This window comes from Phascolarctos cinereus, unplaced genomic scaffold (genome assembly GCF_003287225.1).
Source record: "Phascolarctos cinereus isolate Bilbo 61053 unplaced genomic scaffold, phaCin_HiC Scaffold_2;HRSCAF=192, whole genome shotgun sequence".
In the NCBI taxonomy this organism is placed as follows: Eukaryota; Metazoa; Chordata; class Mammalia; order Diprotodontia; family Phascolarctidae; genus Phascolarctos; species Phascolarctos cinereus.
The window spans coordinates 315,951,884-316,096,062 of record NW_027555625.1 but is presented as its reverse complement, the minus strand read 5'-3'; the positions used below and the strand labels follow the sequence as shown (position 1 = coordinate 316,096,062).

The window sequence follows — 144,179 nt, the reverse complement described above, 5'->3', positions numbered from 1 at the left end:
CCTCCTGACTCCGGGGCCGGTGCTTTATCCTCTGTGCCACCTGGCTGTCCCCATCCTTCATTTTCAAAGAGCACCAATGACACCATGGGGTGATGTCTTGACTTTTGCCTGAATTGGATTTCAGTGAGGCAGGGTTGCACAAAGTCATCAGCCTTGCTCTCTCTTCTAGAGTCATCGCAGTCTAGTGGCAGGACAAAAGTCAGGATGAGTGACAATGGCCCAGGATGCAGTGGATGACCTTGGAGTCCTCAGTGTCTGACCAAGTTCTAAGTGATCCACAGTGCCTGCTTCAGTTGCCTTCATGGCCCTTGGAATAAATTGTTCTCATCCACTCTGCCAGAGGAAGTCTTCACATGCTCAGGGTAAACAACCCTTTAAGTCACCTGTCTGCTGAGAAGGTTTTACTGGAGTGTGTCTGCTGTCCATGCTACAGCTTCTTGGAGACATGTTGAGGGATTGAATTGATGGGTTTGAGGATATAGTTCATGTCGGGATGTTCCTGTTCCTGTCCATTATCTAAGAGCCGTCTAGGTCAGAACGTAGGCTCTCCCACCTCTTCCAGGTGCTGTCTGTCCCTTGAGAGGATGAAGGATTTTCAATAAACCTTGAAAGATAATCGGGAAGCGAGGAGATGACTCCAGGGGGTATACTCCCCCCAGTTACTGCTACCATGAGAAAAATTAATTGTTGATAATTGTTTTTTTCCACTCTGGATTCTGTTCCCACGAATGGGGTATAAAAACCCTAACTCTTAGATCAATAAACGGAGCTTGTTTATAACTTGCTACCCCCTGGTCAGCGTTATTTTCTCTCTCTTTCTCTCTCTCTCTCTCTCTCTCTCTCTCTCTCTCTCTCTCTCTCTCTCTTTCTGTCTCTCTCTCTCTCTCTCTGTCTCTCTCTGTCTCTCTCTTTCTTTCTTTCTTTCTTTCTTTCTTTCTTTCTTTCTTTCTTTCTTTCTTTCTTTCTTTCTTTCTTTCTTTCTTTCTTTCTTTCTTTCTTCTTTCTTCTCTTTTTCTCTCTTTTCAGTCTCACCGGAGATTAAACATCGTAGTGGATGCAGAAGTCTGCTACAGAGCCACAAGTAAGAGTTGGATGCAGGTGGACACCAAAGGTGAATGAGCAGCCCTGAAAAGGGCTTATCAAGCCCTCATACCAGAGGTACTGGTCCTCCCTGAGCACCCCATACACTGTCTAGCTCCCTTTAAGCTCCAGCTAAAATCCTATCTTCTACAGGGAGCCTAAGGGCACACTGGACAGAGTGTTGGGTCTATAGTCAGGAAGACTCTTCTTCCTGGATTCAAATCTAGCCTCAGATGCTTTTCTAGCTGTGTGACCCTGGGCAAGTCACTTAACCCTGTTTGCCTCAGTTCTTCCTCTGTAAAATGAGCTGGAGAAGGAAGTAGTGAAGACACTGCAGTATCTTTGCCAAGAAAACTCCAAATGGGGTCATGAAGAGTTGGACACAATTGAACAACAAACAACTTTTTTACTCCAGACCCCATGCTCTATACCCTGTGCCACACCTGCCTGTAGTAGCAGGCTCTGAAGCCAGATCTACTGAATCCAAATCCAGTCCTTGCTCCACAGTGCCCAAGAAAATAAATATTAATATTGAATTCTACATTATGTGGACAAGTCCTCCAGGAACAATCTTATTAATTTATTATGCCCTAAATCCAAGCATTGTTCTGCTAGAGAGGGAAATATCCAAACTGAGAGTCCCCTCACTCCCTTGCTTATCTTCTTCCTACCAGACAATTTTGAAGTCACATTTATAAGCATCTCAAACAGGGAAAATTTCACAATGTGATAACACATAGCTTATGCAACTCAAGATAAGGTTTTTACCTTATATTTTGCTGCATTAACCCAGAACAAAGAATTACTTAATCCTGGAGAATCATTTTCCTAAAACCAGTCAATCCCTTAGGACCATTCCCCTCCCCTGGCCAGTAGTCAGGAGATCACCCTAGGTTTAGTGCCCCAATCCTTTCAGAAAAAGGTGGGGATGGAGGTGGGAATACAGTTTAAAGGTGGGTTGTGATTTTAATCCCTTCAGGGGAAAGCTTTGATCTTAATTTGGGAGAGACTTTTCAGTGAATAAACATTTATTAAGAACCTACTCCTGCCAGGCACTGTGCTAAGAACTTTTCTCATTTTAAATCTATGTACCATCTTTAATCTACCTTCTGGATACTTCACTTTCATTCTTGACCTTTTCCATGTTTTCCTAAAAGAAAGGAGTTGGGGGTGGGGGGGGATTTTCTTTCCTGAGAAATTTGATTAAGTACAGATAAAGTTTCTTTCCTTTGGATAACTCTGGAAAGGATTTTAGAATGGAGAACAATTTATTTCTTAATCTTTTCAGTTAAACTAAAAAGGAAGTTTTAATAAGCCTCCACAACTCCATCACACTGCCCAGACTAGTGTGGCAAGTTCATAGGAAGGGCTACATCTTTGGGCTTCTGTGCTCTGCAGTATTGGGAGGAAGAATTTCAATTCAAAGCTGAGTGAGTGAGGAGACCCAACCTAGGAGTGGGTTGAGGTCTGCTGAAGCAGCAGGTAAAGCACAAATATTCTTGGTTTTTTTTTTCCAAACCAAACAGCCTAATCCACAATACTTGGCTGGAGATTTTCAACTCTAAATTGGAGAATACCAAGACTGCCCCAAGGCCTGTTTATTTATTTATTTAGTCAGCTAAATATGACTCCCAGAGGGAATCATAGATTCACTACATGGATCTTTGGAGTTACAGTAACAGGGACTGCTATATGGCACCCAGAATAGCTATTATACAGAAGGACCTTGCTATAAGCCAATTCTATAGATAAAAATCCAAATTTGAAAGCAAAGAAGTATAGAGTTGGAAGGTCGTCTAGTAGAACCCTGAATCAAGATATGAATTCCTCCTACAGCATCCCTGACAAATGATTGTCCAGCCTCTGCTTGTTAAGGACTTACCTATTAAGTGATGAGGAGCTTACTATCTCCTGAGAAAATCTTTTCTCTTTTTGACTAGCTCTATTCTGTAGGAGGTTATTCCATATACTAAGCCAAATCTACAATATACATGAGTAGTTAGTCAATTATTCACTTTGAAAAATGATTCTTCACATAGAAAGACTAATATGACCTGACTCAAAGAGAAGTTAGCAGAACCAGAAAAACAATATTTGTTCAGTCATGTCTGACTCTTCATGATCCCATTTGGAATATTCTTGGCAAAAATATTGGAGTTGTTTGCCATGTCTTTCTCCAGCTCATTTTACAGATGAGGAAACTGAGTCAAACAGGTTTAAGTGATTTGCTGAAGGTCACACAGCTGGTAAGGATCTGAGGCTGAATTTAAACTCAGATCTTCCTGACCTCAGACCCAGCCCTCTACCCACCGCACCCCCTAGCTGCTCCAGAAAAACAACATACCCAACAACTAAAACAATGTAAATGAGAAGAAATGCCTCAAAGTAAATGCCTCAAAACTGAATGCTGTCCAATTTTAATGACCAAGTTTAACTCTGAAGAAAAGAAAGAAGACACTTCTCCTCACTCCTTTGCAGAAGTGGGAACTGTGACTGCATGATACCTCACAGAGTATCAAACTTTATTTTGTTTATTTATTGCTAATTGGTTAATTTTATCGTATTTTTTTCTCTCTTCCTTTTAAAAAAAAGTTCTTTGTTATAAGGGATAGTTCTCTGGGAGAAGGGAGTTCCAACAGAAAATGTAGAAGAAGAAAAACAAGATATTAATAAAAATATATTTAAATAAGAAAAAGAATTCTTCATTATACAAATGAATTCATCATAGGATTCTTTTAAATAAATTTCCTAAAGTCCACAAAAAATATAGTTTAGGCAATCATAGTTGAATTTTTGGAATCAGATGACTTAGGTTCCAATCCCCATTCTGCTATTGGCGACTTACATGACGAGTCACTCAGCCACCGGAATCTTGGTTTCCTCCTCTATGAAACTGAGGGTGGGGAGTGGACAAAATGACCTCTCAGGAACCTTGTGTCTCTAAACTCTGTGGTCCTTATTCATTTAATGATTCAGGAGCAGTGGGGCATAACAGAGACAAGAATGAGCTAAAAGTCAGGACACCCAGCTTCCACCATTGTCTAGATGCATGGCCTAGACAAATGACATGACTCTTCCAAGCTTCCTTTTTAAGTTCATAGCCATCTCTAAAGGAGGCATGAGTCTCAGATTGTACGGTAATGAACCATGGGTCATGTGACTGGTTGATGAAAAGTTGATGTTTCAGAGCTAGAAGGACCCGTGGAAATCATCTGGTCCAACTTGCTCATTTTACAGATGGGAGAAACAAAACCAAGTAAGGAGAAATGACTTGTTCAGTCACAGGTCTGCTTAGTGGCAGAGCCAGGATTTAAAACCAGGCATCGTGATTCCCAGAGGCAGTTCTTTCCACTGAACCCAGCACAGAACTTAAAAACGGAAAGGGGAAGAGACAAATGTTATCTCCTCAGAATGTGCCACAGATCCACTGCGAGTGGGATCTTTGATGAGGAGACTTCTTTCTGTTATATCTGTGAGACTATCCCAACCATGGACTCCACATGTATTGCTGCTTCTATCACATTCCTGATTTAAATGTCCTATAATCTACTAAAAAAGAAAATTATAGGAGACAAAGTTTGTACAAGCTGTAATTGTCTCCTAATTCCAGCATGATTTCAGTCCCAAGAGATATTATTAGAGGGAAAATACCTTTTCCTAGGTGACATTAAACAAGACACTTCCCTTTTGGAAGTCTCAGTCTCTTCCTCTGGAAAATTAGAGTTGAAATCAACAATGTCACTGGTCTCTTTCAGCCCTAAATCCTGGGCTACTTGAAAGCAGAAAAAAAAATGGATATTCTCCAGTATGAAGAAGAGAATAATAGCTCACATTCATGTACCAATTTGTGGGCAAAAATAATCTTATAACAGTGCTCTCATTTGAATTTGATGCTCACAATGACCTCATGAGGTAGTTAGTACAATGATTACTTTTCCTATTATATGGAAAGTAAAACTGATGACCCCCAAAGGAACATGACTTGTTTAAGACCCTGTATACAAAGTGGGAGACACTGGACTGGGAACTAGGTCTTTTGGCTGAAAGTTCAGAGCATTCTGCTCATCATAAGGAAGATGAATGGACTTTGAAAGTGAAAATTAGGCCTCCGTTTCCTTGGTGTAGATATGTGCTGCCTTCCTCTTTTCATGTTCTAATCACTGATCCTTCTGGATACAGAAAAAGGCCATGGAAGAAAAGCCTTTCATCTCAGCCAGGTTCATATTTGTTGGATCCCTTCATTAGAATGGGAGCTTCTTGAGGAGAAAGACTGTCTTGTACTTTTGCCCCCAGCATCCAGCACAGTGCTTGGCAAGCAGCTTACCAGATGCCTGTTGACTGACAAAATCTTGAGAAATATACCCCATTCAATTTGAATGAGTTTAGTATCACTACTGGGTGAAATTCATCAGAAAAGAGAGGAGATGACATAGGTAAAGGGGCAAGATAGCCTAATGGAAAGAGCACAGGACTTGGAGTCAAGTTTCCAAGGTTTGTAACTCAGTTCTAAAAACACTTACTGGCTGAGTGACTGAGGAAAAGTCATTTTTAACCTCTTTGGGACTCAGTTTCCTCATCTGTAAAATGGGGAGAATGTTTATTCCCTGACTTCCAAGGATAATGAGCTTTAGAACCAGAAGGGATTTAGTCCAATTCATTCATTTTTTCAGAGGAGGAAACTGAGGCCCAGAGAAGATGAGTGACTAACCCAAGGTCATACTGACAAGAATTAGGGGAGTGTGACTTGAACTTAAGGTCTCTGACTCCATATCTAACAATCTTTCCACTTCAAGATGTTGCCTCTGAGGGGAAGGCACTTGACCAGGCTAGGACACAGAGTGCAAACCGCCAGGTTCTTGTTAGGAAAGTGCTTAATAAGCCTCACAATGCTGTCTGAAATATGAATAGTGGCCTCCAGTACTCCTCTTCTTTCCCTAGACTGGAACACTGTGCTTGACAAGAGAATGAAGCCAAAGGTGGCTTTTGGAACCCGGAAGAGAGAAGGCCTGCATAGACTACCTCAGGGCTGGAGAGGGAGAACTAGCCTGGCCAGGGACACCAGGGACAAGGGACAAGGGGAGTCTGAAGGAAATCTCTTTTCTCAGGCTTCAGAACAGGAAGGAAAAAATGGCACTAAAACCTCCTTGACTTAGCAAAGTCAACATTTTGGCCAAAGCATGTCAGTCTATGGAAAGAAATTATGAAATAACAGTCAAAACTAAGAAGGTGGAAAGATAGAACAAGGAAATGGGAAAAGGTTTAAGGATCAGGAGAGCTGAAGCTCAAAAATTCTTGCTTTTCTTTTTTTTAAAATCCAAAGTACATAATCCTTAATTCTTGACTGGAAATTTGCAACACTAGACTTGAGAAGACACAAGAGTGGCCCCCAGGCCTTCCTTTCATGCTGTGTTTTTGCACAAAAACCTGTCTTTTTCTTTTCTTTTCTTCTCTTCTCTTTTCTTTTCTTTTCTTTTCCTTTCTTTTCTTTTCTTCCCTTTCTCTCTTTCCTCCTTCCTTCTTTCCTTCCCTCCTTCTCTTCCCTTCCTTCCTCCTTCCCTCCTCCCTCCCTTCCTTCCTCTTTGAAAGAAGCTTTGTAGCTGCACCACTTTTTAGCACCCCTCTGCAAAGTACTGAAGTAGCTTAACCTTTGAGGTTAAGGATCATTTGAAGTTAAGGATTCAGCCTCTCTACTACAGATTGGAAACACACAGCTAAAGCCTTGTCCATGTTAGAATGAGGGTTCAAACACGCAACAACATTTTCAACTTGGCCAAAACCAGATAAAAATGTAATTGCGAAATATTTAACAAAAGAAATAAAAATATAATAGAATTAAATAATGCTAATATGTAGTTTTCTAATAAGGCCTTCAGGGATCCTTATGTATGCTTTAGTGACCCCTTTTTCTACTGAATTCGACATTACTGCTCTAGGCCAGTGGGAATGCCAATAGGCATAGGCAAACTTTGTTACTTGCCTGTCCTTTTGATGAAATTGGACTTAGAATAAAAAACTTTTAAAAATAGCTACACTGATCTGACTTAAGAAAATAGGAAAGTCTTCTAAGAAAGTTTAGTAGGAAAAGCCTTAGATTTGGCTTGTGGAAGGAAAGAAGCCCCCAGACCTTCCATTTTCCCTCTCGGAAACACCAAGACAGAGATCAGAGGTTACCAAAGTTATCTGTGCTTTGGGGGAAAGGGGGTGGTGGGTGGGAGAGGGGTGTGGAATTTCACAATTACAGCTCCACTTCGAGATGTACTTTTCCACCATACAGTTCCTCTCCTCTCTGAATGGCTAGAGAGATCAATGAAGTCACCTCTCTTTTGTGGTATAAATACTGTGCAAAAGAGGTTATGTTCAGCGTTTTCTTGTGTGATTTGGAGACATACTTTCCTTCCCTCTGCTTACCTGACCCTGCCAGCATTTGCTCCTTGCATTTGGCCCTTGTACTTGTCAGATCTTAAATCAATTTCAGCCTCAAGCCACGTTCAGTCCACTGTTCTTGGTGTCTTGGAAGTGGGTTCTAATTGCCCCACTTCTCTCCAAACTTTTAGAAAGCAAGAGACCTTTTGAGACTTCTGTGGGGTGCTTTGGAGTTGAGTTTCCTGTTGGGCTAGCTCCTTATTTAGCTAGAAAGGTTGAAATAGGTAAAGAAGCAGGAGAGAACCTTAGACCTAGAGTCAAGATCCCTGGGGTTGCAACCTGGGTCTACCTGGGTGATGGTAGAAAGTAATTTTTGCCCCTCTGAAACTTAGTTTCCTTATCTGGAAAATGGGAAGATTGTGTATTTCCTTACTTCTAAGGATAGTAATCAGGCTTTAGAGCTAGAAAGGATCATCTAGTCCAATCCATTTGTTTTTCAGGAAACTGAGGCCCAGAGAGACTAAGTTATTTCTCTAAGGTCACATGGGTAGTAAGCAGAGCTGAGATTCAGACCTAGGTTCTCTGACTCCAGATACAAAAACCTTTTCACTAGGTCTGAAGGCAACAGGGTTAAGTCACTTGCCCAGGGTCACACTGCTAGTAAGTGTTATGTGTCTGAGTTCAGATTTGAATTCAGGTCCTCCTGACTCTAAGGCCAGTGCTCTATCCACTGCACCACCTACCTGCCTTCTTAAAGATTTGATCTTTTTGGAGGTTCCTACGTCATGTGTTTTTTTTTTTTTCCCTCATCTGTCTTTAGCTACTTTCAATGTCACACTTGCACTTTCCCAAATCAAAATAATGCCACAGTAGATCATGTTTCTGGTCTGGAGACAGGAAAATCTGAGTTCAAATCCTGTCTCGGACACTTACCGTCTGTGTGATCCTTAGGAAAGTCATTTGACTTCTGTCTGCCTCAGTTTTCTCATTTGCAAACTGTAGACAATAGTAGCACCTATCTCCTGGAGTTGTTATGAGAATAGAATGAGATATTTGTGAAGTATTGTATAAATGCTAGCCATCATTATTATCAAAATTTTCTCTTAGTGATAAGTCCTGGGATTATATTTCCATTTCTTTAGTTCCTTTCTTAAGTTAGTTTGAATGCTGCCCGTTATCTTAAGTAGTTTAGTCGTGGGGGATATGGTAGGCTCTGTGTAAGTCCTTGAAACCCCCTTTTCTAGAGAAACAAAGAGTATGGCAGTGGAAATGGGTAGAACCAAACTGAGTAAGCCAATAGAATCCCATGCATGATCTGTGAATGGACTCTCTTTCTGGGCCCTTGTCTTAGTTCAGATGAATCCCCAGTCTGGGACTAGTGGCCCTACAAAGCGCCACAATTCTAAATCAGTGAGAGGCCTAAATGTACCATCATTCTAGTTTTGTTTTCAGGTGGTATTCAGAGTGTTACAGAGCCATATGATTTTCTAATAGTTGTAAATTGGCCCAAGCATTGAGGAAAACTATTTGAAATTAGGATAAGAAAGTGATGAAAATAACCCATCTCTTTTATTCAAAGATTTCATCATTACTAGGTATATAGCTACCCCTCCCCCCAAGTAGGTCAATGACAAAGAGAGAAGAGGTAAGGGTGGGGGGAGGGAATAAGCATTTATAAAGCACCAACTATATGTCAGGCACCATGTTAAACACTTTTGCAAATATTAACTTATATGATCCTCACAATGGTTCTGTGAGGTAGATGCTATCATTATCCCCATTTTACAGTTGAGGAAACTGAGAGACAGGTTAAATGATTTGCCCAGGGTCACACACCTAGGAAGTGTCTGAGGCTAAATTTGAACTCAGATCTTTCTGACTCCAGGCACACCACCTAGTTGTTTCTGATATGCCAAAATATTTTTAGGAACACTAGAAAAGCGAAGAACTGGAAATAAAGCAGAAACCTACTAACTGGGAGATGGCCAGACAAGTTGCGATACACAGCTGTAATAGAATATTACAATTCCATAAGAATTATAAATATGATGAATATAGGGAAATATGGGAAGGCTTTCAGAGTGGGGGAACCTGTGGCCTTAAGTCCATGTGTAGACTTCTAGGTCCTTAAGTGTGGCCTTAAGGCTTCAGGTTCCACACCCCTGGCTCAGATGAACTGATGCAAAGCAAAGAAAGCAGAACCAAGAAAACAACATACACAGTGGCTACATCAATGTAAATGAAAATAACAGTTCTTGCTGTTCTTTTCAAACAAACCTAATGAAACTAAATGCTACGAAATTAGAATGGCCAAGGTTGTCATGAAAGAAGAGATATAAAAGCAGTTCTGATTTATGTTTTAAGTCCAATTAGCCTGGCCATTGGTTGAAGGATTGCCCTCAATCAGACAGGTGGCCACCTAAGACCCCCCCTTCTGGGAACCCAAAGATTCTCCTCATGGGCAATTCAGAGGAAGAGAAACAAACCCGGATTTCTGGGTTTATGTCAATCACTAGAATAGTTATGGCTTTGGTGAATTACCTAGTATCCTTACCCCCTCTCTAATAAATTGAAGTAAAAAAACAAAACCTCAGAAAAAAGCAAAAATATAATTTGCTAGTATGTTATCTGTTTTGGGCTGTCTGAATATGTGAATATTGACAAAATGTGTTTGTCCATCTTTGGTTTTGTATATAATCTATTCTTTGAAATATACATATACATACATACATACATACATACATATATACATACATATATATGTATATATATATATATATACAGAGAGAGAGAGAGAGAGAGAGAGAGAGAGAGAGAGAGAGAGAGAGAGAGAGAGAGAGAGAGAGAGAGAAAGAGAGAATTGGGCCTCAATTTTGGGCTTTATTACCCAAATTATTTGATTGTAATTGGTCCCAAATTTGGACAAAAGTGAACTCAATTTGCTATGTCAACATGAAAATAAGCCTGTAAATGCAAATGGCCCTTTATAACTAAAACTGTCTCTAAGGTGGAAAATAAAAGTTTTCTCATTAATGTTGAAAATATTAGTAAAACATATAATGGTAAAATGGTACTGTATTTTTATTTTCACTTGTTTTTAACAGCCTAAGTTAAATATTAGAGATAAGTACAATTTACATTCAATGCTGTTCTTTTGAAACATCATATGAGAACATTATAAAATATGTAAGGTCATGATTGATAGAGTAAAATGATCTAGGGAAAGGATCTAGATCTGTGATTTTCTCGATATGGGGAACTCTTGGAGGAATAAATTTCCTCTACCAATGCTTGTAGGTACAATAACTTCTCTTCTAGTCTTAGAGAGTTGCCTAGAGACTGAGAGGGAAGTGCCTTGCTGAGGGTCACCCAGACAGTATGTATCAAAGGCAGGATAACCTCAAGTCTTGGCTTAGAGGCCAGCTGAATATTCACTATGCCACAGTGCGTCTCAGAACAAAGCATACACATTAATAATACTTAGAGTGCATTCTCTTATTGGCAAAGAGTGTTGCCCCTAGATCCCTGATCAATTGAGAAATATCTAAAATGTCACAGACTGTAGCAGAAAGGAAGTGGCTAAATTTCAAGTGAATGTGGGAAGACCCAAGATCTTCATTTGGTTTCTTTTTTGGACCTTTTAGTTCTATTTTTGGTTTTGAAATTCCCTTGCTATATGTGAAAAGAATATTGTTTGGTAGGCACTTTGGATTTTTAGTAACATTAACAAGTTTACAATGCTACTTGCCTCACATCATGAAACAAATATCAAAAGGTTTCTGTAAAGGAGAAGTACATAATATCTATACTATAATGGCTAAAGACAAAGAAAATAAGATGGATAAGAAAAATCCAGTATATCAACTTTTGAAACAACTACAGCCATATAGTATGAAATATCCATTCATAGATTCCAGCTAATTGTCTAGTCACCCAATAGTTCTTTTTAAGGATCTTAGGTGTCCTTATATTGCACAAGAAGTAAAAAGAGGGAGGGGAGGGGAATTGGTTATCGATTATTAGCTCTTGATGCATTATTGTATTATATGCATTGTTACTCATTCAGATGTGTCTAACTCCATGTGACCCCATGGACTTTTGTCCATGGGATTTTCTAGGCAAAGATACTGGAGTAGATTGCAATTTCTTTCTCCAGTGTGCCCCATTTTATGGATGAGGAAATAAGGTAAATATGAGTTCAATGACTTGCCCAAGATCACACAGCTAGTAAATGTCTGAGATCAGATTTGAACTCAGATCTTCTCATTTCCAAACCTGGTGCTCTATCTATTGAACCATCAATTTTTGTTAGATAATATCATTAGACATGATTATTGGGTTGCAAATTTAAAATTTGGGATAGTGAACTGGTATATATGCTCCGAAATTTCCATCAATAACCTAACAACGTTATCATTCTTACCCTGTCTTCCAACCATCTGATGTTCAAAGGTGGTCCAAAGAGTGAGAATAGCTTGCCATCCCTCCATGGGGTCCTTTTGTTGATTGTAGGACATGCTAATGTTCATGCAGTGTTAGAATGTCATTCCTAAAATTAGCATTAGTTACATAACATTACCTTAAGTAGAAATGATCGTTTTGATTCTCCATCCTTGCTGTGCCTTTGTTTGTCTCTTGTTAATATCCATGTGACTGTAAGACGTGGGTTAATAGCATAGGCTGATACTGGCTTGGCATGACCCAATGCTTTGCCCTTTGCCCTCTTGAGTACGAGATTTTTAGTACCACATCTTTATATTTTTGGGTAGGATGAGTGTCTGTATGTTGTATGAGTGTCAAGGCATTGAAATTGTGTTTCTAAACCTTCTGTCCCAAAGACCTGGAATCCCTACTTCAGACCCATCAAGAAGAAAAATCACTTTAAACCCAAAAGGGGACCCACCAAGTACTACCAACCAATAGCAGGGCAGTTTTATGTCAAGACCTTGAATCCTGAATCTACGGAATCTACATTAAAGATTCATGCCTCTTAAGATAAGGATAATACAAAAGGCAAGCTGATCAGGCTGCTGCTCACCTCTCACTTGCCTGAGAAGCAAATAAAAACACAACCATGAATCTGCAACCTCGTGTTATTATTATTATTTTTGCTTTTTGGTTGGCCTTTATACATGTCTTTCTGATCTAGGATGAGCCCCTGTTGATTCTCTGTAAGTTCACATAGGACAGCTAGGCAATGCTGTAGATAGAGGGCCAGGCTTAAAGTCAGAAAGACTCCTCTCTCTGAGTTCAAATCTCACCTCAGACATTTCTTAGTTGTGTGATCCTGGACAAATCACTTAACCCTTTTTATCTCAGTTTCCTCATCTGTAAAATGAGCTGGAGAAGGAAGTGGCAAACCGCTCCAGTATCTCTGCCAAGAAAACCTCAAATGGGGTCACGAAGAGTCAGACATGACTGAAACAACTAAACAACAAAAAATTCTCATAAGACTGTATCATCTCTGTGATTGTTGAATCATACCAAGAATGTTCTCTTGAACATATATTATAAAATTAATGTGGTTTCCAACACATGGATGCCAGTTAAAAGAAAATGAAAAAAAATTAGAAGCTAGAAAGTGCTATGTGTAAAAGGATCTCATATCAATTTGGCATGTATCCTATACCTGCAGTGACTCCCAGACACTGCTACTACTGATACTCCCTTCAGGATACCTGCACTCCATTGAATGTTTACCGATGGAATTTACTGTCTATGTTATAATCCCTTGGAATGGTATATTTCAGTCATTTGTGATCTCACTCTGATCCAGACAAAAATGTTAATGCTGATGAAACAGTAGTCTTGTCTTGTTAGAAAAAATCATTAGCAAGCCCTAGCTGGAGTGTTGGACAGCACACCTTGGTTTAAGCCAGTTCTAAGTGGGTGGGCTAGATTGCTGGGGAAATTTGAGGAGATGGCCCTGAGAAAGCTGGTTTTGTTTTGTAACTTTGAATGGGAAATCTTCTCACATGTGATGACCTTAGACAGGCCTTGCTATTATATTTTTGGGATATGCAGTCACAATTCATCAACTGACTACCTCAAATTATCTTCTTTAACCTTTATGCAGGATCAAACAGAGCTAATAATGTTGTACCAAACATATCCACAACAGATTGGTCTGTGGCTTAACTTAACAGTTTTATGAACAATGTCCCTTCTAATAAGATGAGTGACCTCTTGGCCTTCTCATTGCCCTACTGCTATGCCCTGGAAACCCTTGGACATTGCTATCTACCTACCATTGCTCCCTAACGACTCCTGGGCTTTGCCATCTACCCTGCTGCACCACTGGGCTCTTATCTATTCTTTTGCTAAATACTTTCATATGTATTGTGTTCCGTAATTAGAATGTAGGGCAGCTAGCTGATGGATAGAGCCCTGGACCTGGAGTTGGGAAGACCCATCTTCCTGAGTTCACATCCAGCCTCAGACATTTCCTAGCTGTGTGACCCTAGGCAAGTCACTTCACCCTGTTTGCCTCAGTTTTCTCATCTGTAAAATGATCTGGAGAAGGAAATGGCAAGCCATTTCAGTCTCTTTGCCAAGAAAACTCCAGATGGGGTCATGAAGAGTTAGACTTTATGAACTTTACTGAATGTGAATGTGAGCTCCTTGAGAACAGGGACTGTCTTGAGTTTCTGTTTGCATCTCCCAATTATAGTATAGCGCTTAGCATTTAGTAAGAGTTTAATAAATAATTTTGATTCCCTCTCTTATAGTAAAGTCCTCTGATCTTAAGTGAGATAACCAATTTCTTATAACAATTACATGCATTTCCCAATCCGGAATGATAAAGTTATAGAGATAAAAATCTTTCTTTTAAGAATCAGTCCATGTCCTAACTATTTTTATTAAATAGTCTCCTGGGCTCATGGAGGTTTATGTATAGGCCAAGGGTGGGGAACCTGTGGCCTCGAGGCCACACATGACCGTTTAGGTCCTTGGGTGCGGCCTTTTGACTGAGACCAAGTTTTACAGAACAAATCCTTTTATTAAGGAGATTTATTCTGTGAAGTTTGGATTCGGTCAAAGGACTGCACCTGAGGACCTAGAAGGCCACATGTGGCCTCAAGGCCACAGGTTCCCCATCCCTGGTGTAGGCTGTGGGCCCACAAGAGGATAACATCAGGTGAGCCTTGGTTCACAAATGAACTTGGAAGACAAAAAGACCCTGTCTACTGCTGCTCCATCCTCCCTTGATAATCCAGATAAGGCCTCAGTTACTATTGTTTTGGTTCACACAAAACATGTTCTACTTAGGATGAGGAATGCATTAAGGTCCATTCCCATCCTGAACAAATTGCTTATTTCCCCATCTCACAAGTCCTAGGCACCCTCAATTTATGAAGTTTTTAGCAAAAGTATTTGAATACATATTATTCTTTTTTCATCATAGCCATCCCATCATTAGGGCACAAACACTGGTGTCATTCTTACTTGTTATTAAAATAGTTTTTTCTCCTTGCCTCTCAATTATGATTACACTTATCTTTGCTTAAATAGATATTACCCAAAACCTTTTTGTTGAATTTCCCATTATTCAATTCCCTCCTACCCAAAGGTACATCATTGCCATTACATCAAGAAATATAGCTAAATAGGGATGATTATGTTTTCTCAGGGTAGTACTCATGGTACTAAAGAGAAGAATAAAGAGGCAATTCCTATGCTCTTCCCAGAAGCACAAGGCCCCAGATTAGAGATTATAAAAACTATCTATCTGTGCTTTGGGTGAAAAAATTCACTGTTTTTGAACCTTGAGTTCAAGATATGCTTTCCCACTGTACAGATACTCTTCTCTGTGAGCAACTTAAGTGTGCTGAAAAAATTCGTACTGTTCATAATTTTTCATCTTGTAAGCATTATTGATTGTGCCTTTGCCTCTAACTAATCATTTGCCAGTAAAATCTATTTTCCTGTATCTGGTTAAAGGACTCTTCCTTTATTTACCCTTTGAAATTGATTGTACTTAATGAATAAAATGACTTTGTCAGATCCCAAGTAAATCTCAGCTGGAAGCTTAGGTTTTTTTACCCCCCCCCCCCGGGATACAAAAGACCTGGTCAACAAGTCCAGTGAACAATCATTTCTTAAGCACTTACTTTGTGCCAGGCATTGTGGTATTTTCTGGGAATGTAAATACAGGAGAGACAGAGAGACAGAGAGATAAACAGAAACAGAGATACACAGAGAGAGACAGAGAGACAGAGACAGAGACTCCCTGCTTTCAAGGAGCTTACATTCTAATAAGGAGAGACTACACATAAAAACCTGCTGAAAAGTAGGGGGAGCAGAGGAGAGAAAGAAAAGAAAAGGAAGTTGGTGGGAGTGGAGGAGAGGGTGGAAAACTAGGTGTGAATCTTAGCTCTGCTACAAATTACTTACGTCAACATGAGAAAATTCTTTCCTATCTTTGAACCTCAGTTTTTGTTTTTGTTTTCTGTAAAATGTGGGAGTTTGGCTAGATAATCTTAGGACCTAGCCATCTCAAAATCCTCTATCCTATGAATCCCAGACATGTATCATAGCTTCACCCTTGTGATCCTACTCGTCAGTCAATGAGTCAAAAAAAATTTATTAAGTGCCTACTATGTGTATCTTGGGCAACTAGGTGCACAGTAGATGGAGTGCTAGGCCTGGAGTCAGAAAGACTCATCTTTCTGAGTTCAAATCCAGACTCAGACACTAGCTGTGTGACTCTGGGTGAGTCATTTAACCCTGTCTGCCTCAGTTTCCTCATCTATAAAAAAAAGAGCTGGAGAAGGAAATGGCAAACCACTATAGTATCTTTGTCAAGAAAACCCGAGTTGGGGTCACGGAGAATCAGACAGGACTTAAGATGGCTGGACAACAACAAATGTATAAGCTAAGTATCTCAAAGGATTGTTATGAGAATCAAGTGAGCTAATGGATATTGTGCTTTGTAAATTTGCAAGCAGTGTGTTATTATAAGCCACATAAAGGACACTCTCCTGAGGTCCCCTGATATCTGATCATGGTGTCTTGGTTACCCTGGATTATGACAGCCTGGAGAAGTCCTATCAATCTGGTAAGGGTCATTAGATCTGAGAGATTGTCTAGAGCAGATATGCTTAACCTTTTTTGGTGTCATGGACTCCTTTGGTCATCTGTTGAAACCTGTGGATCTCTTATCAAAATAATTTTAAAAAAATTCATAATTAAAAGAAATGATCAATTTTAGTTCAAGGTTATTGAAAATAAAGGTATATTTTTTCCCACCCAAGTTCACAGACCCCCTGAAATTTATCCGTGGATGCCTTGGGGGTCTCACATTAAGAACCTCTAATCTAGACCAACTTCCTCACTTAATAGAAGAAACTGAAACATAGACAAGTGAAGCCATTTGTCCAGGGTGGTCCCATATTAAGTGGACACACTGAGATCCGAACCCAGGCTCTCTGTCACCAAGATCAGTGGTGTTTCCACAGAGCCTCTTTTTGTTTTCACTACAACTCTCTGAGATAGCCTGAGTAAATGATACCATCCCCATTTTACAGATAAGTGAGACTCACAGAGGCTTGGAGCCCAGTAATGGACAGTATAGTATGTCCTTTCTCACTGCAGTAGTCAATGAACATTTACTAAGCACATACTGTGTGCCAAGTATTATGCAAAGTACAGGAATAGAAAGGCATAAGACAGTCCCTGCCCTTGAGGAGTCTATGGCGGAAGCACATAAAAAGAAGCTGAAAGTGGGGAAGGAGGAGCAGGGGTTATTGAGGAGGTGTGAGTTTCAGAACTGAGGCCACCTTGAAGGATGATAAGTTTCTGGAGATTATGAAGTCCTGGAAAGTAGCCAGGTGGGGAAGCATGACACTTACTCATCCCCAGATGGCAACCACGAGGTGATGGTTAAAAAAAAAATACATATATCTAGAAAACTGTTTTCTAAGGAATGTAGAAGTAGTGCTCTACATTGGTGACGGAGGTATATATGTGCTTACACCAGTGAAATTATGGATTCTAAAAGTATTCAAGCAAATATCTGCTATTATTGTCATTATTAATAAACCTCTTTCCAGTTACAAAACATTTTCACAAACTTCGTCTTATTTCATCCTCATAACATCAGATAATGCCACTGTCATTACTGTTTTATACATGTGGTTCATAAAGGTAAAGAGAACTTGACCCAAGTTGCATGTCTAGTAAGCAATGCTACTGAAACATGTGCCTTGGTCTTCTGACTCTGATGCCATATTTCTGTCTATCTCTTTATCTCTGTCTCTCCCCTTCCCTGTCTCCGTCTCTCTTTCTGTCTTTGTCTCCATGTGTCTGTCTGCCTCTGACTCTCTCTGTGTCTCTCTCTGTCTCTGTCTATCTCTTTCTGTCTGTCTCTGTCATAGAGAAACCTGGTGTTGAAAGTACTCTTAGCCAACCTTTAGCTGAACTATGACTCCATTCTACAATACCTCTTATAGATGGTCACTCGGCCTTGATTCCCAATAAACAGGCGCTCACAGCTTAATGAGACAATGTCTTGGGAGAGCTCTGTTAAGATGTTCTTCCTCATATGGAACTAAAATCTCAATTTAGTAAAAAACAAACAAGCAAATAAACAACGACAACCTACAATGAATTCATTGTCCCTTTCATGAGGGCACACAGGTTACTTAATATAAAACCAGCATCTTATAGTGAGGGGAAGCATGGTGGAGTGGAAAGAGTGCTATCTATAGAGTCAGAAGACACAGATTCAAATCCTGTTTCTGATGTACCTGTGTGACTTAGTAAGTTGCTCAACCTCCCTGGGACTAAGTTCCCTCATTTTATAAAAATGAGGTAGTGTTGGACTAATATCCTCTGGGGTCCCTTTCCACTTCTAAATTGAGTATCTACAATCCTGGTCATACCCTCTCATCTCACAGATGAGGCAACTGAAGCCCAGATTTGGGAAAGTGATTTGTTCCAGGTATCACACTAAGTCTGTAACAGTACCAGTAACATTAACAGTCCTCGTATTCTTTTGACACAACTATGGTTGTTCCTCCTTTAGGAAGAGATTCTAGGCCCCAACTCAGTTTCAGTGAATTCTTTTCCCGGGCCTGCAGGAGATAAGAGGGAACCAGAAGGCATACCTCCTTAAAGGCCTGAGCTTCCTCCTAAGCCTTCCCTGAGTCAGTGAAAAAAAAAAGTGGGAGATAGGCCCAAGATCTCTCAAATCCAGGAGAGACCCTGAAGGATCCCCCCCACCACCACCCACAAACCCAGGCACCAAAAGGAGTTGTTTTTTTTTTTTCTCATAGCACCTGCATTTAAAACCTAGGACAGCATCTTGTATATATTAGGTGCTTAATAAATATGAGTTTAATTTAATTAAATTCAATTCTCCAGTTGGAAGAGAAGGTAATACCCTCTCTGCCCTTGATGAATAAAGTCCCAGTGCAGTAAGAAGAGCACCAGATGTGGAGTTAATGTGCCTGGCGTCCAATTCTGGCCCTGCTAACACCTGCCTGTGTGCCCTGTGCCAACTCCCTCTCCCCCTCCATTCTGGTCCTCAGTTTCCTCATCTGTAAAAAAAATATATATATATATGTATATATGTATATATATATATATATATATATATATATATATATATATATATATATATATATATATCTTCTAGAATTTGATTCTATGATGAGAATGGTGACTGGGACTGAGTAGAAAACAAGGCCTCCATTTCTGAGCTGAGATCTCTCCACCAAGTCAATCAGCAAGCATTTATTAAGCACCGAATATGTACTAGACACTGTACTCAGTGATACTAGAATACAAAGACAAAAACCAAATATTTCCCAGCCTCAGGAAGATTGTAATCTATCAGAGGAGACAATATGTGCATATGTAAGCAAATGCTGAATAAATACAAAGTAAATACCAAGGTGTTTAAGGGAGGGAGGACAAGTCTTACTGCCTTCTTCTCTTGATGTCTTAAGCCTGATCCTCTAGCTCAGGATGGAGTAGGGATTGCTTGTCTGACCCCTTGTCATTAAAGCTTCAAGTCTTGAGTAACATTTCCGGCTCAAATTTGCTTCTGTTTAATTTGTCTCTGATTTGGCTTCTGTGCCACACCCCGTTCCTTCATTTCCACCCCCACCCCCAAGTGTAATCAGCAATTATTGACTTTGGAGGACAGTGAGAAATATCACAATTGTGATATTTCATACTGCTTTCTCAAAATCTGTCATCATATTCTTCATTTCCTGATTCTTTTGTCAAATTTTGCTATATAAGATCCCTCTTCTCAGCAGAGGTGGAAGGAGGAGTCAGAATAGCTGAGCATTCGTCCCTGCTGAGACACCCCTGAGAGATCCAGGTAAGACCAACCGTTCCAGCTCCATCTTTCCTTGGAGGTAGGACAAGAAGCTTCTTTGCTCTTCCCATGCTTGAAAAAGCCTTTAAAGACCTTCTTCCCTCAAATCCCTGCAATCCTCTGCTCCTAGGTTAGAGAATTAGGTGAATAAAGCAGCTTTCCTAAAGGACCTTGTTTGACTAATTATCCAAGGTATGGCTGAGTGAGTCTATTTTAAAATCAAATGGGACTAATGAATCTCTGTGCAAATGTACATTTGTTTGATTGGCTCAATAAACCAATAATAGGATAGGAAGTGGATCTGCAAATTCACTGATATAGGAAACTGACAGATGAAGAAATTCCCTCTACTGATGCAGGTCAGCAACCAATAGTCTTAGAGAATTGTTTAGATGCATAGGGAGACAATAAATGTTCAGTATGTGACAGACACACTGTCTTGAAGCCAGGTCACTCTATCCACCATATACACACAAATATGTATATGTATGTGTGTGTGGATATTCACACACATACAGATATATATATATATATATATATATATATATATATATACACACACACACATACATACATATATACGTGTTTATATATATACATACATACATATATATACACACATACATATAGATGATAGATGGATAGAGAGAGAGAGAGAGATAGACAGACAGTCTAGCCACTGCCACTAGACCAATGATATTGCTTTCTAAATGATAAGATTAACTGTCTGGGCAGCTTTGGTCAAATCCTTTACTTATGCTGGACCTCATTTTCTTCCTCTATAAAATGAAGAGGTTGAACTAGATGATCCCTAAGGTTTCTTCCAGCCCTGACATTTTGTTCTCATTTCCCTTTCAGTTCACGCATTCCATAACTCTAGATCAGAGGTTCTTAACTGTTTTTCATGTGTATCATGGACCTCTTTGGCAATCTGCTGAAGCTTATGGACCCCTCCTCAGAGTAATGTTTTCAAATGCATAAAATAAAATGCACAGAATTCCAAAGGAAACCAATTATAGAAAAATACAGTTACTGAAATATTGAAAAAAAATTCACAAACTTCATATTAAGAACCCTCACTTTAGAAAAAGGAAATCTGGAAGTGACAGTGATGGTAGGATCGTAGAGGTAAATTGTGAAACCACTAACTTGACTATACCTTTAATATGATGATTTCAATACAAATTGATGTTTATCTCTGCTCAGGACTACCCAATTGACTGTTTTGACTGAAGCCTAACTACGTGTTGAGTGTCTTCAGAAAAGTGCTAGAAACAGCCAAATTCTTGATTCTATGATGGGGTTTTCCAATATTTGTCCAAGCCTAAGAAGTAATAGCACTTAGAATCATTGAGTATTAGATTGAGAATGAACTTTCTACAAAGAACATTGAATGTCAGGGCTGTAATGGCTCTTAGGATTATAGAATAGACATCTTGAATGGCAGACCTGGGGCTAGAACCCAGGGTTCCTGACTCCCATGGGCTCCATATTCTTTCCACTACACCATTCTAAGTGCCCCTCTGGTCATGCCACTCCATAGTAGACTAAGAGAAGCTGAGAAGGCCCAAAAGGAGCCTGGCACTCCCAAATGCTTGAGGGAAACCTATGCAAGATTGCAGGAAGTAGTTTTAGCACAAAGCAAATGAAATTGGTACCAAAGAAGAAATGTGCAAATCTGAGCCTTGAGGCTTTGCACAGGCCAAAAATAGGAATTCAAGAAAAGCTGAGATGTATTCAAGGGACTCCTTCACAAATGATGTAGCAAAATAGAAATTATGTGTGGGGCAGAGACCTCATGACCCCAGGAGGCTGCTGGTGCCTGTCTCTCCTCTGACTCGTGTTGGTTCTTTGTTTTTCCTACGAATCAGGAACAAAGATGCTTCAGATTTGGGGCCTCATTCTCTTCTATGGCCTGCTCACACAGAGTTCGGCCCTACTTGAAGCCATCCCTGTGAATCCTGCTAGTGCCTGAGCCCTGTTTTATCCCTTACCTCACCAGATCTCCTCTCAGATTTATCAAGTGGTAAGTTACCCTCTCACTAGGCAATTGCTATGGAGAGAAAAGACTAATTCTAGAATGCCCTGTAGTATGAATCCCTTCTCTAGTATACAAGGGAAAGGAAATTCCTGACATCCTGTAAAGTCTACTCTGCCTTAAGGCATTCTGATTGATTAAAAAGGCATTCCTTATAGGGATTGAAATGGGCATAAGTGTTTTGGGGAAGTGACAGAGATGACAAGGTGAAATAGAAAGGGAGGTGGCATTTGGAAGATAGGAAAGCCCAAAGACGTGAGTGTACCAAAGGATCAAAGCAGATCCTTCAAGCCCTTCCTTATTGGACATGCTAATCTTTGAGCTTTATGGAGGGCCTTGCACTTCGTGTAAAATAGTAACCCAAAGTCAATCCGAAGTGTAACTGGACACTTAACACTACATAAAGTCTAGTGGAAAGGGCCTTGGATTTGTAGTCAGAGAATTGGGTTTGAGTTCTGGCTCTGCCAATTGCTACCAACATGTCCTTGGGCAAATCACATCTCAAATTTCTTCCTCTGTAAAATGAAGGATTAAGTCTAAATGAAGTCTCAGGTACCTTCCAGCTCTAAATTCTATCATTCCATTCCAGGTCTCACAAACGGACTTCGCAACTCAAACTTGCTTGGTATTCTCCACAATCTCCCCATCTTGGATATCCTGAAAACTGGGGGAGGTTCATCAGGAGGTCTCATTGGAGGCTTACTACCTAAACTAACCTCGATGATTCCAGGGCTGAAGAATATAATTTCGTGAGTCTAATTGATGTGTTATTAGCTTTAAATTTGAATAAGGAAATGAGAAGGTCCTTGACAGGGACAGCATTCCCAATATCCATGAAGTAAGGGAGCTAAAAAGAGCATGAGGGGAGGTTGGGAAGATCTTTTCATTTTTTACTGGCACAGATGGCAGAGAAGGCTGAGAAGTTTTTCATCTTCTGCTAGTTAGAGAGGAGAACCAATAGGTCTAACTTGACAGACAGTAGTATAACTATAAAGAATACTTGATTTTGGAGAGGGAAGACCTGAGATTTTTCTCTGATTCTTTGCTACTGACTTGCTGAGTGACTCTGGACAAACCACTTTTAACCTCTCTGGGTCTCAGTTTCTCCATTTGTAAAATGAGAGAGTTGAGCTAAATGATCTTTAAGGTAACTTTCAATTCTAAAATTCTTTGAACCTACAAGAAAGGCCTTAGATTAGGTGTTGGGTGTGGGTATAAGTATGTCTCTTGGTTACAAGATCGCTCCCCACCCCTGCATTTCCAATTAGACATTAGGCAATGATATTAATTAGTCAGGATATCAATAAATGAGCATTTATTAAGTTCTTACTATGCGCCAGGCACTGTGCTAGGCACTGAAGATACAAAGACAAAAGTGATACCTTTCTTACTCTTGATGAACTTATAATCCATGGGGTGAGAAAACATGTATATGAATAAATATATGCAAAGTAAATTGTTTGCATATACTTATTTATATTAGTAAATTTGTAAAATTTGGACTTTTGCTATACTCCAAAATATGTAATGTTTTTTGGCAGGGGTGGGAGTAGGCTGGGGAAGACATTAGTAGTTAGGAGGGAAAAGGTTTCATAGAGAAAATCAGTCAATAAACATTTATGAAGAGCCTACTATGTACCAGATACTAAGCTAAGTGGTAAGAATACAAAAATAGGTAAAAAACAGTTCCTGCCTTCAAGGAGATCGCAATCTAATAGGGGAGATAACAAGCAAACAAATATGTAAAACCAAGTTATTTGCAGGATAAGAAGGAGATAGTTAAAAGAAAGAAGTCACTAGAATTAGGAAAGGTCACTTGAATAGACTTTTGAAGGAAATAAGGGATTATGGGAGGTAGAGGTGAGATGGGAGAGCATGCCAGGCATGGTGGATAGCCAGTATAAGTGTAGAGATGAGAGATGGACTGTTATGTGTGAGGAATAGCAAGAAGGTACATTTAGCTGGACCAAAGAGTTGGAAAGCTAGGTTGGGGTTAGGTTGTGAAGGGCCTATAAAGATAAACAGAAGAACTTGTATTTTGATTCTAGAAGCAATAGGGAGCTAATGGAGTTTGCTGAGTAGGGTTCCAGCTGGAAGCCAATGCCAAGGTTCAGAATTTATGGAACCTTTGGTTGAAAATACCATCCCAATATCTCTAGCCCCTTTCTCTCAACTGAGAAATGATTGGTGTTCAGGAATGGTTTGATTTGTGGTTCAAGGTGTGGTTCGTACTCTAAAGGATATAAATTTGGAGGAGTTCCTTTTCAATGTGGCTCTCTGTGCAGGATCAATGTCTCCAATCCTGTCCTCTTGGAACTTGGCCTAGAACAGTCTCTTGATGGACACCGACTTTTTGTAACAATCCCTCTTGGAATGGTCTTGGAACTGAAAACGTGAGTGACATTTGAGAGCCTGGAAGTTCCTGTTCAGGAAACGAGGGAGGGTATTAGCACAGGGCACTTGGATCCTAAGGGATCTTAGGCTTATCCAATGTATGAAAGGTGGCAGGTGAGGTGATAAATTGGGAAGCATAATCACTCTATTCAATGTACACTCCTTGGGTCCAGTGTCTCTCAGGGTGTGCTTCCATTTTCAACTGACCGTGGAGGTTAACATTGAGAATCCTTCAATTTCAGAGAAGTTCATGACTTCCTTCATCACTCCCTTAAGAAACTATTACTTCATCTCCTATGTCTCCTCTAAGCCATTCCTTGGGCAATTAAAGCCTGGGATCCTATGCCATGACTGATCATGTCTGGCTCCCCATGACCTGGCCCAGTTAGACCTGTTTTAATAGCCCTGAAGCAGAAAAGTTGAAATCAGGAGCCAGTTAGAACAGAACTTTGGGTCAGGAGACTTGAATTTAAGACCCTGTTCTGCCCCTTACTAGTTGTGGGACCTTGGGCAAGTGATGACTCCTTTCTATGCCTCAGTTCTCTCCTTCATGAAATGAGGAATTGACCTTGATGATCCCTTAGCTCCCTTCTAGCTCTGACAGTCCCGTGGGTCAATAGGGTTTGCTGAATCCAAGAACTGCTGCCTTCCTTGGCACCATCCAGTTTCAGGGCAAAAGAATCTGGAGTTCTTGCCATTTCTGTTTTGCCCCAGTGGTGAGAGGCTGCACAGAGACCACATTGTGCTAACCACATTGTGCTCTGGCCCTCAGTTTCTACATCTGCACAATGGGGATGATAATCCCTGTCCTTTTGACATCATAGGGCATTTGAGGTGTTTGGCTGTGAAAATGGATGTGAGAATTCTTTGGAATGCACTAAATACTTTATAAAGGCAAAGTCTGTACATGAATAGAGTGGGAGCTCTTCATGACCACCACCCCATTCCTGTGGCCAGTAGAGGATCTTCTCCCTCCTCTTTCTCTCAATCTCTCTCTCTCTCTTCTCTCTCTCTCTCTCTCTCTCTCTCTCTCTCTCTCTTCTCTCTCTCTCTCTCTGTGTCTCTCTCTGTCTCTGTCTCTATCTGTCTGTCTGTCTGTCTATCTCTCTCCCTTTCCCCCAATCTGCATTTTTTCTTGTTTAGATTCCTGACTGGTGAACTTCTAAAGTTGGATGTTAACCTGAATATCATAGTGGAGCTCATCGCAGTGAGGGATAATGATGGAAAAATCCACTTGGTGATTGGAGATTGTAAGCATGACCCTGGTAGCTTAAAGATCACTCTCCTGGAAGGGTGAGTCAGCATTGATCCAAAAGGATCAATCCTTTTGGGTCCTGGCCTTATTAGCCAATGCCCATGCTTGGTGGTGGGAAATGAGCTTTTATTTTCCGTCTTTTGACCTGTTTCAACCCAGGCTTCAGCAGAAGAAAAAGGCTGATTGGCCAGAGACTAAGGAATTTCCCACCAATGAGAACATACTCAATCTTGCATCCTCCTCCTACCCCCCAACCTGCTAATTCTCTATCCATGTGTTCCTTCCTTTTTCCAGGGTTGCACCAATCCTAGTGCAAGAACTTGTAAACACAGTGACAAAAACTCTGATTGAAAGTCTTCCAAAACTGTTACAGAAAGAGGCAAGTGTGGAAATGAAGATTTCCTCTGAATCCTTAGGTCAGAGTATTACTACTGGGCAGGCCAAAGTGCCCTGAGACTGAGGAGACAAGGGATCATAGGATCATAGATTCAGAGCTGGGAAGGAATTTGAAGGTCAAGTCTGACCCTCTTTTACAAATTGAAAAGCTAAGGCCAGTAGAGGTTAAGTGACTTGTCCAGGGTTACACAGATTTTTAAAAATGTCTGAAGGGGGATTTGAACCCAGGTTTTACTGATTGCACAGCACTTTCCTACTACACTATGCTGTCTCAATGGGATGGGATGGGATCCTATCTCTGCCATGGACTTGCTCTGTGACTTTTTCTGGGCTTTAGGTTCCCCAACTGCAAAATAAAAGGATTGAATGAGGTCGTTTCAAACGTCTCTTTGAGCCCTAACATTGAATAATCTATGTTCTAAGGACCTTTCCAGCTCTGATATTCATGTTTTTCTGACCATTGACAATCTTTCCAGATCAGGATACCTCAATGATGAGAGTCCCATGGGATCTCCATTCTGGTTCTTTTTATTGATTCATTCATCTCACATTTCCTTCTGTGCTTGTGTTTAGGTCTGCCCTCTTGCTAACGAGATCCTCAGCAGTCTGGATGTTACCTTGGTACATGATGTGGCTGGTAAGTTTCTGACCAAACATTCTTCCTCTCTGTCTATAAGTGATTGGATTGCTCAGATGGTTTTGCCCCATCTGCATGGTGTCACACTTGACACTTAAGAACTTACCACCCAAAATGGATACAAACCTGGGATCTCATCAGTTAAGCTCTGCTTTCACTTTTTGTCTAGCTCCAGACCCTGTGGAGGGTCTCAATTTCCTCATATATAAATTAAGGAGATTGGACTATGTAACAGCTAAGGTCCTCTCTACTTCTAATCTATGATCCTATAAGAAGATTTCATGTTGGGCTGCAGGGAAATTCAATTGAACACAACTTATTAGTGCCTTCTCTGTTGAAAATGGGCTGTCCCCCAGAGAAAAGGTTGCTGATCGATCCAGTGGTATGTTCTGGCCTCTTCAGAATCCTTTATCCCAGGCTCCTTTAAGAACTTTTCTCTCAAAGTTCCCAAAGTTGGAACTGGAGACTGATCCTCAGTACCCTCAGCTTCTCTTTGGCTTCCTGAATCTGAGACATGTGTTCTTCCTTTCAGAAATATTAATCCATGGACATTCACTGCATCTTAAATTATAAGCTTTCTCAAAAGAGATCAACCCTTCCTTCAAATGGGTAAGGGCTATATACCTTTAATTTTCTGGGTTTTCCAGTGCATTTTCTATGAATGTTGTATTTTGGAATCTTAGAATCTAAATCTATGAATCCTGGAAATGTAGGACTGTGGAATTTGAGAATGCTAGAGTTGTGAAATCACAGATTTATCCTGGCCCAAATTTGCTCCTGACAGAAGCATTTCCTGTCTTCAAATTTTCTCCTGTTTGAAGGATCCACAACAGAGAAGACCTGGGTTTCTGTGTTGGAGTTGACATTAGATAAGATGAAACATATTCGACTTACTGAGGTCCACGAGGTTCCTCTTCCCCGCATTTGGATCCACTCTCCACATCTGAAGCTTCTTTCTGTGCATCCTATTCTTTCTCCTGGATTTTTCTTATAATAAACTTCTCCCTATCTCTGCATTAATGGAGTGGTCATTGCTCATTCTTCCTGACACCGATTAAATGCATGGGTAGTGGTAAAAGTTGAGGCTGGGCATGTTCTTGTGTCTTGAGGATGCTCTCCAGGTCAGGCGCAAAGCCAAGACTGGGCACTCAGAAGGTACTTAATTGTTCTGTACTTGTCAGCATCAGGAGAAATGGGTTTTGGTTAAGTTCCCCCACTATCCCTCAGCTAAGTAACTGTCACTTTGATCAAATCAGTGAATACTTCTGGAGCCTAGTCTCCTAATGAGGAAAATGGGATGATATCCGTCTAAGAGAAAATGAGTTCATAGATGGAAAGTTCTTTGGAGAAATGGAGTCTGGATGAAAAATTGATATTGCTGTTATATATGCAGATAAAGCCACAATTTCCCTGGAACTTTGGGAAATATAAGGGATGCAAATCTGTGAATCCATAACCCTTGCTCTTTCTCCTGGGTCTTCCCATATCCTCTCTTTATTTTTCAAAGCCCCTTCCACTACTCTGGATAAACTTGAATCTCCATCATCTATCTGTAGCCACTGAAATCCCATGGGATTGGTCCCAGGGTCCAGGAGAGATGATGAAATCCTTCCTGTCCCTAGAGTTGGGTCTGGTTTCTTTTAGTTCACAAAACTAACAACCTAGATTGGCAGCCAGGATACTGGGATTATGATTGTAGCTCTACTATTACCTTAGTTCAGAATTTTGGCAAGTTCTTTGAGCATGTGATGAGTGTCAGAGTTGGAGAAGCCTCAGAGTAGACCTAGACTCATCTAATCATTTGACAGAGGAGGAAACTGAGGGTCAGAGAGGGAAAGTTATTCATCCAAGGTCACATACTCAGCAGCAGAAGGAAATTCTTCTTAGTGGAGTTGCTGGGCTAGTAGGCAGTGAGGTAGCATGGTTGATAGAGAGTAGAGCTTTGAGTCAGGAAGACCTGAGTTCAAATCTAGCCTTAGGTACTTATTATCTGCATATCACTTTTCCTCTGTTTTACCATCTGCATGTTACTTGACCTCTGCTTGTTGTAGTTTCCTTAGCTATAAAATGGTTGTCTACCCCCCACCACACATGCATGCACACACTGCTAGCTACCAACTGCCCCAATTCCATTTAATCCCTTATCACTAATATACTTTTAAAAGGGATATTTTCTATGAAGATTTAGTAAGAACAATAGTACAAGCATTTTCACCTAATACCATAGGGACATACTCTACCCTATTGCACCTTGGTCTCTAGGGAGGGTGGGACAGTTTCTCCATAGCATCGGTCTTACCAACTTCATGTCCAAATTCCTCATCCCTAGGGATTTGTCCTCATCTCAGCTACCAGTAGGCTGGAACCCGAAGGTCACCCCTTTCTTCTAGGGACAATGATGCTGGTCTAGCTGCAAAAAAGGCTAGAAAGATAAGACACCTGGATGTTCACTCTTCTGACCTTTTAAGACTCATAAGGTTTCATTCTTCAATGTCTTCACCTAGCGTGGAAAAGAAAAAATGCAGAGGTGAAGGACATAGGTCACAGATCAGCTACAGTGGGCATGTCCCAGGGCCTATTTTTATGGGCATTGTCTTTCCCTGCATGCCATCAGCAAAAAATAAAATAAAATCAAGAACAGAACAGCTGAACAGAATGTCTTAAGAGTGAAATCGATGGGGATGAGACCTTTATGAAGGAGCCTATAGTTACAGTTCCACAATTGTAGCTAATCAAAGAGGCTACTCTCATGGCCAGCAGACCTGAACCGTTATAGAATGTTTATCCATATTCCCACATCTCTCCATACCCTCTGGTACTCAGCATCACAACTCTCCTAGAAGCTCCTAGACTCTTTCATATGGGAAGACACCACCAGAGTCCCTGTTACAAATAAATTAAGCGTATTTAGTCCAGATTGATTGCCCTTAATTAGGAAGATTTGATTATGTCTATCCTCTTAAGCCCTCTGCTCACCTTGACTCCCAACCCCACCTCTATCTTGCTTCTATATTTCCTCCCTAGGGATCTCTTCTAGGCCTTTGTAGCTTCACACCAATATAAAGCAAGTGGAATGTGCCAGATAAAATGCAATCCTTAACACCTAGGTCTTTGTACCTTTTGGCGCAGCTAGGTGGTACAGTGGATAGAACACTGGGCTTCGGGTCAGGAGAGCTCTTCATGAGTTAAATTTGGCCTCAGATACTCACCAGTTATGTGACCCTGGGCAAGTCACTTAATCCTGTTTGCCTCAGTTCCTTATCTATAAAATGAGCTACAAAAAGAAATGGCAAACCACTCTAGTATCTTTGCCAAGATAAACCCCAAATGGGGTCACAAAGAGTCAGATACCACTGAACAACAGCTTTGTGCCTTACAAAGACATTAAAGGAGTATGTTCCCTCTGGTTTCCTAATTTTTTATCTCTGTTTTGGGCTTTTCACCATTTTAATTAGCAAGGAAAGAAGTTGCTATGATTACTTTTCATTTCAATAGGCATTTATTAAATGCCTGTTAAGAGCTAGCCACTGTGCTAAGCGCTAAGGATACAAAAAAAAAATTTTTTGCAACTGAAACTGTCCCTGCTCTCAGCAGCTTACAACTCTGTTGGAGAAAACAACATGTATATAGAAAAATAAATGCAAAATATGTACAAAATATAGAGGCAGCACAGTCTACCAAAAAGAACATTGGCCCTTGAGTAAAACAAATGGGTTCAAATTCTACCCTATGTGACCACGGGCCAGTCAATTACCCTCCCTGGACCTCAGTTTTGTCATCTGTGAAATGAGGAGATTGAACAAGATCGCCTCTGAGATTCCTTACAGTTCTAGTTCTATGATCCTATTATAAGATCCCTTTCTAGGATACTCCCCCAGAGTTGTGCTTGAACTCTAAAGTTGGGTCCTTAGATGGTGGCCGCTACCTCAAGTTCTAAGGTGCTGTTTCTAATACTGCAACTCACAAGCCCCCACAAGTGTACCTCCCATGAACTATCAGCCAGTATTCACAATTTCTTTGCAAAAGCATTTACTCAAATGGCATGACAAGCATAACAGTTATGACACTCCCCTCATAAGCTTGAAACACACTCTCCCACAAATACATACCATGTTTATGAAGAAAATGGGCTTACACTTAGAGTACAGTGGTGGTGAGACACCTAGGTAGGATGCATCTGTAGTAAAGGCAACTCACTGCCTTTTTGTGTTGCAGGGTTGGGAAGTCCATTCTCTCTTCATAGAGTCCTCACACAGTTCTCCTTTGCATCTGTTGGATAGGTTGTCTAGCTGAGACCAAAGGGTCTCTGCTCTTCTCTGTAGTCTGACTCTATTCTCTACACTCAGTAGCAGTATCTCTTATTGTTCAAAGATTTCCCTTTAAAAGATGATTAAGGGGTAGAAGAGTAGAAAAAAATTCTTTAATCCCCCCACCATCTCCCTTCCACAGGGGTCTTCTCCACAAAAAGCACCCAGCTTATATTATTTCCCATTCTCCAACTGCTAGATAGGCCATCTCCAGTTCTTTTTTTAGATAACATGACAAAAGGATAGAAGAGGAGAAGGGAGACATTTTCAGCTTCCATTTTCAGCTCCTCATTCCCTCTTCCTATCTTTTTCTCTTCCCTTTTTTCTCTCCCTTACCATGCCATCAAGAACTTTGTGATCTAATAAGGATAAATAATCCAGATCATGGATCTTGGAGCTTGGAAGTGACCTTAGAGATTATTTGATTCAACTCCTTTGATTTATAAGAGGAAAAATTGAGGAAGAAAATCAGATCATCTAGCCATCCACAGAATACAGAAAAATAGAGCTGAACAGAAGCCGAGACAAAAGATTGTCAGAATTGGAAAGGCTACACATAAAAGGTCAGAACTAGAAGGGACCTTGGAGATTATGGAATCAAACTCTATTTACAGAGGCTAAAACAGAGACCCACTAAAGAGAAAGGGCTTGTGCAAGACGACAGAGGAGTTAAAATAGAACCTAAACTTCTCCTTAACTTTAGAGTTCTTCCGACAGAGTCCCACTGCCTTACTTTGTATCTTTTTCTGATCTATGCCTGAATGCTTCACAGATGAACAGTATCCCCAAGCTCTTTTGGTGTATTTCATTCCCCTTTAGCAATAAAAGTTTCATTTGTATTATAAACTCTCCATCGAAGGACTGAAAGTCCTCATTTTAACCTCAAGTACTGGCTCACATACACCCCACGACACACACATACACTACATGAAAGTAAGTTTTCTTCTTGCCCTTTCACTTGCAAGTATATAATTTCTTTTTTTAAATTTAATTTAAAAAAATATTTTCAGTTCTAAATTCTCTCCCTCTCTCCATTTCTCCCCTACCCACTGTGAAGGCAAGAAATATGACAGACATTTTATGTATGAGATCATGCAAAAACATTTCCACATCAGTCATGTTGCAAAAAAAGAAAAAGAAAGTGAAAATAAAAACTGCAATCCACACTCAGAATTTATCAGTTCTCTCTCTAAAGGTGGATAGAATTTTTCATCGTGAGTCCTTTGGAATTGTCAGAGATCATTGTGTTGAATAGAGTAGCTAAGTCTTTTACAGTTGATTGCCATTATAATATTGCTGTTACTGTGTGCAATATTCTCCTACCTCTGCTCACTTCACTTTGCATCAGCTCAAATAAGTCTTCCCAGGTTTTTCTGAAACCATTCCCTTCATCATTTTTTATAGCACAACAGTATTTAATTTTAATCATATGCTATAACTTGTTTAGCCATTCCCTAATTAATGGCATCCCCTCAATTTCCAAATCTTTGCCACCACAAAAAAAGTTGCTATAAATATTTTGTGCCTATAGGTCCTTTTCTCTTTTTTTTTTTTGATCTCTTTTAAGACAGTTTAACCAGATTCCAAATTCCCCTCATAAGCCTAAAATGTACTCTCCCACAAATATATACCATGTCCATAAGAAGAATGGGCTTACATTTAGAGCGTAATGGTAGGGAGACACCTACGCAGGATGCATCTGTAGCAAAGGCAACTCACTCCCTTTTTGTATTGCAGGGTTAGGAAGTCCATTCTCTCTTCATGGAGTCCTCACACAGTTCTCCTTCGCATCTGTTGGATAGCTTGTTTAGCTGAGATCAAAGAGTCTCTCTCTTCTCCTAGACTGACTCTATTCTTTGTATGCAGTAGCAGTGTCTCCTACTGTTCAAATCTTTTCCTTTAAAAGATGATTAGGGAGTGGGGAAGTAGAAATAAAATTCTCTATTCCTTCCCTAAGATGTGCAGACAAGTCTCTAATGATCTCAAAGTTATAAAATTGCAGCATCCAGTTCAAAAAAGAAGCTAACCTCCTAAAGATATAAATGTGTCATACTCTTGGCATCTTCCCAAAGTTCAGCAAGACTTTTATTCAATGATATCCCAAGATCACAATGCAAGAAATTCATAAACATATATAATAACATAAAACATCATGCATTTAAAACATGAAACACAAAACAAAACTTGTTAGCCAAATGACATCAATCCAGTTGAATGAATCTCCAAATCAGTTACATAAATTATTCCATTCATCTACCAATTTTGGCATTCTGTACTAGTTCCATTCCAAGACTAGTAGAGAGCAGTTATACATTTTGCTTTTATAGTTACAAAGGTGGTACCAGAAATTACCATTCAGAGCACAGAGCAACCATGTTGTGAATAATATTTTTCTGTAATTAATTTATCAAACCCAATATAAATCCAGATTTTATTTTATTATTAATATTATTATTATTATTATTATTATTATTATTATTATTATTATTTTGCCTCTTTCTTTCTATATTTTGAGAACTGTTCCTGTTTAAAGTCTTGATAGCCTCTCCCTGGATATCCAGCTCAGCAGGATTTTGGGTTTTTGTTTGTTTGTTCTTATTAATTTATTTTGATTTATCAACAATCACTTCCATAAGCTTTTGAGTTTTAAATTCCCCCCCCCACGTCCCTCCCCAAGATGGCACACAATTTGATATAGGCTCTACATATACATTCCTATTAAACGTATTTTCACATTGGTGTAAATCCAGATTTTAAATTGCTCAATTTGTGCTGTATGATTCCGGCTACTTTTCCACATTTATAAAAATATCAAAACTTATAAAATTGAGCTTAAAAATTATGAGAAATTTCAAAACTTACTTTAACTCTCTGAGGAAGAAACAAGCATTTTCCCAAGTGGAGTTCACCGTTTTACAGGCACAGAAATCTTCCTACTCTCTTCTTCGCTCAGTGAGGTCTAAAATTTCTCAAAGTTTCTGTAACATTTTGCTAAATCCTGGGTTTTTCTTTTGGCTCTTGTTGGACATTTGATAGGTGACAAAGTTGATGACTTTATGTTGTCCTAGCTTGAGTGCAAAATCACTAACTGTCTATGTCTGCAGTTAGGGAAGAAAAATTGAATTGTGTTTTCCAAATCTTTGGACTTCTAAGAGCATTTTTATGTGCTCATTACCCTCTAATTGAGATTTATTATATTGTCAGTGCAAACAGTCTCCAGCTTTCTCCAGTTTCTTTCCCTTTATTTCTAAGGATTCTGAGCCAAACCCTAACCACCACAGGACTTTACTATCTATACACACTGACCCAATGCTTCACTTTCTTTCACTACTACATTCTCATTCCATACCTCTTTCCTTCCAAATTAGATCTCAGGCCAACATTAGAACTAGTTTTCATATCAAGCCGTTCAATGTCTCCATTGCAAAGTATGCTGTACACTTTTCTAATGCATCTCAAATTCCCTACTATAGCGAACTGAAATTTCCACATGTATGGACAGTTTCTCATTTTGTCAAGTAAACTGCTTCTAATTTGGTTTCTAACAAATACATGCATGGCCTATTTTCATTCCTTTTAGATGACTTTAAAAAATCATATGGGCAATGAAATTTGCCAAAGCAGTCACAGAAGATCACAGTGGACTACACTTAAGATGATATTTTGAGCTTTTCCATTTTATTTGCTATTTTTATTTTCATAGACATCTTTCTTTTAAAGCTGGAGAAAAGAATAAATGCTTGTGATGGGAGATTCTTAAGCCCAATAAAAGGCTTCAGACTTCAAAATACATTTTGTTTTTCCTTTTGGAATCATTAGAGACAAAGCTTTTAAAACGGTTTCAGTTCTGTTTAGGACTGAGCATTTTTTAGTCAGTAAAATAACTTTCTTCCCTTACAGTAAGACAATTTTTTTTCACTCTCCAGTGAAGGGAGCAGTGATAGAGGAGCAAATTTCATAAAGTTTACTTTTTTTAAATTTTTATTTCTTGAAAATTTTCCCCCATTTAATAGTACTTCATTTTTTCCAATTACCTGTAAAGATAGTTGTCAACAGTCACTTTTTTGAGTTCCAATTCTGAGTTCCAAATTTTTTTCTCCCTCCCTCCCCATCCCCTTCCCCAAGACAGCAAGCAATCTGATATAGGCTATACATGTACAATCATATTAAACATATTTCTACATTAGTCATGTTGTGAAAGAAGAATCAGAATAAAAGAGGAAAAACCATGAGAAAGAAAAGAAAGAAAGAAAATAGTATACTTCGGTCTGCATTCAGACTCCATTGTTGGATGTGGATAGCATTTTCTATCATGAGTCTTTTGGAATTAGATCTTAGACAATTGTATTGTTGAGAAGAGCTAAGTCAACCAAAGTTGATCATCGCACAATGTTGCTGTTGCTGTGTACAATGTACTCCTGGTTCTGCTCACTTCACTCAGCATCAGTTTGTGTAAGTCTTTCCAGGTTTTTTCCAAAATCTGACTTATCATTTCTTGTATCACAATAGTATGCCATCCCTTTCATATACCACAGCTTGGTCATCTATTCCCCAATTGATGGGCATCCCCTCAATTTCTAATTCTTTGTCACCACAAAAAGAGGTGCTATAAATATTTTTTGTACATATGGGTCCTTTTCCATTTTTTATAATCTCTTTGGGATGCAGACCTAGTAATGATATTGCTGGATCAAAAGGTATGCACAGTTCATAAAGTTTACTCTTTTTTTCAAGGCAATTGGGGTTAAGTGACTTGCCTACACACAGCTAGTAAGTGTCAAGTGCTTAGTCTAAGGCTGGATTTGAACTCAGGTACTCCTGACTTCAGGGCCGGTGCTCTATCCACTGCACCACCTAGCTGCCCCTATGAAGTTTACTTTTAACAGTCCCAGGGAGCCACATCCCTCCAAAAACCACTAGCATATATAAAACATTCAAAATATACTCCTATCATAATTAGGAAGTATGCATTAAATAGACTATACTTCAGTCACAAATGTAGTCTGTAATTAGTTTATAATGCCAGAAATTTCAGCAAATGGGGAAAAGATCTTCTTCCTAGTTATCTAGTCTCAGTCTTCTCCCCCCCTTTCTCTGTCTCTCTCCCTATCTATCTACCTCTCTGTCTGTCTGTCTATCTATCTATCTGTCTCTCTCCATCCCCACTCCTCCACCACCAGTCTTTGGCTAATTAGACCACAGAAAAAGGACAGTTGGATTTACCAAGACACAGAATATAGACAATCCTGACAACACGTGATCTACATTACATGAAACAAACACATACACACACAGAAAAATAATGCTTGTTCTTCTCTTAAGAGAGATTGTAAGGTCTGTAGAGCTTGGGATTCCAGAGAAGGGACAGTGAGGTTTCTTGGGCTATAGGCAGAGGCAGGGAGAGAGAGGAGGTTTTTAGGATCCTTTAATGTTTTCACTATTCCTGCCTGGTCTTAAGTATTTTTTACTCCAGAGAATATTTTAAGCTAGCAATAATCTTTTGCTTCCTTCACCCCTCCACCCCAATTTCTGCTTCCCCAAAATACCAATAGTCCTGCCTAGGATGAGGAACTTTCATAAACCCTCAAAATAGATTCGTTTGGCAGAATTGAAATTCCCATCATCTGACTGTTGCCAACTATAATTTTCATTAGAATATCCAACCCAGATGTGACATAGGGCCACTACATACTTTATACTTTAAGGAAACTTTCCAGGTTGAAAATAAAATTTGACCAGGTTAGAGAAAACTCAAAGTTTAGTCTACTTGGTTGGCCATCCATGATTCAGTCTATCCTCAGACTGAATTGGGACCATGGTCCTCAGAAGTTACTTCCAAAGATTTTTGTTTCAGTCATTGTCTAGCACAGAATAGTCTATTTATTCTTAGGCTCTTCCTTGCCTCCCAGAACTAGATAACACAAAAATTCCAGGTAGATGAGAAAAAACAGAATAGATATTTCTCTTACTGCCAAATACCAGGTGGGAGGGCATGGGGTTCAGATTTCTCTTAATCCTAGTCCAGGTAGCTACTTAGAAACAAGAGAAGGCCCTCCCTTGTTGAAGCAAGAGGTTCTCTGATGGAACCTTTGCATTGTACTGCCAAGTCACTGCAAGATGCTCCAGTCAAATAGTCCCAGCTCTGGGCAACAGTTCATAACTAGAAAGATATCAGGCACAAAAGCTCTGTTAAAGTCATTGAAGGACTTAGTCAATCCCCAGGCTGGGTCAGGAACCACTGATATGCCATATGATGAATATACCTAAGGACCTGTCCTAGTCTATCCTCAGTTTAATCACTGATATGCTACATACAGACATAGAGTCCCCATTCCAGACGTATATGGCTGCCATATAACAAATAGGCCAAAGGGTCAAATCTTTCCTCAGGCTGGACTAGGAACCACTGACTGTCTTAAATACCAACTTAATTCCTAATAGGTATCCTTCAAGTCATTTTCTCAACAGCATCATAGGATAGAAATTAAAGAAAATAACTCTTACTGCTCTGTGGAACTTTGGAGACTGTTGAATCCTAGAAGGCATGAATGGGCAAGAAATCTTACCTATTAGTTGGTTCAGTGATCCTGGAGTCCAAGAACCCCCTGTCTCTACCCAGGGGATTCCAGTCATCCTACTGACTATGCCAGATCTCATTTGGTTCTCACAATAGTTCTGAGAAGACACCAGAGTAGAAATTATTATTCTCATTTTAGACATTAGGAAACAAAGGCAGGGACCCTGAGCTTTCACACGGATTTTTAGTTAGAACCACCTTTCTACCCCCATGGCCCAATATTCCATCTTGGGGATTCTCCAGGATTGGCCTGATCCACTTCAGCAGGTCTCGCTGGCTATCAGCTGCCTTGCTCACCACCTTTGCTCACCACCCTCCCTCTGCCCACCTTGGTATTCTATAGTCAGTCATATTGTCCCATGGAAATGAAGTCTGGAAGCTGGGAAAGGCAAGCCCGGGTGCATGCAGCAATGAAAGGTAGGGATAATAGTCACAAGCCCATTCAACTTCTAAATGTTAAGGGAAATAGGGATTCTGGGTCCCGGCATCTGACTAATAACCAAGTAAGTGATGATCTTAGTCTAATTTGAGTTATAGAAATGAATGGTGATCCAAGCCAGAGATCTTGAGAGATGAAAGGCTTAGAACTTAGAATGTCAAAGCTAGAAGGATCATAGGATTAGAGCTAGAAAGTTCCTGAAGGATGATCTAAGCCTGCTTCCTCCTTTCATGGATGAGAAAACGGGGGTCCCCAAAGTGACATGTCTAAGGGTCACCTAATGAGCTGGTGGCAGAAGCAAGATGAGAGCCCAGGCCTCTTCACCACTCATGCCAAGGCTCTTTCCTCTGCACCCTCTTAGACCTTAGAGGGTTGGTATTGTTTGGTAAGCAAAAAGCATTTTATTTTCCCCCTCTCCAGCACTGACTCATTTTCTCATTACTTACTAGGCACTACAAGAGTGTGCAAAAAAAAGAGAAGCTCCATTCTCCTGTTTGTGGAGAAAATCAATAATAAATAATTATAGCACAGGCCCTTCTGTGTTCTATTGTTTGTCTCAACTTACTTCATCAGATTTGTCCAGTGGGCAGGGAACATGGTGGAGCTGGAGTTGTGTTTTAAGCTTGAGCTGCTCAGGCTCAACAGAAATTTCAGCAAGTGATGACAGACAGGTCAAGGCTATTAGTAATCATCAGAATGACAATAGGTAAATGTCCATCTTGAACTGGGATTTGCCAAGTTTCCATAATATACAGCTACCCATTATTAAAAAAGAACTCTTTGTTACCATAGAAACAATCTTTCCTCCATTGTTAATTGATGAGAACACTCTCACATATTTCCCGCATTGTAATTTCGCCACCTTTTTTTTTGTCCCTCCAATGAGGGAGAAGGAGAGATAAGAAGGTGAGAAAATAGATTTTTTTTGTTAGTGGAGATAATCTAAATTAAAATTTTTAAAAGGACATAATATTTTTAAAAGGATGTAATAATTATTTTCACCAGAGAATCAATAGAAGTCATAGGAATAGGATCATTATTTTAAAAATTCAAGATTGTTTCTCTACCTTTATATGAAGCTCTGAACAGTTGCCAGGAGTCTTATGATCATGATTTGCAACCACCAACAACTTAGTTGCTCCCCTCCTTCCCCACATAGTTTAAGGACTTTCAGTAGAGGTGAACAAAGATCTAAGGACTTCCTTTCCTGAACCAGAGCATAACAAATATTCCTGCTTCCCCCTCTAGCTAGCCTGCTTTAAGTTGCTCTGTCCTTTTGCCCTGTCCTGAATACCATCTGACTTCACCCATGTGATTCAGAATCTCTGGCTTGGTCCTGTTGGTACGTATTGGTGCTATCTGGAATGGTCCGATTCCCTCACCTGAGTTTAAAATCAGGAGCCAATAAGAGGAATTCATGAAGGAAGGGACGGTGAATCTAATATCCCTCCTAATCCATCCAATATTGGAAATAGCATCTTTAGATCATGCTAAACAGCTCCTAAGCAAATCCAGTGAAACATTCTTCTCTGGTCCATCCGCTGTTGAAATCCTGTCTCCTAGAGGACTCCCTCTACTAGACTTCAGTGCTTACAGAATGGAAAGTTCTTTAAAACAGTCTGGAAACCACCTATTAAAAAGTTATTGGTATGAACACCAAAATAGTTTCAAGGGATCCATGAGTTCTGGATTTTAATCTTTCTTACAGAGGAACGGGTCCTGTCTGGTTAGCACCAAGTGCTGTGGGTTCAGGGCCACTACTGTTGAATTTTTAACCATCTGTTGCTAATCCACCACCTTCCCTGATGCCAGCTGTTCTCTGATGTGAATGGTTTTGATACAGGTAGGACAGCCCCCACAATTCCCCTTTTTCTAATAGAGAGCTTTGGAGTGACTAATGAATATCCATGAATACACCTCCTGACACTATAGAAATTTTGCCTCTTCTGGTCCAGGAGAGATTAAAGCTCTCTTAACAAGCTCTGACTCCTTTTGTGTGTAACTCATTGTAAAAGAGCACAGCCCCTGGAATCTGAGCCCCAGCCCCTGGTCGAGCAATTTCTGGCTAGATGTCTCAGCTTATGGGAGCATTATTTTGGCAGCTTCCTTTGTATAGGACAGATGAAAACATGCATCCAACAACTGGCAATGAAGTGGAGGTACCCTTGTCTGTCTGTCTCCTCAGTGTTCTCTGTGAGTGATTCCTAATTCAGTAAACCCCATAGTTTCATCGGCTTCAGGTGGCTGTGGCTATGTCTCTGTTCCTTGTTATTTCCCAGCCTGACTGCCACAAGTAGGGACAAGATGTAGCTTTGGGTACAAATATAGTTGTGCTCATTTAGGATCACTTGGGGAAAGGGGAAGAACACACTGGGCGTGATGTAGTCCAGGGGAATTTAGAACCTAGAGGACCTAGATTTAAGTCCCAGCTCCATTGTTTACTACGTGTGTACTTATAGGCAAGTCATTTCATCTTGGAGTGCTTGCCTTTCTCATCTGTGAAATGAGAAGGTTATATTAGATTTCCTTTAAGGCATTTCCAGCTCAAAATCTCTTATCCTGTGAGTAGCTGAGAATCCCATGTTGGGCTTTTTTTTTGTTATCATTATCAGAGGTGAATGAAGAGATCAAAGTAACCTTTGTATATATTTTGAATTTTGGGGGAAGAGGAGGGGCACCTAGGTGGCACAGTGGGTAGGGTGCTGGGCCTGGAGTCAGGAAGACCTGAGTTCAAATCTGGTCCCAGATACTTACTAGCTGTGTAAGTCACCTAACCCTTTTTGCCTCAGTTTCCCCATCTGTAAAATGAGCCAGAGAAGAAAATGACAAACAACTCTAGTATCTTTGCCAAGAAAACCTTCAAATGGGGTCCTGAAGAATCAGACATGATTGAAAATGACCGAATGAAAACAGCAACATGTAACAACACGTAACAGTGACTCTCTGGCCCTTACTGCCTAGAGGCTGATTCTATCATATTTCTCCCCTTCCCCAGAGTACTCCAGTACCCTTAATGTGGTTGAGTGGGTTTAGCCCCTCCCTTTAGCTCAAGCCCCCCTTTAGCTTAACTCTAGTTCCATTTTAATTTTAAGGGGAATCTAGAATCCTAGTTCCATTTAATCAGATAACAATGCTTTAATACTTATTTCAAAGTATAGTAAAAACATACAAATATACAAACATTCCTCCCAGCACAGGGTTGGGGTAGAGAATAATCCCACCTATATTCTCTCTGGAGAAGGGAAGGGGATTAGGTTCACAGTTTAGTTCAGTTACTATTTAGCACCAGTCTCACCACATTCCAAGTCCAAAGCTTGTTCCATTGTGTTCCAGAACCTTGGCTTCTCAGGGCTTCCCTGCTGGGCTGGCAAGTAACATGTAGCTTGGAATCTTGGCCACAACATCCCTGTCGCCTGAGTTTCCAGGTCTATAGATGCTACCCCCTGTGCTCAGAACAGAAAAGGACAAACAGACTAAAACCTCACATCTGTTTCTCTGGGCCCATGACCTTTTCCCCTACCCAGATTAGTGCATGGTGCCCATGCTGTAGGCCAGCAAGACTTTGACTACTGGATGACCCCAGAAAGAGAGTGAGACTATCCTCATCTGACAATTTGAAACAAACACAACAAATGGAAATAGTTTGTTTCCACTAACAAAGCAGGGGAATGCTCAATGTCTTCTCCCAGAGCCAGGTTCCTGATGTCTATGGATGCTTCCATTTTAAGTGATCTGAGAATGTGACAAAACTGGGTTATACCTACACTCACATACATTCTTTTCTCCAGTAGAGTACGAGCTCCTTGAAAACAGGGACTACTTCCTTTTTCTTTGTATGCTCATTGCCTAGCACATAATTGGCCCTTAGTAAATATTTGTTAATTGATTACAGTAAGGTGATAAGAGATCTGGGCTCTTAGTCAGAAGATCTGGGCTTGACTGTCTTTTGCTGCTTAGTGAGAGTGTAACACTTTACTACCTTGAGCTGTAATTACCTTCCTGATAAGGCTGCTACTGTTGATCCCATTTGGAGTTTTCTTGGAAGAGATACTGGAATGGTTTGCCATTTCCTTCTCCAGATCACTTTACAGATAAGGAAATTGAGACAAAGAGGGTTAGGTTACTTGCCCAGGGTCACATAGCTAGAATGTGTCTGAGGCCATTGTGAGGGTCATTATGAGCTGAGACTGATAATGGAAAGAATTTTATGCCTTGCTTCCTTATATTACTTATTTTATATTGTTTCTATTACTATAAATAATCATATTAATTATTACTATAATTATAATTATATTATATATCAATGGAAGAACTCCTTCAGAGGCAGAGAGACCTATTAGTAAGGCTATTGCAATAATCCAGATGAGAAGTGATGAGGGCTGGAATAGAAATATGCTGTGTGAAGGGAAAGGAAAGGATGAGTGTGGGGGATGTAGAAAGAAAATTTGGCAACTGGCTGGATAGGTGGGATAAGGGGCAGTAAAGAGTGGCAGATGACCTGGAAGTTATGAACCTGGCTGCCTGGAAGGATGGTGGTGCCTGAAGAGAAACAGGAAAGTTCACTAGAGGGATGGGTTTGAGGGGGGAACATTCAGTTTGGGCCATGTTGAGCTTGAGACTGCTATTTCTATATGTGACCTCGTTTGATTTTCACAACTGTAAGGTTAATACTATAGGTAGCATTCTCACTTTACAGAAGAAGACATTGAGGCTCTGAAAAGCAAAGTGACTCACTAATTATCACAGAGTAAATAAGTAACAGGATAGATTCAAAACCAATTTTGCCTTTAATTCCAAACCCTAGGACTCATTCTACTATATCACACTGCCTGTCTTCTGATTAGTGATTTGGTGGCCTTGGTTGATACAATGGTAAAGATGATTAAATTCCAGAGAGTAGGAAGAAAAGCTAAGTTTGAACCATGGAGAATATCCAAAGCAAGTGGGGCCATAAAGGTCCCAAGAACATGAATCTTTAATCATAGGATCTTTGAATTTAGAGCTCATCTAGTACAAATCCCTCATTTTACAGATGAGGAATCTTATGCCCAGAGAGGTTAAAGAACTCACCCAACGTCACACAGGCAGTAAGAAGAGGCACTACTGGGGCAGCTAGGTGGCACAGTGGATAGAGCACTGGCCCTAGAGTCAGGAGGACCTGAATTCAAATCTGGCCTCAGACACTTGACACTAGCTGTGTGACCCTAGGCAAGTCACTTAACTCCAGTTGACTCACCAAAAATAAAAATTTAAAAAAAAAAAGAAGAGGCACTATTTGAATCTAGTTCTTCAGCCTCTGCTGAAACCTTATAGTAATTCTAATCATATTCCTTTAGACACTCTGTTACTGAAACTCTTACTCTTCCTTGACTCCATTTTTATTAGGGGCTATTCTCCTTTTTAGGGTAGCTAGGTGGCAAAGTGGATGGAGTGCCGGCTATAGAATCAGGAGGATCTGAGTTCAAATCCGACCTCAGATATTTACTAGCTGTGTGACCCTGGGCAAGTCACTTAACCCTATTTACCTCAGTTTCTAATCTGTAGAATGAGTTGGAGAAGGAAATGGCAAACCACTCCAGTATGTCTGCCAAGAAGATCTGAACTGGGGTCATAGAGAGTTGGACACGACCAAACAACAACATTCCCCTCTCATTCATTTCATTGAAGGGGCCACTACGTGCCCAAAACAAATAAAAGCTGATTTAATATTAATTTAAGCATACATAAAAATGGCAGGGGGGAAGGAGAGAACACCTTTCATATACATCCTAACACTCATACACACAGAAATGGAAACATTTTTACAGTACTTGTTTGTCTGCTTTCCTGGGACCCATGCCAGGTCTTGCAACTTTCCAAGACCTTTATACACATTGACAGAAGTGATTAAGAAAAAGGAATATAATTTAATGCTATTTTTGGGGGGTAATGTGATGGGGTTAAGTGACTTGCCCAGGGTCACATAGCTAGTAAGTGTTACATGTCAGAGGCTGGATTTGAACTCAGGTTCTCCTGACTCCAGGGCCAGTGGTCTATCCACTGCATTGTCTAGCTGCCCTATTTAATGCTATTTTCGGGGAGGGCTGAGCTAGGGGCCTCTGACATCTTCAAGAGTCTTTTTAGGCAAACAGATTTTGCTAAGTCTAGGATCTTTACCTCAACCTTCTCAGCTCTAGAATTGGCTGCTCTTAGGTGAATGTATTCCCTCCAAAAATGTAGATCACAGGCCATCTATATTCGTGCTTCTTATGTGACTCAAATCTCTCCCCATTCAGCAGTCAAAGTGATCTTCCTAAAGCTCCCTACTACATAAACTCCAGTGGTTCCTATCACTTCCAAGGTCAAAGAGAAAATCCTCTGTTCTTCAAAACCCTTCATAACCTGTCCCTCCTTACCTTTCCAGTCTTCTCACACCTTACTCCCCAGTACCTACCCTGAGATCTAGTGACACCAAAATCTTTGTTATTCCTCAAACAACACATTTCATCTTGAGACATTACTTACTTTCATTGAGTGTCCCCTCATATCTAGAATGTTTTCCCTCTTCATCTCTGCCTCCTGTCTTCTCTAGTTTCCTCCAATTCCCTGCTAAAATCCCACCTTCTACAGAAAATCTTTCCCAATCCCTCTTAATTCTAAGCACCTTTCCTCTGTTGATTATTTCCAACTTATGCCACATGCATCTTGTTTGTACGTAGTCATTTGCTTGTTGTCTGTCCATTGAACTGTGATCTCCTTGAGGACAAGGACTATCCTTTATTTCTTTTTGTATCCCCAGTGCTTAGCACAGTGCCTGGCATACAGTAGGTGCTGAATAAATGCTTATTAACTGATTGACTGATCATGTCAACACCTGTCACTATGACTTGTGGGAAGATAAAAGGCTAGTGTTAATATTTCTAATTATTTCTTCAGATAAGCTGAGCTATGCTAAGAATGTACCAGTCCATCTTAAAAGTGGTGCCCCAGGTCCGTTTTAATTGTGTTCCCCACATCATAACCCAGCTTTGGTCATCTCTGCCAATACTCTTCACAGTGGATTCAAATTGGTTCCTCCTAACATCTCTCTTTTTTTAAAAACAGATACATGGTTTTAGTTGTCTAGACTCACACATGCATACAAGTGCACTTATGTATATACACATGTGCACATATATATATGCACATATGCCTATATACATACATGCATATAGATGACAAGGGGGAAAATTCAGTCAAAGATATACAAGGCCAGGGATGACTTGTATAGCTGTCTCGCTCATCAGGAAATACTCATAAATAATAATAGTGTTACCCAAATGCTAAACTCCATCTTTTTTCTGCAGTATTAGCAGCCATATTTCTTTGATCTCCAGTAGTGCTTTTTTCTGGGAGTATCCACCACCTCATATGGTAGGGATGTGCAATACCCATCATAGATATTGTATACCAATTCCTGTGATGGCACAGGGCTCACTGCTTTCCTTTGGAAAATGCCCAAGTGCAGTTGACTATAACCTGTTCTCCCCATCTGGACTATCTTAAAGAGGGCCTCACACCTAATTTAGCACCCACGGTGATCATCAGACAATAAGCAGCCCTTACTGAACTTCCTTCAAATCTGGAGGGGGGGCAGTGGGGTTGGGAAAAGGTAGGGCTTTGTAAGGTCAAATTTCTTTGTCATATAAGCAAAATTCAGAAAGCAGATTTTGAAAATCTTCTCTAGGTATTTAAACCTACATGTCAAATGTGTCTAGGTTGTTCTAGACCTAAACCCATGCCTTATAATAATAATAATAACACAAAGGTTATTTAGTACAGTTTCAAAGATGGAGTGTAGAAGCAGGTACATGAAAGAAAAAACACAAGGAAAACAACAATAGTAATGTGTGAATCAATCAGCCAACATTCATTAAGCACCTTTTGCCAGGCACTGTTCTAGGTGTTAGAGATGTAAAGACAAAAATGAAACATTTTCTTGGAGCAGACAAACATGGAAAAAATAGAAGGTAAATTTTGGTTGGAATACACTAGTTGCTGTTATGATCAGGAAGGGCTCATTTAGAAGGGGGCACTTAAGTCAGTCTTGAACGAAACCAGGGAAGGTGAAATGGGGTACAACACATGGTGGCACTGTGGATTCTAGTCCCCAGCAGGGTGTGAGTGAGAGCAGTAGCTCTCCCTCTCAGACTGAGATCGCATGCTTGGGCAGAAGTATCCTTTGCTGCCAAAGTCCTTGACAATCGTGGATTCAGGAGGTACATGTGAATCTCCTAAGAATCAAGGTTTCCCTGGACCTAAACCCAAAACTTGTAGAAAGGTAACAATTACAAAAATGATTCTTCACACAGAAAGAGGAGAAAAGAGAAAGAAAATTATGAAAGAAACAGTAGTAGCTGATTGTAAAACAACCTTGAAAAGCATACCTGTGAGTCAGTCAGTCCTTTAAAAACCATTCAAAATGCTGTTAATTATTTCAACTTCTACAACAGCCCTGTGAGGTTGGCATTTATTGAAGAAAACAACAACAACAACAACTGTACTTTGCATTTTTAGACACAAGCCTGCCGGGAGCAATTTATTAAGACATTCTAATTGTAAGCATTTCTGTTTGGAGCAGAGATTCTTAGCTTTTATCGTGGACTCCTTGGCAATCAGGAGAAGTCCATGGATCCCCTGTCATAATAATGTTTTTAAATAATTGATACATTTCAGTTAGAGGTTAGTAAAAATAATGATCTATTTTTTTCCTCCCTGAAGTTCGTGGGCCTCATGAAATCAACCCAGGGACCTTAGGTTAAGAACTTCTGATGTAAAGAGAGAAAGAAATTCATCTTGCCTTTGAAAATCTCTCTCAGACACAAGACATTTTTGAATGAAAATTTTTAGACAAAATTCCATCATTAGATAAAACATAGTTACAGAGCTCAAGTGAAAGTAGTTATCACTTCAGTGAGTCTGTCAATAAGCAATTATTAAGTGCCTGTTATGGATTCCACTTCAGCAAATAGAAAAATGGTTATTTACAATGTCAGAACACACTACATAGTCATTTACTGAAACCAGCAAGTTTTCCAGTTCTTTGATCTCAGGATCAATATACACTTTTTTCTGTTTTAAATTTTTATTTATTTTTAGTTTATTATTTACTTTGAACATTCTTTTTTTTCTTTTTGAGTTCCAACTTCTCTTCTTCCCTCCCATTCCCTCCCCTATCCACTGAGAAGGTAAGCAATATAGTATCAATTATATATGTGAAATCATGCAAAACAAATGTCCGTATTAGCCATATTTTTTAAAAAGCAAGAAAAATAAAGAGAGAAGATTATGCTTCAGTTTGCACTCAGAGTTCATCAGTTCTCTCTCTAGAGGTTGATAGCATTTTTTTCATCATGTGATCTTTAGAATTGTCTTGAAGATCCTTATACACTCTTTTTTAAAAAAATCTATTTTGTTTTCCCCAGTTACATGTAAAAACAATTTTTAGCATTCATTTTTAAAACTTTGAGTTCCAAATTCTCTCCTTTCCTCCCTACCCATCCCTCATTGAGAAGGCAAGCAATTCGATACAGGTCATACATGTGTAGTCATGCAAAACATTTTCCATATTAATCATGTGGTGAAAGAAAACATAGACCAAAAAAAACCAACAACAACAAACAAACAAACCCAAAAACACCTCAAGAAAAATAAAGTTTTAAAAGTATGCTTCGATTGGCATTCAGACACCATCAGTTCTTTCTCTGGGGATGGATAGTATTTTTCATCATAAGTCCTTCAAGTTGTCTTGAATCCTTGTATTGGCTGAGAGTAGATAAGTCATTTACAGCTGATCATCTTACAATATTACTGTTACTTTGTACACAGTATATTTCACTTTGTATCAACTCATGCAAGTCTTTCCAGGCTGAGAGCATTCTGCTTATCATTTCTTATAGTACAATAGTGTTCCATTATAATCATGTATCACAACTTTTTTCCTTTTTTATTTGTTCTTGGTTTTCAACATTCGTTTCCACAAGATCTTGAGTTCCAAATTTTCTCCCCACCTCTTCCCTTCCCCTCCCCAAAGATGGCATGCATTCTGAATACCCATTCCCCTGATCTGTCCTCCCTTCTATCACCCCCCACCCCTTCTCTTATCCCCTGTCCTTTTTATTTTCCTATAGGGCAGGATAGTTTCTATACCCCATTGCTTGTATATCTTATTTCCCAGTTGCATGTAAAAACATTTTTTAGCATTTGTTTTTAAAACTTTGAGTTCTAAATTCTCTCCCTTCCTCCTGCCCACCCACCATCATTGAGAAGAGAAGCAACCAGCTACACGTTACACATGTGTAGTCATGCAAAACACTTCCATAATAATCATGTTGTGAAAAACTAACTATATTTCCCTTCATCCTATCCCACCCCACATTTATTCTATTCTCTCCTTTAACCTGTCCCTCCTCGAAAGTGTTCGATTCTGATTACACCCTTCCCCAAACTGCCTTCCCTTCTATCATCCCTGCCTCTCTTATCCTCTTTCCCCTTATTTTCCTGTAGGGTAAGATAGATTTCCATACCCAGTTGAGAGTATATGTTATTCCCTCCTTAAGCCAAATCCAATGAGAGTAAGATTGACTCATTCCCTCTCACTTTCCCTCTCTTCCCCTCCACAGTAAAGGCTTTTTCTTCCCTCTTTTATGAGAAATAATTTACCCCATTCTACCTCTCCCTTTCTCCTTCTCCTTGTACAGTCCTCTCTCACCCCTTAATTTCATTTTTTAGGTATCATCCTTTCATATACAACTCACCCTGTACCCTCTGTCTATATATATTCCCTCCTAGTACCCTAATGCTGAGAAAGGTCTCATGAGATGCAAATATCATTTTTTCCATGTGGAAAATGTAAACAGTTCAACTTGAATAAGTCCCTTATGATTTCTCTTTCCTGTTTACCTTTTTGTGCTTCTCTTGAGTCTTGTATTTGAAAGTCAAATTTTCTATTCAGCTCTGGTCTTTTCATCAAGAATACTTGAAAGTCCTTTATTTCTCTGAATATTCTTTTTTTTTCTCCTGAAGGATCATACTCAGTTTTGCTGGGTAGGTGATTCATGGTTGTAATCATAGTTCCTTTGACTTCTGGAATATCATGTTCTAAGCCCTATGATCCCTTAATGTAGAAGCTGATAAACCTTGTGTTATCCTGATTGTGTTTCCACAACACTTAAATTGTTTCTTTCTGGCTGCTTGTAATATTTCCTCCTTGACGTGGGAACTCTGGAATTTGGCTATAATATTCCTAGGAGTTTTCCTTTGGGGATGTCTTTTTAGAAGGTAATTGGTGGATTCTTTCAATTTCTGTTTTGCCCTCGGGTTCTAGGATATCAAGTCAGTTTTCCTTCATAATTTCTTGAAAAATTATGCCTAAGCTCTTTTTTTGATCATGGCTTTCAGGTAGTCCAATAATTTTTAAGTTATCTCTCCTGGATGTATTTTCTAGGTCAGTTGTTTTTCCAATGAGATATTTCACATTGTCTTCTATTTTCTCATTCTTTTGGTTTTGTTTTATGATATATTGATTTCTCATAAAGTTATTTGACTTCCATTTGCTCCATTAATTTTTAAGGAAGTATTTTCTTCAGTGAGCTTTTGGACTTCCTTTCACATTTGGCCAATTCTGCTTTTGAAGGCAACTTCTCCTCATTGGCCTTTTGGACCTCTTTAGCGATTTGGGTTAGTTTATTTTTAAGGTACTATTTTCTTCAGTATTTTGTGGGTGTCCTTTAGCAAGCTGTTGACTTGTTTTTCATGATTTTCTTGTATCACTCTCATTTCTCTTCCCAGTTTTTCCTCTACTTCCCTTACTTGCTTCTCAAAATCCTTTCTGAGCTCTTCCATGGGCTTGAACCAATTCATATTTTTCTTGGAAGCTTTGGATGTAGGAGCTTTGACTTTGTTGTTTTCTTCTGGTATGCTTTGACTTTTTTGTGTCACCAAAGTAAGATTCTATGGTCTAACTTTTTTTTATACTGTTTGTTCATGTTCACAGCCAATTACTTAGCTATAAACTCTTTGTTAAGGTGGGAGTTTGCTTTTAATGTGGAGAATATACTGTTCCAAGTGTCAAGGGTTTTGTGCAGTTGTTTTCAGAGATAATTCTAGGGACCTGTAAATTTTCAGTTCTTCCAAGGTGCTATTATTAAAGGTGAGGTGTTTACTCCTTTACTGGCCTGTGCTCTGGTCTATGAGTGACCACAAGCACTCTTTTCTGTCTTGGAACTGTGAAGAGGCTTCTCTCTGCACCACTGCCACAAGCTCCACCATGCCAGTGCTCCTCCTCACCCCAGTACCACCACCCAGGACTGTGACCCAGATCCAAGCATAGGCAAAGCAAAAGAATCCTTCCTCAACACCAGCAAAGAGATCCCTGTAATCTCCTTCTGATAAGCCACTTAATCCCCCCTCCATCTGTGGGCCAAGAGCTCTGGAAGCACTCATCACCTCAGGGCTGCACTGAGACTGAAGCCAAAACAAGCTCCTTTCTCACCAAGGTCCAACAGACCTTTCCTACTGACCTTCTAAGTTGTCTTTGGTATTTGTGGGTTGAGAAGTCTGGAAACTGCCACAGCTGCCCTTGATTCAGTCCCCTGGGGCCTGCTCACGTTCGCTGGGGCCCTGTTTTTGCCTGTGCAGCCCATGCTGAACTGTGCTCTTCTCCAAGGCCGGTGCAACAGACCTTTCCAATCCACCATCCAGGTTTTCTTGGGCTGGAAATTTGTTTCTCTCTGTCTTTTTGTGGATTCTGCTGCTCTAGAATTTGTTTAGAGCCATTTTTATAGGTATTTAGACGGGGAGAGCTCAAGTGAGTCACTGCTTTTACTCTGCCGTCTTGGCTCAGACCCCCACATATCACAGCTTGTTTAGCCATTCCTCAATTGATGGGCATCCCCTCAATTTCCAATTCCTTACTATCAGAAAAAAGCTGCTATAAATATTTTTGTCCATATGGGTCCTTTTCCTTTTTTTTTTTCAATTTCTTTTGGGATATAGACCTAGTAGTGGTATTGCTAGGTCAAAGGGTATGCATGGTTTTATAGCCCTTTAGGCATAGTTCCAAATTGCTGTACACAATGGTTGAATCAATTTATAACTCCACCAACATGGCATTAATGTCTCATTTTTACTGGGTCCCCTCCAACATTTGCCATTTTCCTTTTCTGTCCTATTAGCCAATCTAATAGGTATGATGTAGTATCTCAGAACTGTTTTAATTTTCATTTGAGCATTTTTTCATATGACTATAGATAGCTTTGATTACTGAAAATTGTTCATGTCTTTTGATCATTTACAATTGGGAAATGGTTCTTATTTTTATAAATTTAAATAAGGTCTGCTTTTGTTTGAGAAATGAGGCCTTTATCAGAGAAACTTGCTTGAAAAATGTATTCCTATTAACTGCCCTAATAATGAGAAAGTTCTTATGAGTTACAAGTATCCTCACATGTAGGAATATAAACTGTTTAATCTTATTAAATTCCTTATGGTTTCCCTTTCCTGTTTACCTTTTTATGTTTCTCCTGAGTCTTGTATTTGAAAGTCAGATTTTCTATTCAGCTCTGGTCTTTTCATCAAGAATGCTTGAAAGTCCTCTATTTCATTGAATATCCATTTTTCACCTGCAGGATTATACTCAGTTTTGCTGGGTAGGTGGTTCTTTGTTGTAGTCCTGGCTCCTTTGCTCTCCAGAATATCATATTCCAAGCCCTCTTATACTTTATATATAGAAGTTGCTAAATCTTACGTTATCCTGACTGTGTCTCCATGATGCTTGAGTTGTTTCTTTTTGGCTGCTTGCAATATTTTCTCCTTGACCTGGGAGCTCTGGAATTTGGCTATCATATTCCTGGGAGTTTTCGTTTTGGGATCTTTTTAGGAGGCATTTGGTGGATTCTTTATATTTCTATTTTACCCTTTGATTCTAGAATATCAGGATAGTTTCCCTTGATAATATTTTGAAAGGTGATGTCTAGGCTATTTTTTTTATCATGGCTTTCAGGTAGTCCAATAAATTTTAAATGATCTCTCCTGGATCTATTTTCCAGGTCAGTTGTTTTTCCAGTAAGGTATTTCATATTGTCTTCCTATTTTTCATTCTTTTGGTTTTGTTTTACTGTTTCTTGATTTTTCATAAAGTCATTAGCTTCCACTTGTCAATTCTAATTTTTAAGAAATTATTTTCTTTAGTGAGCTTTTGTACCTCCTTTTCTATTTTGCAAGTTCTGCTTTCCTGGCATTCTTTTCCTCGTTAGCTTATTGTACTTCTTTTACCATTAGGCCTAGTCTGTTTTTTAAGGTGATATTTTCTTCAGTATTTTTTTTTGTCTCTTCTTTACCAAGCTGTTGATTAATTTTTCATGATTTTCTTGCATCACTCTCATTTTGCTTCCCAATTTTTCTCCTACCTCTCTTCCTTGCTTTTCAAAATCCTTTTAAACTCTTCCATGGCCTGAGACCAATTCACATTTTTTCTTAGAGGCTTTGGATGTAGTAGCTTTGATTTTGTTATCTTCTTCTGAGTGTATGTTTTGATCTTCATTGTCACAATAGCAACTTTCTACGGTCAGAAAATTTTTTTTGTTGTTTGCTCATTTTCTCACCTATTTCTTTACTTTTAACTCTGTTAGAATGAGGCTGTGCTTCCAGGGGGGTAGGTGCAATTCAGGAGTTTTGTTTTCAGAGATATTTCTAGGATTCTGTAAGTTTCAGTTCTTCCAAGGTGTTATGATCTAGGCAGAGGTGTGTTTACTACTTTCCTGGCCTGTGCTCTGGTCTGTGAGTTGACTACAAGCACTCTTTTCTGCCCTGAAACTGTGAGGAGGGTTCCTGCTCCACTTCGCTCTACTGTACTTTCAAGTTCTGGTATGGCTAGTGCCCTTCTCACCCTGGAACTGCCAACCAGGACTGTGACCTAGGTCCAAGTAGGAGCAAAGCAGCAGAGTCCTGCCTCAGTGCTAACAAACAGACCCCCTGTAATTCCTTTCTGATTCAACCACTTTACCATCTGTGGGCTGAGAACTCCAGAAGCAACTGCTCTCTCTACTACTTCAGTGGGTCTCAAAGCCTGCTCCTGCTTTGCTGGGATTGGGTTTATACTGCGACTTTGCTGGCGGGGCCTGTGTAGGACTGTGCTCACCCATGTGAGCAGACCTTCCCACTGACCTTCCAAGTTGTCTTGACTGGAAAATTATTTCACTCTGTCTTTTTGTGGGTTCTGCTGCTCCAGGAATTGTTCTATAGCATTATTTAAAGATGTTAGGAGGGGTTTGGGGAAAAGTTCAGGCAAGTTGCTGCCCTTTTTTGCAGCCATATACACTCTTAACAATTATTGAAGATCCTCCCCTCCCCTCCCCTCCCCAAGATCTTTTGGTTATAAGTATTATAATGTATCAATGTTTATCATATTAGAAATTAAAACATCTCTGTTATGGAAATACTTCTGACCTCATGGACTCCTTGAAAAGTTCTCAGGAACCACACTTTGAAGCTTGCTACCCCAAAACATTCAATCTAATCAAAGATGGAGACAGTCAATGATCTAGATTAAGATTTTTGGTTCTAAATTCTTACCAACCTTAATCCATGTTCTGGTACCTTAGAGTTCATTCTTTTTTTTTTTAATTTTGATCATTTTTTTTAATAGAATTTTTTATTTTTAGTTTTCAACATTCACTTCCATAAGTTTTTGAGTTCCAAATTTTCACTCCATCTCACCCCTCCCCCACCCCAAAATGGCATGCATTCTGAATATCCCTTTCCATAGTCTGTCCTCTCTTCTATCTCTCCCCCCTTCTCTTATGCCTTTACCCTTCTATTTTCCTGTAGGGCAGGATAGACTTCTGTACCCCATTTCCTGTATTTCTTATTTCCTAGTAGCATGTGAAAACATTTTTTTAAACATATGTTTTTAAAACTTTAGGTTTCAAATTTTCTCTCTTCCTCCCCCCTCATCCACCCTCATTGAAAAGGCAAGCAACTCAATAGGTTGTACACGTGCAGTTATGCAAAACACTTCCACGGTAGGCATGTTGTGAAAAACTAACTCTATTTCCCTTAATCCTATCCTGCCCTCCCATTTATTCTATTCTTTCTTTTGACCCTGTCCCTCCTCAGAAGTATTTGCTTCTGATTACCCCCTTTCCCAATCTGCCCTCCTCTCTATCACCCCCTGCTCTCTTGTCCCCTTCTCCCCTATTTTCCTGTAGGGTAAGACAGATTTCCATCACCAATTGAATGTGTATGTTATTCCTCCTTAAGCCAAATCCTATGAGAATAAGATTCACTCATTCCCTCTCACCTTCCCCGTTTCCCCTCCACTGTAAGAGCTTTTCTTTTTTGTTTTTTTTGTGAGATAATTTACCCCATTCTACCTCTCCCTTTCTTCTTCTCTGAGTATAATCCTCTCTCATCCCTTAATTTTATTCTCCAGATATGACCCCTTAATCTTCAACTCACCCTGTGCCTCTATCTATCTATCTATCTATCTATCTATCTATCTATCTATCTATCTATCTATCTATCTATCATACATATAATTTATTTCCTCCAACTACCCTAATACTGACAAAGGTCTCATGAGTTATAAATATCATCTTTCCATGCAGGAATGTAAACAGTTCAATCTTAATAAGTCTCTTATGATTTCTCTTTCCTGTTTACCTCTTCATGTTCCACTTGAGTCCTGTATTTGAAAGTCAAATTTTCTATTCAGCTCTGGTCTTTTCATCAGAATGCTTGAAAGTCCTCTATTTCACTGAATGACCATTTTTTCCCCTGAAGGATTATACTCAGTTTTGCTGGGTAGGTGATTCTTGGTTGTAATCCTATCTCCTTTGCCCTCCAGAATATTATATTCCATGCCCTGCGGTCCTTTAATGTAGAAGCTGCTAAATCTTGTGTTATCCTGATTGTGTTTCCACAGTACTGTTTCCTTCTGGCAGCTTGTAATATTTTCTCCTTGACCTGGGAACTCTGGAATTTGGCTACAATATTCCTAGGAGTTTTCCTTTGGGGATCTCTTTCAAGAGGAGATCTGTGGATTCTTTCAATTTCTATTTTGCCCTCTGGTTCTAAAATAATCAGGGCAGTTTTCCTTGATAATTTCTTGAGAGATGATGTCTAGGCTCTTTTTTGGATCATGGCCTTCAGATAGTCCAATAATTTTTAAATTCTCTCTCCTGGATCTATTTTCCAGGTCAGTTGTTTTTCCAATGAGATATTTCACATTTTTTCTAATTTTTCATTCTTTTGGATTTGTTTTACAGTGTCTTGATTTCTCATAAAGTCACTGTCTTCCAATTGCTCTATTCTAATTTTTAAGGAAGTATTTTCTTCAGTAAGCTTTTGGACTTCCTTTTCCATTTGGCCAATTTTTTTTTTAGGCATTCTTCTCCTCATTGGCTTTTTGGACCTCTTTTGCCATTTGGGTTAGGCTATTTTTTAAGGTGTTATTTTCTTCAGTTTTTTTGGGTCTCCTTTAGCAAGCTGTTGACTTGTTTTTCATGATTTTCTTGCATCACTCTCATTTCTCTTCCCAGTTTTTCCTCTACTTCCCTTACTTGCTTCTCAAAATCCCTTTTGAGCTCTTCCAAGGCCTGGGACTGATTCATATTTTTCTTGGAGGCTTTGGATGTAGGAGCTTTGACTTTGTTGTCTTCTTCTGGTTGTATATTTTGATCTTCTTTTTCACCAAAGTAAGATAATATAGTCTGACTCTTTTTGTGCTGCTTGCTCATGATCCCAGGCAATTACTTGACTTTTAAATGCTTTGTTAAGGTAAGAGTCTACTTCCAATGTGGAGAATGTACTGTCCCAAGCTTCAGGGGTTTGTATAGCTGTTTTCAGAGATACTTGTAGGGACCTGTAAATTTTCAGTTCTTCCAAGTTCGTATGATAAGGAGTGAGGTGTTTACTCTTTTCCTAGCCTGTGAGCACAAGTATTTCTTTCTGTCCCATAACTGTGAGGAGGGTTTTCTCTCCATAGGCACTACAAGCTCCTCCACACCAGCGTTCCTCCTCACCCTAGCACTGCCGCCCAGAACCGTGACCTAGATCCAAAAACAAGCAAAACAAGAGACTATTGCCTCAGCACTGGCAAAGAGATCCCTGCAATCCCTCTCTGATCAGCCACTGGATTCCCCCTCAATCTTGGCTGGAAGCTCGGGAAGCAGCTGCCCCCCCCGCCACGCTTTTGGGGAATGGAGCTGAAACCCCGCCTTCCTGTCTCAGCACCACAGAAACAGACTTTTCCCACTGATCTTCTAAGTTGTCTTTGGCATTTGTGGATTGAGGAGTCTGGAAACCTCCACAGCTGCCCGCAATTCAGTCCTCTGAGGCCTGCTCCAGGTTCACTATGGCCTGCACCCCCACACTGCGCCGCGCTCCCAGCCTGGCACGATACACCTTTCTGATCAAACATCCAGGTTGTCTTGGGCTGGAAATTTGTTTCACTTTGTCTTTTTGTGGGTTCTGCTGCTTCAGAATTTGTTTAGAGCCATTTTTTGTGAGTATTTGGAGGGGTTTGGGGGAGAGCTCAAGCAAGTCACTGCTTTCACTCCGCCATCTTGGCTCCACCCCTCCATAGAGTTCATTCTTAAACTTTTAATAGATAGAGGTTAGGCCTAGTGTGCGTGTGTGTATGTGTATGTGTGTGTGTTTGGAGGGGTGGGAGTGGGGAGGTGGAAAGGACCTTTAGTGCAAAGGATCATTTTCTTGGAAGTTTGATTCAGGACTGATAAGGTTTTCTTCAGGTAAAGGACTTCAGACTAGAGAAATAGCTATTTCTTAATATATATAAAAGAAAGATCAGGAGGGCCTTAGTGTGCTTCCACACACTAGTTGGTCAATAAATATTCATAAACATTATAGTCAGTATCAGGTTAAAGTCACAGATAAGGAAACTGAAAGTCATGGAAGGAAAATGTTTCAGTCATAGCCACTCTTCCAATGCAAGCCTCAGACACAAAGAATTAAATCCAGGCTTTTTATTATAGAATCTAGTGCCTTACAACCTCAACATGGTCTGTGTGTGAAAACTGTTTCTTCGTGCAGGGGAGCAAAAGATATGTTTCAGGGTTCTCAATGTTTTTCTTTCATTTGGATTTTGCTTCTAATAATTTGAACTGACAAATAGTAGAAGCAAGACTTGACCCCTGGCCTAGAGGCTCCCAACCTAGCCCTGTCTCTCCTGATTCATATCCCCTCCATAAGCCAATCCCTGCATATTATAAATTAGCAAACTAATGTATTTTACAGAGTCCCTTGACTTATTCAGTTATCCTAGACTTATAGCAGGACACATTATCACAAACCCTTCATTTTTCTTAGATGAACTTTTCATCATGATACATGTCACCACAAGTCTTAAACTTGGTTGTTCTTCTGAAAGCTTTTCCATGTCTTTACTCCAGCTCCAAAGAAGAGTTGACCTCAACCCCTCTTGATTAGTGCAGTCTCTTGACAGATGTATAGTCCTGATCCCATTAATCATTCTCTGGTTTATTGTTACTTGCTAGTTTCTTCCCCTGCAGCTCACAAACAGCCACCTACTTCTCCCCCATCCCCACCAAGAGAAGTGGGAAGATCTATCAATAGCTGTAATCTAAATCCATATCCTGACTATGTCCTGCCTGAATTTCCTTAAGGAGTTTTTGTCTAGGAAAATGACATTTAAGTTGCAAATTCTTTTCCTCCTCCTCCCCTTTCTCCATCTTTTGAGAAGGCAAAAAAAATTACAAATGTTTAGTCACACAAAACAAATTCCTACATTATCAAGGAAGAAAAAGAAAGGAAGGAAGGAAGGGGAAGAGGGAGAGAAGAAAAAGAAAACATGCTTCAATTTGTACCTTGAATTTATCACTGCTCTCTCATGAGTCCTTTGGAATTGTGGTTGGTCTTTGTGTTGATCAGAGTTCCTAAGATTTTCGGAGTTGATCATTTTTACAATATTCTTGTTATCATATAAATTGTTCTTCTGGTTCTATTTGATTTGTACCAAGCCTTCCCACGTTGTTGTTGTTGTTTTTTTAAATCATCCCCTTCACCATTTCTTACAGCACAATAATGTCCCATCATATTCGTATGTCATAACTTGTTCAGCCATTCCCCAATTGATTGACATTCTCTCAGTTTCCAATTCTTTGTTACCACAAAAAAAGAGTTGCTATAAATACTTTTCTACATATGGATTCTTTCTCTCTGTCTTTTGAGTATAGACCTAGAAGAAGTATTTCTGGGTCCAAGAACATGTGCAGTTTAATGGTGTTTGGTATGTCATTCCAAATTGCTTTCCAGAATGATTGAACCAGTTCACAGCTCAACAATAGTACATTAAGGTACCTGTTTTCCCATAGCTCCTCCAGTATCTATCATTTCCTTTTTTTTTTTTTTTTGGTCAGCTTTCCAATTTGATGGGTGTGAGATGGAACTTCAAAATTGTTTTAATTTCCATGTCTATACTTATCAGTGATTTATAACTTTCTTTTAATATGTCTATGGTCGATCTGAATTTCTTCCTCTGAAAACTGCCTATTCTTATCCTTTGACCATTTATCAATGAGGATTGACTTTTATTCTTTTAAATTTGACTCAATTTCCTATATATCTTATAAATCAGGCCAGTATTAGAAAAATTTGCTGTGAAGATTTTATTTCCAAATTTCTTTCTTCTTTTCTAATTCTAGCTTCATTGATTTTGATTGTTCTGCTTAGAACATACTCATATCACTCGTGTGCTAACTTTCTAGTGTTCATGTTAGGTCCCCAAACTTTCTTTTGGTGTCCACTCCCTACCCCTCCAATCCCTAGGAGTTCAGGAAAGAATTTCTCCTCCTCCCTGAGCCTGGGGAAAAGTACTTCCTTACCTTGTCCTTGTTATTCTGCCTACTTCTCAGTCCAGGGACAGCTCTGCTGAGGACATTTGTAACTTTTTAAGGTTGCCAAGTTTTCTGAGGTTTCCTAATGTCATCTCAGCCTTCTCAGCTCTAGATTGAGTGGCTGTTAGTCAAGTCAACAAGTCAATAAGTATTTATTTAGGTGCTTACTATGTGCCAGGAATTGTGCTGAGCTCTGAAGACAAAAAAAGAAAGGTGAAAACACAGTCTCCATCCTTAAGCAGCTTACGTTCTAGTGGAGAAGACAATAAGGAAATTTAAAATTGTACTATATCATTTAATAATTGATTCTATTCTGTAACTGATCCTATTCCCTACTTTGTCAAGCCCTTTGTTGTTCAGGCATTTCATTCATGTCTAATGCTTCATGACCCTATTTGGAGTGGTTTGCTATTTCCTTCTTCAGGTCATTTTAAAAATGAGGAAACTGAGCCAAATAAGGTTACCTAAGATAACACAGCTAGTAAATGTCTGAGGCCAAATTTGAACTCAGGAAGATGAGTTTTCTTGACTTGAGGCTGGCACTCTATCCAGCTGTGCCACATAGCTACCTCAAGCTGCTATCGAGCCTTATTTCTCAGTTAAGCTTAAGAATGGTGGTTCTCCTAGATGGAATGAGCTTAAAGGCATGGTTGAAAGGTAATGATGTTATCATACTTTCAGCTGGCCCCTTGGATATCTGCTTGCTAACCTATATAAAGTGGGACTTTTGTTTGTTGTCTGTAAACACTGACCAGCTTAAGCTGGAACTTTTCACTTTACTAATAGTTATATGTGTCACTGTTAATAAACTGATTCTGTTTGAAGAACTATCTCTGATTACCTTTATTGCATTTTACTTGCCACTATTTTGAGAGTCCCTTCAAGATTGAAGAAGAAAGAGTCTGGTTCCTCTCTCTCTCTCTCTCTCTCTCTCTCTCTCTCTCTCTCTCTCTCTCTCTCTCTCTCTCTCTCTCTCTCTCTCTCTCTCTCTCTTTTTTAATAGCATTTCATTTTTTTCTAATTATATGCAAAGAAAATTCTCAACATTACTTTTATAAGATTTTGAGTTCCAAGCTCTTTTCTCCCTCCCTCTCCTCCCCCCCAGGACAGCATACAATCTGATGTAGGTTATATATGTACAATCATATTAAACATATTTCCACATTAGTCATGTTGTAAAAGAAGGATCAGAACAAAAGGGAAAAACCAAGAGAAAGAACAAAAAACAAAACAAAAGGTGAAAGTAATATGCTTTGATTGCATTCAAACTCCATAGTTCTTTCTCTGGATCTGGATAGTATTTTCCATCATGAGTCTTTTGGAATTGTCTTAGATAATTGCATTGCTAAGAAGAGCCAAGTCTATCAAAGTTGATCATCACACGATGTTGATGTTACCATGTACATGGTTCTCCTGGTTCTGTTCACTTCATTCAGTGTCAGTTCATGTAAGTCTTTGCAGGTTTTTCTGACATCTGCCTGCTCATCATTTCTTATAGCACAATAGTATTCCATTACATTCATGTATCACAACTTGTTCAGCCATTCCCCAATTGATGGGCATCCCCTCAATTTCCAATTCTTTGCCACCACAGAAAGAGCTGCTATAAATATTTTTGTACCTGTGGGTCTTTTTCCCTTTTTTTATGATCTCCTTGGGATACTGATCTAGTAGTGGTATTGCTGTATCAAAAGGTATGAACAAATTTTGGTTTTGATCTAGCTTTTTCTTGAACCAAAATCTTCTCTGAGCTATAAGGTAAGAAAATTTTTAATTTTGTCTCTCTATATCTGTCTTGGGTTGCTGCTCTGTGTTCAGTGTGATAATTTGGAAAAAACTAGTCATGTAAAGCTTGGAAAATCACCCTTAAGAACTTTTTTAAAGAGTTTTAAAAGAGTTTTTCAAGGTTGGTTAAAACCCTTGCAATCAGGCTGACTCTCAGATACCTAAAGAGGGATTGATAGCCTTTGTTGGGAAATCCTAAACCTTAGATAATTTACTTTCTCTTTGGTGGGCTCCTGGGTTTCCCAGAAGGGAGTTGTTGAACCTTAGAGGATTTTATTTCCTCTGGAGGAGGCTCTTGGTCTTAGACTAAGTGAGTGCTTCTCAATCTTAAAAATCAAGAAGGGTACTTCCCATTAAAGGGTAGGGAAGCCCTTCTTCCCAGTTGTGCAAAAAGGAAGCAACCAAAATATTCCAGGTGTGTTTGTTTTTCTGTGTCTATAGTGTGGTCTCTGGAGACATCTTGTGACGAAATTGGGATTAGCAATATCCTCTCTCCTCTCTCCTCTCCATCCCTTTAATAAGAAGAGAGATGGTCTCCAGGTCTTGCCCTAATACTGTCCTCTGTTAACTCATAAACTGGGTACTGTGACAAAGGACTGAACCTACTGGCAGCCACACCTATACTGGGGGAGTATGGTACTGCAAACCCAGTCATTAAAAGCAAAGATGAATAGGGGAATTCTTCATATTCCCAGGAGCTTTCACTTGTACCAAAAGTTCCAGTATTTCTGAATAATCCATGAGTTTTCCTTAGCCATTAATTGACCACCAGTTCTGATGCTTAAAACTGTCCCTTCTCCCCTCCCCCCTTCTCTCCCCCTCCTTATACCAAGTTTTAAACACTGTGAATATTCAGAAGGGACTCCTACTGGAGATTCCTGAACTTTGATTAGATCCATAAACCAGGTACCCAGCCTGTGGCAAGACTGGTCAGCTAAACCACATGGCCTCTCTGGAAGGATTGCTGAAAAAAAAATTATTAAAATCTTAGAAGGCCACTCTCAGAGACCACATCTCTCTCAGCCACCCAAGTATCTAAACTGAAAATTGGACCAGTAAAAAATCTTTTTAACTTCTCAAAACAGAAGAGATACTTTACCTGACAAGGAGAAGTAAAATTCAGAGGCTGCTACTGAAGCCTCAGACTAGCACCAGCGAGGAAACCTCATATTCATTGTCTTAACTAAGACTTGTAGGGATGCCTCCCAAAGGTTTTCCAGCTCTGTGCTTGTTTCTGTGTATGGTATATGTGTGTGCATGTTGTATGTATGTATATGTATGTATATAGATGTATAGGAATGTATATCTGTGTATGTATGTGAGTGAATGTCTCTGTGTGTGTGTGTGTGTGTGTGTGTGTGTGTGTGTGTGTGTGTGTGGCTAAAATGAGCAAAATTAAGGTACTAAAAGGAACTCCCTTAGGAAAACTTGAAGTGTGGGATAAGAGGGAACTCCCAACTGAGCCAGGGATGATTAAAAAAAAAAGCAAGCAATTAGATTTTGTGATGTCTGATTTTAAATGGGGAAAAATTCAACTGGTGAATCATTTTGACCTCAGTTCAGTACCTTTGACTATCATGAGCTGAAAGATTGAAGGTAAGTCTTAGCAGATAAAAACTCAAAGCAGCTGGAATACTGACACTTGTGGAACAAATTAGCTGATCTTTTAACTAAATTTAAGTCATCTGATGGCATCGTCCCTCTTCAAGAAACTGTTAGTCATGATTGTAGAGCAATATGGTTATTATTAGACAACATATTAAAATTCCTAGATTTAGGACCCCAGAGCAGTTATAGGCTACTTTCAAGCAATATTTAGAGGTTATAATCTTACTTGGGAAGATATGACTGATTTAATGGTAATTCTACACTCCACAGAAGAAAGACAAGTCATCATAGAAGTAACAGACAGGTTGGCTCGGGTGGAACAGGAATAGCTTGACCCCAAAGGTCTCCCTAATTGTCTTTTACAAGGTTTGCATTGGGACTCCAATGATCAGGATTGATTATATTAGATTACAAGGGACCAGGCAATCTTTGCTTATGAGTATGAATGATTATGCAGCCCCTATAGAGAACTGAAATAAGTTCCAGGAGACAGTGCAAGAGGAAGGTGAGACCCCTGTAATCATTTTTATGATAAGCTGTGCAAAAATGCTAAGCTATATTCAAGACTAGATCCCATCAATCCGTGAAATGCATATATTATGAACACACCCTTTGTTAATCATTCATTGCCTGAAATAAGAAAGCATTTTAATAAAAGATGCCCTAGATGGCGTGAGATGCCCAGAAGTCAGCTTAAAGAAATCACTCCATTTGTTTATGAAGGTAGGGAGAAAGAAAAACAAGAAAAAGAAAAGCAGGAAAAGGAATAATCTTCCATTACCCCAGTGCAGGCAGCTTCAGTTCAAACCATTCTTGCTCCCTTACAGGCTGTTTCAGAGGCCCTCACACAGGCAAGGTCAGAGACAATCTCAAAACCTCGAGACTGACATGAGTTTTTCATGGTAGGATGAAGGGGCCATATTGCCAAACATTGCAAAAAGAGACAACAAGATTCCAGAAACAAACAAACAAAAGAAATAGCCATGGATATTCCCAGGGACACTTTGCTACATGAAGGTGCAAGTAAGGGGTAGGAGATATGAATCTCAAAAAGGACTTTTTTCCATTTTCCTAGAACCTGACATCCTAGCCCCAGTTATCCCAGTCAATTTATATCCCTCCAAAATGAACTAGCTCCATGTTACCCCTAAGGTTGGAGATACATTCTATGATTGCTGGATCCTGGAGCCTCTAAATCAGGCCTAATAAGTAAGCCTCATTCCAATTGTGCCTCTATTCAGTCTATAAATGTTTGGGTTTTGGAAAAGCCTTCACACATTCCTAAATTGTCCCCTCACATGGTTTCCATTGTGAAAAATGATTTTTCTTAGTAATCATTATCTTGGAAACTCAGAGCTTCCCCATTCCCCTGTCTTTCAAAGTTCAGTCCTTCAGGAGGACATTAAGATATAATCTAAATGGTCTATTCTTGCTCATTATGTTGCCAAGACAGGTCTGGGAGAATATTGATTCCTCCCTATTGTCAAGACAAGTGATAAGGAAATTGATGTCTCTTTGACCAAGATTGAGTGACCTGGGTCAGTTACTGAAAGACCCTCATTTTAATATAGCCCACCTCCCAGAGTTTATTGGCATCCCTTGGGAATGCCTATTCTTCAAAGGGCATATAAGGTTATACCCCAAAAATCCCAATTTCAGCCAGTTCTGACCTGGCCCCCTTAGGGAGGCCCAGTTTTGTACTGAACTCCCATGCAATGCATGTCAAGCCTGCTTGAGAGAAGTTAAACCATGGACATATGCATCCTGATTTCATTTGTCTCTTTCTTAGAGCAGACTCTGTTTCAAAATTGGAGTTCATGGGGGTAATTGCAGTTCACATCACTGATCCCTTTTCTGTAGAAAATTCCATTCTCCTTACACCTAAATCTCTTTGTAAACCTATTGTGATGAGATCTCCTATTGCAAACTGAGGGTTACTATTGTCTGCTTCTTGATGATACACTGTCCCTTCAGACATCAAGGCAATGTGCTTTTATAAAAACTACAAAAAACAAGTTTTTTCCTTAAAGTACACTTTGATCAAGATTTCTCTATATTGGTCTTGAATGCAATCAATTTAGAATGTCAGCAATTAATGTTTAAACATATATGCTACTATTGTAAAACCATTTTGTGAGAAATATTGTTGAGAATAGAAAAATGCAATTCTCTTGATTTGGAAACTGAAGATATTATTTGGGTTGAAGAAAAGAGGGGGATATTAACTCTATCCAAATTCTGAAAAGTGAAGAGTAAGTAAGCAGAAAAAAGAATAGGTACAATTTGATTTAGAAAAAATATTTTAAGTAGACTTTTGTGAATGACATAGCAGACTTTAATTCTTATTTGAATAAACCTTTAAGGTGTGGTTTTGAAGGCCATTGGAAGAGTATTGTAAAGAAAAGAAGGAAGGCATACAGTTTGGGAAGTAAGGTCTGAAGGAGCCTTTTGGCTTCATTGAAATAAGGATATGGATATCTTTGGTTTTTTGGTTTTTTTTTTTAGGCAATTGGGGTTAAGTGACTTGGCCAGGGTCACACAGCTAATAAGTGCCAAGTGTTTGGTCTGAGGCCAGATTTGAACTCAGTTACTCCTGACATCAGGGCTAGTGCTCTATCCATTGCACCACCTAGCTGTCCCCAGGATATGGATATCTTCATGATATAGAGCTTACTAATATGATTTGGCAGCTTAAAATTCCAGGGCTCCAAAACTGGGGGATTGGAATTTAAAGGTGCTTCTTGTGGCCTCTGCCCTATCTCTCACCCTTAGGGCAAGTAAGAGGGTGGGACAGGGACTAGATCTGGCTTGTAGAGTGATTGGAAAGTATATAAAGAAAAGGTTATAGGAAGCTGGGAGGGCCACCATGTGTTTTTAGAAATAAGCTAATTAATAACAGTGGGTTCTCAATCTGGAAGTGCTGCCAGAAATTTCTGAGATTTTAAATGTTGCCATTAGTAGTTTGTAAAATCTAGATTTGATTTGGTCAAAATATGTCCTGAAACCAAATCAGAATGTGGTCAGGTGTACTCCCCTATAGGGTAATTGTGGTAGATTAGAACTTAATTACTACTTGGTAGCAAGGAATTTATCTGTTTACTGATCTCTAAAGTGGATAAAGATAGTACCTAACAGTAACTCAGGTAATTCATTGTGTTAGAAATATTGTTAGAAAAGTAAATTCTCTTTTAATCTAGATTCTCTTGGGTTATAGATTCAATTGTTAAGACTGATATAAATATATTTGAAAACCATTTATTTAGAAGTGTAATAGATAATGGTAATAATTTTTTGTGAATTTGACATAGTGATTTTGATATTTGAAATATCCCTCAAGATGTCCTCATCTGTAAAAAACGGAGTTTTAAGATCTTACCAGCCCTGCTAACAGTTTAAAGTGATTAATCTTGAGAAATTGTGCAAAAGTCTTGCAACATATTAATAACTGGGCAAAACTTCAACATTTTAAGACTTCAAGATCTAGCCTCACACCCAGATTAGGGTGCGGGAATTTAATTTTAGTTGAGAACTACAAATTACAAAGAAGAAGATTCAATTCATATCTCTATCCATAATGCCACACTGTCATAAGAGTCATGAAGCCTTAACTTGTTAGTCCATCACAAATGAAGTTAAACAAATATGTAGTAGTCTAGTCCACCCACCTCTCAGGGTCATTTGTCAGAACAGTTGTTTGTGGAGTGCTTAGAACAGTACCTTACGTATACCACATGTTAAACACTATCTAAATGTTGGCTATTGTAATCACTTCATTCTCAGTGCTTCATTCTAGACATTATATATTAGGGTTTAAATGTGACTACCATATAATTCTTGAGTATTTCTTTATATTATGGAAATTGAGTATCATCACATTAGATCTGTCAGCCTCCAGTGTTTGGTCTAAAAAGAAGGCAGAGTTAGGTCATTTATATGCTGTTTATTTTCTCTATCAGATAGCAGAATCATGTATGTATGTGGGCTCTGCTGGAATGAGTTCAAAAAAGCTAAAAAAAAGTTGAAGGAGATTATATACCTATAGAGTAAGGAAGTGTTCTTTCTTCCCTTTCCCCTTGATTCAGGATTCCTGTGTCTTCTGTCAACCAAAATTATAGTTTCCATAGAACAAGAGAGTACCACCAGGATGTCTAGTTTCTGTCAGCCACAAACAAGGGAATTTCATAAAACAAGAGAGTATCATAAGATAATAGAAATGTCATTAATCAAGATAGTGTCTGGTTAAAAGCACCTGGTCTTTATCAGTCATAAAAGGGAGAATGCTCCTGGTCAGTTTCATCCAGTCTTGTGATTGCTGACATAGCAAAAGAACTTTGGGTTCACTCAGAGTGGCACAAAAGATTGTTGATAAGGGCTCAAATCACCCTATACAATTGGCTAGTTTATGTTTTTGGCCTTCTTCAGGTGATAAGGGGTTCAAGCAAGTCCCACAGATCTCTTTGTGTTTCCTGGGATAACCATAACCTCTGAGAAGATTCTCAAGAACTTCAGTTTGAGGAGGGAGGGCCATGCCCTATCAAAGTGAGACCAGATTCCTTAGAGTCTTTTGCCTGTGCCAAAAATCATGACACCCTACCAATCTTCCACCTGGATACTAGAGTAAGAAATTTTAATAATAATGGTTTATGTTTAGTCAAGCATACTTTGAGCTGACCTAACAATGACAATTATGGATTTAAACAGTAGAATCTTATAGTATTTCCCAGTACTGTTAATTTAAGATTAATTTGTCATATGTGGTTTCATTTACAGCAAAATATGTCTTCCTATTAGGATACTTAGTCAGAACTTTACCACTTCTTTTCACTGCTGTTTCTCAGTCTAAAGGGCTAGTTGTGTCTTTAATGAAATGTGTTTTGTACTAGTGCCTCTCCAAAGAATTGCAAGTTTAAAAGCCACTTGTGGTAGAATGAATGATTTTCTACGTAAGATAATTAGGAAAATGCATTTGGCTAAAGTGCCACCTGACTGGTAACAAGTTGGTTTATGTTTCAAGTGCATGCTTATATTATGAGATTTGATAACGTTCACATTGATAGAAAAATAGCCTCTTTTGTAACTTGCATACTGTTAGGTTATAAATTCAGCTGTTAAGAAGTTGTTTAAAAGCTACTAAATAGTTCATTAGGTATATTCTGTTTCACTAGAATTATAATAGTAATTTCAAAGACCTTTTAGGTTTTTTTTATCTGATAAGTTGTTTGAGACTTGCTTTTGGGGGCATGATTATAAGGTCTTATCAGATGTGTTGGTGATATGGAATAGTACTAGGGCTGGAATCTTGTTTCATACCCATTGAGAATGGGCAAGTTTACTTACATTGAAAAGTAATTTTCACTTAAGTTTATTTAGCTGTCACGTCTTAACTTGGTAGCAAAATCTCTAAGCTTGCAGCACCCAACAATCTCCTGGAGGTTTGAGGTATGGTCATCATGTGAAATTAAAAGTGCCTCATGGGGAGGGCATTTGGCTTTACTAATTATGTTAAGCCTTTCACTTAAAGAACAAAAGGGGGGCAGCTAGGTGGCACAGTGGATAGAGCACCAGCCTTGGAGTCAGGAGGACCTGAGTTCAAATCTGGCCTCAGATACATAACACTCACTAGCTGTGTGACTCTGGGCAAGTCACTTAACCCCAATTGCCTCATACAAAAATAAAAAAAAGAAAAAAAAGAAAGAAAGAACAAAAGCGAACAGTGGCCTCAGGTATTTTGACCTAGGCTTTTGGTCCTTTCACCAATCCTAAGGCTTTCTACTCTGCTTGGAGTGCCTCTGCTACTGCAGAGTCTATATCTTGTGAAACTCCATAATGTGGTTACTCTTAATCTTTAAATAATTGATTACCACTCTAGGATGGATTTAAACTAGTAAGACCTATATGTATTTGTTTTTTATTGCAACTTGTTGTGTGTTGTACTGAGGAAGTGAGATGTCTTCTTGTATTACTAATACTCCTTGACAAAGTTTATGGTATTGTAGCAATTTATGTGATGATTTATGATTATGAAAATTACGAAGTTATACCTGGAATGTTATATGTTGAAATCGTGTCTTGAAGCAACCTAATCTTAACAGAGTCCGGTCTTAGGAATTTAATTTTGCTTAAGGGATCAATATATAATAATACTTATTCTCAACAACAACAGAGTAATAACTGAATGAAGCCCTAAGATACGATTAGTGAAATTTTGCTGTATAAGGTTAAGTCTTGTGGGATCGTAATTGATTTCAGATATGATTGTTGGAAATGTCATTGAGCCAGTGATCCATAATACCAGCAGCCCAAAGGGAATGACTTCTGTGGACCAGCATCTGTCTTTGGGGAAGAGTTGGGAGAGTAACCTCGGAAGGCTAAGGTAGGATCTTCTTATCTCAGTTTCCCATGCAAGTAACTTTCCCATGTGGTTAATTCTGAGCCTGGCTGTGACAGTCTGCCAATGCAATTAGCTACCTATATAACTCTTGCCTGGAATTAACACAGATCTAAGAGAGCACCTTCCCCTTGCTATAACTATGTCCTTCTTTTTCCTTTTATAGCAAATTTCTATGATCATGGCAGGTGGTTATGTAAGCATAATACTTACTCTATTATTTAATCCATTAACACCAAAACACATCTAAGTTATTCAGTCTGAAATTATAGTCATTTCCATGTCCTAAACAACTAAGTAGATGAGTACTTGGGCTTGTCATCTGCCTGCTAGTAGTTATATATGTGTGTGTCAGATTAGGTCCCTGAAATCAACCGGCCTACAAAGCATGCTCTGAAATGCAAGCAAACTACACAAAAGTTACCTTAAAAATGTCCTCACTGGTTACAGGATATTTAAGAACAGTGTTTTAAGAATAGTGGTTATAATATCTATTTCCATTGGAACACGGTTTTTGATCGTGTTTTACTTTAGACAACTGACTTGATATACACTATTCTCTATATGCAGTTTGGAATTAATTACTTAATATTTATGTATCTCATTTCAGGTTTTTGTTGTTGTCATTGTTGTTGCTATATTTGGAGTAAAATAAACATCTCTTAGGTAAATTCATTCGTATATCATTTCACCTGGGCATAGAAGTCACCTACTTACAAAAGAGTTATTCATCCTGTTAAAAGGGGAACTAATTGGAGTAGAAAATTGGAAAATTTTGAGAAAACAACAAGTTCAGATGATTATATACATCAAATGTAAATGATTCTAATGGGATATACAGGCCTTGAGCATGTTCCAATAACCAGTTCTCAAAATTGAGTTCACAATTTTAGATACACTATTGTGCTGTTCACCTTCTACACAAACCCAGCAGTTTAAAAAGGTTAGTTAGGTTCTAGTTTCTCAGTTATTATTTAAATTTCCTAAATATATCAACAAAACAATTTGCTAACATATATCACAGGGAAGTTACAGGTAGCAAAATTGAAGTTTTTCTCTGTAGGGTTTGAATCCTAGGTGAAGAATAAAATAAATTAATTCTGGTCTTAAAAAATTAAATGATATTACGGTTGATGTCTATTTAGAAAAGCACTCTTAACCTCAGCTTAAAGATCTACTTTGGTAAATCTTAAATTGTTAACCAGACGGACTCATTTTACAAGTCACATTCTCATAGATTTTTTAAAAAGATTCTTCCTTTAGCCTTTGTTGACACAGTCTAAATCAGACACAGAGTTTATGTAAAGACAGAAAAAGCAAGAGCAATATAAAAACTTAAATTCTCCAAAGTTTTGAGTGGACTGTGGATTAATGGTATTACAGCCATAAAGTTTAAGCTAGTTTCCACCACGTGACAAAGCTCTGGGCAAAACAAAATTTAAGTGGCTCTACTAAATTATATTGAGATCTGTTTTGCAAAAGATTTCAACAGAAACATCTAAGAACCTCTGCAAGTGACCTGAACCAGAGATACAGATCTGCTAGGAAAAGCTGCTCTGAGAATAAGTCCATTCCAGAATGACCAAGAAGAGAGGTTTTTAAAAACCAGTTTACTACATCAAGACGAGATGTTTTCAGAAACCAGACAACTGCATGAGACATCTGAGCCCTAAGATATGATGAGCTAATGAAATGGACACTGAGAATAGGTTTCTAAGAAAGAGACAGAATGCTTACTCTTCCTTCTTATTCCTTCTTCTTATGCCGCTGTCTCTGTAAGGCCTACTTGCCAAAGGGGACTGCTACCAATGGTTCCTGTCAATGTGTCAATCTCCCCTCTCCACCTCATATTGTTCCTGTCATTGTAAAACACCTAGGCGTCATTATTAACAATCATTAATGAAGTGTTTAGTGTCTTCAGGTATTTCTGTATCCTGGAAGTCAATCCTGAAAGGCAGAAAGATTTGATGCCATTTGATAATTGGTTTATCATTGAGAGCGTTTACACCTCCAAAATTGACAAATACTACAAATCAGGGTTTTATTTGTTGTTTATTGTCTATAGTTAATGAAGTGATGAGTAAAATATTGATAATGAAAATTAAACTTAAAATTGTGCCATGCATACATTTTTTTCCCTTGCAGAGCTGATTGTTAAACTTTTTCCAGCATGCTCCTGGCTGGACCCAATATTCTAGGGGCTTTGCTATTTCACACTGAGCTAGAGTAAGGGAACAAGAGCCTTTTACAAGTGTACCACTCTTTAGTAGGTCACATGAGGTGAGACACTGGTGTTGGCAGAATTCCTTTAAAGTCAAGGGTACACTCCTTGATTTTTGTCAGTCACTTTAACCATCTCTAACCATCCTCCGCTTTAAAAAGAGGGATCTTTTAAATGGTCAAAGGTTATGAACAGGTAGTTCTCTGATGAAGAAATTAAAGCCATCTGTTCTAAATCACTATTGAGAAATGCAGATCAAAACAACTCTGAGGTACCACATCACACCTATCAGATTGGCCAACATGACAAAACAGGAAAATGATAAATGTTGGAGAAGATGTGGGAAAATTGGAACATGAATGCATTGTTGGTGGAGTTATGAAATGATGCAACTATTTTGGAGAGCAATTTGGAACTCTGCCCAAAGGGCTATAAAAATGTGCGTACCCTTTGACCCAGCAATAGCACTTCTAGGGCTGTATCTCAAAGAGATCATACAAATGGGAAAATGACCCACATGTACAAAAATATTTATAACAGCTCTTTTGTGGTGGCAAAGAATTGGAAACTGAGGGAATGCTCATCAGTTGGGGAATGGCTGAGCAAGTTGTGGTATATGAATGTAATGGAATACTGTTGTGCTATAAGAAGTGATGAGCAGGCAGACTTCAGAAAAACCTGAAAAGACATATAATCTGATGCTGAATGAATTGAGCAGAACCAGGAGAACATTATACACAGTAACAGCCACATTGCGCAATGATTAATGTTGATAGACTTAGCATTTCTCAGCAAAGCAAGGATTTAAGACATCTCCAAAGGTCTCATGATGGAAAATGCTGTCCACATCCAAAGAAAGAACTATGGAGTGTGAATGCAGATCAAAGCATACTATTTGGTATTTTGTTCCATCTGTTTTGTTTTGTTTCCTCTTTCTGATGGTTCCTCCTATTGGTTCAAATTCTCCCTTACAACATCACTAATGTGAAAATATGTTTAATAGGAATGTATATGTATAGCCTATATCAGATTGCAAACTGTCTTGGGGAGGAGTGGGAAGGAGAGGGAGAAAAATTTAAAACTCAAAAGCTTATGGAAGTGATTGTTGATATATCAAAATAAATTAAATTTTTAGAAAAGAAGGATGTTTTTCTAATCAGCCTTTGTTTATACAGTATAGCTGCCCTCAGGAAAAGTGAAAGACCAGCAAAAGATGGTCATAAACTTTGAAGACCAATAGATGGAGGGAAGATTCAGTGTTCTTATTGGTGTGAACCTCATTTCGCAGGTGTGTGCATGGAAGTCAGATAACATTCCTCTACCTAGGGAGAGCAAGGGAGGATGAGAAGCCTGAGAAATAGAACTTACCATTACCTTTCTAGTTGAGGAAGGCTAGTAGAGACAATCAGGTGACCTCTAGCTACCTAATGGAGTTATCTTTCAAGGCTGTTTTTAAGGAAAAGGAAGGATGGTCAGTCAGGTAATTTGGGTTTACTAAATGCTTAAACTCTGATGAGTGCTGAGGATACAAAGAAAAACAAAAACAACTCCTTTCCACAAGGATCATACATTTTAATGAAGGAGAAAAAAAAATAAGTGATTAAGTACATACAAGCTATGTAAAGAATAGGTGAAAAGTAACCTGAGAGGAAGACACTGGGGTAGGGACAAGGCACTGGAAAAGGTCTGCTGAAGGTGAGATTTGAGTGGACTTTTGAAGAAAGACAAGAGAATGATGAGGCAGAAGTGAAGGGACAGAGTATTGCAGGTACGGGGGACAACCAAAGCCAAGGAAGAAAGATGGGAGATGGCGTGTCCTGTTAGATGAATTATCAGTAGGTCAGCATAGCTGGATCACAGAGTGTGTGGAGGAGTGTAAAGTGTAAGAAGGCTGGAAATCTAGGAAAAGGTCAGTCTATACAGAACTTCAAATGTCAAACAATGGACTTCAACATTAGATCTTAGAGGTAATAGAGAGCCACTGGAGCTCATTGTGAAGGGAATGAAATAGACAAAGAGGATAAATGACTTACTCAAGGTGGCACAACTTGGAGGGATGATACAAAGGTGAAATTAGAGCAAGACAGTCAGGAAGTGCATTGCCTTCCCCCTATGTCCCCTCCTCCTGGGCAAAGCTTTTAATCACCAGTGCTTAGGTTGCATCCTCCAATATTCTGTGGACTATCAAACCCTTCTTCTGGGAAGATTTGCCAAGCCATTGACACACTAACTGTTCTGGGGACTTGTAACCCAGGATACACAAAAGAGGAAGAATTTGGGAGTTGGGTGAAGTATAAGTTAGCCAGTGAGGCAGGAGAAGTCATTTGCCATCCCCATGCCCTTTATCCTAAAATGAAATGTAGTCCTCCCCAGTACTTACCCTTTTCACCCTTTCCTTTATACTGTGCCCTCTGAATCCTCTACTACAATAAACAAATTCTCCTTAATTCTATATTTCTTCTCATTCATTTCATCTTCTTTCATCACTAGATTTCTTTTAAATATACTATATTTTTGGCACTTTGTCCAAGAGTGAGCTGCTTCTCTCATATTCCTGGAGAAACAGGAGCTGGAAGAAGAGTTGGTATATCCTTTTTTATTTTTTTATCAGTGTTTCTATCAGATTTTCTTTTCTGTAGGTGTCACTCAGTGACCACTTCTCCTTAAAATTCACTCAATTTTGTCCATATCTTGGTTGTTGTCCTCTTTAAAATTTCCAGTGGTCATTCTTAATCTTCCCCAATAAATTCAGTACTTGACTCAGTCTTCTCCACTCCTGCTTCTATATCCTTTGGACACTCTATCCTCTCAGTTCCTCACCTTCCTCAAATCCCCCGGCCTCCTGGCCTTCTTACCCTCATAAGAAAGGATCACTCTACCAATGCTCCCTTATTCCCTGCCCCTCCTCCAGCTAGATTTGCCTCCAGTGCCAGAATTCCTAGATGTGGAACTGCATTGACTGTAGCCATTAAGTTGCAAACCAAACCTAGCAAGGAGAGGAAAACTAAGGATGTTCTGTGTGCTCTGCGCTGGACTCAGTGTCTGCCCTTGGGAGCTTTCCCAAGACATGTGTATGCCTAACGTCAACTATTACCAACTTAAGAAGGTTTGACCAGTAAGCAATGACCATTCCAGTAATGCTTAGACAATGGAAATTTATTGTAAGAGAAATCAGTGGGAAGGAACACATTTCCCAGAGAGAATATTCATGCAAGGAAAATGGCTCCTAATCCAAGGGAAAAGAACTTGATGGACCCTGGCAGATGCAAAACATTTCATCTCTTCTGACACCAAATGCAGCAATTTTTCTCTGGCTTTGAAGTCCTTCAAAGAGGAAGAAAATTATAGGACAAGCTTATCTCAGGAGAAAATCCAGTATAGGTGACTACCATCTTTTCCCCCTGCCCATAAATTGAGGGTTTTGGAAGTTCTGATCTTCTGTCACAGGACCCTCTTCCACGCCTCCCTGACCCTGTCCAACTCCACCCAGACACCACCTACTTCTCAAGCTGAGAACAGGACCTGCTGAGATTGAGAAAAGTGTAGAAACAAGAATCAGGGCATGTACACACATTTCAGAGTCCTAGAATAATAGAGCTAGATAGATGTCAAAAAACAGAATATCACAACTGGAAAGGACCTTAGAACATAGAACATAAGAGCCAGATGGGCCCTTGGAGAGCATCTAATCCAACCCCTTCAATTTACAGAGGAGGAAACTGAGGCCCAGAGAGAAGTTTTTGGGTACTTTCTCAAAGTCACACAGAAAACAGGGGCAGAGCTCAAATTATAACCTAAGCCTCCTGATCCTCAATTCAGAACTCTTTTCATCCTGAATCCTTGACTGGCTCATGATGGGTCCTTTTCCCAGATGAACAATATCACACTGTGTGAAGAGATTGTATCTAGAGGACATAGGGGAGGAGAAGGGGAGTCTTTATTTTTGACCATTTGTGACTTTTAGTATCTTCTTTGTTACTCCATTTCTGTCATTCTCACCTACTCAATATCCTAAACTTCAAACTTTCATACATTATTGGAGTTACTGTAGATAGAGGATGACATTCCTGCTTCAAGCGAGCATTTGAGCTAGGTCCCCTCTTGCTAGATCATAGATTTAGAGCTGAGAAGGATCTCATTGAGTAGTGATTTACCCAGGGTCATATATTTAGTAAGTGTCTGAGGCAAGAATTGAACCAAGGTCTTCATGACTGCAATCAGTGCTCTAATTCTGAGGGGCTATAATTCAGTATTCTAGATTCTAGGATGTCCCTTTCCCAGAAGAATTCTTTGAAAACGCAATTAATCAAAGCAGTCTATTTTTGAAAAAGGCAGCTCTTACCTGTTTGGAAAAAAGTTGGTTTGCTTTCTGGAAGGTTCATTAATTAACACTAAGATCATATCCACATATTAATGCATCTGAAAGAAAGAACCACATCTGAGACCAGGTGGAATCAAGGAGGCTTAGAAGGCCTTGGTAGGGAGGGGTGAAGGAAGTGAGGGGATGAGAATAGCAAGTGGTTAATTATGAGAATTGAGTGAACCGCATTCACTCTGTCTTGGGACTCAATTCTGCAGCTAATTCAGTTTCCTTTCTATTTAATTATGGGTCTAGTCCAATTTCTGTCTTGTTATAAAACTTTATTCAGTTGTGAGAATGGAAAAGAAAACCTTATTTCATTGTTTGAACCTAGCCCTGTGCAGCTGGGAAGCTGGACCACCTTTACCTGCTGCTTAGAGACCTTTACCTAAAGACCTATATTATGCTGATCCAGAAACTCAGTCAAATCCAAAGATCGATGCAAAGAGTTTTCTCGTAATTATACATCTGAAACAACCCATATGTTTTATCTGAAAACTGGCCCCATACTGAACAATTAGTTACTGTTTCCATGTTCCTTTGATTGTACACAGTCACTTGGGGGGAGTGAGTTACTTCTTTTTATGATTTCAGGTATTTGTACCTGTTATTCTCTCCCTCCCTACTTGGAAAGTTCTTAATCTTTCTTCCAATTAGAAATCAGATTACCTAATTTTGTTTCCTGGTTAATTGTTTTCTTTTAATTAAATGATCTTATTTGATTAATTGCATCTAGCCCTAAGCTAAGGAAAGGGTCGGGTCCTGATTTTTTAGGCAATTGACATGCATCACCTAATAAACTGAAATACTTGGAAGTTTGAACCTTTGTTTCCTCAGTCACTTCATCTTTCACTCACCACGGGGAGGAGTGGGGCTCCACCTGGTTCTCTAATTGGGAGTGGTTAGAGAGGCATCTGCCCGTGCAGGGACTCTGAAGAGGACAGAATCTGACACAGGTTGGCCATTTTTCAGACCTATTTTTTTCACTAGAGACAGCCTGGCTTCATGTTGCTGGTCAGGTTTCAGGACAGAGCATTATTTATGTACTCCAAACCAATATTTTACTCACTACATTCATTCATCAATTAATCAGTGAGTCATTAATTTTTCTTTGGGAAAAGTGTGAGATTAGGGACCATGGAATGACCCAGTACTAGAAATCAGGGAACCCTGTAACAGAGTGGACTGTATTCAGCTCAATAGGTCTAAGAAAAGTGGGACACCTGTGCCAGGACTTTCCAAGGAATTTTCAGAAGGATAAGGGAAGACGCACAGAGCTTCTGCTCTTTTTATTTTTGTGTTTTTACATGCAAGCCCCACTTAGTTCTTAGCCTCTTCATAGCAGATATGGGGAGAGGGAGACAGATTAGAACTAGGAACAGAATTTAACAGATAGTAGCCAATTTGTTCTAGGTGCAAAGTCCTTAAAGCTTCAGCGCAGCAATAGCACAAGAGCCAGTAAGTGGCCTAGGTAACTCAGATCCTTAGAAATGGAAAGGAGAGACTGTGCCAGCAGGGGTGGGGAACCTTCGGCCTCGAATCCTAAGTCCTCAAGGGCAGCCCTTTGACTGAATCCAATCTTCACAGAACAAATCCCTTTAATAAAAGGATTTGTTCTGTAAGACTTGGAGGAGGTCAAAAGGCGGCACCCAAGGACCTAGAGGGCCACATGTGACATCGAGGCGCAGGTTCCCCACCCCTGCCATGGAAAGGAGACACTTACTTACCCACAAGAGCTGTTTTCAGTTTAACACCTAACTTCGGTAAGCATGTGCTGACAGCTGAGCAGAGCTGAAATACAAACACAGAAGGGGTGTGTTGTGATCCTATTTCCTGAGGGTAAGTGTCACCACCAAGTTTATCTGACCTAAGAGGTGATTATTCTGACATCACGTGCAAGAGAGACTACAGAATGAATGTCAGAACTCAGAGGAACCTTAGGGACCGTCTTGTCCCTCTCCCTCATTTTATTTTTTCAGAGATGAGAAGGGGCTTGTCCAAATACACACAGAAAGACAGAGCCAGACAGCTTAGGCTAGGACCCTGGGCTTTGAGTCCTTTGTTTAGATCTCTTTGTACTGCCCAGAACTCATACTAAAGAAAGGCTAGGAGGAATCTGCATGTGTACACTTACTGCTTCCTCTACCAGCTCGGGGACCACAGCATTCAGAACGCTTGTAAATCCATCTAGGAGAGAATTGAGTACCCTGAAAGAAAAAAGACCATGAGGATAGAGTACAATCAACCACTTTCTTGAGGAGTGTGAGGAAGAAGATTCCCTCTGTCCAGAGACTAGAGGCCTCCCATCCCAGTGGGAAATTCAGCTAAGCAGGCCCAAAAGAACTGCCATATGGCCAAGGGTGTCACCAGGCTCAAATGAGATAATTGATGTAAAGCACTTCGCAAATTGTAAAGCACTATGAAAATGTCAGTTATTATTATTGTCATTAGCCTACAGTTACCAGGCCTCTAGTCTGATGATGATTTCTTTCCCTGAGCTTTGTACTGAGTTCAAACAGTATTTGTTGAGCAATACAGGGGAGTGCTGGCAAGTGTTTAACAACCGGACTGGCGGTAGAGGTAGGGGTATTCAGAGGGCAGGCATGTATGCTCACATGCTTTTAGATTTAATCTGTGTTATTCACACTTGGTTAAGTCTAGAAAAATCAAGAAAATGATAAATCAAGCCCTGATTTCTATCAATTGTCAATTTCTGAGATGCAAACGCTCACACTGAAAATTTAACAACCAGCTCTCACAAGTCAGTTAGAATTGACTCTAGCATACCCCTGCCTATGATTGTATGAAGGCTGAGTAACTCAGCAAGACAAATATGATCTAGGACAGAATTTATATGCTCATGAGGAGAGTCTATCTCACAAAGTAGAACAAGGGGGCAGCTAGGTGGTATAGTGGATAGAGCACCAGCCCTGAAGTCAGGAGGACCCGAGTTCAAATCCAGCCTCAGACCAAACACTTGATACTTACTATCTGTGTAACCCTGGGCAAGTCACTTAACCTTAATTGCCTAAAACCAAAACAAACAAACAAAGCAGAACAAGACATCTTGATATATTTCTTTCATTGGATCTACTGCTGGAAAGGACCTTAGTCCTTTGGCCTATCTAGTTCACCCCTTCATTTTTCAGATGAGGAAACTGAGTCTCAGTGGCTCATTCAAGGCCATATAGCTCGTAAGTAACAGGAGTGGGATCTGGAAACTGGTCCTCTTGCTCTGATACAGTGATTTTTTTTTCTTACTCTATCATGCTGCTTCCAAAAGGAAGCATTGTGGGGGTGAGAGTGGTTCATATCTATCAGGAGGGCAATGGGTTAGGCATCATACTTCCACCCTGGACAGTCAGAAGAGAAAGATTGTCCTATGACTTTCTAACCCCAGCCCCAGGTTCCTGTATAGGCTTCATCCCTTTATTTGTGTATGGTGCTGAGCACTGAGGGAGAGGCAAAAGCTCCTGCTCTCACGGAGTTCACAATCAAGTAGGATATGAATCCTACTACATGTCCTATAAGAAGGCAAAGAAGAGAAACTGATGCTTGGATAATAATCTCTCAAGTTCTTACAGTGTTGTACATTTATGAAGTCTTTTAAAAATCCTTACAACAGCTCTTTGAAGTGATTATTGCTATCCTCCAAAGTCACCAATGATCCTTTAATGGTTGTTAGATCTGACAATCAATTTAGATTATTAATTAGATTTGATTAATAATTAGATCTTCTATTTAATTAATTAGTTAGATCTTGTCTTTAACACTGTCTTCTCTGTCTTTAATACTGTCTTGATATACTCTCTTTCCTGGTTCTCCTGCTACCTGTCTGACCTCACTTCAGTCTCCTTTGCTGGATCTTCATCCAGAATCCTGACCACTAACTGTGGTGTCTCTCAGGGATCAATTCTAAGCCCTCTTCTCTTCTCTCTCTACACTATTTCCTTTAGTGGCATCAGCTCCCATAGATTTAATTTGTTACATTTGAAAATTAAGGTAAACTGAAGCACAAAGTTCCAAGCACATTCAATTTATTGGTCAGGCTAGCAATTACCAATAGAAAGGGTCTCTCAACTCCTCAGTCAACCAAAAGACCATTTTGTGGAGCTTACTAGTCTCCATATAGTTTTGAGAACAAAGAAAAGGAAGCATCACAGATGTAGAACGTTATGGTTGTTTGCAGTCTCAAGTGTCATAGATGATGAAAACGATACGATTGCCTGGACATTTTAACCTAACAATAACCCCTCCTTCCATTCTGCTGACAGGAAAGGTTGATCAGAGTCCATCTGCTCATTAGTTGAATGGAAATAACAGAGTTTTTGGCACCCACCTAAAATCTATAAGGCTCGTTAGTAGAAGAGCAGATCTCCCTTAATTTTCCATGGGTATGCAAGAATGTATAGAGATAACAGTTTTCTTTCAATTAAGGTGGTTTATAGGGAAGCTTACTTTTTAAACTTATCTCAGAGAGGAAAAATAGAGGTCTGAACTTCTGAACTTCTGAACTTGACTCAGAGACAAACCAACATGCTCAGGCAGTTACAGAATAGAATCACAGAACGGAATCATATATAAAATACTAAGTCAATATTTGATTTTCTCAAATTATCATCTCTACAAGGATGATTCTCAGATCTATTTGTCCTGCCCTAACCTCACTCCTGACCTCCAATTTCATAGCTCCAAATACCTATTGGGAATCTCAAACTGATTGTTTCATTGCCATCTTAAAACTCTATATGTCCAAAATTGAACTCGTTGTCCCTCTCCCTTCTTCCTAGATGGCACCATCATCCTCTCAGACACCCCTCAAAGTTTGCAACCAAGGAGCTGCATCCTCAACTCCCCAGTCTCTCTCACTTCCCATATCCAAGTCAATTGTCAAGTTCTGTCATTTCTTTGTATATACTCTCTTCTTTCCTCTGACATTTCTACAATGCTGAAGCAGGTCCTCATTACCTCATACTTAGCCTGTTGTAATAGCTTGCTGATTGGTCTCCCTGACCCAAGTGTCTCTCTCCAGTCCATTCTCCACTCAACTATCAAACTGATCTTCCTAAAGTACAATTCAACCATGTCAGCTCCCTCTCCATTCAATAAACTCCAGTGGTTCCCTATTACCTCCAGGTAGTAAGATATAAAAACATAAAATATGAAATTTTCTATTTAGCCTCTAAACCTTTTCATAACCCAGTCCCTCTTCTCTTTCTAGTCTTCTTACACCTTATGTGCCTACACACGAGAGCGCTCTCTCGCACACACACACAACACTCCATCTCTAGACTCCAGGCATTTTTACTGGTTGTCCCCCATGCCTAAAATGCTCTACTTCCTGATCTTTATCTCCTGGCTTTCTTCAAGTCTCAGCTAAAGTCCCACCTTTTTCAAATAGTATTTCACAGTGCTCTTTAAACCTAGTGCCTTTCCTCTGAGACTACTCCACATTTATCTGGTATACATCTTATTTATAAATAGTTGTTCCATGTTGTCTCCCCCATTATTAGAACTCCTTAAGAGCAGGCACTATGTCTTGACTTTCTCTGTATCCTCAGTGCTAGACATAGTGCCTGGCACATATTAAGTGCTTAATAAATGCTTATTGAATAGGAAACTGAAATTCTGAAATAGAAAGTCTTTTGCTGATGCTCCAATTGAGAGGGATAGTTCTATAACCAGAACTCAGGTTTTCTGACTTCTATAATACCTAGTTTTCTTCAAGATCAGTTCAAGGCCACCTGTTATCTAAGAGCTTTCCTGGTACCTTCCCTTCCCTTTCCCCATTGCCCCCCAACTATTAATGCCTTCCTCCACCAAATTACCTTATATTTATTTTGTATATACTTATATGTACTCATGTACTTCCCTATGCAAGGAGGGCATGAAACTGTTTCATGTCTGATTTTGTATCTCTGGTGCCTATAAAGAATTGTTGTTGTTGTCCTCTGCTTCCATATCTGGTGCCTGTCATGAGCTGTTTGTTGTTGCTTTGGCCAGGGAGACACCAAAGGCAGATGAGTAGCCATGGAAAAAGGCTCCGAAAGCCCTCACACCAGAGGTGCTAGTCTTCCTTGGACACCCCACATATCCCACCCTATCTCAAGTAGGCTGTTAATAAATGCCTGGTGCTTGACTGATTTCTCCACCTTTTTAACACACACACACACACACACACACATATATAATATAAATATAATATAATTTATATCCTTTACATAATGTAATTTAGGATATAAATATCATATAACTCATATGAAATGCTTACAATTACCCCTCACTCAAGACCTTACAACTTTCAGTCTTCTCTGGATGTAAACATTTCACATGGATATCTGTCCCAGCACTGAAACCCCCTTATCTCTGGCTCTTGTCCCTTTTTGTTATTGTTATTGTTATTGGGGGAGGTAATTGGGGTTAAGTGACTTACCTAGGATCATACAGCCAGTAAGTGTCTGAGGCCAGATTTGAACTAGGTCCTCCTGATTTCAGGTCTTGCGCTCTATCTACTATGCTACCTTTTTTTTTTTTTAAAAAAAAACACTTCCTTCTTCATAAGAAAATACATCTTTTTCTGCTCCCTAACTTGTGAATAACTAACTTTTAAACAGCTTTTCTATATCTTACTTACAGAACCACCTTTCCCAAATCCATCGTTTCATAGTGCATCTCTTACTGGAAGTCTTTCTTGACTAAGGTACGAGAAACTCATATCTCCAATTAGATTTTGAACTCTGTGTGGATTAAATGGTGCAATTAGGATATGATACCAGCCCCCTTGTCACTCAGGATCAGGCTCCATTTGACACCAGGCTGAATTGGACTAAAAGAATGGAAACAAATTACCATCCCTACCAAATATGGGAATTGGTTGCTCACAATGAGCACCACCAAGCTCTTTGACGACTCACCTACTATGGGTTTTGACTTGTGAACTGACAAAGTCAGTATTACAATTCTGAATGACCAGGTAACCATCTTCATTTTCATCCATCTCTATTCCAATTTGAAATTTGTTGTTCACTTCTATTATGAAGCCAATATTTCCAAGAAACTTTCTAAAGAAAAAAAAATGTAGTTTAGAGAGCTGGAACTCATGGGGGTAAAATCAAAGAGCTGGGTTAACTCAATAGTCCTGGCCACCAAATCCAACTGAGAAATGCAACAACGAACACAGGCAGCTCCTCTCTTTACACTCCTTTTGAGATTTGTCTTTGCCAATGCTTCATGATTTCCAAAGCACTTTGAAATCTACATGACCTATTTTCTTCAGCCAGTTGCCCCCTCTGTCATCTCCTCACTCTCTCCTCCTACTCCTCTCTTTCTGTTTCACTTTTTCTCTCCTTATGTTTGTCTCTTTCTCTCTATTCCCTTTCTTTCTCTGTGATTGTCTCTGTCTCTCTGAGACTCTGTCTTTTCTGTCCATCCATCTCTTTTCTTCTCTCTTTCCTCCTCTCTTTCTTTCCCCCACCTTTCTTTCTCTCTGTCTTCCTCCTTTTCCTCTTTTTCTCTTCTCTCTCACTTTCCTTCTCCCTCCCTTCTTCTCCCCCTTTCTGTCTCTCTGTCTTTCTATTTTTTCACTCCCCTTCCTCTCTTTCTCTCTCTGTCTTTTCTGTCTGTCATCTGTAATTTCTTCTTATATTCTGGTTCTCTTATTGCTATCTACAAATATGACTTAAAAAAAATCATGAGACCCATTTCTACCAACAAGCTATCTTCCTCTATGTCTCCTCCTTTTATCAAGAAGTCAAAATCCTTGAAAAAGTTATTTGAACTTATCAACTCCATCTCCTCTCCTGTCATTCTCTTCTTCACATTTCATAATCTGACTTCATTCATACAGCTACCATTGTAATGCAGTCCAATAGAACTTCTCACCTGAACTGTTGCAGGAGTCTCCTATTGTCCTTCCCTCCTCTCCAATCCATTATTCACACAGCTGCCAAAATGCTTAAAAGTACAATTCTGACAGCCTCAGGCCATCATTTAACAAATTCCAGTGGATCCTTATTAACCATAGGGGCTACTCTGCTACTTAAGACACTTTCAACTTGACTCGAACCCACCTTTTCAGCCTTGGAACACATTGCTCCCTTCCACATAGCCAATTTGTGCTTCTTCTTGGTCCTTATCCACAATACTACATCTTCTAACTTCAAGCCTTTGCACTTGATGATCCAAATATATGACAAGCATTCCCTTCTCATTTCCTTTTCTCAGATTTCCTAGTTTTCTTCAGCATCACCTTCCACATCGAGATTTTCCTAATCCCCCAGCTACTAATGCCTTCCCCTCAAATCTTGTGTAATTCATACATATTTCTCTATGCGCAGGTTGTCTCCATTGGCTAGACTCAAAACTCCTCGAGTTCAATGACTGTTTTTACTTTTGTCATGGTGTCCCCTGCATCTAGCCTAGTGCCTGACACATAGTAGGTGCTTTATAAATACTTGTTAGTTTGGTGATTGAACTCCATAAAAAAGATGAGAATGAAATTATATGATAATAAAAGAATAATAGCAATGATTCACATTTGCCTACTGTTCTACAATTTACAAAGTATTTTCTTCATATCTGTCAAGAAACATCAGAATATGGGTAGCTGGCTTACTTTTGCTGATACATTATTCATTTCACTGAATAGAGGTTTTAAAACTTAAAAAGATCACTCACATATTTGCTTCCATATCCAAGGTTGTAGGGAATGTTGCTAATAGCTGATGTCTGTCTTCACTTTGTGTGATGTTAATATCAAAGATCTGGGCCTCTATAACTTTAATCCTAAACAGAGAAGTCACATTAAAGGACAGAGGTCAATAATTCACATTCTTCACAAATATAACCAGATCCAAAATAAACCACTCCCATATTTAGTTCTCTGTCAGACAAAGGCAAGGGAGAATGAGAGAAGGGAAGGTATTTTCAACCAAAGACCCAAAGATTCTGAGCCTTGACATCAGTTCTGAACTTTGGCACAGATCCTGAACCTTAACATTGTACTTCAAGTAATTCTCTCTTCCAGCTTGATAGTAGGATTCTGGCCAGGTTGATCTGACCTAATTAAAAGCTCCAATTGACAACATCCTTCCCAATTCATTGCAGTCATGCACCCTAAACTGTGAAGGTGAGACTGAACAACTATAAAAAATTGGCCCAGCAATATACTGTATGCAGGGGCAGGGATGGCATGTGATTTCTATGCTTATTTGGTCAAGTCAAGTGACTTGCTCCAGTGTACCCAATGTGTTAGTAATTGAGCCAAGATTAGAACTCAAGATTTTTCACTTCTATTTCTAGATTTGTTCATCTATGAAGAGTTGCTTTTTGTTTTAAGAATTTATTGGAGAGGGGGTGAATCATTAAAAAGACATCTTTATTTTCCCACCTTCAAGGACTATCACCTTTTTATTGCCACTGAGTCAGTCAAATATTTATGAAGTATTTATGGTGGTCCTAGCTGTTTGCAAGGCACTATCAGTGATACAAGGCCAGGAGAAGCCAACATCCTGGATTTTATGACACTCCCAGTGTAGGTGAGGAAAGGAAATAATGTCTAGGAAATAATGGTAATTACAGAGTAGGACCTTTAGTGTTCTAGTGTCCAGTCCAGTTTCCACATGAAGTTCTGTATGGGGCAGTAGAAGTTCAGGTGCGATGGAGTCATCTTCGAGGTTAGAGTATTGATTCAATAAGAATATCAGTAAATGATGACAGGTCTATGGTTCTTGGACAGGGGGATGGATTATCAGAATAGGATCTGAGAGGTGGGGGGAAGTGGGAAGGCTCCAACAGAACCTTAAAGGAGGTAAGAAAATCAAATCAACTCTGTGTCAGGTTTTCAATTGATCCTATTTCACAACTGATTCTATTGTGTATAACTACCTAAGCTGTTCTCTGTCTCTTGAGTGGGGAAGCTTATGAATTCCAAAGTTCAGTCTTCTTCTCTCAATTAAATGCAGAAGTTCAGTTTTCCTATCAATCTCTTTTAATTAAAGGAAAACTGAGTAAATACAAAAGTCAATCACTTTTAATTGAAGAAAAACTCTGAGCTAAGTTTAAAAGCTCAGTGGTCTCACAAAAGACTTTAATTCAAAGGGAATTGTTATCTCAGCACCATCTGCAAATCACTTCACATCAAGGAAACTTATTATCTTCTATATCATTAACTATCCTGGGTTCAATTTCAGGACATCTGTGGTTATCTCTATCAGCTAACATGGTGACATTCCAGGAAATGTGTTATCTCTAGCTATTTTTGCATAGCTTTTTTTTTGGAGGAAATTTGATATCTATCATTAGTTATTTCTACAAGATCCAGGTGGACAATATCAGTCAACATTGTCAAGATGAAAGGAAGAGTTGTTATCAGTGCACAATCCAGACTTTCAGCCAATCACATTATCCTTGCCCCCATGATGCTGTCAGTCCTTTAACCAGTCATATGTTTCCCCCACCTACCAACTTCTGTTCTTTGTTCTATGCTTATCAAAAGGGGCTACCTCTCCTCCTCAACATCTTTTGGCTTGCTGAAGAAGCCATTGACCTTCTTTATTAGTAGATTCACAGTTTACTAATAACTGACAGAGCTAGGAGCTTTATACCTATGGCAACCTTACTTTCAACCATGACAGAGGCCATGGACCTGCAGCCATGGATGATTAAAACAATAACCATATAGCACTGCTACAGAAACAATCTATCTTACTTCACCTAGCATATAGTAAGAGTATAATAACAAATGCTTGTTTCCTTCTTTCTTTGCTTCTTTTGCTGATGGTTGAGAATACTCTCATGTGTCTCCAGGTTATAATGTTACTCTGGGCCTTTCCAAGGGAATAATGTTATATTGTGGATATAGTATGTTGAATATTTTTTTTTCTTTTTCTTTCTTTTTTTTTTTTTTGAGGCAATTGCGGTTAAGTGACTTGCCCAGGATCACACAGCTAGTAAATGTCAAGTGTCTGAGGCCTGATTTGAAGCCAGGTCCTCCTGACTCTAGGGCCAATACTCTATCCATGAGTATTTTTCTCTTTTGATTGTTTTTAACCAAAATTTCTTCTCTGCCATCACATGATACTCTAAAACATATACCTAGGGCCATCTCCAGGTCAACTTAGTTCTTCAGAACTATAAACACTTTCTTTGGAGGAGATCAAAGATTTTACCTTTGCCCCACCTACACACTTCCCTACCTGACCCTTTATTTGTCCTTCCCCTTCTCTCAAAGTCAGACACTGCTTTAAACTGCTCTATCCTCTCACCCAGCTCTCCCCTGACTTAACCTATACAATTTGTCACTGCCTGGGACTATTGGGTTCCCACATTTGGGTCTGAGACTAGACAATTAATAAAGTGAACTTACGAAGAAAACTCACGAACAAAAAGCTTGGCATCCACTCCTGCATGCAAATTTCCAAGCAATCCATCTTGAAAAGCATGCACAGCCTTCATGAAGGAGAGTTTCTTAAGATTTCTTGGAGTATTTGTGCTCAACAGTTGGCTGTGTAAACCTGTAAATAGTTTCAAGAATCAGCAAGTCTTACGTTTAACTCTTGCTTATACAAGAATAATCTAGCATAGAGACAAAAGAACGAGGTCTAGAGTTAGGACCTGAGTTTGAACCCAGCTCTGCTTCTTACTACCTATATGGTCTCAGGCAAATTTGGTGCCCTCTTTGGGCTTCACATTTCTCATCTTGAAGGGTTGGACTAAATAATCTCCCTCATAGCTCTTAAGCCTACATGAATAGTTCATTAATGGAAGAGTGATGGCCCACAGGCTGAGGTGAGCAATGATGGAAATACATCTCTGTCTTCCCCAAATCTTCCAAAACTCAACAATCACAGCATCCTTAAATCCCCTCCTGCCCTAAATCCTACATTCATTTTGTTTCAACCAATAGAAATCTATCTATCTTTTCCCTTTGAAATGGCAGAAACCAGGCATAGATCAAAATCTCACAGAGATCTCTCCCTGAGAGGTACAGGTTGTCTCATTTTTTTATTTTTGTAACACCAGCACTAAGCACATGGCTTGATACATAACAGGTATTTAATGGATGTTTGTTGTAGCACTTTTTGTGGTAGGAAAAAAAAACTAAAACAAAGCTGATACCTATTTTGAAGGAGGCAACTAGGTGGTACAGCGGATAGAATGCCAGGCCTGAAGTCAAGAAGACTCATCTTCCTTAGTTCAAATCACACTAGCTGTGTGACCCTGGGCAACTCACTTCACCTTGTTTGCCTCAGTTTCCTCATCTATAAAATGAGCTGGAGAAGGAAATGGCAAACCACTCCAGCATCCTTGCCAAGAAAACCCCAAATAGGATCAGGAAGAGTTGGACACGACTTAACGAAAATTTGAGGGGAAATGGATAAACAAATTTTAGTGCATAGTGTAATATAGTTTCATAGAAATCAGGATGACTAATGCAAGAGTCCTCTTCTTCCAGATTTCTCTGCTACTTTTGACACTGCCAACTGCTCTCTTTTCCTCATTATTCTTTTCTCTCTGGGTTTTCATGACATTGCTCTCTCTTGCTTCTCCTCCTACCTGCCTGACTGCTCCTTCTCTGTTTCCTTTGCTGATTTGCATCCAGATCATGCCCACTAACCATTGGTGCCCCTGAAGACTCTGTCCTTGGCTTTCTTCTCAGCTCCCTCTATACTATCTCGTTTAATGATTTCATCAATTTGTATCAATCATCATCTCTGGACTCCAGGCTCATATTACCAACTATCTTTTGGCTACCTCCTCCAAAACAGGCATCAGTTTTGTTTCAATTTTTTACTACCATAAAAAGTGCTGCAACAAATCTATGTCACTCTCTTACTCAATAAACTCCAGAGGCTCCCTTTTATCTTCAAGATCAAATAAAAGATCTTCCCTTTGCCATTTAAAACCCTTCTCAACCTAGCCCCTTCCTATTTTTCCGGTCTTCTTATGCTTCACTTCCTTCCATGTGCTCTACCATTCAACAACATTGACCTTCTTACTCTTCCTGGAATATGATTCTCTATTTCCTTACTCCCTGGCTTTTCAATGGCTGTCTTTTCTACATCTGGTATTATCTCCCTGTTTACCACCACCTGTTGACTTCCTTGACTTCTTTCAAAGCTCAGCTCAAACTCTGCCTTCTGTAAGTGCATATCATCTCCTCCATTAGAATATGAGATTCACAAGGGCACGATCCCTGTTTTTTCTTTTGCATCCCCAAGGCTTAGTGTAATGTCACACATAGTAAGCTCTTAATAAAAGATTAAAAAACTAAAGTAACAACGTTATTCACTAACAACGAAACAATCTAAACCAAACACCACCAAATTGTAATGACTAAGGGTATCCTTAAAGAGAAGAAATGAGAATATAACTACCTCCCTTTCTTTCAGAAGTGGAAGGGATCCTAAGAGTTGGAGATATTGTATATAATGTTGGACTTGCTTATGTATCAGTTAGTTTTGCAAACTGTTTTTTCCCTCTCTATTTAAATTTTTGTCGTTGGGTTCTCTGGGAGACAGAGTGAGTTATATTGGGAAATACAGGTGATATTAAAAAACAAAAGATTTATGTTGAATTGCTAACTAAGGACCACAGTCAAAATCTATTGTTTATTTTTGAGTGACTATTTTCTGAATTATTATGCATGGAAATGAAGATATTCATGTCCCTCCACTGCTCCTATAGCCCCAGGGCAATGAGACAATGAGAGGACAATGGTTCAGACTTACAATTGAAGCAGGAGATTGAAATTGAAGATGCTCCTTGATATGAAGAAAGATAAGAATTCATAGTACAGAAATCTATTCTTCAAATAGCTCCCAAATGTGTGAAGGGTTTGGGGAATGCCCAGAATCCCTATAATCTACAAGTTTGATGAGGAAAGACCTGGGTCATTGGAAAGGCTGAAACAGAAACCAGCTTAAAGACAAGGAGCAGACTATGTTGTCTGGCAGTTACACTTTACTGAATAAAGATTTCATTTTGTCAGGTGGTGGTGATGAAATGGTTGCTCCTCTAGGCAGCTAGGTGGCACAGTGGATATATTGAGGTTCGGAAGTTTAGGGGTACTGGAACACCAAAATAGTGATATGCGGGTCCTGCCTCAATGAATTTGACCCAAGCCTTCTTTCAGCCAAAGACAAGGTTTAATAAAGATCTACCATATTGGCCAGACTCTTAAGGAATCTAAATATGTGTGATACTCTTATTGACAAGTGGGCTAGAGTAAATCTCATCCCCTTAATGGTGTCCAAGATGGATCTTATATGTAGAAAGACTGTGGGAGGAATCTAGGAGTGGCCAAGTAGTCTGGGGTGACTGGAGAAGGGGTCTGGGAGAAAGGATATCTTGATGGGAGTGGCTAGCAGGCTGGGGTGATTGGAGATCAATAGATAGGATCTAGGGTAGGAAGGGGGGGCATCCAGACAATAGAGGGCTGGGCTAAATTAAGGGTAACTGAGAATTAGGAGATTGGGTATAGGGGATAATGAGCCTCAGGGGAAAGCTAGAAACTTCCTTGATCAAGCAGGAGTTCAAGGAGAGTCCAAGGTGGAGTTTCTCTAGGGCCCATAGACAAATGGGAATCAGATTCCTTTGGGATAAGGCGCAAAGGGCTTGGCTTGGGTCAATAACCCATCAGATAGAGTACAAGGCCTGAAGTCAAGGAGACTTATCTTCTTTAGTTCAAATCTGGCCTCAGATACTTACTAGCTGCGTGATCCTGGGCAAGTCACTTAACCCTGTTTGCCTCAGTTTCCTCATCTATAAAATGAGCTGGAGAAGGAAATGACAAACCACTCCAGTATCTTTGTCAAGAAAACCACAAATGGGGTCACAAGGAGTCAGATATGACTGAATACAATAACCTCTGAGCCAGGGGTGGGAACCTGTGGCTTTGAGGCCACATGTGAGTCCTTGGGTGTGGCCTTTTGACTGAATCAAGTTTTACAGAACAAATACTTTTATTAAGGGGATTTGTTCTGTAAAGTTTGGCTTCAGTCTAAGCTGTTATAGCAGCAGTATAGATAGAGATATGGAAAAGATTTAAAAAGGTTTATGGTCATAGGAAAATGTGTTCGGAGCCAATGGGGACCTTAGTGGTCATCTAACCAATACTTCCTTTTGTAGATGAGGCAGGTAGGTGGCACAGTGGATAAAGTACCAGGCCTGGAGTTAGGAAGACTTCAGTTCAGATCTGGGCTTCAATCACTAATTAGTTGTGTGACCCTGGGCAAGCCACTTAACTTGTTTGACTCAGTTTCCTCATCTGTAAAATGGGGATAGTAATAGCACTTACTTCCCAGGATTATTGTGAGGACTAATTGAGATAATCATTTTAAAGTGCTTAGTATAGTGCCTGGAACATGGTTAGTGCTATATAAATCTTCAGCTATTGTTACATGAGAAAACTGACTGACTAATTGCTTACGGTCAAACAAATAGTAAATGGTAGTACTGGGATTGGAATACAGGTCTTTGATTCCACATCCAGGGCTCTTTCCCCTGTATCACATTATCTCTATAAGTCAATCTCATTTTAGGGGGCAGAGTGAGGGGAAGCGACTTAATAAAGATCTATGGGTAATTAAGGAGTAGACTCAAGAAATGAATTGATTTCCCAATTACTTTTTCCCCCTCTATATCCCATTGTCACAGATTGGTAGATACTCTCAAAAAAAGAGATTCTAGTGAATCTCTAATTCAACTGCAATGCCCTACTATGCCTCGCCCCTCTCAAAATTCTTATGAGTTTTGGAGAACAGGTTATGTCAATCCATTTAAAATCCCCACCCACTCCACGTATCATCACACATGTCTTTTACTGCTACCAGCCTTCCTTCCCTCGAGCTTTTCATTTCTGGTCAGAGGTCACCTGAGGATCACCAGTTGGGACTGGGTCAGATGGTAACTTACTGGTCGCTGTTTTTAAGAGTAAGCTTGCCCGTGCTGATGCTTCTGCTTGAACAGACACTTTTGGGTGTGGGTGAGTCAGGATCGGCTTGTGTCTTTTGGGGTAGGCTGAGCTCTGTGTGAGCAGTCCACAGAAGAGAACAAGCCTCCAAATCTTAAGCATCTTCCTTCCTGATATTAAAAAGAACTAATTAAAAAACATTTAAAAAAATATTTTCTCCAAATTAAAATATGAAGTAAATATGAGATTTCCCCTCCAGATTTGCTTACAATGGTCAGAATACTTTAAATAATTTCACTGTTACTTCCATTCAAAGATAGGTTTAAAGAATAAAATTAAGGAAAATGAAGCAGAAAAGAAATGCGCCCCCCCAACACACACATACACACACACACACACACACACACACCAGAGACAAAAACTCCTCCAGCACAAAAAAGTTTTTTGGTTAGGGTCTCACAGAGTATGTTTGAACGAAGATAAGGTGAGATTGGGTACTTGCTAGTTTGGTCCGAACTCACAAATGCCATGTTTCTCCATATATACTGTGAGAAAGGTCCCTTATTTTGTCTCTTTCCTAAATCCGTATATGCACGTGTGCAGTCCCTGGCACATTGTAAGCACTTACTAAATTTCCTTCTTCTCTCCCTCCTGTAGTTCCTACCTTCTTTCCTTTCTTTCTTCTTTTCCAACTTGCATAAGTCCTCTGAGATGCAGCACAATGTAGCAGATAGCAAGCCAAACGTGAAGACAGGAAAATCTGGGTTGAAGTCCCATCTCTGACACATTCTGGTTATGCAAACCCTAAGCAAGTCACTTAACCTCTTGGCACTATCCTTCACCTCACCCTTTATCAATGAACTCACAGACCTTGTCCCCTCCACAAATCTTCCAGGCTAGAACTTCATGTCTCTTCATAGCTGGGCAAGTTACTGCTTCCCTTCCTTTGTGCTAAAACCATAACATGTTTCCTCTGGTCACCTTCAGGTGTTTCATTACCTCCTGAGCTGCACACAGAGAAGCAGTATGGTTTGAGAGAAAGAGGACCAGGCTGCCTGGAACCTGGCTTCTAGCCCCAGTTAGGCAGAGACTCCCTGTATATTCTACAATTGTAATCCCTCTTCCGGCTCTGACATTCTAGGTTTTCAGGAACAGACTCTCCCACCAGAAGGTCCAGTTCAAGACATTACAGCTTAAAGCTTTTGGTTCTGCTATCAAGATTTTTCTGACATACATACCCAGCAAGGGTTTGGACCTTCGTCAAAACAGGTGGTTGAATAGCCCTGAATAGGGATAGTTCCACAAGGCATACATTTTAGTTTTCATTGGAAGCAACCTTATTGAATGACTTCTAAATGTAGCAGTTTTATAGTTTAGCATAAAATTCTTCCTTATCTCCAAATATCCTTCCTCTCGTATGTCCATCTCTGAACTGAGAATGAGATGATAACAGAATGTTAAAACTGAAAGAAACCTGAGACTCTGTCTAGTTCTAGTACAATCTTCTCATTTTACAATGAAGAAACTGAGGACCAGAGAGGGGAAGGGAATTGATTTGGATGACTCTGTGTAATTTATAAAGCACTAATATTGGTCAAACAAGCCAGTCAGTGGGTCAACAAGCACTTGTTAAATATTTACTATGAGCAAGGCCCTGTGTTAAGGGATGGGGATACAAAAAGGTCAAAAACAGCCCCTGTTTTCAAGGAGCTTACAAATATACATTGAAAGCAAACGTACATTTTCTTAGAAATTTATAAACCCTGTTTGATTTTAAAATAGCCTTACTAAGATTGGTCACAGAGCAAAAGAAAAATCCTTTAGGAGATATTCCTGATTCAGCCTAACATTTCAACTTAGGGACAGAGGCCAGCAGAGATTTGGGGGACAGAGGTCTTTAAAGGGCCCCCCAGGGATTTAAGCAAAAAAGAGGCTTCTTGCCTTAGCCCCTGGACCCCAAGGGTAAACTCTACCAAGGAAGAGAGGGCTGGGCTGATGGGTCTCACCTGGATCTCTCTGAGGAGTTTCAGCAGGGATCCAAGTTCTCCTTCTCTACCTCCTCCTGTCAACCTCTGCACAGGAGGGGCCCTTTTATAGCCAGAACAGCCAGAGGAAGCAGGAAACTTAGAATCTGATGATGGATTTCAAGAAAATGGTACAGAATGTTATATTTATAGTGTCTCTTAGCATCCTCCAAAGTCAATAGTTGCTGATTGTTCTGCCAGGGGAGGACAGGAAACTCAAAAGAGAGATAAATGAAACAGGAGGCAATTTCAGCCTGTCACTTAACACTTGAAGCTTTCTTTGATGAATAGGGCAGAATTGAGGGACCCCTATTGTATCTAGGCTTCCTGTAATCAGAAAGATCTGACTTATGAGGTGAACCACAGAACCATAGAAGCTGAGAGCAGGAAGAGACCTCAGCAGCCTAAAACATAACAGAAATTCATCAATCCCCATTATAATATACCTGACAAGTGGTTATCCAACCTGCACTTGAAGATCTCCAAGGAAGAAGAATCTACCACTCCTTGGAGGCAGCCCATTTAGCTTTTATGTAACTCTAATTGTTAGGAGGGACAGTTAGGTAGCACACTGGATACAGTGCTAGGCTCAAGTCAAGAAGACTCATTTTCCTGAGTTCAAATCTTACCTCAGGCATTTACTGGCTATGTGACCTGGATAAGTCACTTAACCCTGTTTGCCTCAGTTTTCTCATCTGTAAAATGAGCTAGAGAAATAAATGGCAAATTATTCCAGTATCTTTGCCCAGAAAACCCCAAATGGGGTCACAAAGAGTCAGACATGACAGAACAACAATAACAAAAATTGTAGGAGTCCCCTCCCCAAATCTAAATTTGCCTTTTTGCAACTTCTACCCATTAGGTTCTGCCTTTTGGACCAAATTGAAAAATCTAGTCCCTCTCCCAAATGACAGTCCTTCAAAGACTTGAAGATAGTGATTATGTTCCCATACCCTAAATCTTCTTTTCACTATGCTAAACATATCTAGTTCTTTTAATCAGTCCTTATATGACATGGTTCCTTCACAATGCTGATTGCCTGCCACTCATCATTTGGAGCTTTCTTAAACTGTAATACTCAGATCTTAACACAAGACTATTGATGAAGTCTGATGAAGCAAAAGTACAGAGGGAATATGACCTCCTTATTCATAAAAGCTAGGACTCTCTTAACGCAATGCAAAACTTCATTTGCTCTTTTGGTTAACACATCAAATTGTTGAATCATATTAAGTTTATACTTCATTAGACCCTTAGATCTTTTTTTTTCCCCACACAAACTCCTGGCTAACTATGCTTCCCTCCATTTTGTTTATAAGGTTTTTGAGCTTTTGTTTTCTTTTCTTTCTTTCTTTCTTTCTTTCTTTCTTTCTTTCTTTCTTTCTTTCTTCTTTCTCTTTCTTTCTTCCTTCCTTCCTTCCTTCCTTCCTTCCTTCCTTCCTTCCTTCCTTCCTTCCTTCCTTCCTTCCTTCCTTCCTTCCTTCCTTCCTTTCTTTCTTTCTTTCTTTCTTTCTTTCTTTCTTTCTTTCTTTCTTTCTTTCTTTCTTACCCAAGTGAAATTCTTTACATTTATCTCTACTGAATTTCATTCAATTCAATTCAATGCATTGATATGTCAAGATATTTTTGGATCCTAATTCTCTCATCCACTGTGTTAGCTATCCCTCACAGCATGGTATCATCTACAAATCTGATAAACTGAACATCTGCACCTTTGTCCAAAACACTGATTAAAAATGCAAAACAGCAGAGGCCTGAGAATCCCTAAGATGCTCCACTGGAGACCTATGACATTGACATTATACTATTAATTACTATCCTTTAAATGTAGGCATTTAACAAAGTCTGAATCTCTCCATTTGTATTGTTATCTAGATGATATCTCTCAATCTTCTCCATGTAAATAAAATGAAATGCTTTATCAAATGTTTTGTTAAAATACAGATAAAGAACGTATATGATATTCTCCCTTCATCTACCACTTTAGTAATCCTGTCAAGGAAAAAAGGAAATAAGGTGAAATAAGGTTAGTCTGGCATGACAGTCTACATGAAGTCAGGATGATTGTTTGGAAGTACCTCTTACCTATTAAGATTTTTCGTGAATCATCTTTTTAATGGCCCATTTGAGAATTTTCCCAGGAAAGGATTCCTTTCCCAGGAAGAAGCCTCTGGCTTTTAGACCATTCTATTCCTTTTTTGAAAAGTACAGAGGGAAAAACACAATTAACATGCATTGCCAGGATCACGAATGGGAGGAACTCATGCATAAACAAAAGCAAAAAAGCAGAAATATTGCACACATTCTCTACTGACTACAACAAGGGGGGGGGGCAAAGAAGTGGAGCCAAGATGGCACAATAGCACGAAGAAGTATAGCCAAGTTCCCCAATACAATTCTTTCACAAAGATCTCGAAAGCACACCAGTCTGAGTCCTGATTGGGAAATCCAAGAAAAAAATCACAGTGAGTCATATTTCTGGCCCAGGTCAGTATAAGAAGGCAGATGGAGAAGTTTATGGACACTGAAGATAGGATCTAGCCAAGGATAGCCATGCCATGCAGAGCATTCCAGAACTTGGGAACTAAAATAGAACTGAGACTATACACCAGAGCAAAGACATAGCTAGGTGGTACAGTGGATAAAGTCTTAAGCTTAGAGTTAGCAAGACCTGAATTCAAATCCAGCCTCGTATACTTACTATTTGTGTGGCCCTCAGCAAGCTGCTGAATCTCTATCTGCCTCAGTTTCTTCATCTCTCAAATGAGGATAATAATGGCACCTACCTCCTAGGGTTGTCATGAGGACCACATGAGATAATAATTATAAAGTGCTTAATATGGCATCTGGTATATAGTGAGCACTATGTAAATGTTAGCTATTATTATTAAGAAGAGGCCCTAGACTCATGTTGAAAAATGCTATCCATCTCCAGAGAAAGAACTGATAGAGTCTGAATGCAGATCATAGCATATTTAAAATTAAAAAAAAACCCTTTATTTTTCTTGGTGGTTTTTTTTTGGGGGGAGTCTCTGTTTTCATTCACAACATAACTACTATGGAAATATGTTTTGTGTGACTATAATTTTTAACTCATCAAATTGCTTGCCTCCTCAGTGAAGGGGGAAGAGAGGGAAGGAAAGAATTTGGAACTCAAAAAAATTTTTTAAAGAATTTTTAAAATTATTTTTACATGTAACTGGAAAAAAATAGAGGGTAAAACATGATGCACCTTAAAAAAAAAAAAGAGTCTCCACACCCATACAGGAGAACCTTCACTTTGTACAGGATGCTAGAACATTTGGATTGGCAGCTGTGTCATTCACTATCCACCTCTGAATCACATAGGATCTAGCCAGGGATAGCCATGCCTAGAGAAAGGAGAGAACCTAAGCTTAGAGGTAACATTGCAAAGCGAGGAGTGTTTTGAACCCTAGACTGTGTGCCAAATGAAAAACAAGTTCACAAATAAAGTCAGTCAGTCAAGTAACATGTGTTTACTATGTACTAAACACTATGCTAAGCACTGGGAATGCAAAGAAAGTAAAAAACCAGTTCCTACTCTCAAGGAATTCACAGTCTAAAAGCAGAGACAGCATGCAAATAATTACGTTAGAACAAGACGTAGACTAGTTAAACTGGGGATAGTCTCAGAGGGAAGGCGCTAAGATTGGGGAAGACTTGGAAAGGTTTCTTGCCAAAGGTGAGACTTTAGCTGAGCTTTAAGAAATCCAGAGAAGCCAAGAGGTAGAGGTGAGGAAGCAGATTGCTATAGGCTACTAGTAAAAATGCCTGGAGTTAGCAGATAGAGAGTCGATCATGTGTGATTAAAAATAAGGAGGCCAATGTCATTGGATTACAGGACACATGGAGGGGAGTAGGATACAAGAAGATAGGAAAGGAAGAAAGAGGCTAGGTTATAAAGGGTTTTGAATGCCAAATTTTGTATTTGATCCTGGAAACTATAGGGAGTCACTGGGGTTTTTTGGATAGATGAATGATATGGTCAAACCTGGGCTTTAGTAAGTGATAGCCCAGTGGAGGATGGACTGGAGTAGAGAGAGACTGGAAGTAGGGAAACCAACCAGTAAGTTATCGCAATAGTCCATGTAAAGATCAGAACGGCCTGCACCTAAGTATTTGTAGCATGAGAGGAGAAGAAACGTGTACCTATTCAAGAGATGTTACAAAGCAAAAATGAACAGGACTTGACAATTGATTGAATATGAAAAGTGAGTGAGAGAATGAGGAGTTCAGGATGGTATGTGGATTTTGAGCCTGGGTTACTAGATAGATAGCATTACCCTTGGCATTAATAGGGAAGTCAGGAAGAAAGAAAATGACTGTGTAGCTCTGATCTCAGGAGTGCAGCAGGGTTTCATCTGCCACAGCAGCTAAGTTTGAAGCCTACAATGGACAACCAGGGCAAGAATCCCAAACCAAAGAAGAGCCTGCGGTTCTGTTACTCTGAACCAACAGAGCTTTCCAGCTGGCTAACTGTGGTTGAATTCAATGGCAACATACTGGAACTTTAAACTTGGGACAAGCCAATAAGAATGTTGCATAGACCTAAACCTAGGTCAGGAACTTGCAGAGCTCAGACCAAGAGGGCAGTTATCAGACTTTGCCCTGGATCAAACCACTTCAGGAGCACTGAAAGTTTTCAGGTTCCCAGCTTGAGTTGTCCCTGAGATACTGGAATGATACAACACTCTGTACTCCTCTCTCCCAAAAAAAGCAGCAGAAAAACCCAAGAAGACAAAAGCTCAGTTTAGACATTTCCCCCGGAAGTACACTAGAGCCTGACCCTAACATAAAGTCTAAAGTGAGTAAAAAGGCTGGGAAAATGAGAAAATAAAAAAGAATTCCACCATAAAGAACTATTATGGTGATGGGGAACTTGAAACAAATCCAGGAGAGAATGACTTTAAAACATCTAGAAGCATAGCCTCAGAGAAAATTGCAGCTTGGGAATAAGGTGAACTAGAGTTCCTGGAAGAAATGAAGCAAGAGTTTAAAAAAAGAAGAAAAAGGACCCAAAAATGATTTAAAACAAAAACAACAAATGAGAATATCAATGGCAAAACTAGGAAAAGAAATGAGTTATAGAAGAAAGTTTTGGAAAGAGACTTAACAGCTTTAAACGATATGTACAAAATCTTAACTGAGATGGGAGGGGAGAACCTCTTTGAACATTATGGTAACTAGACTTTGCCCACACCACCTAAGATGGAAGCACCCATGTAAGAAACAGAAGGCTTCTGGGAAATGCCCCAACTGTGTGGGTGGAAACAACCTAATTTGAAATGGTTACATAGCAGGAACAAGCTGTGTCTTTATAATTAGCAGACTAAGACTTACCTGTGTCTCTTAGAACCAGAAAGCAAAGTAAAAATAGAAAGAACCCACTAGCGACCTTTTGAAAGAAATCACAAAATGAAAACTTTTAGGAATATCTTAGCCTCAAACCAGAGCTTCCAGATTAAATAAAAGATATTTCAAACAGCCAGAATGAAAGAAATCAAATATCAAGGGGTCAAGACCATATGGAATTTAGCACACACACCTCTCCCAAAAAGGTGTGGAGAGTTTGGAATGCAGTATTCCAGAAGGCAAAGAATATTGCCTTACAACCAAAAATAATTTATCCATAAAAACTAAATATAATCCTGTGGGGGAAAACCAGACCTTTAATGAAATTGAAGACTTCTAGCCATTTTTGATGAAAAGACTAGAACTGAATAGAAACTTTGAAATACAACATAGGAATCAAAAGAAACATAAACAGGTAAACATGATTGCTTATTATAAGGAACTATACAAGGATAAACTGTATTCTAATATGTGGAGAAGATATATGTATTGTCTCAAAATTTTATCATCATTAACAGTCTCAAAAAAAATCTCAGAGGAAGTTTTCCTAATTAGACAGAAGGCCTAGAAGTAGTTCTGTTATGTTTTAATGATCTGTAAAGAAAAATAGAAAGCAAGGCAGGAGGAATACACTGGGAATGTGCAAGGGTGATGAAAGTTAGTGGAAGTTATTTCACGTAATTATGATGCACAAGCAGAAATCTATACAAAGATGAAAGAGTACAGGGCAGCTGGTAGCACTTGAGCCTCACTTTCATCTGAATTTATCAAAGAAGAGGAGAAATATACAAAGAGAGTTGGGTGTAGAAATACATTTCATGCAACAGAGGAACAGGAATTAAATTAAAGAATAAGGGGGAAGGTAGGTTAAGGGAGGAACTGGTCTTAAGCAAAAACAAAAACAAAAAAAAACCTCTTACTAAGCAGGCTGGATTTTGAGGAAGGGGTTAATAGAAAAGAAGGAAAGAATTAGAGCTTGTTATTGGGCTATGGGTGACAGAAAGAGAAAAAGTGAGAGGAACGGAAGCAGATTGCACCAAACCTAGAGTACCCCGGTGTTAAGCTTATTCGTTTCACTACTCTCTTCTGCTTTATAAAGAATGGGTGGGAAACAAAGAGAAGAACAGTATAAGAGCACAGGATAGAGGGAAACACAAAATTAACAATCATAAATGTGAATGTGAATGGCATAAAATCAACCATATAATAAAAGAAGATAGCAGAGTAGATTAGAAAGCAGAATCCAATGATATTGTTTATAAGAAATATTGTAGGGATAGAAAGATACACATAAAACTACAATAGGTACTGCAGTAAAACCTTATGCTTCGGTAAAAATTTTTGAAAGGAGGGGCAGCTAGGTAGCACAGTGGATAGAGCACCAGCCCTGAAGTCAGGAGGACCTGAGTTCAAATCTGGCCTCATACCAAACAGTTGACACTTACTAGCTGTGTGACTCTAGGCAAGTCACTTAACCCCAATTGCCTAAAAAACAAAAACAAAAACAAAATTTTTAAAGGAAAGAGTAGACATCATGATTTCAGACAAAGCAACAGCAAAAAATAAACTTAATTAAAAGAGATAAGCAAGGAAAATACATTTTAATGAAAGGTACAGTTGACAATAAATTAAAATCAATATTATACATATATTTACCGCATAGTATAGTAACTAAATTCTAAAGGGAAAAGTTAAATGATTTATAGCTCAAAATAGTCAGTAAAATTAAAATGGTGGGGAGTGGGAGAGGGAACCTCTGCATACTCCTGTCAGAGTTAGAAAAACCTAAATTTTAGAAAAGTTAGATATGATAGATCTCAAGCAGAAGATTCTGGGAAGAGGTAGGAATAAGGCAGGAAATTACCTGGCTCTCCTAAATTCCCCCACAAATAATATAAAATAATGCTCAAAGTGAACTTTGAGCAGCAGAAATTGTTAAAAGTCAAGCTGAAGCAGTTGTCTGTCTAAGACAACACTCCCAGGGTGGTGGTTTGACTTGATTAAACAGCCCACACCTCTGAGTAGATACTGCTGAATTGACAAACAACATGACCTGAGGGCAGCTGTGTTCAGTGGCAATCTCACTTTTATCAACTTTTGCCTCATGGACAGTGTTGGAGTTGGACAGCTGGTCAGAAGAAGATTGCAGGGCCCCATGTAAATGCTACATGTTGGGCTCAGGTTGTTGACCTGACACAGTCCTGAGCTCTGGCTGAAAAGGAGCAAGTGCACACTGGTGAATATGGTTGTAGAGGGTAGAGAACCTGCTGACTGTGGGCATTTGGGGAGCCCCTGGTTTTGGTTTCAGGGCAGAGGGGTTGAGCTGAAGCTTATAGCTGTGGAAGGAACCATAGAGAACAAAAGCATTTGAAGTGACAGCATTGCTGGGGGCCCTGATCAGGTCTCAGGGTGGAGAGGAATACCTGAAGTCAGGCCTCCAGATAGAGCTCAGAAAACAATAACACAAGAACCTGGAAGCCTGAGATATTATACCCCATACCTCAGGACTAGACCCCAATTTTAACAGAAAATTAACAGACAAGAAATGAGCCAATACAATAAATAAACAAACAAAATAACAAGTAAGCAAAAGAGAAAGAACTCAATGATAGATAGCTACTATGGTGATAGAGATCTGGGTTCAAACTGAGAAGAAGATAGTGAAGTTAAAACAGTTATTTCTAACTCAAAGGAAAAAAAAATAATCACAAGCCCCAAAAGAGTTTTTGGAAGAGCTGAAAGAGGACTTAAAAATCAAATAAGAGAAGTTGAGGAAAATTAGGGAAAAAATAAGAGTAATGCAAGAAAATCAAGAAAATTCTGAAAAGAAAGCCAACCAATTGGAAAAAGAGATATAAAACTTAAGGAAGAAAATAACTCCTTAAAAATTAGCATTAAACAAGGGGAAGCTAATGACTCTGTAAGACGCCAAGAAATTATAAAACAAAGTCAAAAAATTAAAAATTGGAAAATAATGTAAAATAACTCCTTAGAAAAACAACTGACCTCAAGAACAGATTGAGGAGAGACAATTTAAGAATTGTTGAACTACTTGAAAGTTATGATTTTTTTAATTTTATAATTCATTTTGATTTATCAACAATCACTTCCATATGCTTTTCAGTTTAAAATTTTTCTCCCTGTTCCTCCCCAAGACAGCAGACAATCTGATATAGGCTATACATTTACATTCCTATTAAACATATTTTCACAATAGTGAAGTTGTAAGTAAAAATTAAAACCAATAGGAGGAACCATCAAAAAGAGGAAACAAAACTCAACAGAAGAGAAAAAAAAGACAGCAATTCAACTTTCACAGTTATGATTACTATCTGTGTCTTTTTCTCCATCCTTTTTCCCCCTTTTGCTTTTCTTTCTCCTTTCTCCTTTCCCCCCCTCACTAGTGTTTTGCTTTTGACCACCACCTCCTTCAGTCTCTCCTCCCTTCTATTATCCCTTTCCCTTTTCTTCCCCTTTACCCTTACTGCTTCTTCCCTCCCTTGTATCCCCCTCCTCTTTCTTTCCTGTTTTCCCTCCTACTGCCTACAAGGCAAGTTAGATTTCTACACCTAACTGATTATGTTATTCCCTTCTTGAGCCAAATCTGATGAGAGGAAGGTTCAAACAATGCTCACCCCCTCCCTTCTTTCCTCTGCTGTAATAGGATTTTGTGTCTTTTCCTGTAATGTAATTTACCCTTGTCTGCCTCCTCCTTTCTCAGTACATTTTCTAAGATCAGACTAATCCACTTACTTGGATCCATTTAACCCACTTGATTAGATTTTTTTTTATCATTACATCAAAGTCAACTAATATCCACCCCCTTTATGTATACTCTTTAACATGGTGTAATAACAATACAGTTCTCAAGAGTTGCAAGTGTCATCTTCCCTTGTAGGGATGTAAACAGTCTGCCCTTATTAACAACATTTTGTATCTTTCTGTCCCATTTACCTTTTTATGTCTTTCTTGAATCTTGTACTTGAAGATCAAATTTTTTGTTGAGCTCTGGTCTTTTTATCAGGAAGGTTTGGAAGTCCCCTATTTTGTTGAATATCCATCTCCTCCCTTGAAAAATCATGCTCATTTTTGCAGGGTAGTTGATCCTTGGCTGCAATCCAAGCTCCTTTGCCTTATGGAATATCATGTTCCACACAGAAGCTGCAAGGTCCTGTGTAATCCTGACTGTGGTTCCATGATATTTAAATTGTTTCTTTCTGGCTGCTTGCAGCACCTTCTCTTTCATCTGGTAATTTTGGAATTTTGCTATTATATTCCTTGGCGTTGTCAATTTGGGATCTCTTTCAGGTGGTGAGTGTTGCATTCTTTCTATGGTTATTTTACCTTCTGGTTCTAGGACTTCCAGGCAGTTTTCCTTTATGATTTCCTGAAAGATACTGTCCAGGCTCTTTTTTTCATCATGATTTTCAGGTAGTCCAATGATTTTTAAATTGTCTCTCCTGGATCGATTTTCCAAGTCGGTTGTTTTACCAATGAGGTATTTTATGTTTTCATCTATTTTTTCCTTTTTTTTTTCTGTTTGACTCATTCTTGCTCTCTCATAGAGTCATTACTTTCCATTTGTCCAATTCTAGCTTTTAACAGATTGTTTTCTTCTGTTAGTTTTTGTACTTCCTTCTTCAGCTGCCCAATTGTATTTTGAAGGGATTTGTTTTCTTCAGTGTACTTTTTTTTTTCAATTGGCCAACTGTATTTTTTAAGGAATCTTCTACTTCTCTCATTAGACTTTTAAAATCCTTCTTGAGCTCTTCTAAGATGGGTTTTTGGGCTTCAGACCAGTTCATATTTCCTTTTGATGTTGCAGATGTGGGTTTGTTGACAATGTTGTCCTCTTCAGAATTTCTGACTTGATCTTCACTCTTCTCATAATATGAATCTATGGTATATTTCTTTTTACTCATGGTTTCTTTATTCCCTGGACTTTAAAGAGATTGAGCTCTCCTTCTGGAGAACTGAGGGCACTGACCCAAGTTTCTTGTGTTGGGAGCCTAGGTCTTGGTCACTGGCTTTGTGCGCTGGGGCCTCTTGTGTTGGCAGTTGGAGGCTGTAGGGTTTTGGCAGCTTTCCTCATGTTGGGCTGGAATCAGCAAGGCTGGAACTTTCAGGCAATTCTAGGTTGCCTGCTTTTTCCCTTCCTTTAGCTTTCTTCCATTCCTTTTAGATGGGTGCTGCAGGATCTTTATCTGCCTGGGGCCCCTTGCAATGTGTCAGCCCTCGTTTCTGCTAATGCACTGGGAGACTCCTTTGTGGTAGAGTGCCAAGGCACCTGGTGGTTTTCTGAGCTGGTTTCCACTGGTTCCCCCACCCTCACTAAGGCACTTGGAGGTCCAGGTGCTAGTGTTTGCCTGCCCTACCACCTGGGCTTCAGGATCTCCTCCTCATTGACAGTTGGAGGCTGTAGGGTTCTGACAGTTTACCTGGTGTCAGGTTGGAATCAGCAAGGCTGGGACTTTAGGAAGACTCTAGGTTGCTTCCTTCATCTTCTTTCAGATGAAAGCTGCAGGGTGCTTATCTGTCTAGGGTTCTTCGTAGTGCTACTTCCCTTATTTTTGCTGAGGCACTGGGAGACCTGTTTGCTGGGCTACTGCACTGCTGTTCCCCGTCTTTCTTCTAGTTTAGCTGTTCCAGGGTTTGTTTGTTTGTTTTCTGGGGTGATATTTTCTGGGTTTTCAGAGGTTGATAGGGCAGGGTGAAAGTGACTACCTTTTTTTACTCTGCCATCTTGTCTCCTGGAAGCAGAAGCCTGAGACTTTTTTTTTTTCCTCACATTGCCAATTATGGAAATTGTTTTGCTTGGATAGAGGAACTGCTAAGACACATTTTCTTATTTTTGCTTTCCAAATGGAGGCAGGGAGGGAAAGAAAGCATATCTTCATGAAAATAAAATTTAATTAAAACTTAAATGAATAAAAATTATAATATGGAAGGTTTATGAGAAATTCAGAAAGGCTTGTAAGAAATGAGAAATAGGAAGAGACAATGAAAGAAGACTTATAAGGAAGCATAGAAAAGATAGATAGCTGTCAACAACTCACTTCTTAGTATTAATTACATAAGCTTTTTTGAAATGGAAATTTATTTCTATGTAGGTTGAAATCTCTCTAACATTCTACTGGGCACATGATATCTCTTTTTCACTTCTTATTTTGCTTTTATGTTTTAATATTTAAGTTTGTAATATGTCCCTTTTCTTATTGTATATTTAAGTTTTAGTATTTAATTCTAAAATGAAATAGATAAAAAAGAAACAAATAAGATTATCCTGGAAGAAACAGACAAAAAACAAATACTATTGGTTCCCTAATGAAATGAAGGAAACCCAAACCAGATAAGAAGGGTAGCTGCAATCTACTGCAATTAATAGCCCTGCTTTTCCAGGTAATATTTAAGGAAAGGGAAAGGCAATGAATATTACTAGTAGATTGTCTGCTTACCCACAACCTAATTGTCTTTGGGGGGAAAATTAGATGAACAGAAAAAAGAAAAAAAAACAGATAAACCTTGAGGGTTCAAAGAAGTGTGTCACTGCAATGCATGGGCAGCCCAGGAGGAACCCCTCATGTGGATTTTTTTCTTATGATCTAATAGTGCTAGAAGACAATAGGGAATTGGGATATTTGAGAAGAGAAATTGTGGTGCATTTGCTTCTCCTTGTCCGATGTCCAATGTTTCTCCCGTCATTAGTCAGGAAAGGGAGGTAAATTATGAGGAGATCAAGTCAATGAACAAATGCTTTTTATTGTGTCCATGCAGAAACTGGCCCAGAAAGGTTAACTGATTTACTGGCACAACTTCTTAGTCACTAAGCTAGGACTCAGAAGTGAAATTGGCACAGGACAATCAGACTTCATGGAAAGCAAATGTATCTCCTTTGCCCTGGATCCACTCCCCGCAGTCAGTGCCCCCCATCACCACCACCTTACCTGCAATCCCGAGATTCTGTGGCTGTCCCAATCTTCTTCTGCACAAATCTGCCAAGCCACCAGAATTTCCTCTGCTCTGGGGAAGTGTCATATACAGGACACTCTCCATAAAAGGAGGAAGTTGGTGTTTGGAGAAAGATGAGAGTTACTAAGATATCAAACACCACTCACTATCTCCATCCTCAGCCTTAATTCTCCCCAGTCACTATCTTCTTTTACATCTTTTACACCATGCCCTTCAGAAGCGTCTTCCACACTAAACAAACACTTTTATTTTCCATTATTTCCCCTTCTATTCTTTCATCTTCTGGTGATCCCTGAGTTTTTTCCTAAAGTCACTCTTTCCTTTGGTACTCTCTTCAAAGATGGCTGATCCTTCAACTGTCTACATCCCCAGAACCACGAGGACCACAGGAGGACTAGAAAAGCATTTTAGACCCCTCTACCACTGTCATGCCTTTCCTTTGCCACTACCACTCAGTACTGGACATCTTCTCATTGTTTAGGTTTTACTAAGTCTTCTCCAGATTTTAGGAGTTGTCCCCTATCAATGTCCATGTCATGCTCTGTCTTTCCCAGCACATTCAGGACCTCACTCATAGACTTCAACGCCAGTCCAGTACTTGTATGGTTTTCAATACTCTCTCTCCTACCTTGTTTCTCACCCTCCTTAACTCGTGTGCTTGCAGTCTTGGTTTGCCTTATACACAACAGGCCACAACTTCAAACCTCTTCTCCCCCAATCACACTCATGTTAAACTGAATTTTCTCCAAGTACCAGAATTCCTAGTTATAGCTCTGACTTGACTGATACCGATAGCTTGAGAGCCAAGTGCAGGAAGGAAGCACATTAAGCCCATTCTGAGCACCAAATTTTGGGCTCAGTCCCTTCCCTTGAGAGCTTCCACAAGAAATATAAGCTCAGCCTCAGTTATTCCCAAGTGGAGAGGATTTAACCAGGGGAGGGGAAAATAAGCAGTGACCACTCCACTCGTGCTGAAATAGTGGGAAGTTTATTGTAAGGGGAACCAGGGGGGAAGAAACACACCATTCTGAGAGAATCTTCATGCAAGGAAAGTGGCTGTAATAACCCCAGGCAAGGAGACCATGGCAGGGGTCAGCAGAGGGAAAGGATTTTTCTCATCAGACACGAGATCCAGTAAGTTGTCCTCTGGCCTTAAATGGCTTCAAGCAGAAGAAAAAGAAGGGCAAGAGGGTCTTCTGTCAGGGGAAAATGCAACAAATAAGGCTGCCATCTTTGTGAGCTGTTCTGATATTCAGAATCTTATGTATTATTCCATTTCTTTCTCATCCAACCAATCTAATCCTATCAGTCAGGCTCTTATTCCTTTTGGGAGCTATGGTAGAACATGAGTGTAGCTTCAGATGAACACTGGCCTAGGTGTCTTTCTGAAGTTATTTTATGTCTCTAAATTTTTAGGAGTCTTTGTTTCACATTTTAGGATTCAGGGCTCTAGGTTCCAGGATATTGGCATGAGAACATGAACCTCATCCTGCCAGCAACTACATATTAGTCTGATATCTCAGGAATCTCTACACCAAGCCTTCTCTCCACCCCACCCCTCACCAGATCTCCTGTAGGTGTTATGGTCCCTGAGTAGAATGCAAGTTCCTTGAGGATAGACACTGAGTCACGGGTTACTATAGATACTCACAATGTTTAATATGGAGCCTGATAAATAATAAGCACTCAGTCAATGCATTCTCCCCTGCAAGTGTTCTAGATTCTAAAATTCTTAGATTCTCTGTTCCCCCCAAAAAATTTGCAAATTTAGTGAATCAAAAGAGAATCTGTAGCTTTCAATGCAACACTTATATCCTTGGAGGTGGAGGGAAGTTATTCTCCATGCAGTGAATAATTTCACAGTAACAGTGGCGTTCTCACTGTTTTAAAGAAAGAACATGTGTCTCAGCTTCACAGTCAAGGTGAATGAAAGTAACAGGGGGGCTTTCACCAATTTTTATTTTGGAAAAGAAAGGCATCTTCTAGAGGCAAGGCTGAGGGAACTGGAATAGGTCTACACAGTCACTGCTCAATCTCTTCATAGTGCAGTGACTCTGATAAGAAAGTACTGGGCTTCACAAGAGAAACAAATAGCAGTGTTCGGTGAGATAGACCTCCCTATACGCTGACATTAGCATCATCATCATCATTAAATTAATCACTCTTTCAATTTTAAGAAAGGCAGAATACTTGAGAACATGGGACAACCTAGTTTCCATAGCTCAGGAAACCGTTGAATACACCGTGGACTGTGCCCAGCCCCTTGGCAGTCAGAGGGCTGGAGGCTCTGAACCAGGATTTTTCTGGGAATTCTAAGAAGTCTAAGGAGCAGTCACCCACCTGCTGCTTTGACTCAGTTCTCAGTCACTCCACTGGGGAAGAGGGCAGGTTAGAACTATAAGAAAAAATTAACAATAAGTAGTCAAGACTACTAGTTCTTCTTGGTATGAAATCCTTAAACCTCCAGTTCAACAATGGCACAAAGGAAATTAGTCTGGGTAACTCAGCCAATTATAGATAGAAGAGAAAGACTGGTAAGAGCAGATACTTACCAAGCAAGCTGCCTACCAGTGGTGAAGGCACCAATCCTACTGCAGTTCTGATCAAAGTGTGGGATAGATGAGCATGAGAGCATCAGGAAAGTGAACAGGGCCAAAGGTGGCAAGAGGGGTCATCACCAAGCCTAGATGACCTGGGAGTTGGCCTATGGATCCATCACACTTGAAAATGTTTGGCTCAGTTTGACCTCACAGACAAGAAGTAGCCCACAGGGTGCATGCCAGAAGTGTAAGGAATCTTAGACACGATCTCACCTATCCGCCACCATCTTGAAGAGGGGAAGGGGCTCATCCCATTCCATGCCATAAGTCAGACACCAAGCATAGGCCAGTTCGCCAGTCTTGGGACTCCTAGTCAAGTCCTCTTTGCACTGTCTAAAAATAACAGATCTGACTTTAAGTAACCAGACCAAATCTTCACCCTTACTAATTCATTGATCACCAACTCAGCCAGTTTGCTCATAGAATTAGATATAGCTTTTAGTGCCAGTCCAAAGAACCCCTAAAAAGAGAAGAAACTGAGTGACAGAGTGTTGCCAGTTGGCTGAGGATCCCAGGTAAATCCCCTCCCTCCAGAAGCTTCCTAACCCTATGGGAAACAGCTCAGCAGGCCCCAGGGAAGTGCTATGTGGCAGGATTTCTCTGTCCCTGTGAGAAGTCTCACTAACTCAGCCAGGAAAACATAACTGAGACCTGAGGTTGGGTGCTTCTGAAAAGTGAACCAGAGAGAAATCCTCTTGTATCGGGATATTCATTTATAGGATTCCTAATTGGAAGAGTCTTTCAAAGTCATTTAGGGCAACTCTGCACCAGACACTGAGGAGAAACTTGAGGAATTCTTAGGGAATGGAACAACATTCACTCAAATCTCCTTCATTTGTGGAGGTGAGGAAACAGAGAGTCAGTGGATCATCCAAGGTCACAGAGATGTTAAGTAGTTGAACAGAGGCTGAAGCCCACATGTTCTGGCCCCAGCTGGAATTCCACTTCCATTCTTGCTCTGCTTGCCCAAAGAGAGTAGCGTGTATTAGATAGAGGTAGGGACAGCATGAGAACATTTTGCATCATATTTTTGAGCTGGTTTGGGAGCAGAGCTAGAAGCCTCCTAAGCCAGAATGGAACAATTATCCCAAAAGTCTGTCTTTCTGATGCCAGAGTCCCAGAGAAGCTTCATTCTTGTTTTCAGAAAATGATTATAAAGTAACTATTGTGAGCAGAGAAGTATTCTGGATCCTGAAGGATCAATAAAGGCCCCACACCCGTGAAGCTCACAGTCTAATAGACTGTGGATCATGTGTGCATCTCCTACTAGAGAAGAAAGTAAGGAAGAGACAAATCAGGCATTGGTAATAACAATCTCAGAGGTTTGATAGGGCTAGACAGTTATAGAAGGCACTTTTTCCTGTGTGACCCAATTCAGAATAATTATGATGGCTTTGTGGCAAAAGTTGACCTGTTTTATAAAAACTTGAATCAGGCTCCCAGAGGAATGGGGACTGGGCTGATGTCCAATGGAGAAGAAATGACAAAACGAGCACAAATCTATGTCTCCCACGTCATCATTTTCTGTGTTGTCTGAGATGCTTACAACAATTCAAGGAAAAGACACTATGGTCCAGCTCCTCAAGACCTTAGTATGCTTTTAAATCTTCTCATTTGAAGCATACAGTCTCCAGGCCAATCCTGAAATCATTCCTGTTAGTCTTTTGCCCCTGTCCTGGCCCACATCACTCCCTCCGTTGCAGTTAGGCAAGCCTTCTTTTCTGTTCCCTTTCTTGGAAGAAATTAGCTTTTCTTCAGCACAGTCTCCAGACCTCATTCATTTCCCCAGTCCTCCCACTCCATATTACATGGTGCCCTTAGTATTATGATATTTCTCTGACTGAGATAGAAAATGTCCATTTTGCAAGCTACCCCAGGAGCCTTTTGGGGATTTGATGTCCCAGAGAAGACGTGAAATGAGATCTTCTGTGACCCAGGAGAGTGCCCCATCCTCCTTTGTGGACCTTGGGGTGAGGGATTGGAAAGACAAAAGTATATTTACCAAGCACATGAATTAGAGACTACCATGGGGACCCCACAGCTCTTGGGTGACTCATGTTCCCTTGGCTGAGATTTTAAGAAGTCAAGAGCTTACATCACATTTGGAAACAACCAAGTGAGCTTCTCCATCTTCATTCTTTTCAGTTGTAATTTCATGTGACATGTTTGCATTTAGAGAGATATCAATCATATCGAAAATCAATCTAAAGAAAGAAGATATGAAATATTGAAAAAGAACCTAATGTCATCATGGAAACTAAAGAGAGAGGAAGGTAAACTGAGGACCCAAACTCAGGAAAACAGTACCAATCCTGGACATCTCCCACATTGACTCAGCTTGAGACTCCCTTTGCAAGCCTTTCCTGCTTTAACAAAGCACTTTCCTATTCATTCTCTTATTTGGTTCTCACGAGAGACCTGTTTGGTTGACAGGCTCAATGTTATCATCCCCATTTTACAGACAAGCAAACAAAGGTTTTGCATATTGCTCAATATCACAGGGAAAATCCTTGCCTCGAGATTCTGCTGCTTCCCCCTACTACGGCAAGAAAGAAATATGGTCAGTTCCAGTTTCTTCTTCCCTATACAAACAAGAAATGGGGTGCTGGCCAGAGAAATAATTAGCATCCCAATATGAAGAGAATGAGATATTAAGAATTATGATACTCCTAATCATGTACATAAAGCCATTTTTTATCTTACTCTGAAATGACCCTAAAAGAAAAAGAGCAGCTTTGCATCTTGTCATTAAACTGTTTCTTCCTGATCTCCATCAAAGAAGATGAGCAGAATGAGCTCACAGGAATGATAGCAGTCATAGGAATTCTGCACACTTCCCTGGTGATTCTTGATTGCCAGAGCACTTTCCTTCCAATAACCCTGTGAGACAGTGTGCCTCCCTCCATTCTCTTTGCCTTGCTCACTTACCTACTTCATCCTAGTGGATTTGCTCAGGAAACACTGTAACTATAGAGATCTGGTTGTGCCATGCGAATACCCCCTCCAAGGTTTCACATGCCATTGAATGGACCTTGCAGAATGCAAAAGAATCACTTACATGTTCAACCTCAGAGAGATATCCAAGGGCACCCTGAGAGAGAGAGGTTCCATGTGTTTTGATTTTCTTGAAGGGAAATTTTCATAAATTGGGCATTTTTAATGTTGAACCTGCACAGAGAAGCCACAGTGAGAGAGATGCCAATAATTGATAATTTTTATAGACCTAACCATTTCCCGATACATCTTGAACCCCAAACCCAACTTTCCCAAATGTCATTCTTCTCTTAAACAGATAGGTTGTCTCTAATGACAGAAAAAGAGGGTATTTTCACCCAAATGAATCACAGATTTTGAACCAAGACATTGGTGTGCAGTCATAATCCGATGTCTAATCCAGGCAATCGAGATCACCATGGGAAATGGAAGCATGATTAAGCAGATCCAGTGGAGGAGGGTCCAGTTGTCAATATCCCACTTCCCTCCCTGTCTCCTGTGGTTTGCCCCATTGCCCTATGGATGGGTTCTTGAACAGACCCCTCCACTCAAACCCTTTTCTAAGCTGTGCTGTCCTCAGTCCCTCTCTGGGAGATTGCCTGATGCCCACATTTGAATTGGAGTGTGACTTTATCAGTAAGACAGACTCACAAAACTAATTTCCCATAGAAACTAGACAATAGATTCAGCACATCTCCAAGAATTGCTGTTTCCTTAATTTCATTTATCAAGTCTACCTGGCTGAGGTCTTTTAAAACATTTGTCAGAATATTCTGCAAACCTGGAATATAATTTCAAGTTTGACTCTTGCTTACAGAGGAAGGAGAACAGGCTGATGTCATGGCAGCAGCCTTGGATTTGGAGTCCAAGAAAGTGGATTTGAAGCCCAGCTCTGCTGACTAGTTCCTACTTAGTTGTCTGGTTCTCTCTGGGTCTCAGGTTTCTCTGCAACCAAGTGAGACACTGAATTATTCACCCTCCACTGTCCCTCACAACTCTATTAGCTTTGCTCCTATGATGCTAGAAACAGGTTGGTCTCATTCATTTTCTTTTTTCTCTCTCTCTCTTTTTTTTTTAGGCAATTGGGGTTAAGTGACTTGCCCAGGGTCACAAAGCTAGTAAGTGTCAAGTGTTTGGTCTGAGGCTGGATTTGAACTCAGGTCCTCCTGACTTCAGGGCCTGTGTTCTATCCACTGTGCTACCTAGCTGCCCCATGTCTCATTCATTTTCAAGCCCCATATCTCAACATCCAATGCCTGAGCACTTTCAATGGCACTCTCCTCTAGCCCCAGCAGCCTACTCATAGGTCCTGTGGAAGTAGAAGGATCTTACTCTTCTCTTTAAACTCTAGAAATGCCTAGGCAGCTAAGTGGCATGGCGGAGAGAGGCCTGGGCCTGGAGTCAGAAAGACATGAATTCAATCCTAGCTTCAGACACTAATTGTGTGACCCTGGCTAAATCACTTGACCTCTGTTGATGTCAGTTATGTCACTTTCAAAATGGGGACACTAAGAGCTCCCACCTCCAAGGATTGTAAGGCAGTTAGCATACTGCCTGGCACTACAGTCAACACCGCATAAATGTTCGCATAGTCAGCACCATCTCAACGTCTGTGGTGATGAGGATATTTGAGGAGGAGGTTATATGTGAATCAGTAGGCCCTTCTCTTCCTCTCCTCTTCCCCTGGACTGGCTCCAAGGTTTTGCCAATCGTGGTCTCACCAACAACCTCCTCCCATCCTACCTCCCAAGGTCACAGACATCTCCTATTCTTATTGCCCTCTGTCCCAGTGGTCTTTTCACTTCAGGCCTGGGGTCTCCTGGAAAGGGATCAGGCCTAAGTAAGATGGGAACTTACTAACAGCAACCTCTGAGATGACCTTTGAGCCTTGTTCTTCCTCCTGGGCCAAGCTCAGTGTGAACTGGCCACACAAGAGCACAAGTCCTAACAGCATCAGGGTCTTCATGTCTAATATGCAAAGAAGAAACCATTATTTTGGACAATATATTCATTAGGACACAGCTTGAAAATAGGATTCTCCCTCTATACATGCTTAGGATTGTTAGAATTCTCTAAAGAATCACATGGTTAGTTCTATTCAGACTAAGGCAAAGATAAAGACTTAAAACAACATGGTGACTAAAGAAGAGAAGAAATCCATGTCCCTTCCACCTCCAAACCCCTCCCAGTACTTCCAGCTGAGGACAATTTCTCTCCTGAACCTCCGTGTGGAATATTTGAGGGAGCACAGTGGGGTACTGTCACACACACACCTATCTTAGACCCTTCCCACATGACATGTTTCTCTATACAAAATGGATGAAAACCCCTTGAGTTTATCAGTCTTTCTTGAATCCATATTTTCATCTGTTGCCAATCCTTACGAAGAGAATTCCAGATATTTCTGATTTGCCATGCAGAGTACCATTTTCACTTTTTTTTTTAAATTAAAACCACTGATTTCATGTTTCTAGCAACTCCCTATAATATTATCAGTGCCTGCTTCCTATGACTCTCCTCTAATTCTCCTGGGGTTCCCATGAAGTCATGTTACTGTCAGAGCTGCATAGTCAGACAGGATGCGTGGTGTGGGGTAAATGACCTGGGAGTCAGAGGTCCTAAGACCCTCCTGCATCCCTAACACTGACTCTGCATCAGGAATTATACTGTTGCATGGTCCAACTCTGACATTCTAGGATCCCAGTGGTACAAACCTCAAGGTCTTGGACAAATGTCTGGAAATCAATTCATGGCCCAATGATTTTTATTCTGTTTGCAGCCCCTTTCTGAATATACAAGCAAGTGCTTGGGCTCCAGTCAAAGTCACTCACTCTGTAGCTTGGATCAAGTAGGGTATAAGCCTTACACTTCATCCTGATAGCAAGTAAACTGAGTCAACTAGAGCTTTAGAGGTTTCATCCTTTAGCTCAAAGAGAAAGCTCTTATGGAGAAATCTTCCAGTTCCTCATTTCTAAAGTCCTAGGACATTTAAATTGAATTTTTGACCAACATGTCCAAACCACACGGGAGCTTAGAGAAGATCTAGTCTAACCATCTCATTTTATAGAGAAAAAAACTAAGACTCCAGGAGAGGAAGGGACTTGACCAAGGTGACCCAGTCAGGTTTTAGCAGCATCTATGTCACTTACAAAGCAATATTGGTCAATTTTTACAATTCCAGCAAACGTTTATTGTCCTTGGAATCCATCAACCCTGTTTGATTTAAAAGAGCCTCACTAAGACTCATTGCAGATAACCAAATGGATCACAATATAATCCTTGAGAAGTTCTTTATTTTAATATTCATCCTGATATCATATAATGCCGATAGCATTCTAATACTCTAAGCTAGGAGTAGAGGCCTACAGAGGTTCAGGCCAGGATGGTCTTTAAAGGCCACTTTTGGATATGTGAGGGAAAAGTACTTCCTGCCCTCAGCCCTATGGCCCACAAGAGGGTAGAACCAGGCTGTTGGGTTTCACCTGGATCTCTCCAAGGAGTCTCAGCAGGAATCTGAATTTCCTTCTCTTCCTCCTCCTGTAAGACTCTGCCTACCAGGGCCCCTTATATAGCAAGACTAGCCAGATGAAGCTGGAAACTCACAGTCTCATGACAGATTTCAAAAAAGTGGTTTGCAACATGGTACTTGTGATGCTTCCAAGCATACTCCAAAGTCAATAATTGATGATCACATTGCCAGATGGGAGAGGCAAGATGAATGACAGGCATATTAAAGGCATGTCAATGTTAGTCTGTCTGTCATTCCAGACTTTAAGCTTGAATGAAGAGGGCCGGAGGGGGAGGGTCCTCCTTTTGTGAGTAGATTTCCTGTAACATGGGGCAGCTGGGTGGCGCAGTCAATAGAGCACTGGCCCTAAAGTCAGGAGGACCTGAGTTCAAATCCAGCCTCCGACCAAACACTTGATAATAACTAGATGTGTGACCTTGGGCAAGTCATGTAAGACCAATTACCTTAAGGAAAAAAAAAAGATTTCCTGCAGCAAGAAGGATGAGATTTAGGCCAAGGAGAGAGGGAGCCTGAAGTAGTTCGTCAGGTGGGTCTGAGCCTCCAAGTAGGGAATTTGCTTTCCATTCTGACCTTTGTGTCATTCTATGTGGGAAGATGCATTTTCATCATGGAGAGAGGATTTGTCACTGTAGTTATAATGGATGAATTACTCAGGGAAGTAGACTGGCAACTGGCTTTTTATTTTAACCCTTCTCAGCTATGTCAGTTGATATTTCCTGATTTTTGGAGAGATTGTAGGGAGGAGGAATCATAAAAGTGGCCTCAGCCTTGGTGCAGGTATGCAGGCCTCTTTTTTATATTTCCCAGATCTAAAAAAGAAAGTGGATAAGAGGTTTGTCTCACCCAAATCTCTAACAATTCACAGTAATTAGCTAAGGTCTTCTTTGATCCAGGACCTCATTAAATTATCCCTACCCCCTCTCCTCCAAATTATTTACATCTTTTAATTGTGTCCCCAAAATCTCCAATTAATAATGTATTTGGGTTGAGGACTAGGTCAAAGTTACTAGTATCTATGCAAATTGGGGATCCTAGCATGATAGGATTTAATGTATTTCTTATTAGTAGAAAAGTTAGATTGGAATACAGATCCTTACCATGTAATGTTGGAAAACAACTTCAGTTTCAAGAAGGAAATCCCTAGAAGCCAGTGGATAGTTCAAGAGCCTGAATATTAGGAAGAAAGAAAAGTGTGAGGGCGTTGAAATCTCGTTGACCACCAGCATGACCCAAGCAAAGCCCTTCACTTCTCTAAGTCTATTTCCTCTTTTACAAGACGAGGGTCTTGCACTCCATAATATGCAACTATTTTTTCCGATGTCATTCAAATGGCGCCACAGAGGTATATGGCAGTTGACACAGGCTAAAGCTGAGGAGAAACAGCAGGGAATAACCTCATTCTCTCCCTCCATCCCATCCCCTTGTTGTTTAGTTATTTTCCATCATGTCAAATACTCTGTGACTCCATTTGGGGTTTTTTTTGGCAAAGATACTGGAGCGGTTTGCCATTTCCTTGTCTAGCTCATTTTACAGATGAAGAACTAAAGCACACAGGGTTGAGTGACTTGCCCAGAGTCACACAATTAATAACTGTCTGAGACCACATTTGAACTCAGGAAGATGAGTCTTCCTGACCCCAGGCCCAGCACTCTATCTACTGCACCAGCACATAGCTGCCACTCCACTCCCATCATACCCCTAGATCCCAGTATAGTCCCTTGCATGAATATGGTCATAATAATGAATTGTGACATATAAAAGTTCAAGAGACATAGTTTCTGGGTAATTAATCATTTTATTAATCATGCTAACAGATAACTAATAAAAGGAGTCAGTATCAATCTAGAGTGTCAAAGCCCTCATGTAACCTACTCAATGCTTATAGGCTCTTGGAACTGTGGGTGTTCTTGAGGGGGAAACCATATTTGATTGGTTAACAGTTGAGAAGAAGAATTAATATGATAATGAGAGGAGGGCTTATTCTATTGAGATGTTAAGGGACATGACTCTCATCACTCAGTCTTGGACAAAGAGACTTATCACCCCCACTTGGGGCCATCTAGACAAAGGGGGTCCACCTCTATCCAGACCTGGCTGAGTGGAACCCAGTGGGTCAGAATTCACCTTAGATTGAATATTTTGTAAATTTTTCTGGTTGGGTAGGGGCTCCTACCCAGGATCAAAAAGCATGCAAGCCCAGGATTTCAGCAATGTCGTCCATCAACAATGTTCTCAAGTTCAATGCCTGAAACAACCTTAACAATTTTAGAAAAGAAAAGAGAAAGTATTGTACTTGTGGTTTTGAAACTCCTAATTCCCTACTTTCCTACTGCAGGATGTCAGTTCCTTTCCATTACACAGAGAAGTCTGTGGCTGACCACAGTGGAGAGATCCTTGACCCAAGAGTTCAGTGAAAATTTCAAGATGGAGACAAAAAAAAAACAGCTCAAGACAATTCCTTCCTTGTCTTAGAATTTGGCAGGTGGAAGAAAACCTTAAACAGAACAAGTCTTAAAAATTCCTGGTCCTAATTCAATAATTGATTATTTTTGAAATTAATTAATTTATTTTTTAACTTTTTAACATGTGTTTTTAAAACTTTGGGTTACAAATTTTCTCCCTTCCTCCCTCCCCACCCATGCTCATTGATGAGGAAAGCAACTTGACACAGGTTATAGATATGTAGTCATACAAAACACTTCCATAGTAGTCATATTATTTCCCTTCATCCTATCCTACCCCCCATTTATTCTATTCTGTCTTTTGACCCTGTCCCTCATCAGAAGTGTTTGCTTCTGATTATCCCCTCCCCCAATCTGCCCTCCCCTCTATCAACCCCCCTCTTGTCCCCTTCCCCTTATTTTCCTGTAGGTAAGACAGATTTCCATACCCAATAGAGTGTGTATGTTATTCCCTCCTTAAGCCAAATCCTATGAGAATAAGATTGACTCATTCCCTCTCACCTTCCCCATTTCCCCTCCACTGTAAAAGCTTTTTCTTGTTTCATATGTTTACCTCATTCTACCTCTCCCTTTCTCCTTCTCCAAGTATAATCCTCTTTTACCCCTTAATTTTATTTTCTAGATATCACTCCTTCATCTTCAACTCACCTTGTGCCCCCTATCTATCTATCTACTTATCTGTCTATCTGTATTTTTTCCCTCCCACTACCCTAATACTGACAAAGGACTCATGAGTTATAAATATCATCTTTCCACGCAGGAATGTAAACAGTTCAACCTTAATAAGTCTCTTATGATTTCTCTTTCCTGTTTACCCCTTCCATGTTTCACTTGAGTCTTGTATTTGAAAGTCAAATTTTCTATTCAGCTCTGGTCTTTTCATCAAGAATGCTTGAAAGTTCCCTATTTTACTGAATGACCATTTTTTTTACCCTAAAGGATTATACTCAGTTTTGCTGGGTAGGTGATTCTGGGTTGTAATCCTATCTCTTTTGCCCTCCAGAATATTATATTCCATGCCTTCCATTCCCATAATGTAGAAACTGCCAAATCTTGTGTTACGTTGATTGTGTTTCCACAATACTTGAATTGTTTCTTTCTGTCTGCTTGCAATATTTTCTCCTTGACCTTGGGGAATTCTGGAATTTGGCTACAATATTCCTACAAGTTTTCCTTTGGGGATCTCTTTCAGGAGGTGATCTGTGGATTCTTTCCATTTCTATTTTGCCCTCTGGTTCTAAAATATCAGGGCAGTTTCCTTGATAATTTCTTGGAAGATGATATCTAGGCTCTTTTTTTGATTGTGGCTTCCAGATAGTCCAATAATTTTTAAATTCTCTCTCCTGGATCTATTTTCCAGTCAGTTGTTTTTCCAATGAGATATTTCACATTGTTTTCTAATTTTTCATTCTTTTGGATTTGTTTTACAGTGTCTTGATTTCTCATAAGGTCATTAGCTTCCAATTGCTCCATTCTAATTTTTAGGGAAGTATTTTCTTCAGTAAGCTTTTGGACTTCCTTTTTCGTTTGGCCAATTTTGCTTTTTAAGGCATTCTTCTCTCCATTGGCTTTTTGGACCTCTTTTGCCATTTGAGTTAGGCTATTTTTTAAGGTTATTTTCTTCAGTTTGTTTTTTTTTTGGGGGGGGAAATCTGCTTTAGCAAGCTGTTGACTTGTTTTTCATGATTTTCTTGCATCACTCTCAGTTTTTCCTCTACTTCTCTTCCTTTCTTCTCAAAATCCTTTTTTGTGCTCTTCCATGGCCTGGGACCAATTCACATTTTTCTTGGAGGCTTTAGATGTAGGAGCTTTGGTTTGATTGTCTTCTTCCTGTTGTATGTTTGTCACCAAAGTAAGATAATATAGTCTGACTCTTTTTTGTGTTGCTTGCTTATGATCCCAGCCAATTACTTGAGTTATAAACTCTTTGTTAAGGTAGGGAACTGTTTCCAGTGTGGAGAATGTACTGTCCCAAGCTTCAGGGTTTTTGTGCAGCTGTTTTCAGAGATACTTCTGGGGACCTGTAAATTTTCAGTTCTTCCAAGGAGCTGTGATCAAGGGTGAGGTGTTTATTCCTTTCTTGGCCTGTACTCTGGTCTATGAGTGACCATAAGCATTCTTTTATGTCTTGCAAATGTGAGAAGGATTTTCTCTTCACCACCATTACGAGCTCCACCAAGCCAGTGTTCCTCCTCGCCCCTGGACCACCACCTAGAACTGTGACCCAGATCCAAGCACAGGCAAAGGAAGAGAATCCTGCACCAGCAGAGACATCCCTGCAATCTCCCTCTGATCAGCCCATTCCCCCTCAGTCTGTGGGCTGGAAGCTCTAGAAGCATCTGCCACCCCAAGGCTGAGCTCAGGTACTGGAGCTGAGAACACTGTGCTTCTCTCTCTCACCACAGACACAGACTTTTCCCACTGACCTTCTAATTTGTCTTTGGTGTTTGTGGGTTGAGAGATCTGGAAACCACCAAAGCTGCCTGTGATTCAGTCCTCTGAGGCCTGCTCCAGGTTCACTGAGACCTGCGTGCCCATGCCAAACTGCATTCTTCTCCCAGCCTGGCAAGGTATACCTTTCCAATCAACCATCTGGGTTGTCTTGGGCTGGAAATTTGTTCCACTTTGTCTGTTTGTGGGTTCTGTTGCTTTAAAATTTGTTTAGAGCCATTTTTTATAGGTATTTGGATGGGTTTGGGGGAGAGCTCAAGCAATCGCTGCTTTTACTCTGCCATCTTGGCTCCACCCCTCTCAATATTTGATTATTAACATAAGAAAGAAAGAATAATTTCTCTCAGTATATTCAATTGAATTAAATGCCAGTGAGCACAAACTATGGATGTTCCTAATGTACCCCAAAGCCTTCAGATTCAGGCCCAGTTATGGTCTTTTTGTTGCCTGATGGCAAACCTGGAGACAGTCTTGTCCAAGAAGATGGCCACCAGGATGTGATATTTCTTAGCTCTCACATTTCCTGAAGACTTTTTCCCTCTGCATAGGTAGAAGGAAGACCTGCACCGATGATAACTCAGGCCTTTGATGGATATGAGTTTGAAAAATTGCTTTGCTCTCCAGAGCCCTGCACAGTAGGTAGCAGAAGTGACACAGAAATGGCAAAGTGTTGTGATAGAAACAACTGTGGAATCATTAATAGCCCAAGGAAGGAATTCTGAGCATGCTGATTGACTTACATGACCTTGGGCAAGGAGTCTTTTGTCTTCATGGGCCTTAGTTTCCTCATCTGTGAACATGAGAGGATTGGGATAGATAATCTTTAAGGATCCATCCAGCTCTGGACCCAATGATTCCATCATTCCTAATTATGGATAAGGAAGCCGAGATGTGAGAGGGGAAGTCACAAAGCTCAGACATTTCAGAGCCAAGCCTCAAACACCTAATCACTCCAAGTGCCATACTCTGCCTCCCTGGCTCTCACAAACATAAGTGAATTTCAGTGAGGAGCAGGTCCAGTTCTCTTCCAGGGCTGTTCTATGCCTTTTATGTTCTTTTGCCTATTAGCTTTTCTCATCCTTCCCTTCCCAAGACTAAGCCTTTCCCTTCTGTGTTTTCTCTCTTGATCCAAATCCCACTGAAACCAAAATCTTCCATGCTTTTCTGCATTATTTTGCTGAGCACATAAAGCAGCATGTGGGTAACTAAGCATAATTCACTTTGCTAAACTTCCATGGTAGAATTCACTGAATGTAGCAGGGAATTCCTCCCCCTGCCAAATTCTGAGACAAAGAAGGAGTTGTCTTGCACTGTTTTTTGCCTCCATCTTGAAATTTTCATTGAACTCCTAGGCCAGGGATCTCTCCACTGTAGTTAATCACAGCCTCCTCTGTACAATGGAAAGGAACTGCGACATCTAGTAGTAGGACAGTAGGAAATTAGAAGTTTGAAAGGCACAAGTACAATACTTTCCCTTTTCTAAAGTAAAATCAAATTTTCCCAATTATTAGGCATTTATCGTCTCTCTTTCCAACCCACCAATTGAGGAAAAAAGAAGAAAATATTTTTTTCCACTTGGTAGAGTCAAGTGAAAAACTTTTCCCAACTGTTCATGTCCAAAAACATTATGTTGTATTCTGCATCTTAAGATACATCTCTCTCTCTCTTTTGGAAGAAGGTGAGTCAAATGGGATTCAGTGACTTGCCTAGGGTCAGACAGCTAGTAAGTATCAAATGTCTAAAGCCGAATTTGAACTCAGGTCCTCCTGACTTCAAGGCCAGAGCTGTATCCAACTTTGTATGTCAGACCAAATTAAATTTACATTTTCCATGGTTCTGGTGATTTGGAGCAGGTTTTCACATGGCCGCTGAAAGTTGACAAATCTCTCAAAACCTGTTTATATCATTTAACCACTTCTTCACTGACAAATCTCTCTGATTCTTATATATTGGTTTATATTTCCAATCTATTTTAAAGGTCAGACTTTTGCAATAATATATAAGAAAAGATAAAAAGTTTTTTTTCTCTTCTTCAGTTTAGTATCTTACTATATTTGTATAGCTTTAACTCAAATAAAAGCTTTTAAAAACTATTTCACAAGTGAAATCTTCTATTTTTGCATCTCATGACCCTCCCTCTCTCTTGTTTAGTTCAGAATTCTTCCTCTAGGCCTAGTTGTAAATGGTGTCCCACTAATTTCCCTATATGGAATATTACAACAGCCTCTTAAACATCTGCCTGCATGTGTACTCTTATTTCCTCCAATCCGGCATGAATACATTGCCAGACACATCTTCCTAAAGCAAAGGTCTTGCCAGTTCACATCCTCCTCTGTTCAAACCTTTACAATGGTGCCACAGAAGTGATGACCTTTAGTGCTGTTTATTCATTTAAGCTTGAGTAGCAAAAGTTATTTTGGGGGGGTTAATTTATCTATCAAATGTACTGCCCCAGTGCTGAGCCTCACTTCCCTCTCTATGCTACAAAATTATGATCAACATTCATCTAATGGGATAATGCACATAGCCGTCCAATATAAATTTTGGTTACTACCACAAAAAGACAGCCTGATATTGCTATGACATTCAGGGAAGATTTTCAAGAAACTTTAGGGAGCCTTAAGAATAGCAATGCTTCCAGCCCAGTCAGCTCTCAACCTGGGAAGCAAGCCCTATGGAGATAGATGCAGGCTAGCAATTGCTCCTGCAGATGCTACAGCCACAGTTGAAGACTCAAGAGAGAAAGTTCTTGACACCAAAATCTTTGCCTCTGTCATGTGGTTCAACATGTAAAACTTATATGATTTTATCAGTAGAAATGATATTAAAGAAGCAGAGCAGTATAGAGCTAATAATACTCTCACTACATCAAATAATATGCACAATTTAGTGACTTCGGTGACATCATGTCAAATTATTTTCCAGAATGACCAGAGTAATTCACAACTACCCAAAAGCCATTAACTTTGCCAGTTGTCACCCAACTCCTCCATCATTTGTCATTTTCCTTTCAGCATCTTTACAAATTGGAATGGTGAGAATTGCAACCTTGGTTTAATTTGTATTTCTTGGGGCAGTTAGGTGGTGCAGTGGATAGAGCACCGGCCCTGGATTTAGGAGGACCTGAGTTCAAATCTGGCCTCAGACACATAACACCTACTAGCTGTGTGACCCTGGGCAAGTCACTTAAACCCATTGCCTAACTAAAAAAAAATTGCATTTCTCCAATTTATACTGAATTTGGAGCATTTTTAATATAACTGTTGATAGCAGCCTCTTCATATGCTTTGACCATTTATCAATTGGAGAATGGCTCTTATTGCAAGAAATTTGAATTAGTTCCTTGTAGGTCTTAGAAATGACATCTTAATGGGGTAACTGGCTTGTTATCACTTTCCTTATAATTGTAGCTACATTGGCATTATTTCTGCAAAAAAATATGCAAAAAATTATGCAAAAAAATTGTTCATTTTATGTTGTGTAGACATCCTGTCCACCTCCTATTTCATCATGATATCTTGCCCTATCCTGAATTCTAAAACCTATTTTCTTCCATGTTTATCTAATTTATTTGTGATGTAATCTGATATATCTAAGTCTTTTTTTTTAACTCGGAACTTACCTTGGCATCTGGTGCAAAGTGGTGATCTAATCCTAATTTCTGCCCAGCTGCTTTCCAGTGTTTCCAGTATTTACTGTCAAATAGTGAGTTCTAGTACCAGGAGAATGAGTTTTGGCATTATTGAACACTATGCTATTGTGTCCATTTGCTTCTATATTATCCCATTGATAGAACCATTTTTAAACAAAATCAATTTCAATTCTTAAGAAACTTTAAAACTTTTATTAAATTAATAAAAATTCCCCATCTCTCTTTCTCAATCTCATTCAAAAAGAGAGAAAAACCAAACACTTAAGATGGCAGAGTAAAATCAATGACTTGCTTGAACTTTCCCCCAAAACCCCAAACAAATTCTAAAGCAGCAGAATCCACAAAAAGTCAGAGTAAAACAAATTTACAGCCCAAGACAGGCTGAATGGTTGATCAGAAAGGTACATCACGCCAAGTGGAGAGAGGAGCACAGTTTGGCCTGAGCACGCAGGCAGGGCAGGTCTCAGCAAACCTGGAGCATGCCTCAGAGGACTGAATCATGGCCAGCTGTGGTGGTTTTCTGATTTCCCAACCCACAGAACTACAAAGACAGCTTAGGTCAATGGGAAAAGTCTGTGGCTGTGGTGAGACAGAAGCACAGCCTCAGGCCTAGCTCTCCACTGCAGCCCAGGGAAGTGGCTGCTTCCTGAGCTTCCAGCCCACAGATTGAGGGGAAATCAAGAGGCTAATCAGAGGGGGATTGCAGGGATCTCTCTGCTGGGGCAGGATTCTCTTACTTTGCCCATGCTTGCATCTGGGTCACAGTTCTGGGTGGTGGTCCTGGGGCAAGGAGGAGTGCTGGCATGGTGGAGCTTGTAGTGGTGATACAGAGATAATCCTCCTCATATTTCCAACACAGAAAAGAGTGTTTATGGTCACTCATAGACCAGAGTATAGGCCAGGAAAGGAGTAAACACCTTGCCCCTTATCATACCACCTTGGAAGAACTGAATTTATAGGTCCCTAGAAATATCTCTGAAAATAGCTGCACAAAATTCGCAAAGCTTGGGACAGCACATTCTCCACACTGGAAACAGTTCCCTACCTTAACAAAGAGTTTATAACTCAAGTAATTGACTGGGATCATGAATAAACAAAGGCCCAAAAAGAGTCAGACCATAGAATCGTTCTTACGTAACAAAGAAGATCAAAACATACAACCAGGGGACAACTAGGTGGTGCAGTGGATAGAGCACCAGCCCTGGATTCAGGAGGACCTGAGACACATGATACTTACTAGCTGTATGACCCTGGGCAAGTCACTACTTAACCACATTGACTAGCCAAAAAACAGAAACAAAAACAAAAACAAAAAAATGAAAGAAAAAAAAAACATAGAACCAGAAGAAAACAACAAAGTCAAAGCTCCTAAATCCAAAGCCTCCAAGAAAAATATGAATCAGTCCCAGGCCATGGAAGAGCTAAAAAAGGATTTTGAGAAGCAAGTAAGACAAGTAGAGGGAAAATTGGGAAGAGAAATGAGAGTGATGCAAGAAAATCATGAAAAACTAGTCAACAGCTTGCTAAAGGAGACAAAAAAAAATATTGAAGAAAATAACACCTTAAAAAATAGCCTAACCCAAATGGCAAAAGAGGTCCAAAAAGCCAGTGAGGAGAAGAATGCCTTAAAAAGCAAAATTCACCAAATGGAAAAAGAAGTCCAAAAGCTTACTGAAGAAAATGCTTCCTTAAAAATTAAAATGGAGCAATTGGAAGCTAATGACTTTATGAGAAATCAAGACACTGTAAAATAAAAATATATGAATGAAAAAATAGAAAACAATGTGAAATATCTCATTGGAAAAACAATTGACCTGGAAAATAGATCCAGGAGAGAGAATTTAAAAATTATTGGACTATCTGAAAGCCATGACCAAAAAAAGAACCTAGACATCATCTTTCAAGAAATTATCAAGGAAAACTGCCCTGTTATTTTAGAACCAGAGGGCAAAATAGAAATTGAAAGAATCTACCGATAATCTCCTGAAAGACATTCCAAAAGGAAAACTCCTAGGAATATTGCAGCCAAATTGAGGGGTCCCCAGGTCAAGAAGAAAATATTGCAAGCAGCCAGAAAGAAACAATTCAAGTATTGTGGAAATACAATCAGGATAACACAAGATATAGCAGCTTCTACATTATTTTCTTAGTTTTTTTATTAATTTATTTTCATTTATCAACAATCACTTCCATATGCTTTTGAGTTTAAAATTTTTCTCCCCCTCCCTCCCCATCACCCTCCCCAAGGCAGCACACAATCTGATATAGACTATACATTTACATTCTTATTAAACATATTTTCACATTAGTGATGTTGTAAATAAAAATTAAAACCAGTAAGAGGAATCATCAGAAAGAGAAAAAAAAAACTCAACAGAAGAGAAAAAAATAATAAGACAACAATTCATCTTCCATAGTTCTTTCTTTGGATGTGGATAGCATTTTCCATCATGAGGACTCTGGAGATGTCTTAGATCCTTGTGTTGCTGAGAAGGGTTAAGTGTATCAATATTAGTCATTGCACAATATAGCTGTTATTGTGTACAACGTTCTTTTGGTTCTGCTCACTTCACTCAGCATCAGACCATACAAGTCTTTCTGGGTTTTTCTGGAATCAGCTTGTTCATCATTTCTTATAGCACAATAGTATTCCATTACATTCATACACCACAACTTGCTCAGCCATTCCCCAATTGATGGGCATCCTCTCAATTTCCAATTCTTTGCCACCACAAAAAGTGTATAGCAGCTTCTACATTAAGGGGCCAGAGGGCATGGAATATAATATTCTGTAAGGCAAAGGAGATAGGATTACAATCAAGAATCACCTACTCAGCAAAACTGAGTATAATCCTTCATGGGGGAAAATGGTCATTCAGTAAAATAGGGAACTTTCAAGCATTCTTGATGAAAAGACCAGAGCTGAATAGAAAATTTGACTTTCAAATACAAGACTCAAGTGAAACATGGAAGAGGTAAACAGGAAACAGAAATCATAAGAGACTTATTAAGGTTGAACTGTTTAAATTCCTGCATGGAAAGATGATATTTGTAACTCATGAGACCTTTGTCAGTATTAGGGTAGTTGGAGGGGAAAATTATATATATGTATATGTATAGTAGATAGATAGATAGATAGATAGATAGATAGATAGATAGATAGATAGATAGAAGGCACAGGGTGAGTTGAAGATGAAAGGGTGATATCTGGAGAATAAAATTAGGGGGTGAGAGAGGGTTATACTGGGATAAGGAGAAAAGGAGAGGTAGAATGGGGTAAATTATCTCACATGAAACAGACAAGAAAAGGCTTTTACAGTGGAGGGAAAAGGGTGAAGGTGAAAGGGAATGAGTGAATTTTGTTCTCATAGGATTTGGCTTAAGGAGGGAATAACATACACAATTGAGTGTGGGAATCTATCTTACCCTACAGGAAAATGATGGGGGTGGGGGAAGAGGACAAGAGAGTAGGAGTATGATAGAGGGGAAGGCAGCTTGGGGACAGAGTAATCAGAAGCAAACACTTCTGAGGAAGGACAGGGTCAAAAGAGAGAATAGACTAAATGGGGTGGGGGGCAGGATAGGATGAAAGGAAATATACTTAGTTTTTCACAACATGACTACTATGAAAGTGTTTTGCCTCACTACACATGTATAACCTTGATCAAGTTACTTGCCTTTTCAATGAAGGTGAGTGGGAAGGGAGGAAGGGAGAAAAATTGGAGCCCAAAGTTTTAAAAATACATGTTAAAAAATTGTTTTCACGTGCAACTGGGAAATAAGAAATATAGGAAATGGGGTATAGAAATCTATCTGGCCCTACAGGAAAATAGAACAGGAAGGGGATAAGAAAAGTGGGGGAGAGATAGAAGGGAGGGCAGATCAGTGGAAGAGGTATACAGAATGCATGCCACCTTGGGGTGGGGGGAAGGATGAGATGGGGAGAAAATTTGGAACTCAAAATTTTATGGAAGTAAATGTTGAAAACTAAAAAAAATAAAATTTTCAAAAATAGAAAAGAAAAAAAGAAAAACCAAACACTTTCTTTTTTTGTGAGAGAAATTATTTTTTTTTGGTTAATTTATTTTGATTTATCAACAATCACTTCCATATGCTTTTGAGTTTAAAATTTTTCTCCGGCTTTCTCCCCAACACCCTCCCCAAGATGGTGCACAATCTGATATAGGTTAAACATATACATCCCTATTAAGCATATTTTCACATTAGTGATGTTGTAAGTAAGAATTAGAACCAGGAGGAGGAACCACCAGAAAGAGGAAATAAAACTCAACAGAAGAGGAAAAAAATAGCAAATACTATGCTTCAATATGCGTTCAAATTCTACAGTTCTTTCTTTGGATGTGGATAGTATTTTCCATCACGAGGACTTTGGAGATGTCGTAGATTCTTGTATTCCTTGAAAGGGTTAAGTTTGTCAATATTAGTCATCACACAATGTAGCTGTTATCACATACAACGTTCTCTCGGTTCTGCTCACTTCACTCAGCATCAAACCATACAAGTCTTTCCAGGTTTTTCTGGAATCAGCCTGTTCATCATTTCTTACAGCATAATAGTAATCCATTACATTCATATACCACAACTTGCTCAGTCATTCCCCAATTGATGGGCATCCTCTCAATTTCCAATTCTTTGCCACCACAAAAAGAGCTGCTATGAATATTTTTGTACATGTGGGTCCTTTTCCCATTTTTTTGATCTCTTTGGGATATAGCCCTAGAAGTGCTATTGCTGGATCAAAGGGTATGCACATTTTTGTAGCCCTTTGGGCATAGTTCCAAATTGCTCTCCAAAATGGTTGCATCATTTCACAACTCCATCAACAATGCATTAGTGTTCCAATTTTCCCACATCTTCTCCAACATTTATCATTTTCCTGTTTTGTCATGTTGGCCAATCTGATAGGTGTGATGTGGTACCTCAGAGTTGTTTTGATTTGCATTTCTCTAATCAATAATGATTTAGAGCATTTTTTCATATGACTATAGATGGCTTTAATTTCTTCATCTGAGAACTCTGTTCATATCCTTTGACCATTTATCAATTGGGGAATGGCTTGTATTCTTATAAATTTGTCTTAATTCTCTATATTTTAGAAATGAGGCCTTATCAGAGAGACTGGTTGTAAAAATTCTTTCCCAATTTTCTACCTTCCTTCTAATCTTAGTTGCATTGGCTTTGTGCAAAAACTTTTCAATTTAATGTAATCAAAATTATCCATTTTGCTTTTCATAATGTTCTCTATCTCCTGTTTGGTCATGAATTCTTCTGTTCTCCATAGATCTGATAGGTAAACTATTCCTTGTTCTCCCAGTTTACTTATAGTATCAGCCTTTATATCTAAGTCATGAACCCATTTTGACTTTATTTTGGTATATGGTGTGAGATTTGGGTCTATGCCTAGTTTCTGCCATACTCTTTTCCAGTTTTCCCAGCAGTTTTTTTCAAAGAGTGGGTTCTTATCCCAGAAGCTGGGGTCTTTGGGTTTATCAAATAATAGATTACTATAGTCATTGACTACTGTGTCTTGCATATTTAACCTATTCCACTGATCCGCTACATTCTATTTCTTAGCCAGTACCAAGCAGTTTTGATGATTGCTGCTTTATAATACAATTTAAGATCTGGAATTGCTAGGCCACCTTCCCCTGCATTTCTTTTCATTAGTTCCTTTGATATTCTGGACCTTTTTTTTCCCCAAATTAATCTTGTTATTATTTTTTCTAACTCTATAAAATAATTTTTGGTAGTTTGATTGGTATGGCACTGAATAAGTAAATTAGCTTAGGTAGGATTGTCATTTTTATTATATTAGCTCGGCCTACCCATGAGCAACTGATGTTTTTCCAATTATTTAGATCTGATTTTATTTGTGTGAAAAGTGTTTTGTAATTGTGTTCATAGAGTTCCTGGGTTTGTTTCAGGAGGTAGACTCCTAAATATTTTATAATGTCTACAGTAAGTTTAAATGGGATTTCTCTTTCTATCTCTTGCTGTTGGGCTTTGTTGGTAATATATAGAAATGCTGATGATTTATGTGGGTTTATTTTATAGCCTGCAACTTTGCTAAAGTTGTTTATTATTTCAAGTAGTTTTTTACTTGATTCTCTAGGATTCTCTAAGTATATCATCATGTCATCTGCAAAGAGTGATAGCTTTGTTTCTTCTTTGCCTATTCTAATGCCTTCAATTTCTTTTTCTTCTCTTATTGCTAAAGCTAAGTTTCCAGTACAATATTGAATAACAGTGGTGATAATGGACATCCTTGTTTCACCCCGATCTTATTGGAAATGCTTCTAGCCTGTCCCCATTAATATATAATGCTTGCTGAAGGTTTTAGATAGATGCTATTTATTATTTTAAGGAAGACTCCATTTATACCTATGCTTTCTAGTGTTTTTAATAGGAATGGGTGTTGTATTTTATCAGAAGCTTTTTCTGCATCAATTGAGATGATCATGTGGTTTCTGTTGGTTTTGTGTTGATATCAATATGCTGATAGTTTTCCTAATATTGAACCAACCCTGCATTCCTGGTATAAATCCTACCTGGTCATAGTGTATTATTCTTGTGATAAGTTGCTGTAATCTATTTGCTAATATTTTGTTTAAAATTTTTGCATCTATATTCATTAGAGAAATTGGTCTATAATTTTCTTTCTCTGTTTTGACTCTTCCTGGTTTAGGTATCAGCACCATATTTGTCATAATCCTTCTTCACCTATTTTCCCAAATAGTCTATATAGTATTGGAATTAATTGTTCTTTAAATGTTTGATAGAATTGCATGTAAATCCATCTGGCCCTGGATTTTTTCCTAGGGAGTTCATCAATGGCTTGTTCAATTTCTTTTTCTGAGATGGGGTTATTTAAGTATTTTACTTCCTCTTCTGTTAATCTGGGCAATTTATATTTTTGTAAATATGTATCCATTTCACTAAGATTGTCAAATTTGTTGGCATATAGTTGGGCAAAATTTCCTAATTATTGTTTTAATTTCTCTTCCTTGGTGGTAGCTTCACCCTTTTCATTCTTGATACTAGTAATTTGGTTTTCTTCTTTCTTTTTTTAATTAAATTAACCAAAGGTTTATCTATTTTATTGGTTTTTTTCATAAAACCAGCTCTTAGTTTTATTTATTAGTTCAATAGTTTTCTTAATTTCAATTTATTAATTTTTCCTTTGGTTTTCAATATTTCTAATTTGGTGTTTAGTTGAGGATTTTTAATTTGTTCTTTTTCTAGTTTTTTTAGTTGTATGCCCAATTCATTAATCTCCTCTTTTTCTATTTTATTTATGTAAGCATTTAGAGATATAAAACTTCCCCTAAGAACTGCTTTCTGCATCCCAAGTTTTGGTATGTTGTCTCATTATTGTCATTCTCTTGAATGAAGTTATTGATTGTTTCTGTGATTTGTTGTTTGACCCAATCATTTTTTAAGATTATATTATTTAGTTTCCAATTACTTCTTAGCCTGTCTTTCCATGGCCCTTCGTTATGTTAATTTTTATTGCATCATGATCTGAAAAGGATGAATTTAATATTTCTGCCTTTCTGCATTGGATTGTGAAGTTTTTATGCCTAGTACATCATCAATTTTTGTGTACATGCCATGCACCGCTGAGAAAAAAGTGTATTCCTTTCTATCCCCATTCAGTTTTCTCCAGAGGTCTATCATACCTAACTTTTCTAATGTTCTATTCACCTCCTTAACTTCTTTCTTGTTTATTTTGTGGTTAGATTTATCTAGTTCAGAGAGGGGGAGGTTAAGGTCCCCCACTAGTATAGTTTTGCTGTCTATTTCTTCCTGTAACTCCTTGAACTTCTCTAAGATGCTATATCATCTGGTGCATATAAGTTTAGTAATGATATTACTTCATTGTCTATGGTGCCATTTAACAGGATATAGTTTCCTTCCTTACCTCTTTTGATTTTTTGTTTTTGCTTTGTCTGAGATCAGGATTGCTACCCCTCCTTTTTTTACTTCAGCTGAAGCATAATATATTCTGCTCCAGCCTTTTACCTTTACCCTGTATGTGTCACTCTTTTTCAAATGTGTTTCCTGTAAACAACATATTGTAGGATTATGGTTTTTAATCCATTCTGCTCCTTTCCATTTTATGGGAGAGTTCATCCCATTCACATTCACAGTTATGATTACTATCTGTGTCTTTTCTCCATCCTTTTCCCCCCTTTATGCTTTTTTTTTTCTCCTTTTCCTCCTTCACTAGTGTTTTGCTTTTGACCACCACCTCCTTCAGTCCCTCCTCCCTTCTATTATCCCTTTCCCTTTTCTTCCCCTTTACCCTTACTGCTTCTTCCCTCCCTTGTATCCCCCCTCCCTTTTCTTTCCTGTTTTCCCTCCTACTGCCTACAAGGCAAGTTAGATTTCTACACCTAACTGATTATGTTATTCCCTTCTTGAGCCAAATCTGATGAGAGGAAGGTTCAAACAATGCTCATCAACCCTCCCTTCTTTCCCTCTGCTGTAATAGGATTTTGTGTCTTTTCCTGTAATGTAATTTATTCTTGTCTGCCTCTTCCTTTTTCAGTATATTTTCTGAGATCAGATTAATCAAGTTACTTGCATCCATTTAACCCGCGTGATTAGTTTTTTTAATCATTGCATCAAAGTCAACATATCCACCTCCTTTATGTATACTCCTTTAACATCATGTAATAACAATACAGTTCTCAAGAGTTACAAGTGTCATCTTCCCTTGTAGAGATGTAAACAGTTTGCCCTTATTAACAACATATTGTATCTCTCTGTCCCATTTACCTTTTTATGTCTCTCTTGAGTCCTGTACTTGAAGATCAGATTTTCTGTTGAGCTCTGGTCTTTTTATCAGGAAGATATGGAATTTCCCCATTTCATTGAATATCCATCTCCTTCCCTGAAAGATCATGCTAATTTTCACTGGGTAGTTGAACCTTGGTTGTAATCCAAGCTCCTTTGCCTTATGGAATATCATATTCCACGCCCTATGGTCTTTTAATGTAGAAGCTTCAAGGTCCTGTGTAATCCTGACTGTGGTTCCATGATATTTAAATTGTTTCATTCTGGCTGCTTGCAGGTAATTTTGGAATTTGGCTACTATATTCCTTGGCATTTTCATTTTGGGATCTCTTTGAGAAAGATAATTGGTGGATTCTTTCTATGGCTATTTTACCCTCTAGTTCTAGGACCTCAGGGCAGTTTTCCTTGATGATTTCCTGAAAGATACTGTCCAGGCTTTTTTTTTTTATCATGATTTTCAGGTAGACCAATAATTTTTAATTGTCTGTCCTGAATCGATTTTCCAGGTCAGTTCTTTTTACTGATGAGGTATTATTTTACATTTTCATCAATTCTTTTCATTTTTTTTTGCTTCTGTTTGACTGATTCCTGCTCTCTCATGGAGTCATTAGCTTCCATTTGCCCAATTGTAATTTTTAACAAATTGTTTTCTTCTATTAGATTTTGTACCTCCTTCCCTATTTAGCCAATTGTATTTTTTAGGTATTTGTTTTCTTCAGTGTCTCTTTTTTTCCAGTTGGCCAATTGTATTTTTAGGGACTTATTTTCTTCAGTGTACTTTTTTCCAGTTCGCCAATTGTATTTTTTAAGGACTCTTCTACCTCTCTCATTTGACTTTTAAAATCCTTCTTGAGCTCTTCTAAGAAGGCTTTTTGGGCTTCAGAGCAGTTCCCACTCCCTTTTGGAGTTCCAGATGTGGGTTTGTTGACAATGTCGTCCTCCAGAATTTCTGCTTTGATCTTCACTGTTCTCATAATATGAATCTATTGTGCATTTCTTTTTGCTCATGGTGTTTGATTTTTCCCTGACCTTTAAAGAGATTGAGCTCTCCTGCTGGAGAGCAAAGAGCACTGACCCAAGCTTCTTATGTTGGGAACCTAGGTCTTGGTCACTGGCTTTGTGTGCTGGGGCCTCTCATGTTGGCAATTGGAGGCTGTAAGGTTCTGGCAACTTGCCTGGTGTTGGGCTGGAATCAGCAAGGCTGAAATTCTAGAGTAACTCTAGGTTGCCTGCTTTTCCTTTCCTTTCACTTTCTTCAGCTCCTTTCAGATGGATGTTGTAGGGTGTTTATCCACCTGGGGCCCTTTGTAGTGCTGCTTCCCTTATTTTTACTGAGGCACTGGGGAGACCCATTTACTGTAAAATGCCAAGGCAACTGGTGAAAATCAAACACTTTCAAAAATATGTATAATCTCATAAAAATAATGCCCATATTGTCTATTTCTCTCTGTGTGTGTATGATAGATAGCATTTGTACAGCACTACGTGTTAGCTACCATGATGAGAACTTTACAATTATTATCTCATTTGATCCTCACAACAACCATGGGAGATAGATCCAATTATTCCCGCATTTTACAGATGAACAAACTGAGGCAAGTAGAAGTTAAGAGACTTTTCCCTTGTCACACTGCTAGTAAGTCACTGAATTTGAACACAGGTCTTCCTGGTTCTAGACCCAGAACTCTATCTACTGAGAAACATATATTCAATCTTTTTAATAAATAAGCATAATAACACAAAAAATCTCCCATAGACTCAGTGCTGACTCCATCACCTCTTGTCAGGAGGTGGGGAAATGTTTCCTCATGAGTTTTTTGGAATCATGGAAGGGAAAGGTGAGGAGGGGGCATTTGAACTTCAGTTTGTTCTGAAATGGAAGAATATGCACATATATGCAGAATGAAATGCAGAAATGCAAGTTAGCAGTGAAATACCATCTCAATGATGGCAAAAATTTTTAACATCAATTTTGAACTGGGGAGGAAATGAGGTTGTATGGAGAGTAAGAGTGAAGTTAGATCCTAGAAAGGACTATTCATAAATAAAATGAACCCTAACATTGGAGAATACATAGGAAATCAGACATTAAAAGAAAGGAAAGAATGGAACCTCTGGTTATAGTTTGGGAGAAGGAAAAAAGAAGAGGAACAAGTAAGAAGTAGATTGCTCTTGTCATCTTGGGGTGGGGGGAGGGGGGAGATGGGGCAAAAATTTGGAACTCAAAAACTTGTGTAAGTGAATGTTGAAAACTAAAATAAATAAATTTATATTTAAAACAATTTTAAATCTAAAAAAATGATATTGTTTGAAAAAATTCAAGGATTTAATAAATTTTCCCAGTAACCTCAAAAAAAAAAAGGGAAGAAAGAATTGTGCATATGTGGAACAGAAAGAATTGTGCATGGGGGTGGGGGATGATGGGAGTAGAGAAGTGGACAAAGCAAGTGGGTGGGTAGGGAGGCCATGAGAGCAAGGAATGAGATGGAGAATCTTTGTTATAGATTGACAGAAGGGGACAAGAAGGCCCCCTCCCCGCTCCAGCCCTTAAGACTTTATAGTAAAGTTGAGTTACTTGCCATGGATCACTATGGGATTGCTCTCCAGGTAACACTCAAATGGAAAAGGAAAAAGACGAAGGATGTTCCTGCCTGTTTGTTCTCATGATATATTTTAGAAATGGCCTTGCTAGTTAGGCTGTCACTACTACTATTGTTTTCCAGAAATGGATGTCTTTGGGTGACCTATTTAAAAGCAATATGGGGCCCCTTTTAAACGTGTCACCATATACATCTATTTTCAACCCTTGTTTTCCCAGTCTGCAATGGTTCTAAATAATATATTTTCCAAAGATTTTCAGGAGGCAGCACCACCAGCAGCTTTTAAAAATAGCCTGACCTTGTACTCATCAAGTAAAGCAGCAGTCTGTCTCTGTGATAAAACTTATTCTGTTTTCAGACCCAGGAATTGTGGGTGCTTTGAGTTCTTTGGTGAATGGTACTGTTTGGTAACTGGAGCAATTTGAAGTGGATGGAGATGAAGGGGAGGCTGATTTGAAAACCTGGGACAGGAAATGTGTGAGTTTAATGGGTTTCTGGGTGCCAATTACCTAAGTGTGAAATGTCCCATTCTCCTCTCCCCACTGGTTAGCACTGTGTCTTGCACATAGTAGGAGCTTAATAAACATTTGTTGAATGAAAAAAAAGTAGATTGCTCAATCATAGGACTTTGGAACTGAGTACACATATTCTCTCTTGCTGTCCTCTTCTTCGTAAATAGGAAGCAGAAAACAAAGAGAACAAAAATTTTAAGAGAATAGATGGGCAGAAATACACAATTTAATATTCCAACCATGAATGTGACTGGGATGAAGTCACATATAAAATGCAAGAGAGAGCAAAATCTAACATTATGTCATTTGCAGGATGTTTTTTGTATTCACATATAGTTAAAATAAGGGGCTAGAGCCAAAATCTATTCTGATTCAGCTGAAGGAAAAAAGGTAAGAGTAGCAATCATGAGGACAGACAAAGCAATAACAAAAATAGAGTTGATTAGAAGACATAAACAGAGAAACTACATTGTGCTGAAAAGTTACATAGGTCAGGAATTCATATCCATCTTTAACATACAGCCACCAAATGGCATAGAATCTGAATACTTAAAGAAAAAGATGAAGATATCACAGAAAGAAATAGATAGTAAGACTATACTAAAGAAGTAACTCATTGTACCCCCCGGAAGACTTGGACAAATCTAAACTTAAATAAATAAGTGGCAAAGTTAGGACCTGAGTAGAATTTTAGAAAAGTGACATATGATAAACTTCTTGCAATTGTTTAATGGCAATAGAAAGGAGTACACATGTTTCTCAACTGTGCATTCCACATTTGTAAAATTTGGCCATGTATTAGGGCATCAAATTCTTAACGGCAAATGAAAAATGCAAAAATATTAAGTACAACTCTTATTGATGTAAACAAAATGAAATAAAATTGAATACAATTTTATACAATACAATATACAATACAATAAAGGGCCACTGAAGAAAAAGTTAAAAAATTAAGTGGTGACTAAATAAATTAATTTTAAGGAATTGGTGAGACAAAGAACAAATCAGAAATAATAGACAATTTCACTGATGATAATGAGACAACATACCATAATTACTGGATGTAGTCAAAGAAGTCTTAAGAAGAAAATTTATATTTTAAATGCTTTAATCAAAGATAAAATACTTCGGGAAAATTACCTGTTTAAATAATTAAAAACTGAAAAAACAATAATATTTAAAGATCTGATGTAGTGAGAAAACATTTTTAAAAAAAAATCAAAAGATGAGTTCCACAGAATATAAAGCAAAGAAAATCAATGTTGAATTAATCAATAATGCTGGGGTTTGTTTGTTTTAATGAAGAAAAGAGAAAAAAAAACATTAGCTATTTTTATTTTATTTTTTTTAAAGGAGGGATTCCTCTCCCACCCAAGTCCTCCAGGCTGGAGGAGTTAGTTAACAAAGAGCTGATACTGACGAACCGACCATCCTTCTGTCTGCATCATAACATTTTGCACATGGTGGATATTATTTTTAATTATCCTCTTCTGGGTGCTATGGGGGATCATTCCAAGAAAAAGCCAGGGATTGCTGTGTATGTCGGCTGTGGGAGTCAGATTCATGACCTGTACATCCTCAAGGTCTCTCTGGATCTCCAGTGGCATGCAGCCCGTCTCAAGTGCGCTGAATGCAGCCAGCACTTGAACGAAACCTGCATGTGCTTTGTGAGAAACCGCAAGGCATACTGTAAAAGGGACTATAGCAGGTTGTTCAGCACCAAGTGTGCCAAATGCAAGGTGGGTTTCAGCAGCAGCGACCTGGTGATGAGAGTCTGGAGAATGTCTACCACACGGAGTGCTTCCACTGCTCCATCTGCAGTCGCCAGCTGCTGCCCGGATATGAGTTTTCCCTGAGGGATCACGAGCTTCTGTGACAGACAGATCACAGCCTCCTGCTGAACAGGACCTTGGAAGAGAGTCCTAGGAGCCCAGGACACCTACTGAGCAGCAGGGGCCTACATCTTCCAGAACCAGACCCTGGCCGGCAGCCTTCGCTCCAACCCCACGTGCACAAGCAAATGGAGAAAACGACCCAGGTGCGGACAGTTCTCAAGGAAAAGCAGCTGCACACGCTGAGGACCGGCTATGCAGACGACCCGTGGCCAACGCGCTCATGAAGGAGGAGCTGGTGGAGATGACAGGGCTGAGCTTGTGAGTCATCCGCGACTGGTTCAAAACAAACGCAGCAAAGACAAGAAGAAATCCATCCTCTTGAATTAGCTGCAGCAGCAACAGCACAGCGACAAGACGAGCCTGCAGAGTCTGACTGGGACGCCTCCGGTGGCTGGTAGCCCAATACGCCATGAGAGCTCAATGCAGGGTACTGCAGTCTAGGCGCAGACTTCTCTGCCGCCCTGGAAAGTGCTCAGCGAGTATGTCCTACTAAGTCACCTAGATCAGCCAGACTTCCAGCAACTGGTGTCCTTTTCTGAATCAGTCAGCCTGAGGAACTCCTCTGGAAGCCACGTGACCTCCTTATCCTCCCAGCTCCTGGACACTCCGAACTGTATGGTGCTCAGCTCTGTGGACACATGAGGAGCTTGGGGCCTTTGGGCCCTTCTTCCTGTGGATCTCGCATGCTCCCTGCATGAGACTTACCCGTGCTCAGTCCATTCCAGCTCCCTGAAAACCCTCTCTTATTTAATTATTATCTTTATTTGAAGGAAATAGAGAGAGAAAGAGAGAGACAAAAGAGAGATACTATCTTGACTGCCAAAAGCACCAGGATATGACCTTCCTTCTTCAGACTGCAGAACCCCTTCTCTGCTGGGTTTATTTTTGTAAAACCGAAATTGAGAATTTACTAGGATTAGGCCTCACTCCTTCCCTTTCCTCCTCCAATATATCATGTAATCCAGCTTTCTGACACTCCTCATCCCAACTCACCTGATGGCTTATTAAAAGAAAGAAAACCAGTTTCCACTGGGAAGCTGGGGACAGCCAGCCTCTTCTTTTCTCCCTATGGCCCACTGGGGGCTTTGAAGTCAGCTTTGCACCAACTGGCCCTTTTTGGTTTGGTGTTTTTTTTTTTTTCCCAATGCTTTTGTTGGTTAGGGTTAGGGAGAGGGTAAAGGAAGGAAAGGAAAGAATACCCAAAGCCCTAAATCCCATGGTTGCTAGAAAACCAAACCAAAACTGAACTGAACCCCAAATATATGGAGAAAGAGACTTTTCTTGCAAATGTTCTAATTTGTCAGTAGACCAAGGACAGCAGCTGAGCCTTTGCAAAACAAACAACCGTAAGTTATTGCTATTTGTTGAGAACAGTAAGCTCACAGTGGGACTGATATTTTAATCTTAATAATAAAAAGCAAAACCTCCCAAAAATAAAAATAAAAAGAAGGAAAACTAAATTAAAGTTATCCAAAATGAAAAAGTAAAATTCCTAATAAATGAAGAAGAAACAAAGTCCTCTGCCCAATTGTCAATGAAACTATTAACCTAAATGAATTGAAGGAATATTTACAAAAATATAGAATACATATATTAACAGAATATAAATATAGAACTATATTAGAATCATATGTTCTACAGAAGTATGGAATTATATGCTTTGTAGAAATACAGACTCCAATAACAAAAAATTAATTGAACAACCCTTAAATGAACTGCAAAAGAAAAAATAAAGCCAGAAGGATTTACAAGGAAATTCTACCAAATATTCAAAAAGCAATTAAATTGTAGATTATACAACTATGTAAAAAATACAGGATAAATGGAATCCTACCAAATTGTTTTGCAAGAAATACAATATTGATGCTTATACCAGGGGGAAAAGAACAAAGGCAAAGAATACTGTAGAATAATGTCCATAATGAGCCTTGCTAGAAAATTTTGAAATAAAATATTGGCTGGCAAAGAGATTACAGCAACAAAGTAGAAAAATTATACACTATATGAGAGGCTGGGTGTTTACCAAGAATATAGGGTTCAGTATTAGGATACCTAGCAACATAATACACATAATTAACAACAAGGTCAATAAAATTACTTGATTATCTCTTTGATAAGAGATGTCATACTTTTCTGTTTAAAAAATACTAAATGGGGGGGCAGAGAGGGAAACAAATTTCCAGCCCAAGACAACCTGGATGGTTGATCAGAAAGGTATATCATGCCAGGTGTGGGCATGCAGGCAAACCAGGCCTCAGTGAACCAGGAGCAGGCCTCAGAGGACTGAATCACTGGCAGCTGTGGCAGTTTCCAGACTTCTCAACCTGTGAACACCAAAGACAACTTAGAAGGTCAACAGGAAAAGTCTGTGTCTGTGGTGAGAGAGAAGGGTGGTCCCAGTCCCAAGTGTGGCCTCAGGGAGATGGATGCTTCCAGAGTTTCCAGCCCACAGACTGAGGGGAATAGAGTGGTTGATCAGAAGGGGATTGCAGGTATCTCTTTGCCAGTGGTGAGGTAGAAATCTCTTGCTTTACCTGTGCTTGGATCTGGATCACAGGTCTGGGGGGTGGTCCTGGGGTAAGGAAGAGTGGCTGGCAGGGTAGATCTTGTAGTGGTTGTAGAGAGAAAATTCTCCTCACAGTTGCAAGACAGAAAAGAGTGCTTGTGGTCATTCATAGACTAAAGCACAGGCCAGGAAAGGAGTAAACATCTTGCCCTTGATCATACCACCTTAGAAGAACTGAAAATTTACAGGTCCCTAGAAGTATCTCTGAAAAAAGCTGCAAAAAACCCTTGAAGCTTAGGACAGTACATTCTCCACACTGCAAGCAGACCCCTACCTTAACAAAGACTTTGTAATTCAAGTAATTGGCTGGGATCATGAGCAAGCAGAGCAAAAAGAGTCAGATCGTAGAATCTTACTTTGGTGACAAGGAAGATCAAAATACACAACTAGAAAAAGAGAACAAAGTCAAAGCTCCTACATCCAAAGCCTCCAAGAAAACTATGAATTGGACTTCTGCTTCTGGGAGCCAAAATGGCAGAATAAAAGGTAGTCACTCTCACCCTCCCCTATCAACCTCTGAAAACCCAGAAAATATCACCCAGAAAAAAAAAAAAACCCTGGAACAGCTGAACTAAAAAAGACAGGGAGCAGCAGTGCAGCAGCCCAGCAAATGGGTCTCCCAGTGCCTCAGCAAAAATAAAGGAAGTAGCACTCAAAGGGCACCAGGTGGATAAGCACCCTGCAGCATTCATCTGAAAAGAGCTGAAGAAAGCAACCTAGAGTCTTCCTACAATCCCAGCCTTGCTGATTCCAACCCAAATCAGGTAAGCTGTCAAAACCCTACCAGCTTCCAACTGTCAACCAGGAGGAGATTCTGAAGCCCAGGTTGCAGAACAAGTGAACACCAACACCCGGACCTCTGAGTGCCTCAGTGAGGGTGGGGTAACCGGTGGAAACTGGCTCAGAAAACCACCAGGTGCCTCGGCACTCTACCACAAAGGAATCTCCCAGTGCATTAGCAGAAAGGAGGGAGACAACACTGCAGGGGGCCCCAGGCAGATAAACACCCTGCAGCACCCATCTAAAAGGAGCTGAAGAAAGGTAAAGGAAAGGAAAAAACAAGCAATCTAAAATTGCCTGAAAGTTCTAGCCTTGCTGATTCCAGCCCAACATGAGGAAAGCTGCCAGAACCCTACAGCCTCCAATTGCCAATATAAGAGGCCCCAGCACACAAAGCCAGTGATCAAGACCTAGGCTCCCAACACAAGAAGCTTGGGTCAGTGCCCTCTGTTCCCCAGCAGGAGAGCTCAATCTCTTTAAAGGCCAGAAATAAAGAAACACCATGAGTAAAAAGAAACGTACCATAGATTCATATTATGAGAAGAGTGAAGATCAAGTCAGAAATTCTGAAGAGGACAACATTGTCAACAAATCCACATCTGCAACATCAAAAGGGAATATGAACTGTTCTGAAGCCCAAAAAGCCTTCTTAGAAGAGCTCAAGAAAGATTTTAATAATCAAATGAGAGAGGTAGAAGAGTCCTTAAAAAAATACAATTGGTCAATTGGAAAAAAAGTACACTGAAGAAAACAAGCCCCTAAAAACCACAATTGGCCAATTGAAAAAGGAAGTGCAAAAACTAACAGAAGAGTACACTGAAGAAAACAAGTCCCAAAGTTCATGCTGTTGGCCAACTAATTCTACAGAGCAGATCTATCTAGATCCTTCAAGAACAGTCCAAGTGTATCACAACTGATATTTCTAAAATACCAGAAAGCATCCTTGAGGAGTGGAAAACTGAGATAAGGATTGTTAGAAATGTTTGACGTCTCCTTTCCAGTCCCTTTACCCTTTACTCCAGTGACCAGAGACAGACCAAATACTAGTGGAGCAGAGCCAGCTGTTAGGTTATATTCTAGGGACTGTGACTTCTTTTTGTTCATAATGCCTCCAATGCCTGGAAGGTAACAAATGTTTATTGATTAATTATTTTATTTTATAAAATAGATTTCTTTGATTTTTTTTAATATTACCTAAGTTTACCTCTGTGTCCCCCTTCATTCTTCCTAAAGATCCATTTCTTATGACAAAGACTTTTTAAGAAAAAGAGGAAGAGAAAAAAAATGAAGAAAACCAATTAATAAATAGAAAAAAATCTGACATTATATGAAATGTCCCATACCTAACCTCCCCATCATTTCTGCGAAGAAGCGTGGGAGGTATTTTCTCATATCTTTTCTTTAGGGCCACACTTGTTCTTCATAGTTTCAAAACATCCATTTCTGATTATTTTGGGGTGGTTATTCTTTCTATTTACATTGTTGTGGTCATTGTGTACTTTAGCTTCCTGACTCCGCTTACTTCACTTTACATTTTTATATAACCATATTCTTTTCTGTTCTTTTCTATCAAAAAAAATACTGCTATAAAATTTGTGGTGTATATGAAACTCTTCTTTTTCTCACTGCTTTCCTTGGGACATATGCCTGGCAGTAGAATCACTGGGTCAAAGGTTATAAACATTTTATCTACTTTACTTGCATATTTCTAAATTGCTTTCCATAATAGTTGGACTAATTTATAGTTATATCAACAATGCATTGATGTGCCTATCTTTGTACAAACCCCTCTACCATTGACTGCTCCCTATTCTTTGTCATATTTGTCAATTTACTTGGTGTGAAATGAAAATTCAAGGTTTGATTTGTGTTTCTGTTAGCTGCTAGTGATTCATTATTCTGTAGTTAGCTGTAATTTGAAATATTTTTAAAATTGTTTTGAAAGGTATGCAATTTTTTTTAAGAACTATTTGTTCATATCCTTTGACTACTTCTCTTAAAGATTTCTGTTGTCTGTAAATCTTAGATTCCAAACCCTTATCCAAGGCATGAGACAAAGATTTTTTTCCCTAGGCAACCACTTCATTTTTTTATCCTAGATGCATTCGTTTTGTTTGGACAGAAGCCTTTCAATTATATGCAATCAATAGTATCTATTTTATCTTTTGTAATTGCCTCTATCGCTTGTTTTCTTAGGAAAAGTTTTTCTACCCATAGCTATGAAAATTATATGATTTACTTCTTTTCTAAATTTTTATGGTACAAATTTAATATTCACTTTGATTTTATTGTGGAATATGGTGTTGTCTGAAGTCTAATTTCTGCTGGGCCATTTTCTGGTTTTCTATCTTATCAAATATGGAGCTCTTCTCTCAAAAAAGTATGTTTTGGGGTTTGTCAAACAATGGCTTATTGAGTTCCATTGCTCTGGATTTTTCCTGTTTCATATATTTCTTTTCTGTGTTTTAGACAGTAACAAATAGTGTTTATGATTGTTGCTTTATAATATAGTTGGAGGTCTGGAACTGCTATTCCCCTTTCATTTCTACCTTTTTTTCTCATTCTTGCCCTTGAAATCATAGATATTTTGTTCCTCCAAAGGAATTTTGTTATTATTATATCTAGCTCTATAAAGTATCTTTTTGGTAGTTTGATTTATATAACACTAAAATCATAAATTAAATTTGGTAATGCTGTCATTTTTAAAATTATGGATTGATTGTGTTAATTGTTTCCTCTTTTACTAGTCTATATATTGAGGTCATTTGAAGCTATAAATTTTGTGACCCTGTGAACCTATGCCCCATAAAGAGTGATGAGTGAGAAGACCCAGGGATGGCCATGAAATCATCTAATACTCAACACTATTTTGGCCAAGGAAATAAGGAAACACAATATCAAATGATGGGTTTCAAGAAAATAATTTATAATGGTGTGATCACACTGCTGAGGCCAGAGGCACATTGGGACAATCTACTTGACAGACAAATTAAAACAGCATATTGACCTGTGCTATTCAACCCTAATGGAGGAAACAGTTTCAAAGGCCTCATGTTGAATGGAATCTTTGTAAGGTTTTGAAAAGAAGAATGACACACACTGGCAAGACCTTTGCCTTCTGGAAGACAAGGCTAACAATGGGTCCATGTTGGATGGAAGGGGTTTCAGAACAGAGACTGGGAAGGGAACAGAGGCTGTTGCAATAATCTATATGGAGAACAGAAGGTAGCATCTTTCACAACTTTGATTAGAGGGAAGAATTCTTAACCAAACAAGGGATAGAACTGATCCTAAAATAGATAATTTCAATTAAATCCATTAAAAAAAAAAAACTTCTGCATGAACGCATAGAATATGAAGAGAAACCTTGTGGTAGGAAAAAAAATCTTCATAAAATCTGCCAACAAAGATCTATACATAATTGATACACAAGAAAGACCAAGAGCCTATTGGCAATGTACAATTAGTCAAAGAATATTAACAATGCTTCAAATTATAAACTGCCAGTGAATATACAAAAACATACTTCAAAACATTAATAAAAAGAGAAATGGAAATGAATATGAATCTGACATGCAAAGATTGCAAAAAAATAGAAGTCATTTTGGAGAGACAATGGGAAGATAGACACAAAAATATACCTTTGATTATGTTGATTCAAAATTTTCTATAAGGCATGTTGGAATTAAGTGTGAAAGTAGTTAATCTGTTCATGTACTTTGACTCAGTTATCTCACAAATGAGAACATGCCCCCAAAAGGTCAAAGGGAGGACAAAAGGTTTCAATATACCAATGTATTCCCAGCAATACTTTCTGTGATAGCGAAAAAGTAGAGGGGGGAAAAGTGGATTCCATTGATTTGGGAACCACATGAACAAAGTAGATTATATGGGAATGGAAAGGAATATGACTATGCATGAAATCATCACTATGATGATTTTTAAGAAACATTTGAATATTTATATTTG

The 144,179-nt window shown here is 39.3% G+C and overlaps 2 protein-coding genes and 2 pseudogenes across 2 annotated transcripts; 2 read left to right on the top strand and 2 right to left on the bottom strand.

The window, feature by feature from the left end:
• The first annotated feature begins 19,712 nt into the window (after positions 1–19,712).
• LOC110211334 (BPI fold-containing family A member 1) lies at positions 19,713–27,507 on the top strand. The gene is given in 10 exon segments (XM_020990556.2): positions 19,713–19,774; positions 21,643–21,738; positions 21,741–21,797; positions 22,399–22,558; positions 24,095–24,202; positions 25,347–25,496; positions 25,753–25,837; positions 26,428–26,491; positions 27,024–27,100; positions 27,313–27,507. Coding segments are annotated over 8 exon segments (753 nt in total). The 5' UTR covers positions 19,713–19,774; positions 21,643–21,650; the 3' UTR covers positions 27,065–27,100; positions 27,313–27,507.
• Positions 27,508–73,845: 46,338 nt separating this feature from the next.
• Positions 73,846–93,138, bottom strand: LOC110211332 (BPI fold-containing family A member 1-like). Its single transcript, XM_020990555.2, has 9 exons — positions 92,990–93,138; positions 90,986–91,153; positions 86,436–86,583; positions 83,747–83,854; positions 81,985–82,131; positions 77,205–77,277; positions 76,798–76,861; positions 75,053–75,129; positions 73,846–74,034 (listed from the first exon to the last, which is right to left on the bottom strand). The coding sequence occupies exons 2-8, from the start codon at positions 91,143–91,145 to the stop codon at positions 75,092–75,094; spliced, it is 738 nt and encodes a 245-aa protein (XP_020846214.1). The 5' UTR covers positions 91,146–91,153; positions 92,990–93,138; the 3' UTR covers positions 73,846–74,034; positions 75,053–75,091.
• Positions 93,139–100,544: 7,406 nt separating this feature from the next.
• LOC144455702 (latherin-like) lies at positions 100,545–112,909 on the bottom strand (annotated as a pseudogene).
• A 23,520-nt stretch (positions 112,910–136,429) lies between these two features.
• LOC110211304 (insulin gene enhancer protein ISL-2 pseudogene) lies at positions 136,430–137,506 on the top strand (annotated as a pseudogene).
• Positions 137,507–144,179: the final 6,673 nt, after the last annotated feature.

Excerpts from the sequence above, each read along its gene's own strand:
- LOC110211332 (XM_020990555.2), bottom strand. The coding sequence starts at position 91,145 with ATGCTTAAGATTTGGAGGCTTGTTCTCTTCTGTGGACTGCTCACACAG. Across the intron at positions 82,132-83,746 it reads TTGGATATGGAAGCAAATAT|AAAGTTTCTTGGAAATATTG; the intron begins GTGAGTGATCTT and ends TTTTTTCTTTAG. Across the intron at positions 77,278-81,984 it reads CAAGTCAAAACCCATAGTAG|GGTACTCAATTCTCTCCTAG; the intron begins GTGAGTCGTCAA and ends TTTTTCTTTCAG.